Genomic DNA, 121,693 nt, shown 5'->3' on the forward strand with positions numbered 1-121,693 from the left:
GAGTTTGAGGGGATGGGTGTGTGTGAGAGAGTGGGTGTGTGTGAGAGAGAGTGGGTGGGTTTGAGGGGATGGGTGTGTGTGAGAGAGTGGGTGTGTGTGAGAGAGAGTGGGTGAGTGTGAGAGAGAGTGGGTGAGTTTGAGGGGATGGGTGTGTGTGAGAGAGTGGGTGTGTGTGAGAGAGAGTGGGTGGGTTTGAGGGGATGGGTGTGTGTGAGAGAGTGGGTGTGTGTGAGAGAGAGTGGGTGGGTTTGAGGGGATGGGTGTGTGTGAGAGAGTGGGTGTGTGTGAGAGTGTGTGTGTGTGAGAAAGAGTGGGTGTGTGTGAGAGAGTGGGTGTGTGTGAGAGAGTGGGTGTGTGTGTGAGAGAGTGGGTGAGTGTGAGAGAGAGTGGGTGAGTTTGAGGGGATGGGTGTGTGTGAGAGAGTGGGTGTGTGTGAGAGAGAGTGGGTGGGTTTGAGGGGATGGGTGTGTGTGAGAGAGTGGGTGTGTGTGAGAGAGTGGGTGTGTGTGAGAGAGTGGTTTGCGGAGGAGAACGGGTCCTGGAGCTGCCAGCAACGTTGGGAGCGAAACCCCGGAGGTGGACTTCGTAGGGAAGGCAAGGACACGTTCATGGGGGGTTTCATTAGTTGCAGTGCAGAGTAGCGATCGGATGGAGTGGAGCGCGTCGGGGAGGACCTCCTGCCAGCGGGAGGCCGGGAGACTTTTCGACTGCAGGGCCAGCTGGACGGCCCTCCAGACCGTCCCATTCTCCCTCTCCACCTGCCCGTTTCCCCTGGGGTTGTAGCTGGTCGTCCTGCTCAAGGCAATGCCCCTGTCGAGCAGGAATTGATGCAACTCATCGCTCATAAAGGAGGATTCCCGGTCGCTGTGGACGTAAGCGGGGAAACCGAACAGGGTGAAGATGGTGTTGAGTGCTTTAATGACCGTGGCAGACATCATATCGGGGCATGGGACGGCGAAGGGGAATCGGGGGTATCGTTCAGGAAATACGTGTTTCAGTCGGAGGAGGGGAGGTGGCATCCAGAGCTGTACACAATATTCCAGCTGAGGTCCAGCTGACGAATACACATTTCCTTTCTGGATAGAGTTGCATATCGTCTCCACAACAGCACGAACTGGCCATTCAGCCCAACTGGCCCATACTAGTAATCAGGCCCCATCTAAGCCGTCCCTTATATCCTCACCATTCCCTGGGTAAAGAAGAATTCCCTGTTGGGTTTATTAACGATTCCCCTATATTTATGACATCGGGGGTGGGATTCTCCAGCCCCGCCCCAGCCTTGTGTTGCTCGGCAACGGGAGGCAGCGCACCGTTCGCTGGCGGCGGGGTTACATAGAACATACAGTGCAGAAGGAGGCCAATCGGCCCATCGAGTCTGCACCCACCCTTGGAAAGGGCACCCGACCCAAGCCCACACCTCCACCCGATCCCCGTAACCCCAGCTAAACTTTTGGACACTAAGGGACAATTTATCATGGCCAATCCACCTAACCTGCACATCTTTGGACTGTGGGAGGAAACCGGAGCACCCGGAGGAAACCCACGCAGACACGGGGAGGATGTGCAGACTCCGCACAGACAGTGACCCAGCGGGGAATCGAACCTGGGACCCTGGTGCTGTGAAGCCACAGTGCTACCCACTCGTGCTACCTTCTCCCTCCGCTGTCAATGGGATTTCCCATTGAAACCGCCCCAGACCGCCGGGAATTCCGAGGGCGGGGGTGCGCTGCCGATGGGACCCATCTCTCCCGCTTAGTTTCTGACTTCCCCACAAGTGGAAACATTTTCTTCCCTGTCCACCCTCTTAGGCCCCTTCGCCACCTCAAAGATTGACCTGAATCTGCAGCCTGTGCTAAAGCGCGAGAACAGATCCCCTGATTGTATTCAATTGCAGGCCAAAGCAGGCAGGAGGGTCAGCGTACCTGCACAGACCTTCCTCCTGTACACGGCAATCCGGGAGAACCCGTTGAACAAGGCTGACCTCTAGTGTCTCAAAAGCAAATTTCAGTCAAACATGGAAATGATTAACAGCCAATGGCTGCGACCCAACCCCCAGTGGCTGAAGATTAAGAAGTGGGGAAACACAAGCACTGATTGGGGCTGATTCTGTTTGTTTTTTCCCCCCCCCATAAGTTGCCCCTTCAAGTTGTCAGAGGTGTCTCAACGAGCCTCTTCGTCACAAGGTTGTGGCTTTCTGTCCCATCCCAGGAAGTCTGCCCGGTAACGGGTGGCGTTTGGATCCTATCCCAGTGGAATGATCCCCGAGGAATTTCAGTTTTACTCCTGGCAGCAGGAAGACAAGAACCTTCCCTCTCCTCCAGAAAGACCAGGGCTGGATTCTCCGATTTCTGCGGCTAAGTGCCGATGCTGGCGTGGGATCTGTGCCGTTTTATACCACGGCAAAATCAGCGGCGAACCCTCACCGATCCTGGGACTAGTGAGCGGCTCGCAGCCGCGCCGGCTAAAACTCCGGCTCCCGCACCACAAACGGGCGGAGGATGGCCGGGTCCGAGGCCTCGCATGCGCACGGCGACAACCTGTCGTACAACAAGATTCCAGCCGTGCGCAGACCCGACCAGCCACATACTGGCCCCCTGGCCACCCCCCACCAGTCCCCCCAGCCCTCGCGGAATCCCCCCCCCCCTTCCCCCGGCCAGCAGCAAGGCTACCGGCCGACTTTGACAGCGCTGGACGCAGCCCGCGGCCGCCACACCGGGTTCCTGGCCGCTCAGACCACGCGGCCCCTCACGGTCGGTAACCCGGCCCATCGGAGGCGGAGAATCGGGGGAGGGCCTTCAGGTGACGCGCCGAGGCCGTGCCAACGGCGTGTGGCGCGCGACGCGATGATGCCATGTCGGAGAGGGCGGAGAATCGAAACCCGGCGTCAAACCGCCCCCCCCCCCCCCCCCCCCCCCCCCCCCCCCGATTTGGGCCTCAGAAGGGATTCCCCCCCCCCGATCGCCGCTAACATCATCAGCTGGCAGTAGTCCTGACACCAGGGGCGGGTGGCAGGGCCTGAGGCCCTCACGGTGCCAGGCACTGCAGGGCCAGGGGTGTGGGGATGGGGGAGAAGGCTGTGGGACATGCGGGGGCAAGGTCCGCTGTGCCAACCAGGCCGCTGTGTAGCCCATTGGCCTGGTTGGGCACGGGGGGGGTGGGTACGCATCATGTAAACATGTCGGCCTTTCACCCCTTGCCGACAATGGTCATTGAAATACAACCAGCAATGGTGGCCTTTCTCCTGGTCGCCGCAGCCCTGCACAACAGGCCGAGGAGGAGGAGGAGCAAAGGAGGCTCCGCATGAGGCCTCGTGTGGCCTGTGGTTTGGGGACCTGCCGGACCGGGCATGCCGTCAGAGACTCCGGCTGAGCAGGGGGACAGTGCGACACATCTGCCAGATCACCTGCTCCAGTGGCCATCAAGGTGAACGTTAACGCCACCGGCTCCTCCCAGGCACCGAATGAGAGCCTGTCTGGGATCTCGCAGCTGATTTGATTTATTGTCAGGTGCATCTGCGCCGTCACGGAGGCAATATATACCCAGGCGGCGAAATACATCCATTACAATGTGGACCGAGCCCACCAGGAGCCCCGGATCCAGAGGGTGGTCGACAGGGTGAATGTCCCCCGAGAAGCAACTGCGGATGTCAGGCCGCTCGACACACACTGAAAGCGGCTCCGCTCAATGAATGTGCAGCTGGAGTATAACCATCAGGTGGGCATCATGCACGTCTGCTCCTGATACCCGGGCAGCGTGCTCGACGCCATCATCCTGGCTCCCTCGATGATTCCCGGCCTCTTCAATACCTCCTACCCCCGGCTGAGGGGTTGGCTCCTGGGCAACAGGGGTTACCCACTGACCCACTGCGGTCTTGGCTGATGACGCCCATCCGGAGGCCCCAGACAGGTGTGGAGACACGCTACGACACCCAGCCCGCGACATGATCGAGCTGTGTTCGGCCTCCTGAAGATGCGGGTCAGGTGCCTCCCTGGCGGCCTGCTGCATCCTCCACAACATCGTGCAGCAGAGGGGCAATGTGCTAGAGGAGGAGGATGAAAGCCAGCCCTCGTCCGACCAGAGGATGTGGGGGAGGCTGAGGATGGGCAGTCAGGGGGGGCCACACAACGTGTGCACCAGGGCCAACGCACACGGAACGCTCTGATCACCTCCAGGTTCACCGACTGGGAGGAAATGGTCAGGGGCATGGACACTGCACCCACCACTGCCCACAGATGTGCCAGGGGCAGGAGGAGGGGAGTCTGAGGTGCTGCGGTGTTCCAGCGGGAGTCACCGGCACGCGTCCCATCACCTGCTCCTGCCTCGGGCTGCCCGGTGGCCCCCGGGCTATTCCATGGGATGGGGGTGCCCCTGAGGATCCCCCCGCCACCTGGCACTGCCAGTCCTGAAGGCCGACTGCCACCTCGATCAGGGTCTGCATTCTCATGGCCAAGGAGCACAGGGAGTGGACCACTTTCACCTGGGACTGCGCCACCTCCCTCTGGGACTGCGCCACGCCGGCCAGTGCCTGGGCAATGCCGCCATCGCCATGGCCCACTGTGACTGGGCCACGCTGAGGAGCACCGCTGCAATATCCAGGTGGCTCTGGCCCATGGCTGCCTGTGGGAGGGCAGCCCTGACCTGGGCCTCGGCCACTGCCCGCACAGAATGCCCCAGGCCTTGGACATGCTGATCCATCGCCAAAACCCTCACCCCCAACGCCTCCACCATGGATGCCACCCGTGCGGTGTCGGCCTGGGTGACATGCATGGGCGACACCACCTCCAGCTCCTGCAGGACTCCTCCCAATGCATCAGCAGGTGCTGGATGTTCACCGACAGGATCTCATGCAGTCCCTGGCTCGGCATCTTCACAATCGATGGGACTGTCCGTTCCAGAAACCCAAAACCCGTCTGGACGGCATCTAGTCCCTGGGGTCAGCCCGTCCTCCGACCGTCCGCCCGCTCGGGAGTTCCTACCTCCACCTGATGTACCGGATCAGCTGTGTGGTGAGCACCAGATAATGTCCCAGGATCCCTTCACTAAAGTGCCCAGAGGTGAGTGTCTCTCGGATGATTGGAGACAGCTGTGACTTGAAGTCATAGAATTTGCAGCGCAGAAGGAGGCCATTCGGCCCATCGAGTCTGCGCCGGCCCTCGGAAAGAGCACTCTACCCAAGCCCACACCTCCACCCTATCCCCGTAACTCCACCTACCGTTTTTTGGACACTAAGGGCAATTTATCACGGCCAATCCACCTATCCTGCACATCTTTGGACTGTGGGAGGAAACCGGAGCACCCGGAGGAAACCCACGCACACACGGGGACAATCCTCGGACTCGGTCTCCGGGATGTCCTGGGTCTTGAGTTGACAGCTCCCCTCCGTATCGGCGTTGCCCAGCACCCGGGGCTCCGGCTGTGGCTGGGGTTGGGGGGCGGGGGCGGGGGACAGCACGAAGACCCACCCCATCCCCAGCAGGTCCCGCAAGTCACAAGACAAGACTCATAATGAGACCGTGGGCCAGGGGGGTGAGGGTGGTGTGGGGGTGAGCATGGTGTGGGGGTGAGCATGGTGTGGGGGTGAGGGTGGTGTAGGGTGAGGGTGGTGTGGGGGTGAGAGTGGTGTGGGGGTGAGGGTGGTGTGGGGGTGAGGGTGGTGTGGGTTAAGGGTGGTGTGGGGTGAGGGTGGGGTGGGGGTGAACGTGGTGTAGGGTGAGGGTGGTATGGGTTAAGGGTGGTGTAGGGTGAGGGTGGTGTGGGGTGAGGGTGGTGTGGGGGTGAGGGTGGTGTGGGGTGAGGGTGGTGTGGGGTGAGGGCGGTGCAGGGTGAGGGTGGTGTGGGGGTGAGGGTGGTGCAGGGTGAGGGTGGTGCAGGGTGAGGGTGGTGTGGGGGTGAGGGTGGTGTGGGGGTGAGGGTGGTGTGGGGGTGAGTGTGGTGTAGGGTGAGGGTGGTGTGGGGGTGAGGGTGGTATGTGGGTGAGGGTGGTGCAGGGTGAGGGTGGTGTGGGGGTGAGGGTGGTGTGGGGTGAGGATGGTGTAGGGTGAGGGTGGTGTGGGGTGAGGGTGGTGTGGGGTGAGGATGGTGTAGGGTGAGGGTGGTGTGGGGTGAGGGTGGTGTGGGGGTGAGCGTGGTGTGGGGTGAGGGTGGTGGTGTAGGGTGAGGGTGGTGTGGGGGGTGGTGTTGGGGAGGGGGTGACACACATGGCTAGGAGAACCGCAACTCAGCGGGGTCTCACTTCCTCGCCCATGGCCGATCTCCACTGTCCTTTCCTCGGGCTTTAGAGAGGGTGCAGAAGAGATTTACCAGGATGTTGCCTGGTATGGAGGGCATTAGCTATGAGCAGCGGTTGGATAAACTCGGTTTGTTCTCACTGGAACGACAGAGGTTGAGGGACGACCTGATAGAGGTCTACAAAATTATGAGGGGCATGGACAGAGTGAACAGTCAGAAGCTTTTTCCCCGGGGTAGAGGGGTCAATTACTAGGGGGCATAGGTTTAAGGTGCAAGGGGCAAAGTTTAGAGGAGATGTGCGAGGAATGTCTTTTACGCAGAGGGTAGTGAGTACCTGGAACTTGTTGCCAGAGGAGGCGGTGGAATCAGGGACGATAGTGACACAAGGAGCACCTTGACAAATACATGAATAGGATGGGAATAGAGGGATACGGACCCTGGAAGTGTAGAAGATTGTAGTTTAGACGGGCAGCAAGGTCGCACAGGTTTGGAGGGCCGAAGGGCCTGTTCCTGTGCTGTACTTTTCTTTGTTCGTTCTTTGATACAGGCTCTTGATTTCACTCCTATCACTTTTCTTATTCTCCTTGCTGTCATTTTCTCTTGTTATTGATTCCCCTGCTCTGAATCCTTACAAAGGTTCACATCCCCCAGCCATATTGTTTAAATCCTCCGCAACCGCTTGAGAAAGCAACCCGCCAAGGACATTAGTCCCATAACGAAGAACACAGCGGGAATGAACAATCTTTCTTCCTTTCCTGAGAGAGGTAAAACTCCAGCCTTTGATAATAGAATCAGAGAATCTCTACAGTGCAGAAGGAGGCCATTCAGCCCATCGAGTCTGCACCGACCTTCTGAAAGCGCACCCTTCCCAATTCCCCATTCTATCCCCGTAACCTCACCTAACCCGTACATCCCTGGACACTAAGGGGACAATTTATCATGGTCAATCCACCTAACCTGCATATCTTTGGACAGTGGGAGCACCCGGAGGAAACCCACGCAGACACGGGGAAACCCACACAGACAGTGACCGGAGGCTGGAATTGAACCCGGGCCCCTGGCACTGTGAGGCAGCAGTGCTGACCACTGTGCCACATCAGGAGATGAATGCCGCCTGAACCTTATATATTGATCTGTGATGGGCGAAGGGTCGCCGGCTGAAGCCAGCAAAGTACATTTGCTGCTATGTTAACAATCACTCCAGTATCAACTTTTTAAAATATCGAAGCCTTGATCTTGGTCTGTTACTGACCAAGGGTCTGGATTCGGACCATTGACCACACCTCGACACTCGGGGGGGGTTTTGTCTGTTTCTAGACTTTCTATTTGTTGGAAGGAATGTGGTTGTTAAATATTTTCTGGTCTTCAACTTGGATTAACATTGCGAGATTCGCAGAAATGTTTAAAATGTCCGGTTTTGCCACATTGGGTGGATTTCGTTGCACAACACAAACTTCTCCAAATGGCTGTCGACATTTGGCTTCCCACACTATTTTCTGGTTTGGCCGGCTCTCATGTCAGTGGGCACGCAGGCCGCGGGCTTACCCAACCTGCACAGGCATGTGGGGCATCAGAGTTGCCCCCAAATGGAGCCCAATTCAACGCTCGAAGCTTGGCCGACCTCACATGTTTTCAGGATCAGTCTCTGCGGGGGGTGGGGGTTCATTCTTTTCGCCGATCAGTGTCTGGCGATTCAGTGCCTGGTTCCGAGTCAGTGCTGGGTGGAGGGGTCGGGGGGGGTGGGGGTGTGGGGGAAAGAGTGGCTCAGTTCAGCCCGGGCCAGTGTTTGTGGGAGGGGGTCTGGGGGGGTCAGTGTCTGGTTTCTGGGGGGGGGGGGGGGGGTCAGTGACTGGCAGAGTCCGTGTCTGTCGGGGTTTCCTCCGGGCGCTCCAGTTTCCTCCCACCAGACCCGAAAGATGTACAGGTTAGGTGAATTGGACATTCTGAATTCTCCCTCTGTGCACCCGAACAGGCGCCGGAGTGTGGCGACTAGGGGCTTTTCACAGTAACTTCATTGCAGTGTTAATGTAAGCTTACTTGTGTCATGTGAGAGTACCTTTAAGAAATGGGTGTTTATTACTGCAGTGATGTCAGAGAGTGGGTGGAGCTGGGCTGTCAGTCAGCTTTTTACTTTCGCTTTAGGCTTTTTGCTGCAGGGTGGGTTTGGTTTCATTTTAGTTTTGGAGAAGCTGCAATCACAGCAGGATGTGTGTGAATCTCGGCAAGCTTATGAGTGTCCATTTGCTGATTTCAACGTGGAAACTGTTCTCAGTAGTGAATTTAAACCTGATCTTTGTGTTGAAAGGGTCTTTTATCTTCTGAATGTTGTTTGGAAATTTATTTAGGAATACTTAGTGTTGTACTCTTTGGCCGTTGTATTTGAATTGATGATTGCTAAGATGTTCACTGTATGTTTTAAAAAGGTTAACTTGAGTTCATAGAATAAACATTGTTTTGCTTTAAAAAATACTTTTCTATTTCTGCTGTACCACACCTGTAGAGTGGGCCGTGTGCTCCCCATACCACAATCTAGTAAAAGTTGTGGGCCAGGTGAACTCCATGATACACTTTGGGGTTCTCTAAACCCTGGCCTATAACAAATTGGGGGCTCGAGGGGGATAAAAGTCTATCTATTGGATTGGCTTAGTGAACTTAAAGACAGTGAGGGGTGAGCATATTGTGGTTGCTTTTCAGGTGTGGTATTCTAGTTTAAGTAGGGAGTGTGTTGTGGACAATGGCTCTTTCAGAGGCTCTGAAGTTTTTGGGGGTGGAGACAGTCACACGCAGTACCTTGCAGACAGAGACTAAAAGCAGACTGTTAGATTTGGCAAAAACATTGCAGTTAACATTACCTGACAAAATGCGAAACGATGAGGTAATTATGGCGGTGGCTAAGCATTTAAAGTTGCCTGAGATACAGTCTGACTCATTAGAAATGGCAAAGATCCAGTTGCAGATTAAGCAACTTGAAAATGAAAAAGAATTAAAGCAGTTTGAATATGCAATGAGAGAAAAAGAAAGAGAAAAGGAGATACAGATCAGGGAAAAAGAAAAGGAGAGAGAAGAAAGAAACAAAGAAAGAGATAGAGAGGAAAAGGAAAGAGATAGAGAGAAAAGGGAAAACGAGAGTGTTTGAACTTCAGAAAATGGCTATGAAACATAACAGGCAGTTAAAATTGCCAGACGTAAAGGGAAACATACAGTTGGAGGATAGTGATGAGGATAGTGAGAAAGAGCATCATCGTCAAAGGCTTGGTGGGGATCTATTTAAATATGTCCAAGCATTGCCAAGGTTTGACGAGAAGGAGGTGGAAGCCTTTTTCATTTCATTTGAGAAGGTAGCGAAACAAATTAAATGGCCACAGGACATGTGGGTATTACTGATTCAAAAAAGCTGGTAGGTAGGGCTAGTGAAGTGTTTTCATCACTACCGGAGGAGGTATCTGAGATGCATGAGGAGGTGTAAAAATCCATCTTAGGTGCATATGAACTAGTGCCTGAAACCTACAGACAAAGGTTTAGAAATTTAAGGAAAGAATTTGGTCAAACATACATGGAGTTTGAAAGGCTCAAACAGAGTAATTTTGATAGGTGGATAAGGGCTTTGAAAATAGACCAAACGTATGAAGCTGTCGGAGAAATTATACATTTGGAGTAGTTTAAAAATTCAATTCCTGATGTAGTGAGAACTCATGTGGAAGAGCGGAGGGTTAAAACTGCGAGATTAGCAGCAGAAATGGCAGATGATTATGAATCAGTTCATAAATTAAAGCTTGGTTTCTGACATCAGTTTCAGCCGGTGAGGGGTAGAAACTGGGGACATGAGAAATACTCAAGTGGTAAAGGTAAAGGTGATCTGCTGGGAGATAATAAGGAGAGTGTACCTCAGATTAAAAAAGAAATCCAGGAGGGTGGAAAAGAAATGAAAAGTTTCAGATGTTGTCACTGTAATAAACTAGGCCGTGTAAAGTCACAGTGTTGGTGGTTGAAGAAAAGCACTGGGAAGGCTGATGTGGTGAAACAGGATAAGACAGTGGGGTTTGTTAAAGTGGTAAAGGAAAGTCCAAGTGAAGCGAAGGAGGTGCAAAAGATCGTACAGTCTGATCAAAAGGTGATTGATAAGAAGGTGCCAGATCTCTTTAAAGAATTTACTTGTGTGGGTAAAGTTTACTCATGTGTATCAGGAGGAGCAGGTAAAGAAGTCACAATTTTAAGAGATACGGGAGCTAGTCAATCTTTATTTGGTAAGAGATGAGGAGTTATGTAGTTTGGGAAGAATATTGCCAGAAAAGGTGGTAATATGTGGAATTCAGGGTGAGAGGAGTAGTGTTCCATTGTACAAGTTAAGGTTGGAAAGTCCAGTGAAGAGTGCTGAAGTGGTAGTAGGAGTAATAGAGGAACTATCTTGTCCAGGAATACAGTTTATCTTGGGTAATGACATAGCTGGATCGCAGGTGGGAGTGATACCTACTGTGGTTGATAAGCCAGTGGAAAATCAGACAACTGAAGTGTTGAAGGACGAATATCCTGGGATTTTTCCAGATTGTGTAGTAACAGGTCACAAAGTCACAGGTTAAGGCAAGCGGAGAAATCAAAGAGTGAAGATGAAGTTGAAGTGCAATTATCAGAAACGATTTTTGATCAGATGGTTGAAAAAGAACAAGAACAGGTGGAGGATGAGGCGGATATTTTTAGTTCAGGAAAATTGGCGGAGTTACAACAGAAAGATATAGAAATAAAACCGATGTATCAGAAAGCATAGACGGAAGAGGAATCTCAGTGTGTACCAAAGTGTTATAACCTAAAAGTGATGTCTTGATGAGAAAATGGAGACCTTTACATATGCAGGCGGATGAAAAGTGGGCAGAAGTTCATCAAATAGTATTGCCGGTAGGGTGTAGAAAGGAGGTGTTGCGAGTTGCACATGAGGTACCAGTCATTTGGGAATAAGGAAAACTCAAGCTAAAATCCAGAAACATTTTTATTGGCCTGGACTACATAAAGATGTAGTTAAATTTTGTCAATCATGTCACACATGTCAAGTGATAGGGAAACCTCAGGCTGTGATAAAACCAGAGCCCTTAATACCCATTCCAGCATTTGAGGAACCTTTTACAAGGGTCCTAATTGATTGCGTAGGACCGCTTCCTAAAACGAAAAGTGGGAATCAATATCTTTTGACAATAATGATGTGTCTACTAGGTTTCCAGAGGCCATTTCAGTATGTAATATTACACCTAAAAAGATTGTGGAGGAGTTACTTAAATTCTTTACTAGATATCAATGCTGGGTGGCTTGAAAATTGAAGAAAATTATTGGCAAATGAAAAGACTGGCACAGTATAGAGCAACGTGGAAAGACCTGTCTTTGAGCAGAGCATGCAAGATGATGACAATGTCTTGTACTAGTTGACATTGAGGGCAGCACGATAGCACAAATGGATAGCACTGTGGCTTCACAGCGCCAGGGTTCCAGGTTCAATTCCCCGCTGGGTCACTGTCTGTGTGGAGTCTGCACGTTCTCCCCGTGTCTGCGTGGGTTTCCTCCGGGTGCTCCGGTTTCATCCCACAGTCCAAAGACGTGCAGGTTAGGTGGATTGGCCATGATAAATTGTCCTTAGTTCTGTTGTGAGCAAAGTCTTGGAAAGGATTATAAGAGATAGGATTTATAATCATCTAGAAAGGAATAATTTGATTAGGGATAGTCAACAAGGTTTTGTGAAGAGTAGGTCGTGCCTCACAAACCTTATTGAGTTCTTTGAGAAGGTGACCAAACAGGTGGACGAGGGTAAAGCAGTTGATATGGTGTATATGGATTTCAGCAAAGCGTTTGATAAGGTTCCCCACGGTAGGCTATTGCAGAAAATTGGGAGGCATGGGATTGAGGGTGATTTAGCAATTTGGATCAGAAATTGGCTAGCTGTAAGAAGACAGAGGGTGGTGGTTGATGGGAAATGTTCAGCCTGGTGTACCACAAGGATCTGTTTTGGGGCCCCTGCCGTTTGTTATTTTTATAAATGACCTGGAGGAGGGCGTAGAAGGATGGGTGAGTAAATTTGCGGATGACACTAAAGTCGGTGGAGTTGTGGACAGTGCGGAAGGATGTTGCAGGTTACAGAGGGACATAGATAAGCTGCAGCGCTGGGCTGAGAGGTGGCAAATGGAGTTCAATGCAGAAAAGTGTGAGGTGATTCATTTTGGAAGGAGTAACAGAAATACAGAGTACTGGGCTAATGGTAAGATTCTTGGTAGTGTGGATGAGCAGAGAGACCTCGGTGTCCATGTACATAGATTCCTGAAAGTTGCCACCCAGGTTGATAGGGTTGTTAAGAAGGCTTTGTTAGCTTTTATTGGTAGAGGGATTGAGTTTCGGAGCCATGAGGTCATGTTGCAGCTGTACAAAACTCTGGTGCTGCCGCATTTGGAGTATTGCGTGCAGTTCTGGTCGCCGCATTATAGGAAGGATGTGGAAGCATTGGAAAGGGTGCAGAGGAGATTTACCAGGATGTTGCCTGGTATGGAGGGAAGATCTTATGAAGAAAGTCTGAAGGACTTGAGGCTGTTTTCGTTAGAGAGAAGAAGGTTAAGAGGTGACTTAATTGAGGCATACAAGATGATCAGAGGATTAGATAGGGTGGACAGTGAGAGCCTTTTTCCTCGCATGGTGATGGCTAGCACGAGGGGACATAACTTTAAATTGAGGGGAGATAGATATAGGACAGATGTCAGAGGTAGGTTCTTTACTCAGAGAGTAGTAAGGGCGTGAAATGCCCTGCCTGCAACAGGAGTGGACTCGCCAACATTAAGGGAATTTAAATGGTCATTGGATAGATGTATGGATGATAATGGAATAGTGTAGATGGGCTTTAGATTGGTTTCACAGGTCGGCGCAACATCGAGGGCCGAAGGGCCTGTACTGCGCTGTAATGTTCTATTGTCTATTGTCTATTATATGGACTACCCACAGAAATACAATCGGATCAAGGATCAAATTTTACCTCAAGGTTATTCAAAGAAGCTATGGATAGCTTAGGAATAAAACAATTTAAATCAACTGCGTACCATCCAGAATCGCAGGGAGCGTTAGAAAGGTGGCACCAGACATTAAAGAACAAAGAACAAAGAACAAAGAAATGTACAGCACAGGAACAGGCCCTTCGGCCCTCCAAGCCCGTGCCGACCATACTGCCCGACTAAACTACAATCTTCTACACTTCCTGGGTCCGTATCCTTCTATTCCCATCCTATTCATATATTTGTCAAGATGCCCCTTAAATGTCCCTATCGTCCCTGCCTCCACTACCTCCTCCGGTAGTGAGTTCCAGGCACCCACTACCCTCTGCGTAAAAAACTTGCCTCGTACATCTACTCTAAACTTTGCCCCTCTCACCTTAAACCTATGCCCCCTAGTAATTGACCCCTCTACCCTGGGGAAAAGCCTCTGACTATCCACTCTGTCTATGCCCCTCATAATTTTGTATACCTCTATCAGGTCGCCCCTCAACCTCCTTCGTTCCAGTGAGAACAAACCGAGTTTATTCAATCGCTCCTCATAGCTTATGCCCTCCATACCAGGCAACATTCTGGTAAATCTCTTCTGCACCCTCTCTAAAGCCTCCACATCCTTCTGGTAGTGTGGCGACCAGAATTGAACACTATACTCCAAGTGTGGCCTAACTAAGGTTCTATACAGCTGCAACATGACTTGCCAATTCTTATACTCAATGCCCCGGCCAATGAAGGCAAGCATGCCGTATGCCTTCTTGACTACCTTCTCCACCTGTGTAGCCCCTTTCAGTGATCTGTGGACCTGTACTCCTAGATCTCTTTGACTTTCAATACTCTTGAGGGTTCTACCATTCACTGTATATTCCCTACCTGCATTAGCCCTTCCAAAATGCATTACCTCACATTTGTCCAGGTTAAACTCCATCTGCCATCTCTCCGCCCAAGTCTCCAGACAATCTAAATCCTGCTGTATCCTCAGACAGTCCTCATCGCTATCCGCAATTCCACCAACCTTTGTGTCGTCTGCAAACTTACTAATCAGACCAGTTACATTTTCCTCCAAATCATTTATATATACTACAAAGAGCAAAGGTCCCAGCACTGATCCCTGTGGAACACCACTGGTCACAGCCCTCCAATTAGAAAAGCATCCCTCCATTGCTACCCTCTGCCTTCTATGGCCTAGCCAGTTCTGTATCCACCTTGCCAGTTCACCCCTGATCCCGTGTGACTTCACCTTTTGTACTAGTCTACCATGAGGGACCTTGTCAAAGGCCTTACTGAAGCCCATATAGACAACATCTACTGCCCTACCTGCATCAATCATCTTAGTGACCTCCTCGAAAAACTCTATCAAGTTAGTGAGACACGACCTCCCCTTCACAAAACCGTGCTGCCTCTCACTAATACGTCCATTTGCTTCCAAATGGGAGTAGATCCTGTCTCGAAGAATTCTCTCCAGTAATTTCCCTACCACTGAAGTAAGGCTCACCGGCCTGTAGTTCCCGGGATTATCCCTGCCACCCTTCTTAAACAGAGGAACAACATTGGCTATTCTCCAGTCCTCCGGGACATCCCCTGAAGACAGCGAGGATCCAAAGATTTCTGTCAAGGCCTCAGCAATTTCCTCTCCAGCCTCCTTCAGTATTCTGGGGTAGATCCCATCCGGCCCTGGGGACTTATCTACCTTAATATTTTTTAAAGACAATGTTGTGGGCTTATTGTCACAATTATCCAGAGGATTGGGATAAAGGAATTCCATTCGTACTGTTTGCAATTAGGGATGCACCTAATGAGTCAACCAAATTCAGTCCTTCTGAACTAATTTTTGGTCATGAGGTAAGAGGACCACTTAAATTGATTAAGGAAAAATTGGTGAGTGATAAATCGGAAATTACATTATTGGATTCCGTGTCAAACTTTAGGGAACGATTAAATAGAGCAGGTGAATTGACTAGACAACATTTAAAAGTTGCACAAAATGTGAGAAAACGGGTAGCGGAAAAAAAATCCAAAGTTCGTAGTTTTGCCAGTGGAGATAAAGTTTTAGTGTTGTTACCAGTGGTAGGTGAGCCTTTAAAAGCAAGGTTTTGTGGACCTTATCAGATTGAAAGGAAATTAAGTGAGGTGAATTATGTGGTAAAAACACCAGATAGAAGGAAGACTCACAGAGTGTGTCATGTGAATATGCTTAAAAGGTACTTTGAAAGGGAAGGAGAGAAAAAGGAGGTTTTAATGATTCTAACTCAAAGGGACGAACCAAATCCAGATGACTGTGAATTTGACATACCTCAAATTAAATTGGAAAATGAGGATGTTCTTAAAAATTGTGATAAATTGCTGAGTTACCTTCCAGAGGAAAAACGAACTGACCTGAAAGAGTTATTGATATCACATGGACAAGTTTGTAGAGATAAATTGGGAAGTACTAAAATGGCTATACATGATGTAGATGTGGGAAATGCTGTTCCAATCAAACAACATCCATATAGAAATAATCCTTTAAAATTGGCACAGGTTAACAAAGAGATTGAGAGTATGCTTCAAAATGGCATAGTTGAACTGGGTTGCAGCCAATGGAGCTCACCCATAGTGATGGTACCTAAACCAGATGATATGCAAAGTTTGTGTGTGGGCCATAGAAAGGTTAATGCAGTTACAAGAACGGACTCTTATCCTATCCCATGTTTGGAGGATTGCATTGAGAAAGTGGGACAATCAGTGTTTATTTCCAAACTGGATTTACTTAAAGGTTACTGGCTGGTACCTTTATCCAAAAGGGCAAAGGAGATTTCAGCTTTTGTGACTCCAGATGGTATATACCAATTCAAAGTTATGCCATTTGGCATGAAAAACGCCCCAGCAACATTTCAACGGTTAACTAACAAAGTTGTTTCAGGATTACCCAATTGTGCGGTATACATTGGCGATCTGGTAATTGTCAGCCAAACATTTAAAACATCTGATGGGGTTATTCGGTCGACTTCAGGAGGCGGGTTTGGTGATAAACCTAGCCAAAAGTGAATTTGGAAAAGCCCAAGTCACTTTCCTTGGCCATACAATTGGACAGGGTCGAAAGGTCACACGGGATGTGAAACCAACAGTTATTGAGGAGTTACCGAGACCCTCAAAACGAAGGGAAATAATGCGATTTCCTGGAATGAGTGGATTTGATTGAACATTTGTGAAAAACATTTTGTAGCGTGATTGCTCCACTGATGGACTTGCTGAAGAAACGTCAAGAATTTCAGTGGACAGCGGAATTTCAACAGGCATTTGACTGCCTGAAACCTGTGATCACCAATGCTCCTGTGTTGGAGAATTGCAAGGGACTCTGTGATCAGATTGAACTAAAGTATCTGACTTTAAAGAGAAATGCCGAGGCGTAGAGAAATGGACGGATCTTGCAGAGACCTTCTTGTTCAAAGAGACTGTCAATCGAGAAGGATTCCAGTTGGAGGAAGAAGAATAAAAATGGAATATATTATTATACCTGTTTGCATGTGTTGTTTTTCTATTAAACGAAAATGTATATTTGCAGTGGTGCATTTCTTAAAGGATAGTGAAAAGGTGAAAAATGAAGCCATCTTGAAGTTGATGGTTTATTTTTTTTTCTTGGGGGGAGGTGTCATATGAGAGTACCTTTAAGAAATGGGTGTTTATAAATGGGTGTGTATATAAATATCTGTAGTGAGAGTACCTTTAAGAAATGGGTGTTTATTATTGCAGTGGTGTCAGAGAGTGGGTGGAGCTGGGCTACCTGTCAGCTTTTTACTTTCGCTTTAGGCTTTTTGGTGCAGTGTGGGTTTGGTTTTATTTTAGTTTTGGAGAAGCTGCAATCACAGCAGGATGTGTGTGAATCTCGGCAAGCTTATGAGTGTCCATTTGCTGATTTCAAAGTGGTAACTGTTCTCAATAGTAAATTTAAACCTGATCTTGTGTTAAAAGGGTCTTTTATCTTCTGAATGTTGTTGTGGAATTTATTCAGGATGACTTAGTGTTGTATTCTTTGGCGGTTGTATTTGAATTGATGGTTGCTAAAATGTTCACTGTATGTTTAAAAAAGGTTAACTTGAGTTCTTAGAATAAACATTGTTTTGCTTTAAAAAATACTTTCCCATTTCTGCTGTACCACACCTGTAGAGTGGGCCGTGTGCTCCCCATACCACAATCTAGTAAAAGTTGTGGGTCAGGTGAACTCCATGATACACTTTGGGGTTCTCTAAACCCTGGCCCATAACGCTTGTGATAATAAAGATTATTTAAAGAGTATGTGGGAGGGTCAGTGTCTGGGGGTCAGTGTCTGGGGGGGGGGCGGGGGTCAGCATCTGGGGATCAGTGTCTGGGGGTCAGTGTCTGGGGGTCAGTGTCTGGGGGTCAGTGCCTGGGGGTCAGTGTCTTTGGTCAGTGTCTGGGCTGTCAGTGTCTGGGCGTCAGTGTCTGGGGGTCAGTGTCTGGGGGTCAGTGTCTGGGGGTCAGTGTCTGGGGGTCAGTGTCTGAGGGTCAGTGTCTGGGGGTCAGTGTCTGGGGGTCAGTGCCTGGGGGTCAGTGTCTGAGGGTCAGTGTCTGGGCTGTCAGTGTCTGGGGGTCAGTGTCTGGGCTGTCAGTGTCTGGGGGTCAGTGTCTGAGGGTCAGTGTCTGGGCGTCAGTGTCTGGGGGTCAGTGTCTGAGGGTCAGTGTCTGGGGGTGAGTGTCTGGGGGTCAGTGTCTGGGGGTCAGTGTCTGGGCTGTCAGTGTCTGGGGGTCAGTGTCTGAGGGTCAGTGTCTGGGGGTCAGTGTCTGGGCTGTCAGTGTCTGGGGGTCAGTGTCTGAGGGTCAGTGTCTGGGGGTCAGTGTCTGGGGGTCAGTGTCTGGGCTGTCAGTGTCTGGGCGTCAGTGTCTGGGGGTCAGTGTCTGGGGGTCAGTGTCTGAGGGTCAGTGTCTGGGGGTGAGTGTCTGGGGGTCAGTGTCTGGGCTGTCAGTGTCTGGGGGTCAGTGTCTGGGCGTCAGTATCTGGGCGTCAGTGTCTGGGGGTCAGTGTCTGGGCATCAGTGTCTGGGGGTCAGTGTCTGGGGGTCAGTGCCTGGGGGTCAGTATCTGGGGGTCAGTGTCTGGGGGGGTCAGTGTCTGGGGGTCAGTGTCTTGCGCTCAGTGTCTGGGCTGTCAGTGTCTGGGGGTCAGTGTCTGGGGGGGTCAGTGTCTGGGGGGGTCAGTGCCTGGGGGTCAGTGTCTGGGGGTCAGTGTCTGGATATCAGTGTCTGTGGGTCAGTGTCTGGGAGTCAGTGTCTCGGGGTCAGTGTCTGGGGGGGGGTCAGTGTCTGGGGGAGTCAGTATCTGGTGGAGTCAATGTCTGGGGGAGTCAGTGTCTGGGGGGGTCAATGTCTGAGGGGGGTCAGTGTCTGAGGGGGGTCAGTGTCGGGGGGGTCAGTTTCTGGGGGGCCAGTGTCTGAGGGGGGTCAGTGTCTGGGGGTCAGTGTCTGGGGGTCAGTGTCTGGGGGTGTCAGTGTCTGGGGAGGGTTAGTGTCGGGGGGATCAGTATCTGGGGTGGTCAGTGTCTTGTGGGGTCAGTGTCTGGGGGGGTCAGTGTCTGAGGGGGGTCAGTGTCCGGGGCGGTCAATGTCTGGGGGGGTCAGCGTCTGGGGGGTCAGTGTCTGGGGGTGTCAGTGTCTGGGCTGTCATTGTCTGAGGGGGGTCAGTGTCTGGGGGAGTCAGTGTTGGGGGGGTCAGTGTCTCGGGGGTCAGTGTCTGGGGGGGGGTCAGTGTCTGGGGGGGTCAGTGTCTGGGGGGGTCAGTGTCTGGGAGGGTCAGAGTCTGGGGGCGTCAGCGTCTGGGGGGTCAGTGTCTGGGGGTGTCAGTGTCTGGGCTGTCAGTGTCTGGGGGTCAGTGTCTGGGGGTCAGTGTCTGGGGGTCAGTGTCTATGGGGTCAGTGTCTGGAGGTCAGTGTCTGGGCGTCAGTGTCTGGGGGTCAGTGTCTGGGCATCAGTGTCTGGGGGTCAGTGTCTGGGGGTCAGTGCCTGGGGGTCAGTATCTGGGGGTCAGTGTCTGGGGGCCAGTGTCTGGGGGGGTCAGTGCCTGGGGGGTCAGTGCCTGGGGGTCAGTGTCTGGGGGTCAGTGTCTGGATATCAGTGTCTGTGGGTCAGTGTCTGGGGGTCAGTGTCTCGGGGTCAGTGTCTGGGGGGGGTCAGTGTCTGGGGGAGTCAGTATCTGGTGGAGTCAGTGTCTGGGGGAGTCAGTGTCTGGGGGGGGTCAATGTCTGAGGGGGGTCAGTGTCTGAGGGGGGTCAGTGTCGGGGGGGTCAGTTTCTGGGGGGGCCAGTGTCTGAGGGGGGTCAGTGTCTGGGGGTCAGTGTCTGGGTAGTCAGTGTCTGGGGGAGTCAGTGTCTGGGGGTGTCAGTGTCTGAGGGGGGTTAGTGTCGGGGCGGGTCAGTATCTGGGGTGGTCAGTGTCTGGGGGGGTCAGTCTCTGGGGGGGTCAGTGTCTTGGGGGGTCAGTGTCTGGGGGGGTCAGTGTCTGAGGGGGGTTAGTGTCTGGGGGGGGTCAGTGTCCGGGGGGGTCAGTGTCTGGGGGGGATCGGCGTCTGGGGGGTCAGTGTCTGGGGGTGTCAGTGTCTGGGCTGTCATTGTCTGAGGGGGGTCAGTGTCTGGGGGAGTCAGTGTTGGGGGGGTCAGTGTCTCGGGGGTCAGTGTCTGGTGGGGTCAGTGTCTGGAGGGTCAGTGACTGGCGGGGTCAGAGTCTGGGAGGGTCAGAGTCAGGGGGCGTCAGTGTCTGGGCTGTCAGTGTCTGGGGGTCAGTGTCTGGGGGAGTCAGTGTTGGGGGGGTCAGTGTCTGGGGGAGTCAGTGTTGGGGGGGTCAGTGTCTGGGGGGTCAGTGTCTGGGGGGTCAGTGTCTGGGCTGTCATTGTCTGAGGGGGGTCAGTGTCTGGGGGAGTCAGTGTTGGGGGGGTCAGTGTCTGGGGGAGTCAGTGTTGGGGGGGTCAGTGTCTGGGGGGTCAGTGTCTAGGGGGGTCAGTGTCTGGGAGGGTCAGAGTCTGGGGGCGTCAGTGTCTGGGGATCAGTGTCTGGGGGGGTTAGAGTCTGTGGACGTCAGTGTCTGGGGGGGTCAGTGTCTGGGGGGTCAGAGTCTGGGGGCATCAGTGTCGGGGGGTCAGTGTTGGGGGGGTCAGTGTCTCAGGGGTCAGTGTCTGGGGGGGTCAGTGTCTGAGGGGGGTCAGTGTCTTGGGGGTCAGTGTCTGGGAGGGTCAGAGTCTGGGGGCGTCAGTGTCTGGGGGGGTCAGTGTCTGGGGGAGTCAGTATTTGGGGGAGTCAGTGTCTGGGGGAGTCAGTGTCTGGGGGGGTTCAATGTCTGAGGGGGGTCAGTGTTGTGCGGGTCAGTATCTGGTGGGGTCAGTGTCTGAGGGGGGTCAGTGTCTGGGGATCAGTGTCTGGGGGTCAGTGTCTGGGGGAGTCAGTGTCTGGAGAGTCAGTGTCTGGGGGCGTCAGTGTCTGGGGGGTCAGTGTCTGAGGGGGGTCAGTGTCGGTGGGGTCAGTATCTGCGGGTGTCAGTGTCTGGGGGGGTCAGTGCCTGGGGTGTCAGTGTCTGAGGGGGGTCAGTGCCTGGGGGGGGGTCAGTGTCTGGGGGGGTCAGTGTTTGGGGGGTCAGTGTCTGGGGGGGTCAGTGTCTGGGGGTCAGTGTCTGGGGGTCAGTGTCTGGGGGTCAGTGTCTGGGGGTCAGTGTCTTGCGCTCAGTGTCTGGGCTGTCAGTGTCTGGGGGGGTCAGTGCCTGGGGGTCAGTGTCTGGGGGTCAGTGTCTGGATATCAGTGTCTGTGGGTCAGTGTCTGGGGGTCAGTGTCTCGGGGTCAGTGTCTGGGGGGGGCTCAGTGTCTGGGGGAGTCAGTATCTGGTGGAGTCAGTGTCTGGGGGAGTCAGTGTCTGGGGGGGTCAATGTCTGAGGGGGGTCAGTGTCTGAGGGGGGTCAGTGTCGGGGGGGTCAGTTTCTGGGGGGCCAGTGTCTGAGGGGGGTCAGTGTCTGGGGGTCAGTGTCTGGGGGTCAGTGTCTGGGGGTGTCAGTGTCTGGGGAGGGTTAGTGTCGGGGGGATCAGTATCTGGGGTGGTCAGTGTCTTGTGGGGTCAGTGTCTGGGGGGGTCAGTGTCTGAGGGGGGTCAGTGTCCGGGGCGGTCAATGTCTGGGGGGGTCAGCGTCTGGGGGGGTCAGTGTCTGGGGGTGTCAGTGTCTGGGCTGTCATTGTCTGAGGGGGGTCAGTGTCTGGGGGAGTCAGTGTTGGGGGGGTCAGTGTCTCGGGGGTCAGTGTCTGGGGGGGGTCAGTGTCTGGGGGGGGTCAGTGTCTGGGGGGGTCAGTGTCTGGGAGGGTCAGAGTCTGGGGGCGTCAGCGTCTGGGGGGTCAGTGTCTGGGGGTGTCAGTGTCTGGGCTGTCAGTGTCTGGGGGTCAGTGTCTGGGGGTCAGTGTCTGGGGGTCAGTGTCTATGGGGTCAGTGTCTGGAGGTCAGTGTCTGGGCGTCAGTGTCTGGGGGTCAGTGTCTGGGCATCAGTGTCTGGGGGTCAGTGTCTGGGGGTCAGTGCCTGGGGGTCAGTATCTGGGGGTCAGTGTCTGGGGGCCAGTGTCTGGGGGGGTCAGTGCCTGGGGGGTCAGTGCCTGGGGGTCAGTGTCTGGGGGTCAGTGTCTGGATATCAGTGTCTGTGGGTCAGTGTCTGGGGGTCAGTGTCTCGGGGTCAGTGTCTGGGGGGTGTCAGTGTCTGGGGGAGTCAGTATCTGGTGGAGTCAGTGTCTGGGGGAGTCAGTGTCTGGGGGGGGTCAATGTCTGAGGGGGGTCAGTGTCTGAGGGGGGTCAGTGTCGGGGGGGTCAGTTTCTGGGGGGGCCAGTGTCTGAGGGGGGTCAGTGTCTGGGGGTCAGTGTCTGGGTAGTCAGTGTCTGGGGGAGTCAGTGTCTGGGGGTGTCAGTGTCTGAGGGGGGTTAGTGTCGGGGCGGGTCAGTATCTGGGGTGGTCAGTGTCTGGGGGGGTCAGTCTCTGGGGGGGGTCAGTGTCTTGGGGGGTCAGTGTCTGGGGGGGTCAGTGTCTGAGGGGGGTTAGTGTCTGGGGGGGGTCAGTGTCCGGGGGGGTCAGTGTCTGGGGGGGATCGGCGTCTGGGGGGTCAGTGTCTGGGGGTGTCAGTGTCTGGGCTGTCATTGTCTGAGGGGGGTCAGTGTCTGGGGGAGTCAGTGTTGGGGGGGTCAGTGTCTCGGGGGTCAGTGTCTGGGGGGGTCAGTGTCTGGAGGGTCAGTGACTGGCGGGGTCAGAGTCTGGGAGGGTCAGAGTCAGGGGGCGTCAGTGTCTGGGCTGTCAGTGTCTGGGGGTCAGTGTCTGGGGGAGTCAGTGTTGGGGGGGTCAGTGTCTGGGGGAGTCAGTGTTGGGGGGGTCAGTGTCTGGGGTAGTCAGTGTTGGGGGGGTCAGTGTCTGGGGGGTCAGTGTCTGGGGGGTCAGTGTCTGGGCTGTCATTGTCTGAGGGGGGTCAGTGTCTGGGGGAGTCAGTGTTGGGGGGGTCAGTGTCTGGGGGAGTCAGTGTTGGGGGGGTCAGTGTCTGGGGGGTCAGTGTCTAGGGGGGTCAGTGTCTGGGAGGGTCAGAGTCTGGGGGCGTCAGTGTCTGGGGATCAGTGTCTGGGGGGGTTAGAGTCTGTGGACGTCAGTGTCTGGGGGGGTCAGTGTCTGGGGGGTCAGAGTCTGGGGGCATCAGTGTCGGGGGGTCAGTGTTGGGGGGGTCAGTGTCTCAGGGGTCAGTGTCTGGGGGGGTCAGTGTCTGAGGGGGGTCAGTGTCTTGGGGGGTCAGTGTCTGGGAGGGTCAGAGTCTGGGGGCGTCAGTGTCTGGGGGGGTCAGTGTCTGGGGGAGTCAGTATTTGGGGGAGTCAGTGTCTGGGGGAGTCAGTGTCTGGGGGGGTTCAATGTCTGAGGGGGGTCAGTGTTGTGCGGGTCAGTATCTGGTGGGGTCAGTGTCTGAGGGGGGTCAGTGTCTGGGGATCAGTGTCTGGGGGTCAGTGTCTGGGGGAGTCAGTGTCTGGAGAGTCAGTGTCTGGGGGCGTCAGTGTCTGGGGGGTCAGTGTCTGAGGGGGGTCAGTGTCGGTGGGGTCAGTATCTGCGGGTGTCAGTGTCTGGGGGGGTCAGTGCCTGGGGTGTCAGTGTCTGAGGGGGGTCAGTGCCTGGGGGGGTCAGTGTCTGGGGGGGTCAGTGTTTGGGGGGTCAGTGTCTGGGGGGGTCAGTGTCTGGGGGTCAGTGTCTGGGGGTCAGTGTCTGGGGGTCAGTGTCTTGCGCTCAGTGTCTGGGCTGTCAGTGTCTGGGGGGGTCAGTGCCTGGGGGTCAGTGTCTGGGGGTCAGTGTCTGGATATCAGTGTCTGTGGGTCAGTGTCTGGGGGTCAGTGTCTCGGGGTCAGTGTCTGGGGGGGGCTCAGTGTCTGGGGGAGTCAGTATCTGGTGGAGTCAGTGTCTGGGGGAGTCAGTGTCTGGGGGGGTCAATGTCTGAGGGGGGTCAGTGTCTGAGGGGGGTCAGTGTCGGGGGCGTCAGTTTCTGGGGGGGCCAGTGTCTGAGGGGGGTCAGTGTCTGGGGGGTCAGTTTCTGGGGGGCCAGTGTCTGAGGGGGGTCAGTGTCTGGGGGGTCAGTGTCTGGGGGTCAGTGTCTGAGGAGGGTTAGTGTCGGGGGATCAGTATCTGGGGTGGTCAGTGTCTGGGGGGGGTCAGTCTCTGGGGGGGTCAGTGTCTTGGGGGGTCAGTGTCTGGGGGGGTGTCAGTGTCTGAGGGGGGTCAGTGTCCGGGGCGGTCAATGTCTGGGGGGGTCAGCGTCTGGGGGGTCAGTGTCTGGGCTGTCATTGTCTGAGGAGGGTCAGTGTCTCGGGGGTCAGTGTCTGGGGGGGGTCAGTGTCTGGGGGGTCAGTGTCTGGGGGGGTCAGTGTCTGGGAGGGTCAGAGTCTGGGGGCGTCAGCGTCTGGGGGGTCAGTGTCTGGGGGTGTCAGTGTCTGGGCTGTCAGTGTCTGGGGGTCCGTGTCTGGGGGTCAGTGTCTGGGGGTCAGTGTCTATGGGGTCAGTGTCTGGAGGTCAGTGTCTGGGCATCAGTGTCTGGGGGTCAGTGTCTGGGCATCAGTGTCTGGGGGTCAGTGTCTGGGGGTCAGTGCCTGGGGGTCAGTATCTGGGGGTCAGTGTCTGGGGGTCAGTGTCTGGGGGGGTCAGTGTCTGGGGGGGTCAGTGCCTGGGGGTCAGTGTCTGGGGGTCAGTGTCTGGATATCAGTGTCTGTGGGTCAGTGTCTGGGGGTCAGTGTCTCGGGGTCAGTGTCTGGGGGGGGGGTCAGTTTCTGGGGGAGTCAGTATCTGGTGGAGTCAGTGTCTGGGGGAGTCAGTGTCTGGGGGGGGTCAATGTCTGAGGGGGGTCAGTGTCTGAGGGGGGTCAGTGTCGGGGGGGTCAGTGTCTGGGGGTGTCAGTGTCTGAGGGGGGTTAGTGTCGGGGCGGGTCAGTATCTGGGGTGGTCAGTGTCTGGGGGGGTCAGTCTCTGGGGGGGTCAGTGTCTTGGGGGGTCAGTGTCTGGGGGGGTCAGTGTCTGAGGGGGGTTAGTGTCTGGGGGGGGGGTCAGTGTCCGGGGGGGTCAGTGTCTGGGGGGGATCGGCGTCTGGGGGGTCAGTGTCTGGGGGTGTCAGTGTCTGGGCTGTCATTGTCTGAGGGGGGTCAGTGTCTGGGGGAGTCAGTGTTGGGGGGGTCAGTGTCTCGGGGGTCAGTGTCTGGGGGGGTCAGTGTCTGGAGGGTCAGTGTCTGGGGGGGGTCAGAGTCTGGGAGGGTCAGAGTCTGGGGGCGTCAGCGTCTGGGGGGTCAGTGTCTGGGGGTGTCAGTGTCTGGGCTGTCATTGTCTGAGGGGGTCAGTGTCTGGGGGAGTCAGTGTTGGGGGGGTCAGTGTCTGGGGGGTCAGTGTCTAGGGGGGTCAGTGTCTGGGAGGGTCAGAGTCTGGGGGCGTCAGTGTCTGGGGATCAGTGTCTGGGGGGGTCAGTGTCTGGGGGGTCAGAGTCTGGGGGCATCAGTGTCGGGGGGTCAGTGTTGGGGGGGTCAGTGTCTCGGGGGTCAGTGTCTGGGGGGTCAGTGTCTGAGGGGGGTCAGTGTCTTGGGGGGTCAGTGTCTGGGAGGGTCAGAGTCTGGGGGCGTCAGTGTCTGGGGGGGTCAGTGTCTGGGGGAGTCAGTATTTGGGGGAGTCAGTGTCTGGGGGAGTCAGTGTCTGGGGGGGTTCAATGTCTGAGGGGGGTCAGTGTTGTGCGGGTCAGTAGCTGGTGGGGTCAGTGTCTGAGGGGGGTCAGTGTCTGGGGATCAGTGTCTGGGGGTCAGTGTCTGGGGGAGTCAGTGTCTGGAGAGTCAGTGTCTGGGGGCGTCAGTGTCTGGGGGGTCAGTGTCTGAGGGGGGTCAGTGTCGGTGGGGTCAGTATCTGGGGGGGTCAGTGTCTGGGGGGGTCAGTCTCTGCGGGTGTCAGTGTCTGGGGGGGTCAGTGTCTGGGGTGTCAGTGTCTGAGGGGGGTCAGTGCCTGGGGGGGTCAGTGTCTGGGGGGGTCAGTGTTTGGGGGGGTCAGTGTCTGAGGGGGGTCAGTGCCTGGGGGGGTCAGTGTCTGGGAGGGTCAGTGTCTAGGGGGTCAGTGTCTGGGGGGTCAGTGTTTGGGTGGTCAGTGTCTGGGCTGTCAGTGTCTGAGGGGGGTCAGTGTCTTGAGGGGTCAGTGTCTGGGGGAGTCAGTGTCGTGGGGGTCAGTGTCTGGGGGGGTTAGTGTCTGGTGGGGTCAGTGTTTGGGGGGTCAGTGTCTGAGGGGCTAGAGTCTGGGAGGGTCAGAGTCTGGGGGCGTCAGTGTCTGGGGGGTCAGTGTCTGGAGGGGTCAGAGTCTGGGGGCGTCAGTGTCTGGGGGGGTCAGTGTCTGGGGGAGTCAGTGTTGGGGGGGTCAGTGTCTGGGGGGTCAGTGTCTGGGAGGTCAGTGTCTGGGCTGTCATTGTCTGAGGGGGGTCAGTGTCTGGGGGAGTCAGTGTTGGGGGGGTCAGTGTCTGGGGGCGTCAGTGTCTGGGGGGTCAGTGTCTGGAGGGGTCAGAGTCTAGGGGCGTCAGTGCCTGGTGGGTCAGAGTCTGGGGGCGTCAGTGTCTTGGGGGGTCAGTGTCTGGGGGGATCAGAGTCTGGGGGCGTCAGTGTCTGGGCTGCAAGTGTCTGAGGGGGGTCAGTGTCTCGGGGCGTCAGTGTCTGGGCGCGTCAATGTCTGGGGGGTCAGTGTCTGGGGGGGTCAGAGTCTGGGGGCGTCAGTGTCTGGGGGTGTCAGTGCCTGGGGGTCAGTGTCTGGGCTGTCAGTGTCTGGGGGTCAGTGTCTGAGGGTCAGTGTCTGGGGGTCAGTGTCTGGGGCCAGTGTCTGGGGGTCAGTGTCTGGGGGTCAGTGTCTGGGGGTCAGTGTCTGGGGGGTCAGTGTCTGGGTGTTGGATGTGTCTGGGTGGGGGCAATTGAGCCAATGTCTGGGTGATGCGGGGGGGGGGTCAGTGTTTGAGGGGGTTCGTCAGTGCCTGGGGGTTGGGTCAGTGTATGGGTTAGTGTCTGGTGGCACCTTGGGAGGTCTGGGTGGAGGGTGTCTGGGTTGGGGGTGGATCAGTGGTTGGGGGGGGTGGGTCTGTGTCAGGGGGTTGGGTCAGTGTCTGGTTGGGGGGGTCTGGGTCAGTGTCGGTGGAGGGGATCTGGGTCAATGTCTGAGTGGGGGGGTCGTCTGGGTCAGTGTCTGGGTCAGTGGCTAGGTGGGGGGGTCTGGGTCAGTGTCTGGGAGGAGGGGGTCTTGGTCAATGTCTGAGTGGGGGGGTCTGGGTCAGTGTCTGGGTGGAGGGGGTCTGGGTCAGTGTCTGGGTTGGGGGGGTCTGGTCAGTGTCAGGGTTGGGGGGGGTCTGGGTCAGTGTCTGGGTTGGGGGGGTCTGGGTCAGTGTCTGGGAGGAGGGGGTCTTGGTCAATGTCTGAGTGGGGGGGTCTGGGTCAGTGTCTGGGTGGAGGGGGTCTGGGTCAGAGTCTGGGTGGAGGGGGGTCTGGGTCAGTGTCTGGGTTGGGGAGGGTCTGGGTCAGTGTCTGGGTTGGGGGGATCTGGGTCAGTGTCTGGGTTGGGGGGGTCTGGGTCAGTGTCTGGGTTGGGGGGGGTCTGGGTCAGTGTCTGGGTTGGGGATGGTCTGGGTCAGTGTCTGGGTTGGGGGGGGTCTGGGTCAGTGTCTGGGTTGGGGGGGTCTGGGTCAGTGTCTGGGTGGAGGGGGTCTGGGTCAGTGTCTGGGTGGAGGGGGGTCTGGGTCAGGGTCTGGGTGGAGGGGGGTCTGGGTCAGTGTCTGGGTTTGGGGGGGATCTGGGTCAGTGTCTGGGTTGGGGGGTCTGGGTCAGTGTCTGGTTGGGGGGTCTGGGTCAGTGTCTGGGTTGGGGGTGTCTGGGTCAGTGTCTGGGTTGGGGAGGGTCTGGGTTGGGGAGGGTCTGGGTCAGTGTCTGGGTTGGGGAGGGTCTGGGTCAGTGTCTGGGTTGGGGGGGGGTCTGGGTCAGTGTCTGGGTTGGGGGGGTCTGGGTCAGTGTCTGGGTGGAGGGGGTCTGGGTCAGTGTCTGGGTGGAGGGGGGTCTGGGTCAGGGTCTGGGTGGAGGGGGGTCTGGGTCAGAGTCTGGGTTTGGGGGGGATCTGGGTCAGTGTCTGGGTTGGAGGGTCTGGGTCAGTGTCTGGTTGGGGGGGTCTGGGTCAGTGTCTGGGTTGGGGGTGTCTGGGTCAGTGTCTGGGTTGGGGAGGGTCTGGGTTGGGGAGGGTCTGGGTCAGTGTCTGGGTTGGGGAGGGTCTGGGTCAGTGTCTGGTTTCAGACACTGGTGTCTGGAAAGGTTTATAAGAGATAGGATGTATAATCATCTGGAAAGGAATAATTTGATTAGAGATAGTCAACACGGTTTTGTGAAGGGTAGGTCTTGCCTCACAAAGCTTATTGAGTTCTTTGAGAAGGTGACCAAACAGGTGGACGAGGGTAAAGCAGTTGATGTGGTGTATATGGATTTCAGTAAAGTGTTTAGAACATAGAACATAGAACATAACAGCGCAGTACAGGCCCTTCGGCCCTCGATGTTGCGCCGACCTGTGAAACCACTCTAAAGCCCATCTACACTATTCCCTTATTGTCCATATGTCTATCCAATGACCATTTGAATGCCCTTAGTGTTGGCGAGTCCACTACTGTTGCAGGCAGGGTATTCCACACCCTTACTACTCTCTGAGTAAAGAACCTACCTCTGACATCTGTCCTCTATCTATCTCCCCTCAATTTAAAGGTATGTCCCTCGTGTTAGACATCACCATCCGAGGAAAAAGGCTCTCACTGTCCACCCTATCCAATCCTCTGATCATCTTGTATGCCTCAATTAAGTCACCTCTTCACCTTCTTCTCTCTAACGAAAACAGCCTCAAGTCCCTCAGCCTTTCCTCATAAGATCTTCCCTCTATACCAGGCAACATCCTGGTAAATCTCCTCTGCACCCTTTCCGATGCTTCCACACCCTTCCTATAATGCGGTGACCAGAATTGCACGCAATACTCCAAATGCGGCCGCACCAGAGTTTTGTACAGCTGCAACATGACCTCATGGCTCCGAAACTCAATCCCTCTACCAATAAAAGGTAACAATAAAAGTGAGAGCCTTTTTCCTCGGATGGTGATGTCTAGCATGAGGGGACATAGCTTTAAATTGAGGGGAGATAGATATAGGACAGATGTCAGAGGTAGGTTCTTTACTCAGAGAGTAGTAAGGGTGTGGAATGCCCTGCCTGCAACGATGTGGAGATGCTGGCGTTGGACTGGGGTGAGCACAGTACGAAGTCTTACAACACCAGGTTAAAGTCCAACAGGTTTGTTTAGATGTCACTAGCTTTCGGAGCGCTGCTCCTTCCTCAGGTGAATGAAGAGGTCTGTTCCAGAAATATATATATAGACAGATTCAAAGATGCCAAACAATGCTTGGAATGCGAGCATTAGCAGGTGATTAAATCTTTACAGATCCAGGGAGAGGGGTAACCCCAGGTTAAAGAGGTGTGAATTGTGTCAAGCCAGGACAGTTGGTAGGATTTCGCAGGCCAGATGGTGGGGGATGAATGTAATGTGACATGAATCCCAGGTCCCGGTTGAGGCCGCACTCATGTGTGCGGAACTTGGCTATAAGTTTCTGCTCGGCGATTCTGTGTTGTCGCGCGTCCTGAAGGCCGCCTTGGAGAACGCTTACCCGGAGATCAGAGGCTGAATGCCCTTGACTGCTGAAGTGTTCCCCAACTGGAAGGGAACATTCCTGCCTGGTAATTGTTGCGCGATGTCCGTTCATGCGTTGTCGCAGCGTCTGCATGGTCTCGCCAATGTACCACGCTTCAGGACATCCTTGGCTGCAGCATATGAGGTAGACAACGTTGGCCGAGTCGCACGAGTATGTACCGCGTACCTGGTGGGTGGTGTTCTCACGTGTAATGGTGGTATCCATGTCGATGACCTGGCACGTCTTGCAGAGATTGCCATGACAGGGTTGTGTGGTGTCGTGGTCACTGTTCTGAAGACTGGGTAGTTTGCTGCAAACAATGGTTTGTTTGAGGTTGTGCGGTTGTTTGAAGGCAAGTAGTGGGGGTGTGGGGATGACCTTGGCAAGGTGCTCGTCTTCATCAATGATGTGTTGAAGGCTGTGAAGAAGATGACGTAGTTTCTCCGCTCCGGGGAAGTACTGGACGACGAAGGGTATTCTCTCGGTTGGTACTGCCTGCAACAGTAGTGGACTCGCCAACACTAAGGACATTCAAATAGTCATTGGATAGACATATGGACGATAAGGGAATAGTGTAGATGGGCTTTAGAGCGGTTTCCCAGGTTGGCGCAACATCGAGGGCCGAAGGGCCTGTACTGCGCTGTAATGTTCTATGTTCTATCTATGTTCTATCTATGTTCTATCTATGTTTTATGTTCTATCTATGTTCTATCTGTGTTCTATGTTCTGTGTATGTTCTATCTATGTCCTATGTTCTATCTAAGTTCTATGTTCTATCTATGTTCTATGTATGTTCTATCTATGTTTTATGTTCTATCTATGTTCTATCTGTGTTCTATGTTCTATCTATGTTGTATGTATGTTCTATCTATGTTCTATGTTCTATCTATGTTCTATCTGTGTTCTATGTTCTATCTATGTTCTGTGTATGTTCTATCTATGTTTTATGTTCTATCTATGTTCTATGTTCTATCTATGTTCTATGTATGTTCTATCTATGTTCTATGTATGTTCTATGTTATAATCTATGTTCTATGTATGTTCTATCTATGTTCTATGTTCTATCTATGTTCTATGTTCTATCTATGTTCTGGTTCCAGCGGCAACATTTGTTGCTGCTCCTCAATCGCCAGAGAGTCAGGAAGGGCGGGGCGAATGACAGAGGTTCTGATTGGCTTAGGGACAGGGAGAGCGTGATTGGCGCACGGACAGGTGAGCGCCGATTGGATTAGGGATTGGGAGGACCCGATTGTGATTGGCTCTGGGCGGGTGTGCGGGCTCTGATTGGCGGGGCGCTGGGAGGAGTGGGCGGTGATTGGCTCCGAGACACGGAGAGCGGTGATTGGCTGAGGTGCCGTGGAGCTGCCGTCGACCCTGTTGTGGAGAGCGGCCTCGGCGGCGGCGGCGGAGGGAGAGAGAAAGGTAGGCCCCGGGGGCGGCGGGAGGCCCCGGGCGCGGCGGGAGGCCCCGGGCGCGGCGGGAGGCCCACCCCGGGGGCAGCGGGGCCCGAGCCGGGGATCGGGGGAGCCGGCGCTCCGGCCGGGGAGCCGCCCCTCTCCTGGTCACTAGTTAGTAGATTGGTGACGCTAACTAGCACAGATTATCCTGGTTACCCGCATTGGTTACACAGATTATACAACAAGGTTAACGTAGGGTGATGGCAACTATTAGTTACACTAACTAGTAACTAACCACTAGTGATGACGTTTAATGACTAGTGCCTGGAATGTTATTGCTTTATTAATAATCTGCCAGATATCCCAATCCTTTGCTCAGGATCCGGGACCCACCCTGGGTACCCGGGATCCATCCTGGGTGCCCGGGATCCATCCTGGGTGCCCGGGATCCACCCTGGGTGCCCGGGATCCACCCTGGGTGCCCGGGACCCACCCTGGGTGCCTGGGACCCACCCTGGGTGCCCGGGACCCACCCTGGGTGCCCGGGACCCACCCTGGGTGCTCGGGATCCACCCTGGGTGCCCGGGATCCATCCTGGGTGCCCGGGACCCACCCTGGGTGCCTGGGACCCACCCTGGGTGCTCGGGACCCACCCTGGGTGCCCGGGATCCATCCTGGGTGCCCGGGATCCATCCTGGGTGCCCGGGATCCATCCTGGGTGCCCGGGATCCACCCTGGGTGCCCGGGATCCACCCTGGGTGCCCGGGATCCACCCTGGGTGCCCGGGATCCACCCCGGGTGCCTGGGACCCACACTGGGTGCCCGGGACCCACCCTGGGTGCTCGGGATCCACCCTGGGTACCCGGGATCCATCCTGGGTGCCCGGGATCCACCCTGGGTGCCCGGGATCCACCCTGGGTGCCCGGGATCCACCCTGGGTGCTCGGGATCCACCCTGGGTGCTCGGGATCCACCCTGGGTGCTCGGGATCCACCCCGGGTGCCCGGGACCCACCCTGGGTGCCCGGGACCCACCCCGGGTGCCCGGGACCCACCCCGGGTGCCCGGGACCCACCCCGGGTGCCCGGGATCCACCCCGGGTGCCCGGGATCCACCCCGGGTGCCCGGGACCCACCCCGGGTGCCCGGGACCCACCCTGGGTGCCCGGGATCCACTATGGGTGCCGAACAAACTGGATTATTAGCACTGCAGTACGCTGTGACTGCGATCTGGGCAGATTGGTGAGGCTGCTTTGTAAAGTGGTGGGGGTGTGGGCATTACTCCTAATTTTGTCTACTTGCTCAAGGAGATGACCATCCCCAATATGACAGAGTCTTCAGTTGCCCTCCTGTGTTCATAGAATCATAGAATTTACATAGCAGAAGGAGGCCACTTGGCCCATCGAGTCTGCACCGGCCCTTGGAAAGAGCACCCCACCCGAGCCCACACCTCCACCCTATCCCTGTAACTCAGTCACCCCACGTAACCTAAGGGCAATTTAGGATGGCCAATGCACCTGACCTGCACCTAACAAGCACGTCTTTCTCGTCTTGTGGGAAGCACCCGGAGCAACCCGGAGACACGGGGAGAACATGCAGACTCCGCACAGACAGTGACCCAGTGGGGAATCGAACCTGGGACCCTGGCGCTGTGAAGCCACAGTACTATCCACTTGTGCTACAGTGCTGCCTATTCTATGTCTCGGACACGACAAATTACGTTTGAAGTCTATGTTAGACTTTTGTTATGTAGACAAACACAGTTTTCGTTTTGTCCACCACAAGATCACACAAGTTCTGGTTTAAGACTAGTTGATCTGCTTTTCTAGATGTACAAGGAAACACTGCCAGTCAGGATAATTCTGCTCTTGGACTAACCCCAAGGTATAGTATACACAAGGGTTGATACACAAGAGGACAAGGGCTTAAGATAATTGGCAAAAGCACTGGAGGATGAGTTGAGATTTCTTTTGACGCAGCAGGTTGTTGTGAGCTGGGTCGCACAGTTTGCAAGGGCACTGGGTGGGAATTATTGTCACGTGTACCGAGGTACCGTGAAACATATTGTTCTGCATACAGTCCAGACAGATCGTTCCATACATGAAAAAAAAGCATAGGACATACGATAAATACACAGAGGCAGACATCGGGTGAAGCATACAAAGTGTAGTACTATTCAGTAGAGAAGATCTGTGGAGAGATCAGTTCAGCCTATAAGAGGGTCATTCAGGGGTCTGGTAACAGCGGGGAGGAAGCTGTTTTTCAGTCTAATCGTGTGTGTTCTCAGACTCCTGTCCGATGGAAGAGGTTGGAAGAGAGAATAACCCGGGTGGAAGGGGCTTTGATTATGCTGCCCGCTTTCCCCAGGCAGTGGGAGGTGTAGACAGAGTCAATGGATGGGAGGCAGGTTTGTTTGATGGACTGTGCGGTGTTCACGACTCTCTGCAGTTTCTTGCGGTCCTGGACCGAGCAGTTGCCATACCAGGCTGTGATGCAGCCAGATAGGATGCTTTCTGTGGTGCAGCTGTACAAATTGGTAAGAGTCAATGTAGACATGCCGAATTTCTTTAGTTTCCTGAGAAAGTATCGGCGCTGTTAGGCTTTCTAGGTCATAGCATCGATGTGCGTGGACTAGGCCAGATTGATGGTAATGTGCACACCTAGGAATTTGAAGCTGTCAACCATCTCCTCAGCAGCATTGAGGCTGACAGGGGTGTGTATGATACTTCGCTTCCTGAAGTCAGTGACCAGCTCATAGTTTTGCTGACGTTGAGGGAGAGATTATTGTCATTGCACCACGCGACTAGGTTCTCTATCTCCCTCTTGTACTCTGACGCATCATTGTTCGCGATCCGACCCACTACGGTCGTGTCATCAGCAAACTTGTAGATGGAGTTGGAGCCAAATTTTGCCCCACAATCATGTGTCTATAAGGAGTATAGTAGAAGGCGAAGCACACAGCCTTGCGGGGCACATACTCAAGACTATTGTGGAGGAGTAGTTGTTGCTTATCCTTACTGATTGGGGTCTATGGGTCAGAAAGTTGAGAATGTAGCTGCAGAGGGAGGAGCCAAGTCTAGGTTTTGATATGAGCTTGGCTGGTATAATGGTGTTAAAGGTGGAGCTGTAGTCCATGAATAAGAGTCTGACGTAGGAGTCCTTGTTGTCGAGATGCTCCAGGGATAACTAATGCTAGGGAGATGGCATCTGCTGTGGACCAGTTGTGGCGGTATGTGAATTGCAGCGGATTAAGGCATTCTGGGAGTTAATGTGTCTCATGACCAACGTCTCGAGGCACTTCATAATGATAGATGGCAAGGCCACCGGACGGTAGCCGTTGAGGCACTTTGCCTGGTTCTTATTGGCACCAGTATGATGGTGGAGGCTGCTAGATAAGAGATAGGAACAGACATGGTCCATTCAGCCCTTAGAGCCCTCTCCACTATACAGTGGGCCAGAGAATTCCAAAGATTCACCACACACCTAATGAAGAAATTCCTCCTCATTCCAGTCGTAAATGTCCCGTCCCTTATTCTGAGACCCTGTCCCTTGTTTCACGACATGCTTCCTGCATCTACCCTGCCCATCCCTGTAAGAATTTTCGATGTTTGAATGAGATCACCCTATTTTCCTAAATGCTAAAAAATTCTTTCCTCATAGAACACTCTCTCCATCCCAGGAATGAATTGAGTGAATCTTCCTTGCACTTACCCTATGGCAAGTACATCTTTTCTTCAGGGAAGCAGACCAAAACTGCACACAATACTCTAGGTGTGGTCTCACCAAGTCCCTGTATAATTGCATTGAAACATATTTACTTTAGTCCTCAAATCTTGTTGTAATAAATGCCAACGTACCATTTGTCTTCTGAATTCCTTCCTGTACCTGCACATTAACTTTCAGTGACTCATGAACAAGGACACCCAATTCCCTTTGGCGTTCAATACTTCCCAACCTCTCGACCTTTAAGAAATTCTCTGTATTCCTGTTTTTCCTACTGTGGTAGTCTGTGTAGAGGTATTACAGTACCTGGTAATGCTGGAACACTATTGATAGATATTGTATGTTTCCTATTGGTCAAGCTATATGGTAGCTCCGCCCTGCTAGGCGGGGTATAAGAGCCCGTGCCGCCCCAGCAGCCTTCTTTCTGTACCTGAGCTGCTGGGGGAAACATCTAGCTTATTAAAGCCTTCAGTTGGACTATAACCTCGCTTTAGTGGTCAATGATCGTGCATCAATTTAAAAAGCTAGATTTAAAAGGACGGAGCTCCTGCTTCATCGACTCTGGGAGCACGGAGAGCTTCATACACCCCGACACGGTAAGGCGCTGTTCTCTCCTCCTCCACCCCGTTAATCAAAAAATCTCCCTGGCCTCCGGTTCCCACTCAGTAGAGATAAAGGGGTTTTGTGTAGCAAACCTCACAATCCAGGAAAGGGAGTTTAAAAATTACCGGCTCTACGTCCTTCCCCACCTCTGCGCGGCCACACTCCTAGGTTTAGACTTCCAGTGTAATCTCCAAAGTCTAACTTTCAAATTTGGCGGCCCTATACCCCCCCTCACTCTCGGCGGCCTCGCGACCCTCGAGGTCGATCCGCCTTCCCTGTTTGCGAACCTCATTCCGGATTTCAAACCCATCGCCACCAGGAGCAGACAGTACAGTGCCCAGGATCGGATCTTTATTAGGTCAGAGGTCCAAAGGCTACTGAGGGAAGAAATCATTGAAGCTAACAACAGTCCTTGGAGAGCTCATGTAGTGGTGGTAAAGACCGGGGAGAAGCATAGGATGGTCATCAACTACAGTCAGACCATCAACAGGTTTACGCAGCTGGACGCGTACCTCTCCCCCGCATATCTGACCTGGTAAACAGGATTGTGCATGACAAGGTCTTCTCCACGGTGGATCTTAAGTCCGCCTACCACCAGCTCCCCATCCGCACTAGTGACCGCAAATACACTGCCTTCGAGGCAGATGGGCGGCTCTACCACTTCTTAAGGGTTCCCTTCGGTGTCACTAACGGGGTCTCGGTCTTCCAGCGCGAGATTGACCGAATGGTTGACCGGTACGGTTTACGGGCAACATTCCTCGATAATGTCACCATCTGCGACCACGACCAGCAGGACCACGACACCAACCTCCGAAAATTCCTCCAGACCGCAAAGATCCTTAACCTTACGTATAACAAGGATAAATGCGTGTTTAGCACCGACCGCTTAGCCATCCTCGGCTACGTAGTGCGGAATGGAGTTATAGGCCCCGACCCCGAACGCATGCGCCCCCTTATGCAGTTCCCCTCCCTCACTGCTCCAAGGCCTTGAAGCGCTGCCTCGGCTTTTTTTCTTACTACGCCCAGTGGGTCCCCAACTACGCGGACAAGGCCCGTCCCCTGATCCAATCCACAGTTTTCCCCCCTGTCGATAGAGGTCCGCCAGGCCTTCAGCCGCATCAAAGCAGACATTGCAAATGCCACGATGCACGCCATCGACGAGTCCCTCCCCTTCCAGGTCGAGAGCGACGCTTCCGATGTAGCTCTGGCGGCCACCCTCAACCAAGCGGGCAGACCCGTGGCCTTCTTCTCACGTACCCTCCATGCTTCCGAAATCCGCCACACCTCAGTCGAAAAGGAGTCCCAGGCCATAGTAGAAGCTGTGTGACATTGGAGGCATTACCTGGCCGGCAGGAGATTCATTCTCCTCACTGACCAGTGGTCGGTCGCCTTCATGTTCGATAATGCACAGCGGGGCAAGATAAAAAAACTATAAGATCTTGCGGTGGAGGATCAAACTCTCCACCTATAACTACGAGATCTTGCATCTTCCCAGGAAGCTAAACGAGCCTCCTGATGCCCTGTCCCGCGGCACATGTGCCAACGCACAAGTGGACCGCCTCCGTGCCCTCCACGTGGACCTCTGCCACCCGGGGGTCACTCGCTTCTTCCATTTTATCAAGACCCGCAACCTGCCCTACTCCATCGAGTAGATCAGGACAGCCACCAGGAATTGCCAAATCTGCGCGGAGTGCAAACCGCACTTCTACAGGCCAGAGAAAGCGCACCTGATAAAGGCTTCCCGTCCCTTTGAACGCCTCAGTATGGACTTCAAAGGCTCCCTCCCCTCCACCGACCGCAACACGTACTTCCTGAACGTGATTGCCAAATACTCCCGGTTCCCATTCGCCATCCCCTGCCCCGACATGACCGCAACCACCATCATCAAGACCCTCCATAGCATCTTTATGCTGTTCGGGTTCCCTGCTTACATACATAGTGATAGGGGGTCCTTCTTTTATGAGCGACGAAATGCGTCATTTCCTGCTCAACAAAGGCATCGCCTCAAGCAGGACAACCAGTTACAACCCCCGGGGTAATGGACAGGTTGAGAGGGAGAACGGAACGGTCTGGAAGACCGTCCTACTGGCCCTACGATCCAGGAATCTCCCAGTCTCCCGCTGGCAGGAAGTCCTCCCGGATGTCCTCCGCTCCATCCGGTCACTGCTGTGTACGACGACCAACCAAACACCTCACGAACATCGCCTTGTCTTCCCCAGGAAGTCCTCCTCTGGGACCTCGCTCCCGACCTGACTGGCAGCTCCGGACCCATCCTGCTCTGAAAACACGTGCGGGCGCACAAGTCGGACCCGCTGGTCGAGAGGGTCCATCTTCTCCACGCTAACCCCCAGTACGGCTATGTGGCTTACCCCGACGGCCGACAAGATACGGTCTCCCTACGAGACCTGCCGCCCGCCGGATCCCCACGCACACCCCAGCCACCAGTCCCACCCTCCCTCCCACCGGTGCACCTTACAGCCGCCCCCTTCCCAGTTCTTCCGCCGGCCCCGTCTAGGCCGCCCACCGACGCACCCCGCAGACGCTCCCTTCCCAGGTCAATCGGCTTCCCCACCAGCGCCGACTAGGGGTGTTGAAGCTGCCACAGAGATCAAAACCACGCTCCCGGAGTCGAAGACGCTCAAACCTCCACCGGCGACACCACCAAAGCTTTGAAGATCACAGAGGACGACCGGGGCCCCCGATCAACTGATTGCTTCATTTTAAAGTGCACATAGTTAATTGTGAAATTGTAAATAGTTACGATAATAAGACAAAACGCTGTACGGAGGTATTACGGTACCTCCATAACAGCACGGTAGCATTGTGGATAGCGCAATTGCTTCACAGCTCCAGGGCCCCAGGTTCGATTCCGGCTTGGGTCACTGTCTGTGCGGAGTCTGCACGTCCTCCCCGTGTGTGCGTGGGTTTCCTCCGGGTGCTCCAGTTTCCTCCCACAGTCCAAAGATGTGCAGGTTAGGTGGATTGGCCATGATAAATTGCCCCTAGTGTCCAAAATTGCCCTTAGTGTTGGGTGGGGTTACTGGGTTATGGGGATCGGGTGGAAGTGTTGACCTTGGGTAGAGTGCTCTTTCCAAGAGCCGGTGCAGACTCGATGGGCCAAATGGCCTCCTTCTGCACTGTAAATTCTATGATGATATAACTTCTACCATATTACCATGTTGTAATACCAAGCCACCAGCCCCGCCGGACTTTTTTTTTTAAACAGAGGGTGAATGTGGCAGTCTGTGTTAGAAGGATTACGGTACCTGGTAATGCTGGGACACCATTGGTAGATAATGTATGTTTCCCATTGGTCAAGCTGTATGGTAGCTCCGCCCTGCAAGGTGGGGTGTAAGAGCCCGTGCCGCCCCAGCAGCTTTCATTCTGTTCCTGAGCTGCTGGGGGAAACATCTAGTTTATTAAAACATTCAGCTCGACTACAACCTCGCTTTAGTGGTCATTGATCGTGCATCAAACTGTACAGCACAGAACAGGCCCTTCGGCCCTCGATGTTGTGCCGAGCTTTGTCTGAAACTAAGATCAAGCTATCCCACTCCCTGTCATTCTGGTGTGCTCCATGTGCCTATCCAATAACCGCCTGAAAGTTCCTAAAGTGTCCGACTCCACTGTCACAGCAGGCAGTCCATTCCACACCCTAACCACTCTCTGAGTAATGAACCTACCTCGGACATCCCTCCTATATCTCCCACCCTGAATCTTATAGTTATGCCCCATTGTAACAGCTACGTCCACCTGAGGAAATAGTCTCTCAACGTCCACTCCATCTAACCCCCTCATTATCTTATAAACCTCTATTAATTTGCCTCTCATCCTCCTTCGCTCCAATGAGAAAAGCCCGAGCTCCCTCAACCTTTCCTCATAAGACCTACCCTCCAAACTAGGCAGCACCCTGGTCAATCTCCTTTGCACCCTTTCCAATGCTTCCACATCCTTCCTATAATGGGGTGACCAGAACTGCGCACACTACTCCAAATGTGGTCTCACCAGGGACCTGTACAGTTGCAGCATAACCCCGCGGCTCTTAAACTCAATCCCCCTGTTAATAAACACTAACACACTATAGGCCTTCTTCAAGGCACTATCCACTTGAGTGGCAACCTTCAGAGATCTGTGGACATGAACCCCAAGATCTCTCTGTTCCTCCACATTCCTCCGAACCCTGCCGTTGACCCTGTAATCCGCGTTCAAATTTGTCCTACCAAAATGAATCGTCTCATGCTTATCAGGGTTAAACTCCATCTGCCATTTTTCGGCCCAGCTCTGTATCCTATCAATGTCTCTGCAGCCTACAACAGCCCTCCACCTCATCCACTACTCCACCAATCTTGGTGTCATTAGCAAATTTACTGACCCACCCTTCAGCCCCCTCCTCCAAGTCATTGATAAAAATTACAAATAGCAGAGGACCCAGCACTGATCCCTGTGGGACATCGCTGGTAACTGGTCTCCAGTCTGAAAATTTTCCATCCACCACCACCCTCTGTCTTCTATGTGATAGCCAGTTACTTGTCCAATTGGCCAAATTTCCCTCTGTCCCACACCTCCTTACTTTCTTCATGAGCCGACCATGGGGAACCTTCTCAAACGCCTTACTAAAATCCATGTATACAACATCAACTGCTCTACCTTCATCTACACACTTAGTTACCTCCTCAAAGAATTCAATCAAATTTGTGAGGCAAGACTTACCCTTCACGAATCCGTGTTGACTATCCCGGATTAAGCTGCATCTTTCCAAATGGTCATTAATCCTATCCCTCAGGACCCTTTCCATTAACTTACCGACCACCGAAGTAAGACTAACCGGCCTATAATTACCAGGGTCATTCCTATTCCCTTTCTTGAGCAGAGGAACAACATTCACCACTCTCCAGTCCTCTGGCACTATCCCCATGGACAGTGAGAACCCAAAGATCAAAGCCAAAGGCTCTGCAATCTCATCCCTTGTGTCCCAAAGAATCCTTGGGTATATCCCATCTGGCCCAGGGGACTTGTCGACTCTCGGGTTTTTCAAAATTGTTAATACATCTTCCCTCGTAACATCTACCTCCTCCAGCCTACCTGCCTGAATCACACTCTCATCCTCAAAAACATGGCCCCTCTCCTTGGTGAACACTGAAGAAACGTATTAATTCAACGCCTCTCCTATTTCTTCTGACTCCATGCACAAGTTCCCACTACTGTCCTTGACCGGCCCTACCCTCACCCTGGTCATTCTTTTATTTCTCACATAAGAGTAAAAAAGCCTTGGGGTTTTCCTTGATCCGACCCGCCAAGGACTTCTCATGCCCCCTCCTAGCTCTCCCTAGCCCTTTTTTAGCTCATTCCTTGCTACCAGATGCTGTCAAACCTGCTGAGATTGTCTGGTATTTTCTGGTTTTGTTCCACATGAGTCACTGCTCCACCCAGTGCCCTAGCTGTTGACAATTGATTTGACATTTTCACCGGATATCTTTTGATGTGCTGGTCACATGACAGTGGAACATTCTTTTCGGGATTGAAGTCTTAAGAGAATGAGCAGTCACTTCCACCCAACAGAAGCACTGATTTAAGGATATTAAGAGCAATAGTGGTGAACCTTGCCTTTGATTCAAAGATTGTGGATTGACATTCTGCTGCAGAGACTTGAGCCCAAATCCAGGCAAACACTCCCCGTGCAATACCGAGGGAGTGCAGCACAGTCAACGGCGCTATTTTAGATGAGGTCCTATCTATCCTCCCAGGCAGACTGCAGGGATCCCATGGAGCTATTACAGGGAAGGGCAGAGATGTGCTGGTCAATATTTATCCCTCAACCAACACTTAAAGCTGGCCATGAGCACATGGCTGTGTGTGAAGGCTTGCTGTGCACAAATTGCCAGCAGCATTTCTAACATTGCAAAGACAGTCTTTGCAGAGTGTATTCATTCCAAGGTTGTGTGGATTGAGTGGGCAAACAGCTGAGATATATAAAAACAGAACCATTTTTGTATGTCACACCCGGTGATCTTGACTTCCGTGTCTGCTGTTTATAATTAGATTCATGCTTGATACCAGGGGCATTAATTAAAGTGTACGTAACTTATAGTAATCTTTATTGTCACAAGTAGGCTTACATTAACTGTAATGAAGTTACTGTGGAAATCCCCAAGTCGCCACACTCCAGCGCCTGTTCGGGTACATAGAGGGAGAATTCCACTTTAGGGCGGCACGGTAGCATTGTGGATAGCACAATTGCTTCACAGCTCCAGGGTCCCATGTTCGATTCCGGCTTGGGTCACTGTCTGTGCGGAGTCTGCACGTCCTCCCCGTGTGTGCGTGGGTTTCCTCCGGGTGCTCCGGTTTCCTACCACAGTCCAAAGATGTGCAGGTTAGGTAGATTGGCCATGATAAATTGCCCTTAGTGTCCAAAATTGCCCATAGTGTTGGGTGGGGTTACTGGGTTATGGGGATAGGGTGGAGGAGTTGACCTTGGCCTTTCCAAGAGCAGGTGCAGACTCGATGGGCCGAATGGCCTCCTTCTGCTCTGTAAATTCCATGATAATTCAGAATGTCCAAATTGTCTAACGAACACGTCTTTCGGGACTTGTGGGAGGAAACCGGAGCATCCGGAGGAAACCCACGCAGACTCCGCACAGACAGTGACCCAAGCTGGGAATCGAACCTGGGACCCTGGAGCTGTGAAGCATCAGTGCCAACCACTGTGCTACCGAGCCCCCCCCCCCCCCCCCCCCAACCAAGAGCACCAGTACTGAGGCTAACGGCAGCATCTCAACCACTGGCTGAGACCAACCATCCCAGCAGGGAGGAGGAGTCCGTCCTAGAACCCACTGGGCTTTGTGGAGATTTTTTTCCTCCCTGTTTTATTCAGTCTATTGTTCACGTGATTAATTTATTTTGACGAAGTTTCTGGCTTCTGCTGAAAGCTTGACATTTATTAGCCTTCGACACGAAAAACTTTCAGTTCGAAAGCTACTAAGCGGTACTAATCCTTTTGTCAACATATTGGTTCCAGTATGTGATTGGAAACGCAAGTCACATTGACGCTCATGAGCTTCAGTATTTTTCAGTTAATCCCTTCCCCCTCAAATTGCTCCCACCACAATGCCACCTCTAATCTCCAGTACTATTCCTGACCATTATACAGCTCAAAGTACTAGGCTAGTTTGTTATTTTGCTCTGTTTCTAATCAGCGTTGTGGTGTTACATATCACCCAGCTGTTAGCCCTGCTGCTCAACTTGAGCCCACAGGCTCAGCTGGTTTTACAAGAATTTAAAGGTAAAATTAAAAGAATTCTGGGCACTTGGCGAATAAAGATAGAATCCCTACAGTTCAAAAGGAGGCCATTCGACCCATCAAGTCTGCGCTGACCCTCTGAAAGAGTACCCTACCTAGGCATCCTGTAACCCCACCTAACCTGCACACCTTTGGGCTGTGGGAGGAAACCGGAGCACCCGGAGGAAACCCACGCACACACGGGGAGAACGTGCAGACTCCGCACAGACAGTCATCCGAGGCCGGAATCGAACCCAGGTCCCTGGCACTGTGATGCAACCGTGCTAACCACTGTCCCACCGTGTTGCCCGGATGTTAAGACCTTGAAGAGGCTGCAGAGGAGACTGACCAGAATGGTGGAGGGTGCTTGGTGCTTGAATAACCTAATTGTTGTTCTTGAAACAAAGAATGTTAAGGGGAGATTTAATTGATGTTTGCAAAATGAGGGCATTTAATAGTAAATAGAGAGAAACTGTTGATTCCGATGAGTCAGAAACCTGTGTTTATCGGGGAAAATGATAAGTCATAAGTTTCAAAAGGGACTGGATAAAGATTTGAAGAGGAGAACATTTACAGGACCACGTAGTGACTGGAGGAACAACTGACTAATTGCCAAAAGCTGGCATATGTGCTGAATGGCCTCTTTCTGTGTAATTGCACTTGGATGATTTATCCATCAGTTTCCTATTTATCAAACTCAGATTTAAATCTTAACATCTGTGACCTATCCTGACGTGCCCAGTTTTCAGCCAGTTTGATTCATTCCACATGATAGCAATAAATGGCTCAAGGCACTCTATACAGCAAGGGTTATGAGCCCTGACAACAACCCGACTATATTCATAGATATTCATAGAACATACAGTGCAGAAGGAGGCCATTCGGCCCATCGAGTCTGCACCGACCCAACAACCCCTCCTAACCTTTTTGGTCACTAAGGGCAATTTAGCATTGCCAATCTACCTAACCTGCACGTCTTTGGACTGTGGGAGGAAACCGGAGCACCCGGGGGAAACCCACGCAGACACGGGGAGGACGTGCAGACTCCGCACAGACAGTGACCCAAGCCGGGAATCGAACCTGGGACCCTGGCGCTGTGAAGCCACAGTGCTATCCACTTGTGCTACCGTGCTGCCCCAGCCAATAGTTCTGAAGACCTGTGCTCCAGATCTAGCCGCGCGCCCCAGCAAATCTGTTCTATCACAGCTAAAACACTGGCATTTTAAAAAAAAATTTACAGTGCAGAAGGAGGTCATTCAGCCCATCGAGTCTGCACTGGCCCTTACTCAAGCCCACCCCTCCACCCTATCGTAATGCCAACCAACCTTTTTGGACACTTAAGGGGCAATTTATCATGGCCAATCCACCTAACCTGCACATCTTTGGACTGGGAGGAAACCGGAGCACCCGGAGGAAACCCATGCATACATGGTTAGCACTGTTGCTTCCCAGCGGCAGGGTCCCAGGTTCGATTCCCACTTGGATCGCTGTCTGTGCGGATGGTCTGTATGTTCTCCCCGTGTCTGCGTGGGTTTCCTCCCACAAGTCCCGAAAGACGTGCGTTTTAGGTAATTTGGACATTCTGAATTCTCCCTCTGTGTACCCGAACAGGTGCCGGAATGTGGCGATTCGGGGCTTTTCACAGTAACTTCATCGCAGTGTTAATGTAAACATACTTGTGACATTAAAGATTATGACAAACGTGCTGACTCCGCACAGAAATGGCCCAAGCCGGGAATCGAACCTGGGACCCTGAAGCTGTGAAGCAACAGTGCTAACTACAGTGCCGCCCGTTTAATAAGGGGCAATTTAGCGCGGCCAATCTGCATACCCTGCCCATCTTTGGTTTGTGGGGATGAAACCCACGCAGACACGGGGAGAATATGCAAACTCCACAGAGGCAGTGACCCTGGGCGGCATCGAAGCAGGATCGTAAGCACCGTAGGCAGCAGTGCTAACCACTGTGCCATCGTGCCTCCCGCACCTAACTAACAATGTGGAAAATTGTCCAGTTCCTGTCCTGCCCACAAAAGGCAGGACAAATCCAGCCTGGTTGATTAACACCATCATTGTGCCCTCTCGCAAGCAGTACCTATTCACCCAGAACTTGCTCACTGATGATCAGTTTGGGTTTCACCAGAATAACTTGGCTCCAGACCTCATTACAGCCTTGGTCTAAACATGGAGAGAAGAGTTGAATTCCAGAGAACAGGTGAGAGTGACTGTCCTTGACATGAAGGCAGCATTTGACTGAGCGTAGCATTTGAGCAAAACTGGAGTCAATCAAGGGGGAAACTCTCCACTGGTGGAAATCATAGCTAGCTGTGGTTGTTGGAGGCCAATCATCTCAGCCCCAGGACATTGCTGCAGGAGTTTGTCAGTGTATTGTCCTCAAGCTAACCATCTTCAACTGTTGTATCAATAAGTCTTACAAAATCAGGTTAAAGTCCAACAGGTTTGTTTCGAATCACTGGCTTTCGGAGCGCAGCTCCTTCCTCAGGTGATTCACCTGACGAAGGAGCAGCGCTCCGAAAGCTAGTGATTTGAAACAAACCTGTTGGACTTTAACCTGGTGTTGTAAGACTTCTTACTGTGCTCACCCCAGTCCAACGCCGGCATCATGTTGCAGCTGAATAGAACCTTAGTTAGGCCACACTTGGAGTATAGTGTTCAATTCTGGTCGCCACACTACCAGAAGGATGTGGAGGCTTTAGAGAGGGTGCAGAAGAGATTTACCAGGACGTTGCCTGGTATGGAGGGCATTAGCTATGTGGAGAGGTTGGATAAACACGGTTTGTTATCACTGGAACGAAGGAGGTTGAGGGACGATCTGATAGGTGTCTCCAAAATTATGAGGGGCATAGACAGGATAGTCGGAGGCTTTTTCCCAGGGTAGAGGGGTCGATTACTAGGGGGCATAGGTTTAAGGTGCGAGGGGCAAGGTTTAGAGTAGATGTACGAGGCAAGTTTTTTACACAGAGGGTAGTGGGTGCCTGGAACTCGCTGCCGGAGGAGGTGGTGGAAGCAGGGACAATAGTGACATTTAAGGGGCATCTTGACAAATACATGAATAGGATGGGAATAGAGGGATACTGACCCAGGAAGTGTAGAAGATTGTAGTTTAGTCGGGCAGCATGGTCGGCACTGGCTTGGAGGGCCGAAGGGCCTGTTCCTGTGCTGTACTTTTCTTTGTTATCTCCACATCATGTTTTATCAATGACCTTTCCTCCAGAAAATAGTCAGAAATGGTGCTGATGTTGTTTGTGTATTGCTCAGTGTAATCTGCTGTCCATACACCCAGCAACATTCAAGCTTGGGCTGCGAATCAGCAAGTAAGATTTGAACCACACAGGTGCCAGGCAATACCCATCACTGAATCCACCATCATTTACATCCTGGGGGGTTACCAGAATCCAGAAACTGAACTGGACTCGCCATCTGAAAACTGGCTACAAGAACAGGTCAGAGGCTGGGAATCCTGCGACGAGTAACTCACCATCTGACGCACCAAAGCCTGTTGACCATCTACAAGGTACAAGTCAGGAGTGTGATGGAACACGGAACACTCTCCATTTGCCTGGATGAGCGCAGCTCCAACAACACTTAAGAAGCTCGTCATCATCCAGGACAAAGCAGCAGCAACCCCCCCCCCCCCCCCCCCCATGATTGGCACCCCATTCACAAACATTCACCCCCTCCACCATACACCCACAGCAGCAGAGGGTACCATTTAGTAGCTCTCCAGTAACTCAACAAGGCTCTTTCAACAGCACCTTCTAAACCCGTGCCCTCTACCTAGTTGGGCAAGGAAGAAGATACTTGGGAATACCACCACCTGCAAGTTCTCTTCCAGGCCACTAACCACCCTGACTTGGAAACATATCGGTCGTTCCCTCGCTGTCGCTGGGTCACAATCCTGGAACTCCCTCCCCACCAGCACAGTGGGTCCACCTACACCACATGGACTGCAGCGGCTCAAAAAGGCAGCCACCACCTCCAGGGCAATTAGAGATGGGCAATAAATGCTGCCCAACCAGTGAAGCCCACACCTTGTGAACACGTTCTAAAAATGACCTAGAAAATTGCCATTTATAGAACCGATTATAAAATTCTACCACCCTTTGTGTGCAGTCAAAATGTTTCCCAATTTGGCTGATTCCAATTTTTAGGCTGTGTTTCCTCAACCTCCGTTCCCAACCTGGGGGAATATGTTTTCTCCATCCGAATCAACCATTGGTCAAACCATCCTCTTGGGTGCAGTTGTTTGTCATGTAAACGTACTGCCATTTGGTTCACAGCAACAATAATACGTGGCTGCTGTTTCTATAGCACCTTCATGGAACATAGAACAATACAGCGCAGTACAGGCCCTTCGGCCCACGATGTTGCACCGAAACAAAAGCCATCAAACCTACACTATACCATTATCATCCATATGCTTATCCAATAAACTTTTAAATGCCCTCAATGTTGGCGAGTTCACTACTGTAGCAGGTAGGGCATTCCACGGCCTCACCACTCTTTGCGTAAAGAACCTACCTCTGACCTCTGTCCTATATCTATTACCCCTCAGTTTAAAGCTATGTCCCCTCGTGCCAGCCATTTCCATCCGCGGGAGAAGGCTCTCACTGTCCACCCTATCCAACCCCCTGATCATTTTGTATGCCTCTATTAAGTCTCCTCTTAACCTTCTTCTTCTCCAACGAAAACAACCTCAAGTCCATCAACCTTTCCTCATAAGATTTTCCCTCCATACCAGGCAACATCCTGGTAAATCTCCTCTGCACCCGCTCCAAAGCCTCCACGTCCTTCCTATAATGCGGTGACCAGAACTGTACGCAATACTCCAAATGCGGCCGTACCACAGTTCTGTACAGCTGCAACATGACCTCCCGACTCCGGAACTCAATCCCTCTACCAATAAAGGCCAACACTCCATAGGCCTTCTTCACAACCCTATCAACCTGGGTGGCAACTTTCAGGGATCTATGTACATGGACACCTAGATCCCTCTGCTCATCCACACTTCCAAGAACTTACCATTAGCCAAATATTCCGCATTCCTGTTATTCCTTCCAAAGTGAATCACCTCACACTTCTCTACATTAAACTCCATTTGCCACCTCTCAGCCCAGCTCTGCAGCCTATCTATATCCCTCTGTAACCTGCTACATCCTTCCACACTATCGACAACACTACCGACTTTAGTATCGTCTGCAAATTTACTCACCCACCCTTCTGCGCCTTCCTCTAGGTCATTGATAAAAATGACAAACAGCAACGGCCCCAGAACAGATCCTTGTGGTACTCCACTTGTGACAGAACTCCATTCTGAACATTTCCCATCAACCACCACCCTCTGTCTTTCAGCTAGCCAATTTCTGATCCACATCTCTAAATCACCCTCAATCCCCAGCCTCCGTATTTTCTGCAATAGCCTACCGTGGGGAACCTTATCAAACGCTTTGCTGAAATCCATATATACCATATCAACTGCTCTACCCTCATCTACCTGTTCAGTCACCTTCTCAAAGAACTCAATAAGGTTTGTGAGGCATGACCTACCCTTCACAAAGCCATGCTGACTATCCCTGATCATATTATTCCTATCTAGATGATTATAAGTCTTGTCTCTTAAAATCCCCTCCAAGACTTTACCCACTACAGACGTGAGGCTCACCGGTCTATAGTTGCCGGGGTTGTCTCTGCTCCCCTTTTTGAACAAAGGGACCACATTTGCTGTCCTCCAGTCCTCTGGCACTATTCCTGTAGCCAATGATGACATAAAAATCAAAGCCAAAGGTCCAGCAATCTCTTCCCTGGCCTCCCAGAGAATCCTAGGATAAATCCCATCAGGTCCCGGGGACTTATCTATTTTCAGCCTGTCCAGAATTGCCAACACCTCTTCCCTACGTACCTGAATGCCATCTATTCTATTAGCCTGGGGCTCAGCATTCTCCTCCACAACATTATCTTTTTCCTGAGTGAATACTGACGAAAAATATTCATTTAGTATCTCGCCTATCTCTTCAGACTCCACACACAATTTCCCATCCCTGTCCTTGACTGGTCCTACTCTTTCCCTAGTCATTCGCTTATTCCTGACATACCTATAGAAAGCTTTTGGGTTTTCCTTGATCCTTCCTGCCAAATACTTCTCATGTCCCCTCCTTGCTCGTCTTAGCTCTCTCTTTAGATCCTTCCTCGCTACCTTGTAACTATCCATCGCCCCAACTGAAGCTTCACACCTCATCTTCACATAGGCCTCCTTCTTCCTCTTAACAAGAGATTCCACTTCCTTGGTAAACCACGGTTCCCTCGCTCGACGCCTTCCTCCCTGTCTGACCGGTACACACTTATCAAGAACACGCAGTAGCTGATCCTTGAACAAGCTCCACTTATCCAGTGTGTCCAACACTTGCAGCCTACTTCTCCACCTTATCCCCCCCAAGTCACGTCTAATGGCATCATAATTGCCCTTCCCCCAGCTATAACTCTTGCCCTGCGGGCAATGTAGCAATGTACATTGTAGTACAATGTAGTAAAATGTAGCAAAGAACATTCTGAACAAAATGTGACCGTGAGGCACGTAAAGCAATATCAAGGCAACTGACCGACGGCTCGGTCAAAAAGGTTGAATTTTGAATGTGACTTAGCGGAAGTCAGGGGTGGTTAACGGCAGTTTAGGCAGTGAATTCCAGAGGCGGGTTTCGCCGTCCCGCCAGCCCCAATTTTCAGTGACCCACCAGCAGTGGGATCCTCCGTTTCAGCAGCCGGCCAATGGGGTTTCCCATTGTGGTCACCCCACCCTGTCAGGAAACCCGCGGGCGTGGGTGCGTTGGCGAAAGCGGAGGATTCCGGTGACGGAGAATCCTGCAGCAGAGCTTGGGTGCTGAGACAACACGGGCACCGTCTCCAGTGGCGCGATTGGAGGAGCGCAGATATCTCGGAGGGCTACGGGGTTGGAGGATATGACAGAGATGGGTGGGATGAGGCCGTGGAGATGTGTGAGGTAGCGTGTTGGCACAGTGGTTACCACAGCTGCCTCTCAGCACCAGCGACCCGGGTTCAATTGCGTGCTTGGATATCTGAGTGGAGTCTGCACGTTCTCCCCGTGTCTGCGTGGGTTTCCTCCCGGGTGCTCCGGTTTCCTCCAACAAGTCCAGAGAGGCGTGCTGTTGGGTGATGTGGACATTCTGGATTCTCCCTCTGTGTACCCGAACAGGCGCCGGAATGTGGCGACTCGGGGCTTTTCACAGTAACTTCATTGCAGTGTTAATGTAAGCCTACTTGTGACTATTCATCATAGAATTTACAGTGCAGAAGGAGGCCATTCAGCCCATCGAGTCTGCACCGGCTCTTGGAAAGAGCACCCCACCCAAGGTCAACACCTCCACCCCATCCCCACAACCCAGCAGCCCCACCCAACACCAAGGGCAATTTTGGACACTAGGGGCAATTTATCATGGCCAATCCACCTAACCTGCACATCTTTGGACTGTGGGAGGAAACCGGAGCACCCGGAGGAAACCCACGCACACACGGGGAGGATGTGCAGACTCCGCACAGACAGTGACCCAAGCCGGAATCGAACCTGGGACCCTGGAGCTGTGAAGCAATTGTGCTATCCACAAGGCTACCGTGCTACCCAAAAGTTATATAATAACTATTGTTATTATATAACTGTGTTGAATTTCAATGTTGTAAGTAGACCTGGCTGGTTAGATTTTAGTTAAACTTGACTATTTTTATATTGTATCCACTGAATAGCCAACAAGGTCGAGGAAGCCATTTTGATACTAGCATCTGGCTGAAGAAGCCCATTTCGTCCCCTGTACTAACTATGTATTATCAAGCTACTGTGTTAAAGTAGTAACCATGTCTTGTTTGTGCTTTTAGAGGTTGCAGAGTACTCACTAGACATCTTGGCCTTCTGTCTCGCCTTTCAGAATGTCGTACCCTGGTTACCCCTCGTCTGGCTACCCAGCCTACCCTGTAAGTCACATTCTGGCTGCTCACCACAGCCGCTTTGCCAGCGCACTGTACAGACCTTTTGAAAATAAGACCCATCATCGGTAGCTAGTCATCATTGAAAAATTTGTTTTAATGTAGTTTGAACATCTGACCTCCTAATCAATCGGGACGGGTTTGACACCTTTTTGGTCTTTATGTTTGCTGCCATAAAATGTTATTTTTCCAGTTCTTGTCCAATTTTTGTTTGTCTGCCATGCCCCCCTGGTGAAGGAAGGCGGAGTTATTTTGAGTGGGGCAGGGGGGAGTGGTGAATGTAGGGCTTCAAAAATAAATCACGATATTTCTGGTAATGAGATACCATAAAATTTCTACAGAAAGAGGCCATTTGGCCCATTGGGTATGCACCGATCCCCCCTCATGCAGGTTAGGTGGAGTGGCCATGCTAAAAAAAAGTACCCCTTAAGTGTCCAAAGATGTGCAGTTAGGTGGGGTTACAGGAATGGGACGGGGGACTGAGCCTGGGTAGGGTGCTGTTTCAGAGGGTCGTTGCAGACTTGATTCTATGGAAAGACCTCTGTGGACAGGGTTGTGAATCTTCGGAACTCTCTCCCCGAGAATAGTGGAGGCAGAGTCAATGAATATTTTTAAAGCAGAGGTCGATAGATTCTTGACTAACAAATGAGTCAAAGATTTATCGAGAGTAGGCCGAGGTCGGAGTTGAGGCCATAATCAGATCGGCCATTATATCATTGGCTAGCAGGACATGCTTGAGGGGCCAAATAGCCTGCTCCTAATTAGTACCTTCGTATTGGGCTGCGTGTACAACCAGGGTTCCCTGACCTGATTCTGCGTGTTTCCTGCCCAGCACACTCCGTTAAAATTGCTCCAATTCTCTCAATTCTCAAGCGAGGAATGGATCCTTGGATGCTGCTGGGAAGCTTTTTGCCGTGGATATGAAAAACCAGAGAATGGGCAAAAACTGTCCCAGATTTGCTTTCCTGGGTGTTCCCCAGGCTCAATCTCATTTATACTTTTGTGTATAGTCACCGCAGCGTGATATAATAATTCAATGAATGAGCCATCAGTGATCCTGCTTTTGTCCAGAGTGTGTAAACTAAAGTTTGAGAAGCACCAGGTCGAAACAAAGGAAAGTCGAACTGATATCAGGAGGATTATCTTTACACAGAGGGAGATCAACACCTGGTAGGCTTCCAAATCAAGTAAAGGGCGGACCTAGCAACTAATTGGGTGCTGAAAGGGAGGAACTGGGTGGCCATTCTGGTTGGTTTGGGATGGCCGCCAAAACTATAATCTTGTGATCAAAACGGGGAAATCAGGGCTACCCTTTGGGTCAACCAAACCTTCTCTCAAAGGAGGCCTCTGTTTCAATCATTGGCCTCGGTTAAGCTGGCTGATGTGCGTCATGGGGGATGATGCAGTTGATTGCGTGTACAGGCTGTGTATGGGGATCCATTGATTTGGTACGATGCTGTCAGCTTTAAGATTTGTACTCCAGTGTTCCTTGCTAATTGGTTGAAATGTCTGATCTTTTATTCTATAACTGAGTGTGTCTCTCTTTTCCTTTATATTTCAGCAATCGGGTGGACAGTCTGGATATCCACAAGCTGGTGGACAGTACCCCTTTCCCCCTGGTGCTGGAGGGGCCTATCCCCCAGGTGCTGGAGGGGCCTATCCCCCAGGTGCTGGAGGGGCCTATCCCCCAGGTGCGGGTGGGGCCTATCCCCCAGGTGCGGGTGGGGCCTATCCCCCAGGTGGGGGCGGTTCCTACCCCCAGCCCCCAGGTGGGGGCGGTTCCTACCCCCAGCCCCCAGGTGGGGGCGGTTCCTACCCCCAGCCCCCAGGTGGGGGCGGTTCCTACCCCCAGCCCCCAGGTGGGGGCGGATCCTACCCCCAGCCCCCAGGTGGGGGCGGATCCTACCCCCAGCCCCCAGGTGGGGGCGGATCCTACCCCCAGCCCCCAGGTGGGGGCGGATCCTACCCCCAGCCCCCAGGTGGGGGCAGTTCCTACCCCCAGCCCCCAGGTGGGGGCGGGTCCTACCCCCAGCCCCCAGGTGGGGGCGGGGCCTACCCGGGTAGTACCTACCCCCAGCAACAAGCTGGAGGCTATCCCCAAGGACCTTATCAGGCTGGTGGGGGTACTTATCCAGCGTCTTCAGGCAGTTACCCTGCACCTCCAGGTAACCAGTCAGGGTGGGGAGCTGGTGGCTCTGGATATCCATCTCAACCAGCAGGTAAACTCAACTAATTTAACTCACTTTTTTTATTAAATTATAATTTGTAACATTGCAGAGATAAATTAGTTTCACTTTGAAGCTATACATTGTGCATCTCATTGTGTAAGTAACTGTGTGTTGAGGGTTTGCATATGTCTGTATGTGTTTAGTATGTTCATACATGTTGTCTGTCGAGGAGCAGTGTGGTTCATTGGGTGTGTGTGTGTGTGTTTGACTGGGTATCTTGTTTCTTTATGTTGATTGATGGTTGACCAACGCATGTATCTGTGTGCGCGCCAATGTGAGATTGAGTGGGTATCACGGGTGTGTGTATGCGCGTGCTGAGGGTGTCTCCAACCTCAGGAGTAGAAAGACCACCTGTGGCTCCAGCCCTTTCTCACTGGATGGTATGCCAGCTGCTGAAAAAACATATGCACGGGCATCACGAGGGAGCCATAATCGAGCCGCACTGTGGTGGTGCTCCAGGCTGTACAGCTTACCCTCGCTGTCATTCTCAGCTCGTGCATGAGGCTGGGTCAAGGATGAGCATGTCCATCATCTCTGGAGTCAGATCCAATGAGAGACAGCACATTCAGGAAGCTTGCAAGGAAAGTCGGAAGGAATAAAAATGGCAACGCACTCCAATTGAGAATTATGAAGTATAACATTACATAGGAACACTATTTTGTTTGGCACTCGGTGAAAACCTTTTCTATTGCAGGTACGGGTGGCCCTGGCACTGCCCCTGGTTACGGAGCCCCTGGTTACGGAGCCCCTGGCTATGGAGGAGCCCCTCAGCCCGCTGGACAAAACTACTCAGGTGGTGCTGCTCCTCCAGGTATTGTAATAGACTTTCACCATTAATAGACATTGGAACAACCTTTACGTTTTCAAAGTTTTTAAACAGTGTCACCACACCCTGGGCTAGGGCACGGTCAACTCCAGCCCCACTGGACCCAAGGCCGCAACACGGGTCAAATTGAAGGTTTTATAAAACAACAAATTTAGAGTACTCAATTCATTTTTTCCAATTAAGGGGCAATTTAGCGTGGCCAATCCACCTAACCCGCACATCTTTGGGTTGTGGGGGCGAAACCCACGCAAACACGGGGAGAATGTGCAAACTCCACACGGACAGTGACCCAGAGCCGGAAATGAACTTGGGACCTCGGCGCCGTGAGGCAGCAGTGCTAACCACAGCGCCACCATGCTGCCCTCGAGTGAAATTGAAGTTATTTAAGTTTCCAATGTCTTTGGTTTGATCCAGATACACCCAGCAGGTTTTTAAATTTGAACACATGACATTTTATTATTTAAAGGTAATTAAATATTAAATAAATAGCAATATAACTAATTAACTACTATCTAATTCCCAACCCCCCTCCCTTTCTAACTCGCCCCACTCTCAATAATATATTATATATATGTTACACAGACAACAGAGGGGAAAAAGGTGGTGGAGAGGAAAGAAAGTAATGACTGAAAAAAATAGAAGATAAGGATTTGAGGTTAGATAGATATCTTCCAGTTAGTTTCCTTCTCCAGTTTAGGTCTTCCGTTGGGTGTTATCTTTTCCTACAGCTTGTAATGGCCTTCACTGTAGTCTCTCAGAGATAGCCAGCAGCCGGGAGGGAGAAAACTCAGCTTCTTACTTCAATGGGTCTCATGTCTTCTTTCTGCTGGGTTCTCTCTGAAAATCCCCACCTGGCAGGTACCGATCGCTGTCTGTTGCCAGGCAGAACATTATCCCTGGCCAACCCATGGGCCATCAGCCAACCAGTCGAACCCAATCCCTCCAATCTGCTGGGATCCAGAAAGTCTGGGATTTCCTTTCCTAAATACAAAACTTGAGGACAGAGTGTTGTTTGAAACTTTGAATTCTGTACTTCCTCCGCTCGACTTAAAGGTATATCTCAATTAATGATTCTTGGATCAAAACTAAAAGTAATGGGAACAAAGGGAAATGAAAAGGAAGGACTCTAACAACAGCTGACCTTATTAAAGAGGGTGTACTTTCCACATTGGCTGTATATTCTGAAATATCTTTTAAATTTAGAGTACCCGATTCTCTTTTCCCAATTAAGGGGCAATTTAACCTGGTCAATCCACCTACCCTGCACATCTTTGGGTTGTGGGGGTGAGACCCACGCAGACAGGGGGAGAATGTGCAAACTCCACACATCCCGGGGCCGGGATCGAACCTGGATCACGGCGCCGTGAGGCAGCAATGGCTAATATTCTGAAATCTTTGACTGGATTGTTACTGGTGTCTTGTAGTTGGTTCTCGGGGAAACTTGGGAACACCTCAAATGCTCGCTGCACCTGTCCCCTCACGTGGAGGGGGGGGGGTTTGGAGGCTGCTGTAAGTGAAGCCGTGGCAAATTGCAGCAGTGCGCCTTATCGATAGTTGAAACTGCTGCCAAGGGGCGCTGATGGTGGAGGGAATTAATGCTCAAGGTGGTGGGTGGATTGGTCAGTCTGCTTTGCCTTGGTTGGTGTTGAGCTTCTTGCATGATGTTAGGTAAGTGGGGCTTATTCCACCGCGCTCCTGTCTGTATGTGTTTACGTAATTTAATCAAGTTGGGGCAAGTTAATAGAGACAGCTTGTCCGTGAGAGTTGAGAGATAAAAGGGGTAAAGGTGCCAGATGCATACATTCGTAATGAGAAGCTCCGGTGAAGGTGGATTTGGAAGTAAATAGGTTGGGTTTTTTTAATTTGCATTGGGAGATCGATGGCTTTTCAGCTGTTAAATTTCAGTGGCTGGATTACAACTTGGAAATGTTGCATAAGTAAACCAGGGAAGACGATTACATTTTATTTGACCCGAAAGGAATATGAAAACGTGAAAGAGTACTTTGGAAAAGCTGAGTTCAGAGAAGTGCTGAGGACAATCGAAACCGAGATGAAAGGGATATTTAAGGAAAGATGTTGGGTTGAGTTGGGGTGGATCTGTGGGTGAGGTGGCCTGAGACCAGCTCACACTCGGGTAGGCAGGCTGTGACCAGTGGGGTACTGGAAGGATCAGTGCTTGAGGCCCTAGCTGTCCCCACCCAACATCGATGATTTGGATGTGGGACTATATGTCATATTTCCAAGCTGCTGATGACACAAAGGAATGTGAGTTGCGAGGAGGATGCAAAGAGGCTTCAAGGGATTTAGGCAGGTTAAGTGAGTGGGCAGGTGGAATATAATGTGGAAAAACAGAAATGCGGAGTGTTTGTTAAATGGTGAGAGACTAGAAAGTGTTGGTGCCCAAAGGGACCTGTGTTCATGAGTCACTGAAAGTTAATGCGTAGGTGCAGCAAACAATTAGAAAGGCAGATGGCATCTTGGTTGGCCTTTATTGCAAGAGGATTTGAGTAAAGAAGTCTTGCTGCAATGATACAGAGCCTGGGTGAGGTGAGACCGCACCGGGAGTACTGAGTGCAGCTTTGGTCTCCTGACATCTGGAAGGACATACTTGCACGAAGGGAGTGCAGCGAACTTTAAGATGGTGGGATTGTCCTCCGAGGAGAGATTGAGGAGAATGGGTCTGAATCCTCGAGATTTGAAGAATGGGAGGTGATCTAACTGAAGCATACAAAGGTTTTACAGGCCTTGGCGGGACAGCTACTTCCCCTGGCTGTGGGCGGGGTGGGCCGGCCTTGGGGAGACGAGAGGGGGGAGGAGGAGGAATAGGGAGGGAAGGGGAGGAGGGGGGCAGTCTCGAGCCAGAGGGCACGGTCTCAGTAAGGGTTTTTTAAGGACTGAGATGAGGAGAAATCTCTTCACTGAGGGAGTTGTGAATCTTTGGAATTCTCTACCACAAAGAGTTTTGTGGAATTTTTTCCTGATTTCCCAGCACTGCGTCCCATCCTTAATTAGACATAACTGGTGTACGGTGACGCACTAAAGTCATGTTAAGTTTATATTATGTTTACGGAATTTTTCTGGGTTTTAATGGGGGGAGGGGGGTTGAGGAACACGGTGGGACAGTGCCAGCACGGCTGCCTCACTGCGCCAGGGACCTGGGTTCGATTCCCCGCTGGGTCTCTGTCTGTGCGGAGTCTGCACATTCTCCCCGTGTCTGCGTGGGTTTCCTCCGGGTGCTCCGGTTTCCTCCCACAGTCCAAAGATGTGCGGGTTAGGTGGATTGAACATGTGGACACGGCCGGCTGGGCCAGTATTTATTGCCCATCCCTAATTGCCCTTGAACTGAGTGGCTCGCTCGGCCACTGTAGAGGGCAGTTAAGAGTCGACCACATTGCTGTGGGGTCTGGAGTTACATGTCGGCCAGACCGGGTAAGGACGGCAGATTTAATAATAATAATTGCTTATTGTCACAAGTCGGCTTCAATGAAGTTACTGTGAAAAGGCCCTAGTCGCCACATTCCGGCGCTTGTTCGGGGAGGCCGGTGCGGGAATTGAATCCAAGCTGCTGGCCTTGTTCTGCATTACAAGCCAGCTGTTTAGCCCACTGTGCTAAACCGGCCCCGGTTTCCTTCCCTAAAGGACATTAGTGAACCAGGTATTTTTTTTTTTTAATAGACATTTTACTGAGGTATTTCTTTGGCATTGTAACAGCAAGAAAATCAACAATGTTCAAAACAAGGAAAATATTAACATAGTGCAAATACCATCTCCCTCTCCCACAGGTCCCGCCATTACTTACCCCCCCTAATCTACGCTAGCCTAACCCCCCCCCCCCGCGCGAATGGTTGTCACCTCTCAAGGCGAACGTAATTTTCTCCAGGCAGAGGAAGCTAGCCATGTCAGACATCTGCCTCTGGACTCATATTGCCACCCTCGTATTTAATACCCTGGACGTGGCGTCGGCAAACCCCTGTCAAAATCCCCTCAGTTTTGGACATGCCCTAAACATGTGGACATGGTTCGCTGGCCCCTTTGTACACCTGTCCTCCACCCCGAAGAATTTGCTCATCCGGGCCACTGTCATGTGAGCCCGGTGACCGACCTTAAATTGGACCAGGCTGAGCCTGGCACACGTGGTCGCGCTGACCTTACCTAACGCATCCGCCCATAGACCCTCCTCTATCCCTCCCCCCAGCTCCTCCTCCCACTTTTGCTTCAGCTCCTCGGTCTGCGTCTCCTCCGAACCCATAAGCTCTTTATATATGTCCGAGACGCTCCCCTCCCCTATCCATCCTCTAGAGACCACCCTGTCCTGAATCCCCCTTCGTGACAGGAGTGGACAGGTTGGTACCTGCCTCCGCAGAAAGTCCCGTACCTGCAGATATCGGAATTAATTTCCCCCCGCCAATGCAAACTTCTCCTCCAGCCCTCGTACTCGGGAAGCTTCCTTCTATAAACAGGTCCCACATCCTCTCAATCCCCGCTCTCAGCCAAATTCGGAACCTCCCGTCCATCCTCCCCAGGGCAAACCGGTGATTATTACAGATTGGGGACCATACCTATGCCCCCTCTGCTCCCACATGTCTCCTCCACTGCCCCCAGACTCTCAGGGCCGCCACCACCACTGGACTGGTGGGTACTGTGTTCCCAACACAATAGATTACCAGACCGACGGCATTACCACTGTGCCACCACATCCCCCACATCAGTTTGGGCTATGACCCAATTTTGTCATTAACCAGTCTACCGACTCGGTGGGAGGATTCTGCTTAGATTCCTGCTGGATTCTACTGACCTGCCCCATGTGCGAGAGTCAAATGACTGGGGAAGACAGTCTCCACAAAACGAAACAGCTCTATTGAAATGGTGAAATATCTTGAAATGCCAAGGCATGTCTTCATCTGCAAGTTAAACTTCTCTCTTGCCTTTTCTTCCAGGTGGATATGGATCTGGCCCACAGCCGACTAAACCACAGGTATTGTGACCTAAATTACCCAATGCTCACTGTTCACTGATTCACTGATTATCACGCAGTGTCCTTGGTGTTCTGCACAATACAGAGAGAGGACATTACACTTAAACCAATATGCTTCAGTGCTTTTTCTATATCCTTAATTCAGTCGATCAGATCACTCCACTGCTAACAGCTGCAGTATTGTAACCCAGTGTATTACAGTGACAGACCCGTACCCCAGTGTTATACAGTGACAGACCCGTACCCCAGTGTTATACAGTGACAGACCCGTACCCCAGTGTTATACAGTGACAGACCTGTACCCCAGTGTTATACAGTGACAGACCGGTACCCCAGTGTTATACAGTGACAGACCCGTACCCCAGTGTTATACAGTGACAGACCCGTACCCCAGTGTTATACAGTGACAGACCCGTACCCCAGTGTTATACAGTGACAGACCCGTACCCCAGTGTTATACAGTGACAGACCCGTACCCCAGTGTTATACAGTGACAGACCCGTACCCCAGTGTTATACAGTGACAGACCCGTACCCCAGTGTTATACAGTGACAGACCCGTACCCCAGTGTTATACAGTGACAGACCGGTACCCCAGTGTTATACAGTGACAGACCCGTACCCCAGTGTTATACAGTGACAGACCTGTACCCCAGTGTTATACAGTGACAGACCCGTACCCCAGTGTTATACAGTGACAGACCGGTACCCCAGTGTTATACAGTGACAGACCGGTACCCCAGTGTTATACAGTGACAGACCGGTACCCCAGTGTTATACAGTGACAGACCCGTACCCCAGTGTTATACAGTGACGGACCCGTACCCCAGTGTTATACAGTGACGGACCCGTACCCCAGTGTTATACAGTGACGGACCCGTACCCCAGTGTTATACAGTGACAGACCCGTACCCCAGTGTTATACATTGACAGACCCGTACCCCAGTGTTATACATTGACAGACCCGTACCCCAGTGTTATACAGTGACAGACCCGTACCCCAGTGTTATACAGTGACAAATCTGTACCCCAGTGTTATACAGTGACAGACCCGTACCCCAGTGTTATACAGTGACAGACCCGTACCCCAGTGTTATACAGTGACAGACCTGTACCCCAGTTTTATGCACTGACAGACCTGTACCCCAGTGTTATACACTGACAGACCTGTACCCCAGTGTTATACAGTGACAGACCAGTACCCCCAGTGTTATACAGTGACAGATCTGTTCCCCAGTGTTATACACTGACAGACCCGTACCCCAGTGTTATACACTGACAGACCTGTATCCCAGTGTTATACAGTGACAGATCTGTTCCCCAGTGTTATACACTGACAGACCCGTACCCCAGTGTTATACACTGACAGACCTGTATCCCAGTGTTAAACAGTGACAGACCCGTACCTCAGTGCTATACAGTGACAGACCTGTACCCCAGTGCTATAAAGTTAAAGGAATGTACGCCACTGTTATACAGCGCAGACCCGTCCCACCAGTACTGTACCCCAGTGTTGTACAATGTCAGACCCGTCCCCACCAGTACTACACGCCAATGTTCTACTGTGTCAGACCTGTCCCCACCAGTACTTTCCCCAGTGTTATACAGAGACAGACCCGTCCCCGCCAGTACTGTACCCCAGTGTTATACAGTGTCAGACCTGTCCCCACCGGTACTGTACCCCAGTGTTATACAGTGACAGACCCGTCCCCACCAGTACTGTACCGCAGTGTTACACAGTGTCAGACCCGTCCCCACCAGTACTGTACCCCAGTGTTATACAGTGACAGACCCGTCCCCACCAGTACTGTACCCCATGTTATACAGTGACAGACCCGTCCCCACCAGTACTGTACCCCAGTGTTATACAGTGACAGACCCGTCCCCGCCAGTACTGTACCCCAGTGTTATACAGTGACAGACCCGTCTGCACCAGCACTGTACCCCAGTGTTATACAGTGACAGACCCGTCTGCACCAGCACTGTACGCCAGTGTTATACAGTGACAGACCCGTCCCCGCCAGTACTGTACCCCAGTGTTATACAGTGTCAGACCTGTCCCCACCGGTACTGTACCCCAGTGTTATACAGTGACAGTCCCGTCCCCACCAGTACTGTACCCCAGTGTTATACAGTGACAGACCCATCCCCACCAGTACTGTACCCCAGTGTTATACAGTGACAGTCCCGTCCCCAGCAGTACTGTACCCCAGTGTTATACAGTGACAGTCCCGTCCCCACCAGTACTGTACCCCAGTGTTATACAGTGACAGACCCATCCCCACCAGTACTGTACCCCAGTGTTATACAGTGTCAGACTGGTCTCTTGGGTATTTTTTCACAATTCAAGTAGACGGGATGTAAAATACCCATTTGTTTGCCATTATCTTTCAAGGATGTCTAGGGCAAGAGACTTTTCATTTTTCCAATTAAGAGGCAATTTAGCGTTGCCAATCTAACTACCCTGCACATCTTTGGGTTGTGGGGGGGTAAGACCCATGCAGACACAGGGGAGAATGTTCAAACTCCACACGGACAGTGACCCGGGGCCGTTTTCGAACCCAGCTCCCTGACGTGGTGAGGCAGCAGTGCTAACCACTGGGGCACCGTTCTGTATATTTCTGTAGTTGTGTTTTGTACTCTTGTGCTCCATTAAACTATTCTCCGATTCTGTTATTCCTCACTGGCAGTCAATGAAATGAGTAGGTTCTGATTCTCACTGACACGTTGCGATGCTGAACACCAGCTTGGGTAATTGTACACACACGCTGTTATTACAAAAATTAAACATCTGGCTGACCACCAGAAGGGATGTTTTGATGGAGCATTTGCTGCTGAAGCACTTCATCCATTCCGTTGTTACTTCTGGACTTGGAATACTCCACTGCAGTTCTGGCTATCCTCCCATCTTCCCCCACTCACGCTGACCTCCGCCCATGTCCAAACAGGCACCAAGTCCCATCCTCCCACCCTGTATAGAACCTTAGTTAGGCCACACTTGGAGTATAGTGTTCAATTCTGGTCGCCACACTACCAGAAGGGTGTGGAGGCTTTAGAGAGTTCGCAGAAGAGATTTACCAGGATATTGCCTGGAATGGAGGGCCTGTTCCTGTGCTGGACATTTCTTTGTTCTTTGTTCCCCCTGTATTCCCTGACCGAGATTGACTTCCGGTCCAGCGGTGCTCCAGATTTAAACTTTCCATATTGGCGACGATTCTCGGACAATCCCCGGCTCCGTGTTCCTCCACAGAGGAACAGGGAATGATTGCTGCCCTGCTCGCTCTGATCCTCCAATAGAGAGAGAGATTTATGGGTTGCTGCAAAGGAACAGGAAATGGAGTTGTATCGTCGGGATGTATCCTTCGATTCGAGGGGCCCATTGCTCAATGCAGATGCTGCCTCCCAAATGAGGGGATTGAACCCAGGGTCTTGGAGCAATGTGAAAGGGGCGGAGATCCAGAATTCTCGCTGCCCTGATTTCCTGTGCTTTGCCCAGGGAACCAGCATTTCCCAGACTTAAAGCATAGCATGATACAACTAGATGGAGACCATGTCAGCCCTCTGACAGAGCTATATGATAAGTCCCCTCTCCTCCTCCCCCACAGTCCTACGATTATCCCCTTGAAATATCTATCCAATTCCTTTTTGAAAGTTACAATTATACATGCTTCCACCGCTCTTTCATATAGTCCACTCCAGTCCACAGCACCTCGCTGTGCAAAATGCTGTTTCTTCATCTTACCTCTGGCTCTTTTGCCAATAAGTCTGTGCCCTCTGCTCACTGACCCTCCTGTCGATGGAAACAGTTTCTAATTTGCTGCATCAAAACCCATGTAATTATGAACACCTTGGACTAAATCGCTGCTTAGCATTCTCTACCCTTAATATTCACTCGTCTGTCCATACCCTCGTGAAGTTCCTTGCCGTACCACTCACTCCATGATATTTTCGAGTGTTGTAACATCTGCAGACCGTGAATTTCTGCTCTGTACCTTCAGATCCAGGTCACCTTACTTAAGGGTGTCAGTCACAGTAATGACCCACGGGGCGCACCGATCCAAGCTTCCCTCCAGTCTGAATTGCAGCCATGCATCACGACACTCTAACCCTATCCCATATCCAATTTCAGAATCACAGAAGAATTGCCCCATCTTTTGTCTGTCTTTCTTTAATTGAACACCTGCCTGTAGCTATTGGATAGAGGGGTAGATAGGGGAGAGATGCTCTGGCTGGTTAGTTACAAACTGCCAGGTCCAACTCACGTTGAGGGTTTTGCACTGCAGGTTTGTCACTGGCTATCTTCCAGAAAAGGTTAGTTAAGTCTGTAGCTTCTGTAAATCCACACAGGGTAATGGTTAATTTATAATATTCCACACTTGGCATATAGTGTTCAATTCTGGTCACCACACGACCAGAAGGATGTGGAGGCTTTGGAGACGGTACAGAAGAGATTGATCAAGATGTTGCCTGGCATGGAGGGCATTCATTAGCTGCGAGGAGAGGTTGGATAAACTCGGTTTGTTCTCGCTGGAACGACGGAGGTTGAGGGGCGACCGATAGAAGTCTACAAAATTATGAGGGGCATAGACAGAGTGGACTCAGATTCTTTTTCGTAGGGTGGAAGAGTCAATTACTAGGGGGCATAGGTTTAAGATGCGAGGGCCAAAGTTTAGAGGAGATGTGCGAGGGAAGTTTTTTATACAGAGGGTGGTGAGTGCCTGGAACTCTCTGGTGGAAGCAGGTACGATAGTGGCGTTTAAGAGGCATCTTGACAAATACATGAATAGGATGGGAATAGAGGGATACGGACCCCGGAATTGTGGAAGGTTTTGGGTTAGACGGGCAGCATGGTCGGCGCGGGCTTGGAGGGCCGAAGGGCCTGTTCCTGTGCTGTACTTTTCTTTGTTCTAATCCTGTTTGAGATGAAAATTAGCCTATATTTTGAGGATCTAACCAGGAGCAAAAGTACAGCAAGGGAGGATTTTTAAAATTTGATCCCACTGCCAACTATAAATTGCCCAGATATTGGACAGGCAAGTGTGCACTCCAGTCATAAGGGAATGGTTGGAGATGCTGAAAAGAATCAGGGGCAAAACCTTAAAGCATAACATCAAATAATCTGTTGTGCGGTTTGCCGTTGTTGGTTCGGTTATAATAATGGGTGATTTAAGCTGATAACTGATACGGTAGCAGTTTCTGTTTGTGAGTAACGGGTCACTCTTTCTCTCCCCTCCTCGACTTCAGCCTTCAATGCCGAACATCGGAGGCCTTTCGATCGCAGGTGCAACTCAAGGCACCATAAGACCTGTTGCCAACTTCAACGCACAGAATGATGCTGAGATTGTACGGCAAGCCATGAAGGGAGCTGGTAAGTTCACAGCATTGGGCAAAACTGTGGGATGCAAGTAGAAATATTCCTGCCACATTCACGCCCCTCACACCTTGTGGAAGATGGTGTAAGAATCTTGCTACAGAGGCTCTTACTCAACTGTATGTCTAAACTGCAGGATAGAAACAGGCCAACTGGTCGATGCCAAAGTTTATACTTCACATGAGGCTCCCACCACCTTATAATCTTCCCTATCCCTCCCTCCCGCCCTTCCTTTCTTCCTGAATGCCCCTTCAATCACCAATAATCTGTCTCAGTCACTCCATGTGGCAACAAGTTATATCTGAAGTTATACGCTTCGGTGTGGGGGGAAAAAAGGAAGAGTATTGATTACGCGGTGATGTATTGGAAAGTGAGGATGTGCAGGGTGTGTGGACTGGCCACGCTAAATTGCCCAATTGGGAAAAAATAATTGTGTACGTTAAATTTTTGAATTAAAATAAAAAATAATTGAAAAAAAATTAGTATGACTGCTAGAGCAGTGATTTAAGGGGTTGTAAAAGTGAGGTAATCGTTGATTTTGAAGGTGACGTTGTCTCCTAATGGATTTAAGAACCATTTACTTGTTTACAGCTAGTTAATGGAATATTGTTTACATTTAAAGGACAACTGGGGTGTAGATAATTCATAGAATCATTGAATCCCTACAGTGCAGAAGGAGGCATTCGGCCCATCGAGTCTGCATCGATCATGTCCCACCCTATCCCTGCAACCCTATAACGTAACCTTCACATCCCTGGACACTAAGGGGCAATTTAGCATGGCCAATCCACCTAACCCGTACATCTTTGGACTGTGGGAGGAAACCGGAGCACCCGGAGGAAACCCACGCAGACATGGGGAGAACGTGCAGACTCCACACAGACAGTGACCCAAGCCGGGAACTGAACCTGGGACCCTGGAGCTTTGAAGCAACTGTGCTAACCACTGTGCTACCGTGCTGCCCCGCGTTTTGGTCCTGAAAGGGTCTCTCTCCAAAGGTCATGCACTGAGAAAAGCAAGTAGAAACCTGTTTTTAACTTTATTTACAAGTGGTATTTGAACTATATTGGTTTGCTTCATTGGAATATAGTGGCAGGTTTAGGAAGCAGGTTAGTTTCTTCTTTCACTTAAGAACGAACTGTAAAGTTGTTTCTTTGTTGCTAATGTGGTTGATTCTGAAGTGTGTTTGAACATAAAATATATCTCATGGTCAGTGTTATCAGTCTTGTGGTGCAGTAACATTTCCTCATAGCTTTTCAAATTAAAAATAGTGGGGTTCTCGTCTGGGATCCTAACACTCGGTTAAAAGATATACACTGCTGCCACTGTGTACTGCGGGCAAATGGGGTGCCAATCAAGTGAGGCTGCTTTGTGCTGGATGGTGCCGAGCTTCTTGAGTGTTGTAGGAGCTGCGTTCATACAGGCGAGTGGAAAGTATTCCATCTCACTATTGACTTGAAATGAAAATGAAAATCGCTTATTGTCACAAGTAGGCTTCAAATGAAGTTACTGTGAAAATCCCCTAGTCGCCACATTCCGGCGCCTGTTCGGGGAGGCTGTTACGGGAATTGAACCGTGCTGCTGGCCTGCCTTGGTCTGCGTTCAAAGCCAGCGATTTAGCCCTGTGCTAAACAGCTTTATAGATGGTGAACAGGCTTTGAGGGAGTCAGGAGGCGAGTTACTGGCTGCGGTATTGGCAGTCCCTGACCTGTTGTTGTAGCCTCTGTATAGAACATAGAACGATACAGCGCAGTACAGGCCCTTCGGCCCACGATGTTGCACCGAAACAAAAGCCATCTAACCTACACTATGCCATTATCATCCATAATGTTTATCCAATAAACTTTTAAATGCCCTCAATGTTGGCGAGTTCACTACTGTAGCAGGTAGGGCATTCCACGGCCTCACTACTCTTTGCGTAAAGAACCTACCTCTGACCTCTGTCCTATATCTATTACCCCTCAGTTTAAAGCTATGTCCCCTCGTGCCAGCCATTTCCATCTGCGGGAGAAGGCTCTCACTGTCCACCCTATCTAACCCCCTGATCATTCTATGTATTTATGTGCCAGGTCCAGTTCGGTTTCTGGTTTCACCTTGCCCACCTGGGAGACTCGTCACTTAATGCATCCAGGGATTGCCCGCATTGTCTGTTTTTCCGGTGTCGGCCCAGATTTATAGAATTGCGTTTCGGAGCTTGTTGTGAATCCATGACCCTAGTCTCAAAGCATCTATAGTTGGGCAATCCGATTACATGATGTCAATATAATACAGATGGTGTAGCATGGATTAATAGGATTGTGTGTGTTTTAAACTGGAACTGAGAACGTTAACGGGTAGCGTGCCAGAGTTCAGGACTGTAAAGGATTATGAACCTAAATAGTCAGGAATTCTTGACCTGTTTGATGAGGCAGCAATGAATGACACAAATTTTTTAAAATTGCAGGACATGGTAAAGAGGAGGGTTAGAGAGTCACTGAAGTAGAATCATTCAATGATTTGAAACGAGCATTAGATAGCTGCTTGAACAAGAGGGGTGTAATAATGATAACCTTCCATTGTCACAAGTAGGCTTCAATGAAGTTAGTGTGAAAAGCCCCTAGTCGCCACATTCCGGCGCCAATTCGGGTAAGCTGGTATGGGAATTGAACCGCCACTGCTGGCCTTGTTCTGCATCACAAACTAGCTGTCTTGCCCACTGAGCTAAACCATGTGGGTGTTTGGGTTAGACTGGGCGGTATGTTAAAATGTGGGGCGGAGCGAGCAGGAGCATGGGATTAATCTGGCTGGGATATTAAAGGGTTTGGGGAGTGAGAGGCAGAGTGAGATTAGACTGGGATATTAAAGGGTTTGGGGAGTGAGAGGCAGAGTGAGATTAGACTGGGATATTAAAGGGTTTGGGGAGTGAGACGCAGAGTGAGATTACACTGTGGGATATTAAAGGGTTTGGGGAGTGAGACGCAGAGTGAGATTACACTGTGGGATATTAAAGGGTTTGGGGAGTGAGACGCAGAGTGAGATTACACTGTGGGATATTAAAGGGTTTGGGGAGTGAGAGGCAGAGTGAGATTAGACTGGGATATTAAAGGGTTTGGGGAGTGAGACGCAGAGTGAGATTACACTGGGATATTAAAGGGTTTGGGGAGTGAGACGCAGAGTGAGATTAGACTGTGGGATATTAAAGGGTTTGGGGAGTGAGAGGCAGAGTGAGATTACACTGGGATATTAAAGGGCTTGGGGAGTGAGGCAGAGTGAGATTAGACTGTGGGATATTAAAGGGTTTAGGGAGTGAGAGGCAGAGTGAGATTAGACTGGGATATTAAAGGGTTTGGGGAGTGAGAGGCAGAGTGAGATTAGACTGGGATATTAAAGGGTTTGGGGAGTGAGAGGCAGAGTGAGATTAGACTGGGATATTAAAGGGTTTGGGGAGTGAGAGGCAGAGTGAGTTTAGACTGGGATATTAAAGGGTTTAGGGAGTGAGAGGCAGAGTGAGATTAGACTGGGATATTCAAGGGTTTGGGGTGTGAGGCAGAGTGAGATTAGACTGTGGGATATTAAAGGGTTTAGGGAGTGAGAGGCAGTGAGATTAGACTGTGGGATATTAAAGGGCTTGGGGAGTGAGGCAGAGTGAGATTAGACTGTGGGATATTAAAGGGTTTAGGGAGTGAGAGGCAGAGTGAGATTAGACTGGGATATTAAAGGGCTTGGGGAGTGAGAGGCAGTGTGAGATTAGACTGGGATATTAAAGGGTTTGGGGAGTGAGGCAGAGTGAGATTAGACTGGGATATTAAAGGGTTTGGGGAGTGAGGCAGAGTGAGATTAGACTGGGATATTAAAGGGTTTGGGGTGTGAGAGGCAGAGTGAGATTAGACTGGGATATTAAAGGGCTTGGGGAGTGAGGCAGAGTGAGATTAGACTGGGATATTAAAGGATTTAGGGAGTGAGAGGCAGAGATATTAGACTGGGATATTAAAGGGTTTGGGGAGTGAGGCAGAGTGAGATTAGACTGGGATATTAAAGGGTTTGGGGAGTGAGGCAGAGTGAGATTAGACTGGGAAATTAAAGGGTTTGGGGTGAGTGGCAGAGTGAGATTAGACTGGGATATTAAAGGGTTTGGCGAGTGAGGCAGAGTGAGATTAGACTGTGGGATATTAAAGGGTTTGGGGAGTGAAGCAGAGTGAGATTAGACTGGGATATTAAAGGGTTTGGGGAGTGAGGCAGATTGAGATTAGACTGGGATATTAAAGGGTTTGGGGTGTGAGGCAGAGTGAGATTAGACTGGGATATTAAAGGGTTTGGGGTGTGAGGCAGAGTGAGATTAGACTGGGATATTAAAGGGCTTGGGGTGTGAGAGGCAGAGTGAGATTAGACTGTGGGATATTAAAGGGCTTGGGGAGTGAGGTTAGACTGTGGGATATTAAAGGGTTTGGGGAGTGAGGCAGAGAGATTAGACTGGGATATTGAAGGGTTTGGGGAGTGAGAGGCAGAGTGAGATTAGACTGGGATATTAAAGGGTTTAGTGAGTGAGAGGCAGAGAGATTAGACTGGGATATTAAAGGGTTTGGGGAATGAGAGGCAGAGTGAGACTAGACTGTGGGATATTAAAGGGCTTGGTGAGTGAGGCAGAGTGAGATTAGACTGTGTGATATTAAAGGGCTTGGGGAGTGAGGCAGAGTGAGATTAGACTGTGGGATATTAAAGGGTTTGGGGAGTGAGAGGTAGAGTGAGATTAGACTGGGATATTAAAGGGTTTGGGGAGTGAGGCAGAGTGAGATTAGACTGGAATATTAAAGGGTTTGGAGTGTGAGAGGCAGAGTGAGATTAGACTGGGATATTAAAGGGTTTGGGGTGTGAGAGGCAGAGTGAGATTAGGCTGGGATATTAAAGGGTTTGGGGAGTGAGAGGCAGAGTGAGATTAGACTGGGATATTAAAGGGTTTGGGGTGTGAGAGGCAGAGTGAGATTAGACTGTGGGATATTAAAGGGTTTGGGGTGTGAGAGGCAGAGTGAGATTAGACTGGGATATTCAAGGGTTTGGGGAGTGAGACGCAGAGTGAGATTACACTGGGATATTAAAGGGTTTGGGGTGTGAGAGGCAGAGTGAGATTAGACTGGGATATTAAAGGGTTTAGGGAGTGAGAGGCAGAGTGAGATTAGACTGGGATATTAAAGGGTTTGGGGAGTGAGAGGCAGAGTGAGATTAGACTGTGGGATATTAAAGGGTTTGGGGAGTGAGACGCAGAGTGAGATTACACTGGGATATTAAAGGGTTTGGGGAGTGAGACGCAGAGTGAGATTACACTGTGGGATATTAAAGGGTTTGGGGAGTGAGAGGCAGAGTGAGATTACACTGGGATATTAAAGGGCTTGGGGAGTGAGGCAGAGTGAGATTAGACTGTGGGATATTAAAGGGTTTAGGGAGTGAGAGGCAGAGTGAGAGTAGACTGGGATATTAAAGGGTTTGGGGAGTCAGAGGCAGAGTGAGATTAGACTGGGATATTAAAGGGTTTGGGGAGTGAGAGGCAGAGTGAGATTAGACTGGGATATTAAAGGGTTTGGGGAGTGAGACGCAGAGTGAGATTAGACTGTGGGATATTAAAGGGTTTGGGGAGTGAGAGGCAGAGTGAGATTAGACTGGGATATTAATGGGTTTGGGGTGTGAGTGGCAGAGTGAGATTAGACTGGGATATTAAAGGGTTTGGGGAGTGAGGCAGAGTGAGATTAGACTGGGATATTAAAGGGTTTGGGGTGTGAGAGGCAGAGTGAGATTAGACTGGGATATTAAAGGGTTTGGGGTGTGAGAGGCAGAGTGAGATTAGACTGGGATATTAAAGGGTTTGGGGTGTGAGAGGCAGAGTGAGATTAGACTGGGATATTAAAGGGTTTGGGGTGTGAGAGGCAGAGTGAGATTAGACTGTGGGATATTAAAGGGTTTGGGGAGTGAGGCAGAGTGAGATTAGACTGGGATATTCAAGGGTTTGGGGAGTGAGAGGCAGAGTGAGATTAGACTGGGATATGAAAGGGTTTGGGGAATGAGGCAGAGTGAGATTAGACTTGGATATTAAAGGGTTTGGGGTGTGAGAGGCAGACTGAGATTAGGCTGGGATATTTAAGGGTTTGGGGAGTGAGGCAGAGTGAGATTAGACTGGGATATTAAAGGGTTTGGGGTGTGAGAGGCAGAGTGAGATTAGACTGGGATATTAAAGGGTTTGGGGAGTGAGGCAGAGTGAGATTAGACTGGGATATTAAAGGGTTTGGGGTGTGAGAGGCAGAGTGAGATTAGACTGTGGGATATTAAAGGGTTTGGGGAGTGAGGCAGAGTGAGATTAGACTGGGATATTAAAGTGTTTGGGGTGAGTGGCAGAGTGAGATTAGACTGGGATATTAAAGGGTTTGGGGAGTGAAGCAGAGTGAGATTAGACTGGGATATTAAAGGGTTTGGAGAGTGAGGCAGATTGAGATTAGACTGTGCGATATTAAAGGGTTTGGGGAGTGAGGCAGAGTGTGATTAGACTGGGATATTAAAGGGTTTGGAGTGTGAGAGGCAGAGTGAGATTAGACTGGGATATTAAAGGGTTTGGGGAGTGAGGCAGAGTGAGATTAGACTGTGGGATATTAAAGGGTTTGGGGAGTGAGGCAGAGTGAGATTAGACTGGGATATTAATGTGTTTGGGGAGTGAGGCAGAGTGAGATTAGACAGGGATATTAAAGGGCTTGGGGAGTGAGGCAGAGTGAGATTAGACTGGGATATTAAAGGGTTTGGGGTGTGAGGCAGAGTGAGATTAGACTGGGATATTAAAGGGTTTGGGGAGTGAGGCAGAGTGAGATTAGACTGGGATATTAAAGGGTTTGGGGTGAGTGGCAGAGTGAGATTAGACTGTGGGATATTAAAGGGTTTGGGGAGTGAGGCAGAGTGAGATTAGACTGGGATATTAAAGGGTTTGGGGTGTGAGGCAGAGTGAGATTAGACTGGGATATTAATGGGTTTGGGGTGTGAGTGGCAGAGTGAGATTAGACTGGGATATTAAAGGGTTTGGGGAGTGAGGCAGAGTGAGATTAGACTGTGGGATATTAAAGGGTTTGGGGAATGAGAGGCAGAGTGAGATTAGACTGGGATATTAAAGGGTTTGGGGAGTGAGGCAGAGTGAGGTTAGACTCTGGGATATTAAAGGGTTTGGGGAGTGAGGCAGAGTGAGATTAGACTGTGGGATATGAAAGGGTTTGGGGAGTGAGGCAGAGTGAGATTAGACTGGGATATTAAAGGGTTTGGGGAGTGAGAGGCAGGGTGAGATTAGACTGTGGGATATTAAAGGGTTTGGGGAGTGAGGCAGAGTGAGATTAGACTGTGGGATATGAAAGTGTTTGGGGAGTGAGGCAGAGTGAGATTAGACTGGGATATTAAAGGGTTTGGGGAATGAGAGGCAGAGTGAGATTAGACTGGGATATTAAAGGGTTTGGGGAGTGAGGCAGAGTGAGATTAGACTGGGATATTAAAGGGTTTGGGGAGTGAGGCAGAGTGAGATTAGACTGGGGTATTAAAGGGTTTGGGGAGTCAGGCAGAGTGAGATTAGACTGGGATATTAAAGGGTTTGGGGAGTGAGGCAGAGTGAGATTAGACTGGGATATTAATGGGTTTGGGGTGTGAGTGGCAGAGTGAGATTAGACTGGGATATTAAAGGGTTTGGGGAGTGAGGCAGAGTGAGATTAGACTGGGATATTAAAGGGTTTGGGGTGTGAGAGGCAGAGTGAGATTAGACTGGGATATTAAAGGGTTTGGGGTGTGAGAGGCAGAGTGAGATTAGACTGGGATATTAAAGGGTTTGGGGTGTGAGAGGCAGAGTGAGATTAGACTGTGGGATATGAAAGGGTTTGGGGAGTGAGGCAGAGTGAGATTAGACTGGGATATTAAAGGGTTTGGGGAGTGAGGCAGAGTGAGATTAGACTGGGATATGAAAGGGTTTGGGGAGTGAGGCAGAGTGAGATTAGACTGGGGTATTAAAAGGTTTGGGGAGTGAGGCAGAGTGAGATTAGACTGGGATATTAAAGGGTTTGGGGTGTGAGAGGCAGAGTGAGATTAGACTGGGGTATTAAAGGGTTTGGGGAGTGAGGCAGAGTGAGATTAGACTGGGATATTAAGGGTTTGGGGAGTGAGGCAGAGTGAGAATAGACTGGGGTATTAAAGGGTTTGCGGAGTGAGGCAGAGTGAGATTAGACTGGGATATTAAAGGGTTTGGGGAGTGAGGCAGAGTGAGATTAGACTGGGATATTAAAGGGTTTGGGTAGTGAGGCAGAGTGAGATTAGACTGGGGTATTAAAGGGTTTGGGGAGTGAGGCAGAGTGAGATTAGACTGTGGGGTATTAAAGGGTTTGGGGAGTGAGGCAGAGTGAGATTAGACTGGGATATTAAAGGGTTTGAGGTGTGAGAGGCAGAGTGAGATTAGACTGTGGGGTATTAAAGGGTTTGGGGAGTGAGAGGCAGAGTGAGATTAGACTGGGATATTAAAGGGTTTGGGGTGTGAGAGGCAGAGTGAGATTAGACTGGGATATTAAAGGGTTTGGGGAGTGAGGCAGAGTGAGATTCGACTGTGGGATATTAAGGTTTGGGGAGTGAGGCAGAGTGAGATTAGACTGGGATATTAAAGGGTTTGGGGAGTGAGGCAGAGTGAGATTCGACTGTAGGATATTAAGGTTTGGGGAGTGAGGCAGAGTGAGATTAGACTGGGATATTAAAGGGCTTGGGGAGTGAGGCTGAGTGAGATTAGACTGTGGGATATTAAAGGGTTTGGTGTGTGAGAGGCAGAGTGAGATTAGACTGTGGGATATTAAAGGGTTTGGGGAGTGAGAGGCAGAGTGAGATTAGACTGGGATATTAAAGGGTTTGGGGAGTGAGGCAGAGTGAGATTAGACTGTGGGATATTAAAGGGTTTGGGGAGTGAGAGGCAGAGTGAGATTAGACTGGGATATTAAAGGGTTTGGGGAGTGAGAGGCAGAGTGAGATTAGACTGGGATATTAAAGGGTTTGGGGTGTGAGAGGCAGAGTGAGATTAGACTGTGGGATATTAAAGGGTTTGGGGTGTGAGAGGCAGAGTGAGATTAGACTGGGATATTCAAGGGTTTGGGGAGTGAGACGCAGAGTGAGATTACACTGGGATATTAAAGGGTTTGGGGAGTGAGGCAGAGTGAGATTCGACTGTGGGATATTAAGGTTTGGGGAGTGAGGCAGAGTGAGATTAGACTGGGATATTAAAGGGTTTGGGGAGTGAGGCAGAGTGAGATTCGACTGTAGGATATTAAGGTTTGGGGAGTGAGGCAGAGTGAGATTAGACTGGGATATTAAAGGGCTTGGGGAGTGAGGCTGAGTGAGATTAGACTGTGGGATATTAAAGGGTTTGGTGTGTGAGAGGCAGAGTGAGATTAGACTGTGGGATATTAAAGGGTTTGGGGAGTGAGAGGCAGAGTGAGATTAGACTGGGATATTAAAGGGTTTGGGGAGTGAGGCAGAGTGAGATTAGACTGTGGGATATTAAAGGGTTTGGGGAGTGAGAGGCAGAGTGAGATTAGACTGGGATATTAAAGGGTTTGGGGAGTGAGAGGCAGAGTGAGATTAGACTGGCATATTAAAGGGTTTGGGGTGTGAGAGGCAGAGTGAGATTAGACTGTGGGATATTAAAGGGTTTGGGGTGTGAGAGGCAGAGTGAGATTAGACTGGGATATTCAAGGGTTTGGGGAGTGAGACGCAGAGTGAGATTACACTGGGATATTAAAGGGTTTGGGGAGTGAGGCAGAGTGAGATTCGACTGTGGGATATTAAGGTTTGGGGAGTGAGGCAGAGTGAGATTAGACTGGGATATTAAAGGGCTTGGGGAGTGAGGCTGAGTGAGATTAGACTGTGGGATATTAAAGGGTTTGGTGTGTGAGAGGCAGAGTGAGATTAGACTGTGGGATATTAAAGGGTTTGGGGAGTGAGAGGCAGAGTGAGATTAGACTGGGATATTAAAGGGTTTGGGGAGTGAGGCAGAGTGAGATTAGACTGTGGGATATTAAAGGGTTTGGGGAGTGAGAGGCAGAGTGAGATTAGACTGGGATATTAAAGGGTTTGGGGAGTGAGAGGCAGAGTGAGATTAGACTGGGATATTAAAGGGTTTGGGGAGTGAGAGGCAGAGTGAGATTAGACTGTGGGGTATTAAAGGGTTTGGGGTGTGAGAGGCAGAGTGAGATTAGACTGTCGGGTATTAAAGGGTTTGGGGTGTGAGAGGCAGAGTGAGATTAGACTGTGGGATATGAAAGGGTTTGGCGAATGAGCAGGAAAGTGGGATTAGACTGTGGGATATTAAAGGGTTTGGGGAGTGAGGCAAAGTGAGATTACACTGGGATATTAAAGGGTTTGGGGAGTGAGGCAGAGTGAGATTTGACTGGGATATTAAAGGGTTTGGGGAGTGAGAGGCAGAGTGAGATTAGACTGGGATATTAAAGGGTTTGGGGAGTGAGAGGCAGAGTGAGATTAGACTGGGATATTAAAGGGTTTGGGGAGTGAGAGGCAGAGTGAGATTAGACTGGGATATTAAAGGGTTTGGGGAGTGAGAGGCAGAGTGAGATTAGACTGGGATATTAAAGGGTTTGGGGTGTGAGGCAGAGTGAGATTAGACTGGGATATTAAAGTGTTTGGGGTGTGAGGCAGAGTGAGATTACACTGGGATATTAAAGGGTTTGGGGAGTGAGTGGCAGAGTGAGATTAGACTGGGATATTAAAGTGTTTGGGGTGTGAGAGGCAGAGTGAGATTAGACTGTGGGATATTAAACGGCTTGGTGAGTGAGGCAGAGTGAGATTAGACTGTGGGATATTAAAGGGCTTGGGGAGTGAGGCAGAGTGAGATTAGACTGGGATATTCAAGGGTTTGGGGAGTGAGAGGCAGAGTGAGATTAGACTGGGATATGAAAGGGTTTGGGGAATGAGGCAGAGTGAGATTAGACTGGGATATTAAAGGGTTTGGGGTGTGAGAGGCAGACTGAGATTAGGCTGGGATATTTAAGGGTTTGGGGAGTGAGGCAGAGTGAGATTAGACTGGGATATTAAAGGGTTTGGGGTGTGAGAGGCAGAGTGAGATTAGACTGGGATATTAAAGGGTTTGGGGAGTGAGGCAGAGTGAGATTAGACTGGGATATTAAAGGGTTTGGGGTGTGAGAGGCAGAGTGAGATTAGACTGTGGGATATTAAAGGGTTTGGGGTGTGAGAGGCAGAGTGAGATTAGACTGGGATATTCAAGGGTTTGGGGAGTGAGACGCAGAGTGAGATTAGACTGGGATATTAAAGGGTTTAGGGAGTGAGAGGCAGAGTGAGATTAGACTGGGATATTAAAGGGTTTGGTGTGTGAGAGGCAGAGTGAGATTAGACTGTGGGATATTAAAGGGTTTGGGGAGTGAGGCAGAGTGAGATTAGACTGGGATATTAAAGTGTTTGGGGTGAGTGGCAGAGTGAGATTAGACTGGGATATTAAAGGGTTTGGGGAGTGAAGCAGAGTGAGATTAGACTGGGATATTAAAGGGTTTGGAGAGTGAGGCAGATTGAGATTAGACTGTGCGATATTAAAGGGTTTGGGGAGTGAGGCAGAGTGTGATTAGACTGGGATATTAAAGGGTTTGGAGTGTGAGAGGCAGAGTGAGATTAGACTGGGATATTAAAGGGTTTGGGGAGTGAGGCAGAGTGAGATTAGACTGTGGGATATTAAAGGGTTTGGGGAGTGAGGCAGAGTGAGATTAGACTGGGATATTAATGTGTTTGGGGAGTGAGGCAGAGTGAGATTAGACTGGGATATTAAAGGGCTTGGGGAGTGAGGCAGAGTGAGATTAGACTGGGATATTAAAGGGTTTGGGGTGTGAGGCAGAGTGAGATTAGACTGGGATATTAAAGGGTTTGGGGAGTGAGGCAGAGTGAGATTAGACTGGGATATTAAAGGGTTTGGGGTGAGTGGCAGAGTGAGATTAGACTGTGGGATATTAAAGGGTTTGGGGAGTGAGGCAGAGTGAGATTAGACTGGGATATTAAAGGGTTTGGGGTGTGAGGCAGAGTGAGATTAGACTGGGATATTAATGGGTTTGGGGTGTGAGTGGCAGAGTGAGATTAGACTGGGATATTAAAGGGTTTGGGGAGTGAGGCAGAGTGAGATTAGACTGTGGGATATTAAAGGGTTTGGGGAATGAGAGGCAGAGTGAGATTAGACTGGGATATTAAAGGGTTTGGGGAGTGAGGCAGAGTGAGGTTAGACTCTGGGATATTAAAGGGTTTGGGGAGTGAGGCAGAGTGAGATTAGACTGGGATATGAAAGGGTTTGGGGAGTGAGGCAGAGTGAGATTAGACTGGGATATTAAAGGGTTTGGGGAGTGAGAGGCAGGGTGAGATTAGACTGTGGGATATTAAAGGGTTTGGGGAGTGAGGCAGAGTGAGATTAGACTGTGGGATATGAAAGTGTTTGGGGAGTGAGGCAGAGTGAGATTAGACTGGGATATTAAAGGGTTTGGGGAATGAGAGGCAGAGTGAGATTAGACTGGGATATTAAAGGGTTTGGGGAGTGAGGCAGAGTGAGATTAGACTGGGATATTAAAGGGTTTGGGGAGTGAGGCAGAGTGAGATTAGACTGGGGTATTAAAGGGTTTGGGGAGTCAGGCAGAGTGAGATTAGACTGGGATATTAAAGGGTTTGGGGAGTGAGGCAGAGTGAGATTAGACTGGGATATTAATGGGTTTGGGGTGTGAGTGGCAGAGTGAGATTAGACTGGGATATTAAAGGGTTTGGGGAGTGAGGCAGAGTGAGATTAGACTGGGATATTAAAGGGTTTGGGGTGTGAGAGGCAGAGTGAGATTAGACTGGGATATTAAAGGGTTTGGGGTGTGAGAGGCAGAGTGAGATTAGACTGGGATATTAAAGGGTTTGGGGTGTGAGAGGCAGAGTGAGATTAGACTGTGGGATATGAAAGGGTTTGGGGAGTGAGGCAGAGTGAGATTAGACTGGGATATTAAAGGGTTTGGGGAGTGAGGCAGAGTGAGATTAGACTGGGGTATTAAAGGGTTTGGGGAGTGAGGCAGAGTGAGATTAGACTGGGGTATTAAAAGGTTTGGGGAGTGAGGCAGAGTGAGATTTGACTGGGGTATTAAAGGGTTTGGGGAGTGAGGCAGAGTGAGATTAGACTGGGATATTAAAGGGTTTGGGGAGTGAGGCAGAGTGAGATTAGACTGGGATATTAAGGGTTTGGGGAGTGAGGCAGAGTGAGAATAGACTGGGGTATTAAAGGGTTTGCGGAGTGAGGCAGAGTGAGATTAGACTGGGATATTAAAGGGTTTGGGGAGTGAGGCAGAGTGAGATTAGACTGGGATATTAAAGGGTTTGGGTAGTGAGGCAGAGTGAGATTAGACTGGGGTATTAAAGGGTTTGGGGAGTGAGGCAGAGTGAGATTAGACTGTGGGGTATTAAAGGGTTTGGGGAGTGAGGCAGAGTGAGATTAGACTGGGATATTAAAGGGTTTGAGGTGTGAGAGGCAGAGTGAGATTAGACTGTGGGGTATTCAAGGGTTTGGGGAGTGAGAGGCAGAGTGAGATTAGACTGGGATATTAAAGGGTTTGGGGTGTGAGAGGCAGAGTGAGATTAGACTGGGATATTAAAGGGTTTGGGGAGTGAGGCAGAGTGAGATTCGACTGTGGGATATTAAGGTTTGGGGAGTGAGGCAGAGTGAGATTAGACTGGGATATTAAAGGGTTTGGGGAGTGAGGCAGAGTGAGATTCGACTGTAGGATATTAAGGTTTGGGGAGTGAGGCAGAGTGAGATTAGACTGGGATATTAAAGGGCTTGGGGAGTGAGGCTGAGTGAGATTAGACTGTGGGATATTAAAGGGTTTGGTGTGTGAGAGGCAGAGTGAGATTAGACTGTGGGATATTAAAGGGTTTGGGGAGTGAGAGGCAGAGTGAGATTAGACTGGGATATTAAAGGGTTTGGGGAGTGAGGCAGAGTGAGATTAGACTGTGGGATATTAAAGGGTTTGGGGAGTGAGAGGCAGAGTGAGATTAGACTGGGATATTAAAGGGTTTGGGGAGTGAGAGGCAGAGTGAGATTAGACTGGGATATTAAAGGGTTTGGGGTGTGAGAGGCAGAGTGAGATTAGACTGTGGGATATTAAAGGGTTTGGGGTGTGAGAGGCAGAGTGAGATTAGACTGGGATATTCAAGGGTTTGGGGAGTGAGACGCAGAGTGAGATTACACTGGGATATTAAAGGGTTTGGGGAGTGAGGCAGAGTGAGATTCGACTGTGGGATATTAAGGTTTGGGGAGTGAGGCAGAGTGAGATTAGACTGGGATATTAAAGGGCTTGGGGAGTGAGGCTGAGTGAGATTAGACTGTGGGATATTAAAGGGTTTGGTGTGTGAGAGGCAGAGTGAGATTAGACTGTGGGATATTAAAGGGTTTGGGGAGTGAGAGGCAGAGTGAGATTAGACTGGGATATTAAAGGGTTTGGGGAGTGAGGCAGAGTGAGATTAGACTGTGGGATATTAAAGGGTTTGGGGAGTGAGAGGCAGAGTGAGATTAGACTGGGATATTAAAGGGTTTGGGGAGTGAGAGGCAGAGTGAGATTAGACTGGGATATTAAAGGGTTTGGGGAGTGAGAGGCAGAGTGAGATTAGACTGTGGGGTATTAAAGGGTTTGGGGTGTGAGAGGCAGAGTGAGATTAGACTGTCGGGTATTAAAGGGTTTGGGGTGTGAGAGGCAGAGTGAGATTAGACTGTGGGATATGAAAGGGTTTGGCGAATGAGCAGGAAAGTGGGATTAGACTGTGGGATATTAAAGGGTTTGGGGAGTGAGGCAAAGTGAGATTACACTGGGATATTAAAGGGTTTGGGGAGTGAGGCAGAGTGAGATTTGACTGGGATATTAAAGGGTTTGGGGAGTGAGAGGCAGAGTGAGATTAGACTGGGATATTAAAGGGTTTGGGGAGTGAGAGGCAGAGTGAGATTAGACTGGGATATTAAAGGGTTTGGGGAGTGAGAGGCAGAGTGAGATTAGACTGGGATATTAAAGGGTTTGGGGAGTGAGAGGCAGAGTGAGATTAGACTGGGATATTAAAGGGTTTGGGGTGTGAGGCAGAGTGAGATTAGACTGGGATATTAAAGTGTTTGGGGTGTGAGGCAGAGTGAGATTACACTGGGATATTAAAGGGTTTGGGGAGTGAGTGGCAGAGTGAGATTAGACTGGGATATTAAAGTGTTTGGGGTGTGAGAGGCAGAGTGAGATTAGACTGTGGGATATGAAAGGGTTTGGCGAATGAGCAGGAAAGTGGGATTAGACTGTGGGATATTAAAGGGTTTGGGGAGTGAGGCAGAGTGAGATTAGACTGTGGGGTATTAAAGGGTTTGGGGTGTGAGAGGCAGAGTGAGATTAGACTGTGGGATATGAAAGGGTTTGGCGAATGAGCAGGAAAGTGGGATTAGACTGGGTGAAAAATGAAGCAAGCAGTTAGCACAGACATGCCAAATGGGCTAATTCTCTGGAAAATTATAAATTGCCTGATGTTATTTGAAACATGTTACCAGCTGACCGCTAAATCAGTTGTTTTGTTCTTGGTGAAGACATATCACAATGCACTAACTTCCCTGCACAGGGACCAATGAACAAGCAATAATTGACATTGTCGCCAACCGCTCAAATGATCAAAGACAGAAGATCAAATTGGCTTTCAAGACCCTCTACGGCAAGGTGAGTTCAGAGAGTCTGCAACAGGCGTGGATTCACATTGTCCTTTCTTGTACCAAAGACCGCTCCGACTCCCACTAGGTTGAATTCCACACACACTGACTCTCACTGGGATACAGTTCCATACACACTGACTCTCACTGGGATACAGTCCCACACGCACTGACTCTCTCGGGTACAGTTCCACACACACTGATTCTCACTAGGATACAGTTCCACACACACTGACTCTCACTGGGGTACAGTTCCACACACACTGACTCTCACTGGGATACAGTCCCACACACACTGACTCTCACTGGGGTACAGTCCCACACACACTGACTCTCACTGGGATACAGTTCCACACACACTGACTCTCACTGGGATACAGTCCCACACACACTGACTCTCACTGGGGTACAGTCCCCCACACACTGATTCTCACTGGGATACAGTCCCACACACACTGACTCTCACTGGGATACAGTCCCACACACACTGACTCTCACTGGGGTACAGTCTCACACACACTGACTCTCACTGGGATACAGTTCCACACACACTGACTCTCACTGGGGTACAGTTCCACACACACTGACTCTCACTGGGGTACGGGTTCCACACACACTGACTCTCACTGGGATACAGTTCCACACACACTGATTCTCACTGGGGCACAGTCCCACACACACTGACTCTCACTGGGGTACGGGTTCCACACACACTGACTCTCACTGGGATTCAGTTCCATACACACTGACTCTCACTGGGATACAGTTCCACACACACTGACTCTCACTGGGGTACGGGTTCCACACACACTGACTCTCACTGGGGTACGGGTTCCACACACACTGACTCTCACTGGGGTACGGGTTCCACACACACTGACTCTCACTGGGATACAGTTCCACACACACTGACTCTCACTGGGATACAGTTCCACACACACTGACTCTCACTGGGGCACAGTTCCACACACACTGACTCTCACTGGGGTACGGGTTTCACACACACTGACTCTCACTCGGGTACGGGTTCCACACACACTGACTCTCCCTGGGATACAGTTCCACGCACACTGACTCTCCCTGGGATACAGTTCCACACACACTGACTCTCACTGGAATACAGATCCACACACACTGACTCTCACTGGGGTACAGTTCCACACACACTGACTCTCACTGGGATACAGTTCCACACACACTGACTCTCACTGGGATACAGTTCCCCACACACTGACTCACACTGGGGTACGGGTCCTACACACACTGACTCTCACTGGGGTACGGGTTTCACACACACTGACTCTCACTGGGGTACGGGTTCCACACACGCTGACTCTCTCGGGTACAGTTCCACACACACTGACTCTCACTGGGATACAGTTCCACACACACTGACTCTCACTGGGATACAGTTCCCCACACACTGACTCTCAGTGAGGTACAGTTCCCCACACACTGACTCTCACTGGGATACAGTTCCACACACACTGACTCTCACTGGGGTACGGGTCCTACACACACTGACTCTCACTGGGGTACGGGTTCCACACACACTGACTCTCACTGGGATACAGTTCCACACACACTGACTCTCACTGCGGTACGGGTCCCACACACACTGACTCTCACTGGGGTACGGGTTCCACACACGCTGACTCTCTCGGGTACAGTTCCACACACACTGACTCTCACTGGGATACAGTTCCACACACACTGACTCTCACTGGGATACAGTTCCACACACTGACTATAACCGGGATACAGCTCCACACACACTGACTCTAACCGGGATACAGTTCCCCACACACTGACTCTCACTGGGATACAGTTCCACACACACTGACTCTCACTGGGATACAGTTCCACACACACTGACTCTAACCGGGGTACAGTTCCCCACACACTGACTCTCACTGGGATACAGTTCCACACACACTGACTCTCACTGGGATACAGTTCCACACACACTGACTCTCACTGGGATACAGTTCCACACACTGACTATAACCGGGATACAGCTCCACACACACTGACTCTCACTGGGATACAGTTCCACACACTGACTCACACTGGGGTACGGGTCCTACACACACTGACTCTCACTGGGGTACGGGTTCCACACACACTGACTCTCACTGGGATACAGTTCCACACACACTGACTCTCACTGGGGTACGGGTCCCACACACACTGACTCTCACTGGGGTACGGGTCCTACACACACTGACTCTCACTGGGGTACGGGTTCCACACACACTGACTCTCACTGGGATACAGTTCCACACACACTGACTCTCACTGGGGTACGGGTCCCACACACACTGACTCTCACTGGGGTACGGGTTCCACACACACTGACTCTCACTGGGGTACGGGTTTCACACACACTGACTCTCACTGGGGTACGGGTTCCACACACACCCTGACTCTCACTGGGGTACAGTTCCACACACACCCTGACTCTCACTGGGGTACAGTTCCACACACACACTGACTCTCACTGGGGTACAGTTCCACACACACACTGACTCTCACTGGGGTACAGTTCCACACACACTGACTCTCACTGGGGTACAGTTCTACACACACTGTCTCTCACTGGGTACAATGTGCCCCATTGGCGCAGTCACAGGTGGCAACGCGAAGCATGAATGTTTATGTTTTGTTGTCCTGGTTATCAGCCGAAGCTCGCTGATGTGTTAACTTTGCACAGACTGTATTACATTTGAACCTTGCCCGTTGGTCTAATCTTGTGCTGTATTGGACACATTCGATACATTACCGGCGTTCAAAAGGCACCTCGACAAACACATGGAGAGGATGAGTATAGAGGGATACGGCACTTGGAAGTGCTGAGAGTTTTGGCCAAGAGTGGTATCATGACCGGTACAGGAGGATCGAAGGGCCTGTTCCTGTGCTGTTTTGGTCTTTGTTCTTCGTACCTTTATCTGTACATCCACCTGGGGGAGAGGGACTGGGTGGGGGGGGGAGGGGGGTAACTGGCATTCTACATTGGGAAATTTCACTGCTGCAAATGTTTCAGAGTGTTTCACAAACCATGACTTGCTTTTAATTGAAAGGACTTTTGTTATAAAGACACAGTCACACCCAAAAACAGCCGTGTGTGCAAGAATAGTTAACTCCTTATTACTGGCGTTTGTTGTGGGAGGAATGTTGGCTTGGAAATTGGGAGATATCTGTTTTTATGTATTCTTATGCAGGTAAAATGGGCATTAGTTTAACCACACATCCCGCCCATCAGGAAGAGAGCACCCCGTCAGTGAACGTTCAGCCGGGAATACCTGCTTCACGTGGGGATTGACCCCACAACCGTCTGACTCTGAGGTCACAGTGTCAAGGCGCAGCCAAGGCTAATACTGATTGGATGTTGAAGTAAAATTAAAATGTTGACATTCGGAACAACACCTGTCGCTGTTGACCCTGGGGAGCTGCTTCTATTTTGCCTAAAGTTGAGTCAATGCCTGGGCGTCATGCGCACGCTGACGTCCATTCTGCCATTGTCCTGTTACTGACAGACAGCCCTCTTGTGAATTTTATTTGTTTAAGGATTTGATCAAAGACCTGAAATCCGAACTCAGTGGGAACATGGAGGAAATCATCCTTGCCCTCTTCAAGCCCACCACTTACTACGATGCCTGGAGCCTGAGGAAAGCAATGGAGGTACTGTTGACTATATCGCTGTTTGGTGAACTCTTATCAGTGCACTTGAGAAAATGCACTGAATGCCAAGATGCTTATCACAAAACACAACTCCAATTATTCTGTTCAGTGACAGCTCATTCGTAATGTCTGCGCTAATTAATGAATTGGTTCTCCTTTCGCTAATTATCCCCAGGATTCTCTCCACTCACCACATCCCTCAATTTGTCCTCTCTTCGATAACTTGTCTTTTGAAACTATTTAATATTACCTGTTTCGTCCGTCTCCCTGCTCTCAATATTATCCTTCTGGTTTTAAAAGAAGGGTCAGGCCAAACTCTCCTCTTGTGTAGAGGAGTAATGATCACTGAGCAGAGCTGTCCATTTATGGTGCCAGTGGTCTTCGGAGCAAAAGGGGAGCTGTTTGTGAGTTCCTGGTTAGGTTGGGGAGGGGCTTGAGAACAAGGGGTTTGGACTTGGAGGAGATGAGGTATAGGGAGAACTGCGGGGTGGTGGGTGGAGACATACTCGACCAATGGAGTGGGACTGGGTGTGGTACTCACTGGAAAATGCAGTTGGGTGGCCGCCTACCGAGCTGACAGCCACTGGACGGAGCTTTGAGACGAAGGACTCCGCGAGCATTGAAGAGAGCTCCCAATTGTCCCTCTTTGATTTATGAGGATTTAGCAGTGAAGTAGGGGACGCACTCTCTGGTTGTCCCGGCCAGATGTGATGGTGAATGAACTAGGCCAGGTGTTTAGAATCCAGGGGGTGGGATTCTCCTTCGGCCAAAGCTGGGACGCGAAACGCGATTGGGCAGGGAATCGGTTCTGACACTGAAATCGCATTGGGCGCCGATTTCACGCCAAATCGCAATTATCCGTCGCCTCGACAGCGGCGTCAATGCGTTCCAGAACGTATCGTAAACACCGTTTGCATATCTTAACGTAAGGTGGGGTTACGGGGATGGAGGAAGTGTGGGGATAGGGTGGGGGTGTGGGCTTAGGTGGGGTGCTCTTTCCAAGGGCCGGTGCAGACTCGATGGGCCGAATGGCCTCCTTCTGCACTGTAAATTCTGTGAATCTTTAGCGGGTCTGGTAGTCTCCGCCTCCGATGGGCCGAGTTCCCAACGGCACGGTTCACTTGTGCTTTTAAAGATTGTGAAATCGGCGTGGTGGCTGCTGAGGGAGAGAGAGGGGGGTATGGAAAGGTCCAACATGGCCATAGTTTGCTGACAATTGTGCTGATAGCTGGGGGACTTCTGCCAGGGCTGGAGGGAGTAACGGGGAGGGGTGCTGTACGGTCAGGGTGGGCAGGCACAGAGCTCCATTGCCGTGGATTGCCAGGCAGTCAGGTAGCTGTGCACGCTGCTGACTGCTCACTGTGAATTCCGGGCCACGGGTCGTATGGGTGTCCCCCAGGTCACCCATCAGCGGGATGGGCACACTCCACTGCAAGCAGTGCTCCCTTGTTGGCTGGGATGAGTGTGTGCGGGGAGTGAAGTGTGTATGTGCGGCTGGGATGAGTGTGTGTGGGGAGTGTAATGTGTGTGTGTGGCTGGGATGAGTGTGTGCGGGGAGTGTAATGTGTATGTGCGGCTGCAGCTTGTCCGCCTCCCGAGTGCCAATCACGGACCCGGCCAATTCCGCACCGTTTCCCATTGCAATCAACAGTCGCTGAATCGGTCCAGATTCGGCGCCAGATTTGCTGCCGTGGAAGTCCACGAAACCTGCCCCGCCATTAACACTTTGTCTCAGGAACGGAGAACCCAGCCCATGGTCTTCAGACTGGATCACAATAGGAGAGAAGGGATGAGAGACGAGAGCAGGTAAAGAAGTCAATGGTAGAGTAAGGGGAGCATTTGGGCAGCTGAGTGATGGAAATTATATTGTGTGGGGAGGAGGGCTAGGGGGAGGCGAAGTCTGAATGTGAGACAGTGAGCGGTGGGGCAGGGGGGTTGCGGTGGGGCAGGGGGGTTGCGGTGGGGCAGGGGGGGGAGCGGTAGGGCAGGGGGGGGAGCGGTAGGGCAGGGGGGGGAGCGGTCGGGCAGGGGGGGGAGCGGTCGGGCAGGGGGGGGAGCGGTGGGACAGGGGGGAGCGGTGGGACGGGGAGGGAGCGGTGGGACGGGGGGGGGGGGGGAGCGGTGGGGGAGGGGAGCGGTAGGGGGTGCGGGGGGGGCATGGTGGAACACGATGGGGCAGGGGGGGAGGGGGTGCGGTTGGGGAGGGGGAGCGGTGGGGGATGGGGGGGAGCGGTGGGGGAGGGGGGGGAGGGGGGGAGCGGTGGGGCGGGGGAAGCGTTCGGGCGGGACGGGGGCAGTTGTGGGACAGGGGGAGAGCGGTGGGACCGAGGGGGAGAGCGCTCAGATACCTTGCCCATCCACAGCAATCCGTGAGCCAGTAACTGAGTATTCCTTTACACACATTCATGCGATGCGTGTGTGGCTGTCATTTATCCCCCATCTGGAGTTGCCTTTGAGAAGGTGGTGGTGGGCGAGATTCTGCTTTCAAAGCAGTTCTGCTACAGCAGAGTGTCTGACTTCACTGTGGGCCGACCAGACCAGGCAGGACAAGTGGACTTCCTTCCCCAGAGCACATTCGTCAACCCAGTGGGTTTTGGTGACAATTGGTAGTTTCACAGTGACTCTAACTGAGCCTTGCTTTTTATCTCTGATTTATTTTAATTAACCAAATTTAAAGTCCTCTGCTGCATGGTTGGATTTGCTCTCATGTTTGTGGATCATTATTCCAGAGCACTGGATTCTTATAACCAGTGATATAAGAATCAATGCACTACCATTCGTATAGCACGTGGAGCAGGCAAAGGAGCCAGTCCCCCTTGCTGCACATTGTCCCAGTTGTGATGAATAAAGGAATTTCAGATATATTGGGCCCAATCTAACCAAATGGGAGCAGAGTCCCTTCGCGAGCACCATTAGCCACGTGTTTGGGGACCAGTACTGAATGACGCTAGCCCGACGTCTCTTGAGGTGAAGGGGAATAGATACCAAGGCCTCGGTTACCTCAGGGAGCTGCATATTAAAGTGAGACCAACTGACCTGAGTTGCATTTTGTTTGGGTGGAGATAAAGACAGTGGTTAGTATTGTTTCATTGTATTAGCATTGTTTAACTGCTAATTGAAAGCTATTGTCTTTGGGCGGCACGGTGGCATAGCGGTTAGCACTGCTGCCTCACAGCGCATGGGGCCCGGGTTTGATTCCTTGTTGGGTCACTGTCTGTGCGGAGTCTGCACGTTCTCCCCGTGTCTGCGTGGGTTTCCTCCGGGTGCTCCGGTAATATAGTGTCGACTCTATTCAACGCCTTTGCTCCACTACAAGTAAAAAAGAGTTTAACTCTGTGAGCATTAGCACCCATTGTACGTAGGCCTGTCTGGATTTCCAAAAGGCGTTAAATAAAGACCCCAGGCTGCAGGGTGCCTGCTAACTGTTGGGAATGGATGACCAATTTGATTCCGGGTCGAAGCTCAGCACTTGTTTGAGGCGTGGTATGAGGGCAGGCGCAGTGCTGAATGAGGCGCTCCCTGGGTCAGTGTTGAGACCAAATTGATGTCAGTGAGTCAATCTCGAACCAAGTCACGGTGGCACAGTGGCACTGCTGCCTCACAGTGCCAGGGACCCGGGTGCAATTCCGGCCTTGGGTGACTGTGCGGAGTCTGCACCTTCTCCCCGTGTGTGCGTGGGTTTCCTTAGGGTGCACCGGTTTCCTCCCACAGTATAAAGGTTAGGTGGATTGGCCGAGATCAATTGCCCTTAGTGACCAAATAGGGTAGGTGCGGTTACCAGGTTACGGGGATAGGGTGGAAGCATGGACTTAAGTAGGGTACTCTCTCCAAGGGCTGGTGCAGACCCGATGGGCTGAATGGCCTCCTTCTGCACTGTAATTTCTATGATCAAGTTGGTCGGATTGCAGATGCAAACTCTTGAGGAAGAGCTGTGGAAATGGAGGAAGCAGCTCAGAATTTGCAGGAGTTGAGTGAGCAGAGCTGTGGTCGATGGGATTTAATCCAGGCAAACGTCCGGGGTATGTGGAGAAAGCAGCGTGGGCATTTCTGAACGATAGTATGACGTTGCTAAGAGTCCATGTTCATCAAAGCCAATCGAATGTTGGTTGTCCTTTGGGCCTGAATCAGAAGGTGGCACTGATGGCTCTGGGCTCTTAACTCGGGAGTGCCGAACTGGCTACATTAAAAGTGCCTCCGGTCTTGAGCTGAGAGAGTAGGGGGGCCGTGCTCTCAATAACAATCCAGTGACCTGAGCTGCGAAGTAAAAACATGTGGAAGTTGTTAGGACAGCATTGAGCGTCTCTGTGATGCATTCTGCAGTCAAATAGTCTGCCAGCTTTTCCAGTCCAGGCTCTCAAAAAAGCGTGTGTTTGGGTGGGGGGGGGGGTTTAGCTCTGAAGAAATTTCCATTTCACAAAATGATCAAAGGAATCTTAAACATAGGAGTCATTTCTACACAATCGTACAGAAGACTTGGAGCTGCATGGAGCCACACCCTCTTTGCCTGACCTCCTCCAACATATTCCCCTGCGGTTAGTTTTGCTGTTGCAGGAAACGGAACAGGAATTTCTGCTTCCTCATCTGAATCTCTTTGACTTGTTATTGAAGCTGAGACTTGGGTTTTATTGTCTGCCTTTAAATTTTAAACTGAAGCTTGTTAAAGAAACCAACTGCGTTGTATAACCGTCCCGCTGCTGCCACATATACACGACGCTGCACATTTGAAGATGGCAATTGTCAGACAGCTCAGTGTTGAAAGCCTGTCTGTGTCCACACCCAGGCTGAGCTCACTGTGCCGGTTCCTGCAGCTGCACTGGGTGGCGGTTTGGAAATGTTTGTGTGGAAAATGGGAGACACCAAGTGCTGGTTTTAATTTAAATCCCTTAATTTAAGGTTTTTCTTCTCTTTTAAAAGAACACACCCATAGAACATAGAACGATACAGCGCAGTACAGGCCCTTCGGCCCACGATGTTGCACCGAAACAAAAGCCATCTAACCTACACTATGCCATTATCATCCATATGTTTATCCAATAAACTTTTAAATGCCCTCAATGTTGGCGAGTTCACTACTGTTGCAGGTAGGGCATTCCACGGCCTCACCACTCTTTGCGTAAAGAACCTACCTCTGACCTCTGTCCTTTATCTATTACCCCTCAGTTTAAAGCTATGTCCCCTCATGCTAGCCATTTCCATCCGCGGGAGAAGGCTCGCACTGTCCACCCTATCTAACCCCCTGATCATTTTGTATGCCTCTATTAAGTCTCCTCTTAACCTTCTTCTCTCTAACAAAAACAACCTCAAGTCCATCAGCCTTTCCTCATAAGATTTTCCCTCCATACCAGGCAACATCCTGGTAAATCTCCTCTGCACCCGCTCCAAAGCTTCCACGTCCTTCCTATAATGCGGTGACCAGAACTGTACGCAATACTCCAAATGCGGCCGTACCAGAGTTTTGTACAGCTGCAACATGACCTCCTGACTCCAGAACTCAATCCCTCTACCAATAAAGGCCAACACTCCATAGGCCTTCTTCACAACCCTATCAACCTGGGTGGCAACTTTCAGGGATCTATGTACATGGACACCTTGATCCCTCTGCTCATCCACACTTCCAAGAACTTTACCATTAGCCAAATATTCCGCATTCCTGTTATTCCTTCCAAAGTGAATCACCTCACACTTCTCTACATTAAACTCCATTTGCCACCTCTCAGCCCAGCTCTGCAGCTTATCTATGTCCCTCTGTAACCTGCTACATCCTTCCGCACGGTCGACAACACCACCGACTTTAGTGTCGTCTGCAAATTTACTCACCCACCCTTCTGCGCCCTCCTCTAGGTCATTGATAAAAATGACAAACAGCAACGGCCCCAGAACAGATCCTTGTGGTACGCCACTTGTAACTGAACTCCATTCTGAACATTTCCCATCAACCACTTCATCAACTGTCTTCTTTCAGCTCGCCAGTTTCTGATCCACATCTCTAAATCACCCTCAATCCCCAGCCTCTGTATTTTCTGCAATAGCCTACCGTGGGGAACCTTATCAAACGCTTTACTGAAATCCATATACACCACATCAACTGCTCTACCCTCGTCTACCTGTTCAGTCACCTTCTCAAAGAACTCGATAAGGTTTGTGAGGCATGACCTACCCGTCACAAAGCCATGCTGACTATCCCTGATCATATTATTCCTATCTAGATGATTATAAATCTTGTCTCTTATAATCCCCTCCAAGACTTTACCCACAACAGACGTGAGGCTCACCGGTCTATATTTGCCGGGGTTGTCTCTACTCCCCTTCTTGAACAAAGGGACTACATTTGCTATCCTCCAGTCCTCTGGCACTATTCCTGTAGCCAATGATGACATAAAAATCAAAGCCAAAGGCCCAGCAATCTCTTCCCTGGCTTCCCAGAGAATCCTAGGATAAATCCCATCAGGCCCCGGGGACTTATCTATTTTCAGCCTGTCCAGAATTGCCAACACCTCTTCCCTACGTACCTCAATGCCATCTATTCTAATAGCCTGGGTCTCAGCATTCTCCTCCACAACATTATCTTTTTCCTGAGTGAATACTGACAAAAAATATTCATTTAGTATCTCGCCTATCTCTTCAGACACCACACACAACTTCCCATCCCTGTCCTTGACTGGTCCTACTCTTACCCTAGTCATTCTTTTATTCCTGACATACCCATAGAAAGCTTTTGGGTTTTCCTTGATCCTTCCTGCCAAATACTTCTCATGTCCCCTCCTTGCTCGTCTTAGCTCTCTCTTTAGATCCTTCCTCGCTACCTTGTAACTATCAATCGCCCCAACTGAAACTTCACACCTCATCTTCACATAGGCCTCCTTCTTCCTCTTAACAAGAGATTCCACTTGTTTGGTAAACCACGGTTCCCTCGCTCTACGCCTTCCTCCCTGCCTGACCGGTACATACTTATCAAGAACACGCAGTAGCTGTTCCTTGAACAAGCTCCACTTATCCAGTGTGCCCAACACTTGCAGCCTACTTCTCCAACCTATCCCCCCCAAGTCATGTCTAATGGCATCATAATTGCCCTTCCCCCAGCTATAACTCTTGCCCTGCAGTGTATACTTATCCCTTTCCATCACTAACGTAAACGTCACCGAATTGTGGTCACTGTCCCCAAAGTGCTCTCCTACCTCCAAATCTAACACCTGGCCTGGTTCATTACCCAAAACCAAATCCAAAGTGGCCTCGCCTCTTGTTGGCCTGTCAACATATTGTGTCAGGAAACCATCCTGCACACATTGTACAAAAAACGACCCATCTAATGTACTCGAACTATATATTTTCCAGTCAATATTTGGAAAGTTAAAGTCTCCCATAATAACTACCCTGTTACTTTCGCTCTTATCCAGAATCATCTTCGCCATCCTTTCCTCTTCATCCCTAGAACTATTTGGAGGCCTATAGAAAACTCCCAACAGGGTGACTTCTCCTTTCCTGTTTCTAACCTCAGCCCATACTACCTCGGAAGAAGAGTCCCCATCTAGCATCCTCTCCGCCACCGTAATACTGTTCTTGACTAGCAGCGCCACACCTCCCCCTCTTTTGCCTCCTTCTCTGAGCTTACTAAAACACCTAAACCCCGGAACCTGCAACATCCATTCCTGTCCCTGCTCTATCCATGTCGCCGAAATGGCCACAACATCGAAGTCCCAGGTACCAACCCATGCTGCCAGTTCCCCTACCTTATTTTCGTATACTCCTGGCATTGAAGTAGACACACTTCAAACCACCTACCTGAACACTGGCCCCCTCCTGCGAAGTCAAATCTGTGCTCCTGACCTCTATACTCTCATTCTCCCGTACCCTAAAACTACAATCCAGGTTCCCATGCCCCTGCTGCATTAGTTTAAACCCCCCCCCCCCCCCAAAAGAGCACTAACAAATCTCCCCCACAGGATATTTGTGCCCCTCAGGTTCAGATGTAGACTATCCTGTCTGTAGAGGTCCCACCTGCCCCAGAAAGAGCCCCAGTTATCCAGAAATCTGAATCCCTCCCACCTGCACCATCCCTGTAGCCACGTGTTTAATTGCTCTCTCTCCCTATTCCTCATCTCATTATCACGTGGCACGGGCAACAACCCAGAGATAACAACTCTGTTTGTTCTCGTTCTGAGCTTCCATCCTAGCTCCCTGAAAGCCTGCCTGACATCCTTGTCCCCTTTCCTACCTATGTCGTTAGTGCCAATGTGGACCACGACTTGGGGCTGCTCCCCCTCCCCCTTCAGGACCCGGAAAACACGATCCGAGACATCACGTACCCTTGCACCTGGGAGGCAACATACCAAACGTGAGTCTCTCTCGCTCCCACAAAATCTCCTATCCGTGCCCCTGACTATAGAGTCCCCAATTACTAATGCTCTGCTCCTCTCCCCCCTTCCCTTCTGAGCAACAGGGACAGACTCCGTGCCAGAGGCTCGTACCCCATGGCTTACCCCTGGTAAGTCGTCCCCCTCACAAGTATCCAAAGCGGTATACTTGTTTCTCAGGGGAATGACCGCAGGGGATCCCTGCACTGACTGCTTCTTCCCAGTCCCTCTTACAGTTACCCTCTCCACCAGAATTTATTGGGGTGGGGGGGAACACGACACCTTTCCAGAAGTCCGCGGGTCGAACTTCCGGTTCCGGGTCGAACTTTCGGTTCCCGCCTTAAAAAATCAAATCAAAAATAAAACAGAAAAGAAGATCAGAAACGGGACCAGGTAAGTGTTTTAAACTGAAATACTCACCTACCGGCAGCCGCTTCACGCCGCTCCCGCCGAAATTCTAAGTGCTGCTCCTGCAAGGTAAGTGATTTTAAACTCAAATACTCACCCTGGGAGTGTTTGATGGGGACAGTGTAGAGGGAGCTTTACTCTGTATCTAACCCCGTGCTGTACCTGTCCTGGGAGTGTTTGATGGGGACAGTGTAGAGGGAGCTTTACTCTGTATCTAACCCCGTGCTGTACCTGTCCTGGGAGTGTTTGATGGGGACAGTGTAGAGGGAGCTTTACTCTGTGCCTAACCCCGTGCTGTACGTGTCCTGGGAGTGTTTGATGGGGACAGTGTAGAGGGAGCTTTACTCTGTATCTAACCCCGTGCTGTACCTGTCCTGGGAGTGTTTGATGGGGACAGTGTAGAGGGAGCTTTACTCTGTGTCTAACCCCGTGCTGTACCTGTCCTGGGAGTGTTTGATGGGGACAGTGTCGAGGGAGCTTTACTCTGTATCTAACTCCGTGCTGTACCTGTCCTGGGAGTGTTTGATGGGGACAGTGTAGAGGGAGCTTTACTCTGTGTCTAACCCCGTGCTGTACCTGTCCTGGGAGTGTTTGATGGGGACAGTGTAGAGGGAGCTTTACTCTGTATCTAACCCCGTGCTGTACCTGTCCTGGGCGTGTTTGATGGGGACAGTGTAGAGGGAACTTTACTCTGTATCTAACCCCGTGCTGTACCTGTCCTGGGAGTGTTTGATGGGGACAGTGTAGAGGGAGCTTTATTCTGTATCTAACCCCATGCTGTACCTGTCCTGGGAGTGTTTGATGGGGACAGTGTAGAGGGGGCTTTACACTGTATCTAACCCCGTGCTGTCCCTGTCCTGGGAGTGTTTGATGGGGACAGTGTAGAGGGAGCTTTACTCTGTATCTAACCCCGTGCTGTACCTGTCCTGGGAGTGTTTGATGGGGACAGTGTAGAGGGAGCTTTACTCTGTATCTAACCCCGTGCTGTACCTGTCCTGGGAGTGTTTGATGGGGACAGTGTAGAGGGAGCTTTACTCTGTATCTAACCCCGTGCTGTACCTGTCCTGGGAGTGTTTGATGGGGACAGTGTAGAGGGAACTTTACTCTGTACCTAACCCCGTGCTGTACCTGCCCTGGGAGTGTTTGATGGGGACAGTGTAGTGGGAGCTTTACTCTGTATCTAACCCCGTGCTGTACCTGTCCTGGGAGTGTTTGATGGGGACAGTGTAGAGGGAGCTTGTCTCTGTATCTAACCCCGTGCTGTACCTTTCCTGGGAGTGTTTGATGGGGACAGAGGGAGCTTTACTCTGTATCTAAAAAGAGCTGCAAGGCTTTTGGGGGATGGGCCGCGTGGAGTGGGGACGATTTGGATAACGTCCCGTGGCTGATGTTGAATCTGGCAATCCTCTGGTAGCAAATCAGTAAACGTTAAGCAAGAACTCGCTTTCTGACACTATCGCACGTTGCTGAGTCTGATGGGGAATGGCCGCGACATCAAACCATGTCCACCCCACTGTGCTGGCTGTAAAACATGCCACGACACTGATCAGGGAGTTTCCTCGTGCAGTGCTGGCCACTTATCCCTTGGCCAACTGAGCGAAAGACACAGATTTGACCACATTGCCGTTTCTGTGAAGCTTCTATTAAATCCCTGTGTTTGTAATGATATATAAAGCAAGAAGAATCTGTCAGCTGAGATATCCTGGGGAAAGACTTTCTATCGATGCAAGTTCTTTATTGCCTGCTTAAAGTATCAGAACACTACCTCCATCGCTCCACAAAAATAAAGTCAGCAGGAACGTCTCCTTTGACAGACAGAGTTGTTTAAACGCCTGTAATTTAACTGAATGTTTTATTCTTGCTGGTATCCAGTGATGACTCTGTTATCTACCTTTCCCTAATTCATGCAAAATAAAATAGGGTTATAAATTGAGATGCCTTTATAAATGATTAGGTATGAGTAATTCCCAAATGTGAAGGGGTCACTTCTGTTCGTTCGCTTTGACCAAACGAGGCCCTTCATGTGTGCGGCCTGCCGGGATTCCTGGCAGGGAGCCTGTTGTGATTTCGGTGTGAGGCTGATCGCTTTGCTCCCTGTTGGTACGAGCACTGCATTTCTACCTCTGTACCTTAGTAAGATATCTCTGCACCGCAGAGGTGCGTGGAAACTGAGTGTTGTATTTGTCTTGGGAAACATTTTAGTTGGCACTGACCCTGTTTTTGCTCAGGATTCATTTGTTCATGCTCCTTAACTGGAGTCGTTCCACAGAAACCAGACGCAATAATCCTGGCTGATTATTATGCTGACTCCCTCAGTGAGTGTCGGCCCTGGGACTTGGCCTGCTGTGTGGCAAGCACCATATTAATGAACAGTGCGAGACAATGTGGGACTCCTTCTCCGGCGATCACTCGCGAACTAGTGTCCACCTAGGAAACTCCGTGTTGCTGGTTGTGGGCTCTGTGAGTCATTGCGTGGCTGCGGAGTCCGATCCCAGAGCTGCAGCTCGGCAGGTATTTCCGGGGGGTGGGATCGGTCCTTGGACTCGTGATCGCTGGTTTTCCTTTCTCGGGCTCCTTTTCCAGGCCTCCTCTTGCCGTCTAGTGTTCTCGAAGAATTGTGTCCCTTCAATCTGGAGGTTCCTCCATGTAGGTCATCTCTTCTGAGGAACAATATGCTGATTGACCCTCTGGGGAGGGGAGGTGGGGCGAAAGTTGCAATGTCTGTTTGGAACTCAAAACACATGGATAGGATGGGTAAGAGGGATACGGCACAAGGAAGTGCTGAGGGTTTTGGCAACAGTTGGTATGACCGGTACAGGCTTGGAGGGCCGAAGGGCCTGTTCCTGTCCTGTATTGTTCCTGGTGCCCATCCCAGCCACACCACCTCACATCAAAGAAACAATTAGACCTGACTTCTTTTGCTTTCCCTCATGTCCCACAGGGAGCTGGAACACAAGATCGGGTCCTCATTGAGATCCTTTGCACCAGGAATAACCAGGAAATCCGGGACATTGTACGCTGTTACAAGGACGAGATGGGCCGGGATTTGGAGAAGGATTTGAAGAAGGATACAAGTGGCCATTTCAAGAGATTACTCATCTCCATGTCCCAGGTCAGTGATTGGACGGTAGTGCAAAAATCACCTGGGGTGACCAATGGCTATTCTGATTGTACTGTGTGTGCAGAGAGTAAATGCGACCGGTCCCGACGGCCCCCCCGCTCCCCCTCCCCCTCCTCCTGACCTGCTCCCTGGCCTCGAGCTTGTTCCCAGGACACCGGGAGCGCGAGTAGTGTCAGGAGGCTGTGCATGTGGGATGCGGCATCCACAGGATGTACCACTGAAGGTGTTGGGCCTCCCTCCCAATGTGCTTCAGCGTTCAGCTCAACAACATTGGAGCAGGAGTCAGCCATTCGGCCCATCGAACCTGCTCTGCCATCCAACTGGATCCCAGCAGATCACCTGCCTCAACTTCCCGCACTATCCCTGTGTCCCTTGATGCCATTGGTATTGAGAAATCTGTTGGCCTCTGCATTGAATAAACTCAGTGACTGATTCTCCACAATCCACTTGGGTCGAGAATTCCAAAGATTCACCACCCTCTGAGTGAAGAGATTCCACCTCAACTCTGTGTGAAATGGTCTGCCCCGCCCGCCCCCCTCTGCCCCGCCCGCCCCCTCTGCCCCGCCCGCCCCCTCTGCCCCGCCTGCCCCCTCTGCCCCGCCCGCCCCGCCCGCCCCCCTCTGCCCCGCCCGCCCCCTCTGCCCGCCCGCCCCCTCTGCCCGCCCGCCCCCTCTGCCCGCCCGCCCCCTCTGCCCGCCCGCCCCCTCTGCCCGCCCGCCCCCTCTGCCCCGCCCGCCCCCTCTGCCCCGCCCGCCCCCTCTGCCCCGCCCGCCCCCTCTGCCCCGCCCGCCCCCTCTGCCCCGCCCGCCCCCTCTGCCCCGCCCGCCCCCTCTGCCCGCCCGCCCCCTCTGCCCACCCGCCCCCTCTGCCCCCCGCGCCCCCCCTCTGCCCCCCGCGCCCCCCCCGCGCCCCCCCTCTGCCCCCCGCGCCCCCCCTCTGCCCCCCGCGCCCCCCCTCTGCCCCCCGCGCCCCCCCCTCTGCCCCCCGCCCCCCTTCTGCCCCCCCCGCCCCCCCCTCTGACCCCCCGCCCCCCCTCTGCCCCCCCCTCTCGCCCCCCCTGCCCCCGCCCCCCCCTCTGCCCACCGCGCCCCCTCTGCCCCCCCGCCCCCCCTCTGCACCCCGCGGCCCCCGGCGGCCCCCCCTCTGCCCCCGGCGCCCCCCCTCTGCCCCCTCTGCCCCCCCCGGCGCCCCCCCCTCTGCCCCCGGCGCCCCCCCCCTCTGCCCCCCGCGCCCCCCCCTCTGCCCCCCGCGCCCCCCCTCTGCCCCCCGCGCCCCCCCTCTGCCCCCCGCGCCCCCCCTCTGCCCCCCGCGCCCCCCCCTCTGCCCCCCGTGCCCCCCCTCTGCCCCCCGCGCCCCCCCTCTGCCCCCCGCGCCCCCCCTCTGCCCCCCGCGCCCCCCCTCTGCCACCCCCGCCCCCCCTCTGCCACCCCCGCCCCCCCTCTGCCACCCCCGCCCCCCCTTCTGCCCCCCCGCCCCCCCTCTCGCCCCCCTGCCCCCGCCCCCCCCTCTGCCCACCGCGCCCCCCCGCCCCCCGCCCCCCCCTGCCCCCCGCCCCCCCCTGCCCCCGGCGCCCCCCCCCTGCCCCCGGCGCCCCCCCCTCTGCCCCCGGCGCCCCCCATCTGCCCCCGGCGCCCCCCTCTGCCCCCGGCGCCCCCCCTCTGCCCCCGGCGCCCCCCCTCTGCCCCCGGCGCCCCCCCCTCTGCCCCCGGCGCCCCCCCTCTGCCCCCGGCGCCCCCCCTCTGCCCCCGGCGCCCCCCCTCTGCCCCCGGCGCCCCCCCTCTGCCCCCGGCGCCCCCCCTCTGCCCCCGGCGCCCCCCCTCTGCCCCCGGCGCCCCCCCCGCGCCCCCCCTCTGCCCCCCGCGCCCCCCCTCTGCCCCCCGCGCCCCCCCTCTGCCCCCCGCGCCCCCCCTCTGCCCCCCGCGCCCCCCCTCTGCCCCCCGCGCCCCCCCTCTGCCCCCCGCGCCCCCCCTCTGCCCCCCGCGCCCCCCCTCTGCCCCCCGCGCCCCCCCTCTGCCCCCCGCGCCCCCCCTCTGCCCCCCGCGCCCCCCCTCTGCCCCCCGCGCCCCCCCTCTGCCCCCCGCGCCCCCCCTCTGCCCCCCGCGCCCCCCCTCTGCCCCCCGCGCCCCCCCTCTGCCCCCCGCGCCCCCCCTCTGCCCCCCGCGCCCCCCTCTGCCCCCGCGCCCCCCCTGCCCCCCGCGCCCCCCTCTGCCCCCCGCGCCCCCCCTCTGCCCCCCGCGCCCCCCCTCTGCCCCCCGCGCCCCCCCTCTGCCCCCCGCGCCCCCCCTCTGCCCCCCGCGCCCCCCCTCTGCCCCCCGCGCCCCCCTCTGCCCCCCGCGCCCCCCTCTGCCCCCCGCGCCCACCCTCTGCCCCCCGCGCCCCCCCTCTGCCCCCCGCGCCCCCCCTCTGCCCCCCGCGCCCCCCCTCTGCCCCCCGCGCCCCTCGCGCCCCCCCTCTGCCCCCCGCGCCCCCCGCGCCCCCCCCTCTGCCCCCGCGCCCCCCCCTCTGCCCCCGCGCCCCCCTCTGCCCCCCGCGCCCCCCTCTGCCCCCCGCGCCCCCCCTCTGCCCCCCGCGCCCCCCCTCTGCCCCCCGCGCCCCCCCTCTGCCCCCCGCGCCCCCCCTCTGCCCCCCGCGCCCCCCTCTGCCCCCCGCGCCCCCCCTCTGCCCCCCGCGCCCCCCCTCTGCCCCCCGCGCCCCCCCTCTGCCCCCCGCGCCCCCCCTCTGCCCCCCGCGCCCCCCCTCTGCCCCCCGCGCCCCCCCGCGCCCCCCCTCTGCCCCCCGCGCCCCCCCTCTGCCCCCCGCGCCCCCCCTCTGCCCCCCGCGCCCCCCCTCTGCCCCCGCGCCCCCCCTCTGCCCCCCGCGCCCCCCCTCTGCCCCCCGCGCCCCCCCTCTGCCCCCCGCGCCCCCCCTCTGCCCCCCGCCCCCCCCTCTGCCCCCCGCCCCCCCCTCTGCCCCCGCGCCCCCCTCTGCCCCCGCGCCCCCCTCTGCCCCCCGCGCCCCTCCTTCTGCCCCCCGCGCCCCCCTCTGCCCCCCGCCTGCACCCCCCACCCCCCCGCGCCCCCCCCTCTGCCCCCCGCCCCCCCTCTGCCCCCCGCCCCCCCTCTGCCCCCCGCGCCCCCCTCTGCCACCCCCCCTCTGCCCCCCGCGCCCCCCTCTGCCACCCCCCTCTGCCCCCGCGCCCCCCTCTGCCCCCCGCCTGCACCCCCCACCCCCCCCGCGCCCCCCCCTCTGCCCTCCGCGCCCCCCTCTGCCCTCCGCGCCCCCCTCTGCCCCCCGCGCCCCCCTCTGCCCCCCGCGCCCCCCCTCTGCCCCCCGCGCCCCCCTCTGCCCCCCGCGCCCCCCTCTGCCCCCCGCGCCCCCCCTGCCCCCCGCGCCCCCCCCTGCCCCCCGCGCCCCCCCTGCCCCCCGCGCCCCCCCTCTGCCCCCCGCGCCCCCCTCTGCCCCCCGCGCCCCCCCTCTGCCCCCCGCGCCCCCCCTCTGCCCCCCGCGCCCCCCCTCTGCCCCCCGCGCCCCCCCTCTGCCCCCCGCGCCCCCCCTCTGCCCCCGGCCGCCCCCTCTGCCCCCGCGCCGCCCTCTGCCCCCCGCCTGCGCCCCCTGCGCCCCCCGCGCCCCCCCTCTGCCCTCCCCGTGCCCCCCGCGCCCCCCCCTCTGCCCCCCGCGTGCCCCCCCTCTGCCCCCCGCGCCCCCCCTCTGCCCCCCGCGCCCCCCCCTCTGCCCCCCGCGCCCCCCCCTCTGCCCCCCGCGCCCCCCCCTCTGCCCCCCGCGCCCCCCCTCTGCCCCCCGCGCCCCCCCTCTGCCCCCGCGCCCCCCCCTCTGCCCCCGCGCCCCCCCCTCTGCCCCCCGCGCCCCCCCTCTGCCCCCCGCACCCCCCCCTCTGCCCCCCGCGCCCCCCCCTCTGCCCCCGCGCCCCCCCCTCTGCCCCCCGCGCCCCCCCCTCTGCCCCCTGCGCCCCCCCCTCTGCCCCCCGGCCCCCCCTCTGCCCCCCGGCCCCCCCTCTGCCCCCCGGCCCCCCCTCTGCCCCCCGCCCCCCGCGCCCCCCCTCTGCCCCCCGGCCCCCCCCTCTGCCCCCCCTCTGCCCCCCGCGCCCCCCTCTGCCCCCCCTCTGCCCCCCGCGCACCCCCTCTGCCCCCCGCGCCCCCCGCGCCCCCCCCTCTGCCCCCCGCGCCCCCCCCCTCTGCCCCCCGCGCCCCCCCCTCTGCCCCCCGCGCCCCCCCCTCTGCCCCCCGCGCCCCCCCTCTGCCCCCCGCGCCCCCCCTCTGCCCCCCCGCGCCCCCCCTCTGCCCCCCCGGCCCCCCCCTCTGCCCCCCCTCTGCCCCCCGCGCCCCCCCTCTGCCCCCCGCGCACCCCCTCTGCCCCCCGCGCCCCCCCTCTGCCCCCCGCCCCCCGCGCCCCCCCCTCTGCCCCCCGCGCCCCCCCCTCTGCCCCCCGCGCCCCCCCCTCTGCCCCCCGCGCCCCCCCTCTGCCCCCCGCGCCCCCCCCTCTGCCCCCCCGCGCCCCCCCTCTGCCCCCCCGCGCCCCCCCTCTCCCCCCCGCGCCCCCCCTCTGCCCCCCGCGCCCCCCCCTCTGCCCCCCGCGCGCCCCCTCTGCCCCCCGCGCGCCCCCTCTGCCCCTCGCGCGCCCCTTCTGCCCCCCGCGCGCCCCTTCTGCCCCCCGCGCGCCCCTTCTGCCCCCCGCGCGCCCCTTCTGCCCCCCGCGCGCCCCTTCAGCCCCCCGCGCGCCCCTTCAGCCCCCCGCGCGCCCCTTCTGCCCCCCGCGCGCCCCCTCTGCCCCCCGCGCGCCCCCTCTGCCCCCCGCGCGCCCCCTCTGCCCCCCGCGCGCCCCCTCTGCCCCCCGCGCGCCCCCTCTGCCCCCCGCGCGCCCCCTCTGCCCCCCGCGCGCCCCCTCTGCCCCCCGCGCGCCCCCTCTGCCCCCCGCGCGCCCCCTCTGCCCCCCGCGCGCCCCCTCTGCCCCCCGCGCGCCCCCTCTGCCCCCCGCGCGCCCCCTCTGCCCCCCGCGCGCCCCCTCTGCCCCCCGCGCGCCCCCTCTGCCCCCCGCGCGCCCCCTCTGCCCCCCGCGCGCCCCCTCTGCCCCCCGCGCGCCCCCTCTGCCCCCCCGCGCGCCCCCTCTGCCCCCCGCGCGCCCCCTCTGCCCCCCGCGCGCCCCCTCTGCCCCCCGCGCGCCCCCTCTGCCCCCCGCGCGCCCCCTCTGCCCCCCGCGCGCCCCCTCTGCCCCCCGCGCGCCCCCTCTGCCCCCCCGCGCGCCCCCTCTGCCCCCCGCGCGCCCCCCTCTGCCCCCCGCGCGCCCCCTCTGCCCCCCGCGCGCCCCCTCTGCCCCCCGCGCGCCCCCTCTGCCCCCCGCGCGCCCCCTCTGCCCCCCGCGCGCCCCCTCTGCCCCCCGCGCGCCCCCTCTGCCCCCCGCGCGCCCCCTCTGCCCCCCGCGCGCCCCCTCTGCCCCCCGCGCGCCCCCTCTGCCCCCCGCGCGCCCCCTCTGCCCCCCGCGCGCCCCCTCTGCCCCCCGCGCGCCCCCTCTGCCCCCCGCGCGCCCCCTCTGCCCCCCGCGCGCCCCCTCTGCCCCCCGCGCGCCCCCTCTGCCCCCCGCGCGCCCCCTCTGCCCCCCGCGCGCCCCCTCTGCCCCCCGCGCGCCCCCTCTGCCCCCCGCGCGCCCCCCTCTGCCCCCCGCGCGCCCCCTCTGCCCCCCGCGCGCCCCCTCTGCCCCCCGCGCGCCCCCTCTGCCCCCCGCGCGCCCCCTCTGGCCCCCGCGCGCCCCCTCTGGCCCCCGCGCGCCCCCTCTGGCCCCCGCGCGCCCCCCTCTGCCCCCCGCGCGCCCCCTCTGCCCCCCGCGCGCCCCCTCTGCCCCCCGCGCGCCCCCTCTGCCCCCCGCGCGCCCCCTCTGCCCCCCGCGCGCCCCCTCTGGCCCCCGCGCGCCCCCTCTGGCCCCCGCGCGCCCCCTCTGGCCCCCGCGCGCCCCCTCTGCCCCCCGCGCGCCCCCTCTGCCCCCCGCGCGCCCCCTCTGCCCCCCGCGCCCCCCCTCTGCCCCCGCCCCCCCCCTCTGCCCCCGCCCCCCCCCCTCTGCCCCGGCCCCCCCCCCTCTGCCCCCGGCCCCCCCCCCTCTGCCCCCGGCCCCCCCCCCTCTGCCCCCGGCCCCCCCCCCTCTGCCTCCCGGCCCCCCCCCCTCTGCCTCCCGGCCCCCCCCCTCCTCTGCCTCCCGGCCCCCCCCTCCTCTGCCCCCCGCCCCTCCTCTGCCCCCCGCCCCTCCTCTGCCCCCCGCCCCTCCTCTGCCCCCCGCCCCTCCTCTGCCCCCCGCCCCTCCTCTGCCCCCCGCCCCTCCTCTGCCCCCCGCCCCTCCTCTGCCCCCCGCCCCTCCTCTGCCCCCCGCCCCTCCTCTGCCCCCCGCCCCTCCTCTGCCCCCCGCCCCTCCTCTGCCCCCCGCCCCTCCTCTGCCCCCCGCCCCTCCTCTGCCCCCCGCCCCTCCTCTGCCCCCCGCCCCTCCTCTGCCCTCTGCCCCCCGCCCCTCCTCTGCCCTCTGCCCCCCGCCCCTCCTCTGCCCTCTGCCCCCCGCCCCTCCTCTGCCCCCCGCCCCTCCTCTGCCCCCCGCCCCTCCTCTGCCCCCGCCCCTCCTCTGCCCCCCGCCCCTCCTCTGCCCCCCGCCCCTCCTCTGCCCCCGCCCCTCCTCTGCCCCCGCCCCTCCTCTGCCCCCGCCCCTCCTCTGCCCCCGCCCCTCCTCTGCCCCCGCCCCTCCTCTGCCCCCCACCCCTCCTCTGCCCCCCGCCCCTCCTCTGCCCCCCGCCCCTCCTCTGCCCCCGCCCCTCCTCTGCCCCCGCCCCTCCTCTGCCCCCCGCCCCTCCTCTGCCCCCCGCCCCTCCTCTGCCCCCCTGCCCCCCCGCCCCTCCTCTGCCCTCTGCCCCCCCCCGCCCCTCTGCCCCCCCCTCTGCCCCCCCCCGCCCCTCTGCCCCCCCCTCAGCCCCGTGCGCCCCCTCACATGCAGGCTCTCTCGTTGCACCATCTGGCCAAATAACCCAACTAATGCACAAATTTCTTTCAGGGACAGTAACCTGACGTCTGTGCCTGTTTGGCCCACATATCAGGCCCACGCTGTAAATGCCCTCAGGGTAATTACGGTTGGGTAAAAACTATTTTATTGTCTGTCCCAGTTCTCACTATCTATTTCTTATCAAAGTAAAGCAGTGACTCCTGCTGGAGAGTGTGTGCATGTGCGCCTATGCGAATTGTCTTCAACTGGGATGCCTGTTGAGGAGGATTTGCCCTCATTGTTCAGGCTCCGAAATGACAAACATACACCAGGACAAGGTATTAGGAGTTGCTGTTTCCTGGGGAAACGGAGGGTGTAGTGTAACGACCGCGTAGCTGTCAGGGCTGAAATCCAAAGTGTACACCCGACCTGAAACCCACCTCAACGTTCTCTCATCTCCGCTCACAGGGCAATCGTGATGAAAATCAGACCGTGGACATGCAGAAAGCAACAGCGGACGCGGAGAGATTGTTCCGGGCCGGGGAAGGCAAGCTTGGCACCGACGAGTCGACCTTCAACATGATTCTAGCAACTCGCAGCTTCCCCCAGCTCAAGGCCACGATTCATGAATACGGCAGGGTAAGTGCGGTGTTGTACAATTCTGGAGATAAACCCCCCTCCGTCAGCATCGGGAAAGAGAAAGAACAATTGGAACTGACCAGAGCACGGAGATTTAACAGGGCCTTTGACCGTCCGGTCAATGCTGATGTTTCTGCTCCTTGAGGCTCCGACAGAGAATATCCATTCGGGCCCCTCCAGCCTGCCCCGTCATTCAATAAGATCACCGTTGATCTGTTTGTGTGTTGAAGTCCACATTCCCATCCATCCAGGATGAAGTCCATCAGGACCCGGGGATTGTCAGCCTCGGCTCCATCAGTTGGTTCAGTACCACTTCCCTCGTCTTTGTAATTTCACCAAGTTCCTCTCTCCGTTCCACCTCCTGGTTTAGTTCCACCTCCTGGTTTAGTTATTATGGGAATGTTTTTATATCCTCAATAGTGAAGAATTATAGAATCGCAAGAAATACAGTGCAGAAGAGGCCCTTCGGCCCATCGAGTCCACACCGATGCATGAAAGGCCCTGACCTGCCCACCTCACCCCATCCACCAGCACTGGGCCCACAGCCTGGAATGTTATGCCGTGCCCAGCGCTCACCCAGGTACTTTGTAAAGGATGTGAGGCAACCCGCCTCCCCCACCCTCCCAGGCAGCGCGTCCCAGACCCGCCTCTCCCACCCTCCCAGGCAGCGCGTCCCAGACCCGCCTCTCCCACCCTCCCAGGCAGCGCGTCCCAGACCCGCCTCTCCCACCCTCCCAGGCAGCGCGTTCCAGACCCGCCTCTCCCACCCTCCCAGGCAGCGCGTCCCAGACCCGCCTCTCCCACCCTCCCAGGCAGCGCGTCCCAGACCCGCCTCTCCCACCCTCCCAGGCAGCGCGTCCCAGACCCGCCTCTCCCACCCTCCCAGGCAGTGCGTTCCAGACCCGCCTCCCCCACCCTCCCAGGCAGCGCGTTCCAGACCCTCACCACCCTCTGGTGCCTCCTGAACCTCCTGCCCCTCACCCTGAACTTGTGTCCCCCTCGTAACCGACCCTTCAACTAAGGGGAACAGCTGCTCCCTCTCCACCCTGTCCCTGTCCCTCAGAATCTTGTCCACCTCGATCAGGCCGCCCCTCAGTCTTCTCTGCTCCAGTGGAAACAACCCCAGCCCATCCAACCGCTCTTCGTAACTGAAATGTTCCATCCCAGGCACCATCCTGGTGAATCTCCTCTGCACCCCCTCCAGTCCAATCACATCCTTCCTATAATGTGGTGACCAGAATTGCACACACTGCTCCAGCTGTGGCCTCACCAAAGTTCTGTACAACTCCAACATGACCTCCCTGCTTTTGTAATCTACACCCCGATAAAGGCAAGTGTCCCATATGCCTTTTTCACCCCCCTATTAACCTGCCCTTCTGCCTTCAGAGATCGATGGACAAACACGCCAAGGTCCCTTTGTTCCTCGGAACTACCCAGTGTCGGGCCATTCATCGTCTACTTCCTTGTTAAATTACTCATTCCAAAGTCTGTCACCTCACACTTTTCAGGGTTAAATTCTGCCACATATCCACCCATTTGACCATCCCGTCTGTATCTTACATAGATTACATAGAACATACAGTGCAGAAGGAGGCCATTCGGCCCATCGAGTCTGCACCGACCCACATTAATCCCTCACTTCCACCTTATCCCCGCAACCCAATAACCCCTCCCAACCCTTATGGACACTACGGGTAATTTATCATGGCCAATCCACCTAACCTGCACGTCTTTGGACTGTGGGAGGAAACCGGAGCACCCGGAGGAAACCCACGCGGACACGGGGAGAACGTGCAAACTCCGCACAGACAGTGACCCAGCGGGGAATCGAACCTGGGACCCTGGCGCTGTGAAGCCACAGTGCTAATCACTTGTGCTACCGTGCTGCCCTGTCATCTTCCTGTGACCGAGACACTCGGCCTCACTGTTAACCACTCGGCCAATCTTTGTGTCATCTGCAAACTTACTGACCCTACCCCCACATAGTCATCTATGTTGTTTACATAAACAATGAATAATAGTGGGCCCAGCACAGATCCCTGTGGTACCCCACTGGTCACTGGCTCCCAGTCACTAAAGTCTGTCATCACCCTCTGTCTCCTACAGCTCAGCCAATTTTGAATCCACCTTATCAAGTTACCCGGTATCCCAAGTGCATTTGCCGCCTTAATAAGTCTCCCATGTGGAGCCTTGTCAAAGGCTTTGCTGAAATCCATGTAAACTACATCAACCGCACTACCCTCATCTACACACCTGATCACATGCTCAAAAAATTCAATCAAATTTGTCAGGCCTGACCTCCCTCTGACAAAGCCACGCTGACTATTCCTGATCAAACCTTTCCTCTCCAAGTGGAGATAGATTCTCTCTTTCAGAATTTTCTCCAATAGTTTCCCTCCCACTGACATGGTCTGCAGTTCCCTGGCTTATCTCTGCAGCCTTTCTTAAATAGTGGGACCACATTAGCTGTTCTCCAGTCCTCTGGCACCTCACCTGTGGCCAGAGAGAAAGTAAACATTTGGGTCAGAGTCCCTGCAATCCCCTCCCTCGCCTCCCACAGCATCCTGGGACACAATTCACCCGGACCTGGAGATTTGTCCACTTTTAAGCCCGCCAACACCTCCACTCAAGACAGAAGACACTCGAGCCACAAGACAGAAGCAAACTATTTGTTTCATCCATTGTGTCCTTTCTATCTACAATCACCTCCCCCCTCCCAGTCTCGGGCTTCTCCTCCTCATCCCTTCCAGGCCCCTTCATCTCACTCCATCAGCATCACCTTCCAGTCCTGCTCCTGAATTAGGTTTTCTGCTTTCCCTTTAAGCCCATGTGCAGATCCCATTTGGAGCTTCGAACGCTTTGCCACAGAGAACGGTTGAGACGTTCACCATTGCTTTTAACGAAAAACGAGGCAAATATTTAAAAGCAAGTGTGTTACAGGGGGTATGGGGAGAGTGCCAGGGCACTGGGATTAGTTTACATTGCTCTAGCAAAGAGCTTGAACAGACACCGAGGGCCTAATGACCTCCCCTGTGCTTAGGAGCTTTGGTTCTGGGAGAGGAGGTGGAAACTGACCTGTCTTTCGTTTCCAATCGAATGAAGACTGTAACAAAAGCCTGTCTTTTCTCGCCGCCTTACACCTATTGTATCTGTCTAATGTTTCATGTTTTTAATTCTGTGATCCACAAACTGAAATAGGAGCACTGTTTATGGCCAGCATTCCCGTTAACCTGTGTTTGTCGAATAAAAATCTATCAATCTCATTCGTAAAAGTTCCAATTGAGCCCCAACATCGACTGTCTGCTCGGAGGAGGGGGACGGAGTTCCTGGTTTCACCCCCTGTACAGTCTAGCTCCGATTTTAACGTTGGAGTGGCCCCCCTTTTGCACTCGGGACTCCCCCCACCAGAGGGAACTGTCTCCCTGTTCCTGCTCTGTCAAATCCTTCAGTCACTTTGAACACCCCGATTGAACCTTCTCCTGAGGGAAGTTCAGCCAAGTCAGTGCAACCCCTCCTTGTTTAACCCTTTCGGTGCTGACCCGGTCCTGGTGAATCAGCACTTCATCCCTGTATATCCTCCCTGAGATACGGACCCCAGAACTGAATACTTCCAAAGGCTGTCTGGGCACTGAATACAGAACTCGAGTTGGGGTCTGAGCAAGACCCAAGAACTGATGTATCAATTCTGGATCCCTTGAGATCAAGGCCAGCCCTGATGTAGGTTAGCGCTGTTGCCTCCCAGTGCCAGGGACCCGAGAGAAGTGGAAAAACATGCCAAAATTCAAAAATATACAGAAACCTCACCGTGGTGGCGAACGATTCACTTTTCAGCTTGAAATAATGTTGAAATACAACCTTTTTGATTTCTGTTCGATGGGAATATTTTGCCTGGGGCAGAGCAGGGTAACGGGAATAATTGGATCACTCTTTCGAAGAGACTGTTCTGTACAATTCTCGGATTATAATTAGACAGTCCCCTAGCTGTGTGACTTCACAAAACGTGAACATCCACATCATTCTGCTCTACCCCAGCTCCTCATTTATCACAGGAGTTTCACAGGGGTCACTAATGTTTTATCCACTTTCTCTACCATGGAAGTCCTCAACTAATAATTCTCCCACTTCCTCCTTATCGATGACAATATCATCTGTGTTTGGCCTTAACGGATCCACGTTTCCCCGAGCCACTCGATTTGAATATATTTGTAAGAGCTTTTAATATTCGCTTTGATACCCCTTACAAGTTTCATATTCGCCGTTGGAACTTCCCATCCCTTCGTTGACTTTTACTGCGCTGTTGACTAGTTGGATTCTCTCTCTTTCACTTCGAACTTTGAACATAGAACATAGAACAATACAGCGCAGTACAGGCCCTTCGGCCCACGATGTTGCACCGAAACAAAAGCCATCTAACCTACACTATGCCATTATCATCCATATGTTTATCCAATAAACTTTTAAATGCCCTCAATGTTGGCGAGTTCACTACTGTAGCAGGTAGGGCATTCCACGGCCTCACTACTCTTTGCGTAAAGAACCTACCTCTGACCTCTGTCCTATATCTATTACCCCTCAGTTTAAAGTTATGTCCCCTCGTGCCAGCCATATCCATCCGCGGGAGAAGGCTCTCACTGTCCACCCTATCCAACCCCCTGATCATTTTGTATGCCTCTATTAAGTCTCCTCTTAACCTTCTTCTCTCCAACGAAAACAACCTCAAGTCCATCAGCCTTTCCTCATAAGATTTTCCCTCCATACCAGGCAACATCCTGGTAAATCTCCTCTGCACCCGCTCCAAAGCCTCCACGTCCTTCCTATAATGCGGTGACCAGAACTGTACGCAATACTCCAAATGCGGCCGTACCAGAGTTCTGTACAGCTGCAACATGACCTCCCGACTCCGGAACTCAATCCCTCTACCAATAAAGGCCAACACTCCATAGGCCTTCTTCACAACCCTATCAACCTGGGTGGCAACTTTCAGGGATCTATGTACATGGACACCGAGATCCCTCTGCTCATCCACACTTTCAAGAACTTTACCATTAGCCAAATATTCCGCATTCCTGTTATTCCTTCCAAAATGAATCACCTCACACTTCTCTACATTAAACTCCATTTGCCACCTCTCAGCCCAGCTCTGCAGCTTATCTATATCCTTCTGTAACCTGCTACATCCTTCCACACTATCGACAACACCACCGACTTTAGTATCGTCTGCAAATTTACTCACCCACCCTTCTGCGCCTTCCTCTAGGTCATTGATAAAAATGACAAACAGCAACGGCCCCAGAACAGATCCTTGTGGTACTCCACTTGTGACTGTACTCCATTCTGAACATTTCCCATCAACCACCACCCTCTGTCTTTCAGCTAGCCAATTTCTGATCCACATCTCTAAATCACCCTCAATCCCCAGCCTCCGTATTTTTGCAATAGCCTACCGTGGGGAACCTTATCAAATGCTTTGCTGAAATCCATATACACCACATCAACTGCTCTACCCTCGTCTACCTGTTCAGTCACCTTCTCAAAGAACTCGATAAGGTTTGTGAGGCATGACCTACCCTTCACAAAGCCATGCTGACTATCCCTGATCATATTATTCCTATCTAGATGATTATAAATCTTGTCTCTTATAATCCCCTCCAAGACTTTACCCACTACAGACGTGATGCTCACCGGTCTATAGTTGCCGGGGTTGTCTCTGCTCCCCTTTTTGAACAAAGGAACCACATTTGCTGTCCTCCAGTCCTCTGGCACTATTCCTGTAGCCAATGATGACATAAAAATCAAAGCCAAAGGTCCAGCAATCTCTTCCCTGGCCTCCCATAGAATCCTAGGATAAATCCCATCAGGTCCCGGGGACTTAACTATTTTCAGCCTGTCCAGAATTGCCAACACCTCTTCCCTACGTACCTCAATGCCATCTATTCTATTAGCCTGGGGCTCAGCATTCTCCTCCACAACATTATCTTTTTCCTGAGTGAATACTGACGAAAAATATTCATTTAGTATCTCGCCTATCTCTTCAGACTCCACACACAATTTCCCATCCCTGTCCTTGACTGGTCCTACTCTTTCCCTAGTCATTCGCTTATTCCTGACATACCTATAGAAAGCTTTTGGGTTTTCCTTGATCCTTCCTGCCAAATACTTCTCATGTCCCCTCCTTGCTCGTCTTAGCTCTCTCTTTAGATCCTTCCTCGCTACCTTGTAACTATCCATCGCCCCAACCGAAACTTCACACTTCATCTTCACATAGGCCTCCTTCTTCCTCTTAACAAGAGATTCCACTTCCTTGGTAAACCACGGTTCCCTCGCTCGACGCCTTCCTCCCTGTCTGACCGGTACATACTTATCAAGAACACGCAGTAGCTGATCCTTGAACAAGCCCCACTTATCCAGTGTGCTGGATAACACTTGCAGCCTACTTCTCCACCTTATCCCCCCCAAGTCACGTCTAATGGCATCATAATTGCCTTTCCCCCAGCTATAACTCTTGCCCTGCGGTGTATACTTATCCCTTTCCATCATTAACGTAAACGTCACCGAATTGTGGTCACTGTTCCCAAAGTGCTCTCCTACCTCCAAATCCAACACCTGGCCTGGTTCATTACCCAAAACCAAATCCAACGTGGCCTCGCCTCTTGTTGGCCTGTCAACATATTGTTTCAGGAAACCCTCCTGCACACACTACAAAAAACGACCCATCTATTGTACTCGAACTATATATTTTCCAGTCAATATTTGGAAAGTTAAAGTCTCCCATAATAACTACCCTGTTACTTTCGCTCATATCCAGAATCATCTTCGCCATCCTTTCCTCTACATCCCTAGAACTATTAGGAGGCCTATAAAAAAACTCCCAACAGGGTGACCTCTCCTTTCCTGTTTCTAACTTCAGCCCATACTACCTCGGAAGAAGAGTCCCCATCTAGCATCCTCTCCGCCACCGTAATACTGCTCTTGACTAGCAGCGCCACACCTCCCCCTCTTTTGCCTCCTTCTCTGAGCTTACTAAAACACCTAAACCCCGGAACCTGCAACATCCATTCCTGTCCCTGCTCTATCCATGCCTCCGAAATGGCCACAACATCGAAGTCCCAGGTACCAACCCACGCTGCCAGTTCCCCTACCTTGTTTCGTATACTCCTGGCATTGAAGTAGACACACTTCAAACCACCTACCTGAACACTGGCCCCCTCCTGCGACGTCAAATCTGTGCTCCTGACCTCTATACTCTCATTCTCCCTTACCCTAAAACTACAATCCAGGTTCCCATGCCCCTGCTGCATTAGTTTAAACCCCCCCATGTTTGGCTTATGTTCATTTCCTTACCTGCGTTTCCGTCCTGACAAATTCTGCTTTGAATATCTCCTGCGTGGAGCAGATTTCTCTCCAATTTCAGCCAAATTCATCTGATTTCCATTCTGTGAGCTTGAGCTTCATTCTCTGTGTTTCGATTTCTCCACAGTTAGCGAACCGGGAGCTTCTGAAAGCCGTCGACCGTGAGTTTTCGGGAGATGTGCGCGACGGAATGCAGGCCATTGGTAGGTTCTTTATTGGAAATATTTTTTTAACAATTTTAACTGTTTATACAAAGCATACAATAATGCAGAATGACAACTAAATAGAAGGGTGGCATGTGGCGCAGTGGTTAGCACTGGGACTACGGCACTGAGGACCCGGGTTCGAATCCCGGCCCTGGGTCACTGTCCGTGTGGAGTTTGCACATTCTCCCCGTGTCTGCATGGGTTTCACCCCCACAACCCAAAGATGTGCAGGTTAACGCTAAATTGCCCCTTAATTGGAAAAAAGATAAGTGGGTACTCTAAATTTATGAAAAGAAATAACAACTAAATAGTAAGACCCCCCCCACTTCCCCACCACTAAACCCCCAACCCAACAGCTGACCGTGACCAACTCTTTAAAGTATATTATAAATGGCCGCCATCTACAGTAAAACCTGTCCACCGACCCTCTTACGGTAAACTTGACCTTCTCGCGGTGCAAAAACCCCCATCAAGTCAGGCTGAGGCACTTGGTGGTGTAGTCCCCAGCCCAAGAGGATTCGCCTCCTTACCACAAGCAAAGGCCAAGAAGTCTGCCCCAGCCCCTGTACCGATCTCCGGCACATCAGAAATCCCCAAAATCGCCAGCAGCAAGGCCCAGGATTGCTGACATAGTCTTAAAAAGGGACCTCCAGACGCCCACCAGCCGAACACAACCAGAACATGTGCGCATGGTGCACAGAGCCCCTCGAACACAGATCACATCTATCCTCCACCCCATCGAATAACCGACTCACTCCAGCCTTCGTGAGGTGTGCTACCTAAAACCGGATGAGAGTCGGCCTCGCACAGGATGAGGTCGCGTTCACCGTCCTCAGTCTCTCCAACCCTCCTCCTCTTAGATCGGCCCCAGCTCCTCTGCCCACTTTGCCTTCACACCCTCAACCGAGCCCGTCTCCTCCCTGACTAGTTGCTTGTATATGCCCGAGATACTGGCCGCCTCCGACCCTGAGCAGGATAAAACCCGCTCGAGCACGGTAGAAGGCTGCTTCACCGGGAAGGCTGGAAAGTACGTTTGACCCAGCTACACACCTGGAGATACCTGAACCCATCAGCATCTGTAAGCCCTGATTTCTCCTTCAGTTCCCCCAGGCTAGCGAACCGACCCTTTAAAAGCTAATCTCCCACCTTCTCCATCCCCTTTTCCTTCCCCTCCCCTCGGCTCGAATAACTGGTTAGCACAGATGGGAGCTCGCCTCGAGGCAGCCTTCAAATCGAAATGTAGACTGAATTGCCTCCCAATTTTTAACGTGGCGACTATCATCGGGTTAGCCGAGTATTTCTTTGGCACCAAGGGGAGTGGATCCGTTACCAACTCTCAGATTCCGCTTCCACCCAGACCCACAGCTCCAAATCCCCGCGCCACTCCCGCACCTTCTCAGCATTGGCTGCCCTATAGTAATATTGAAAGTTTGGCAAGGCCAAGTCCCCTGCTTGTCTCTCTCTCTCAGGAGCACCGTCCTCCTGATCCTCGGAGCCCTGACCCGCCCAAATAAACCCAATCCACCAGCCGGTCGATCTCGCTAAAGAACGCCTTCGGCAGAAACTTCGAACGGCACTGCAATAAAAATAAAAATCGCGGCAAGATATTCATCTTAACCGATTGCGCTCGACCCGCCGGGGATAGTGGGAGAAGGTGTCATCATTGCAGGTCTGCCTTAACCTCCCCCACCAGACTCCGGAGTTTCCCCCACTCCCTTGCTATTTGGACCCTCAAATACCAAAAATAACTTCATGCTAGCTGCAACGGCAACCTCCGAATGCCCCTCTCTGCCCCGGTGCCCCAACCACAAAGTACTCGCTCTTTCCTATATTTAGCTTAAAGCCAGAAAAGGCTCCAAAACACTGCAAGAATCCCATAATGTTTCCCACTGATGTTTCCGGATCCCTAACGTAAAACAACAAATCGTCTCTGTATAGCAAGACCCTGTGCTCCATCCCTCCTCCTCTATTCCTTCTCAAGCTTTCAAAGCCCTCAGCGCCATGGCTAGTGGCTCTATTGCCAACGCAAACAGCAAAGGGGACATTGGACATCTCTGCCTGGTGCTCCTGTAGTGACGAAAGGGCTCAGATGTCACTCTGTTAGTGCAAACACCGGCTAATGGAGCCGCGTGCAACAGCCGCACCCACGCTACGACGCACGGTCCAAAGCCATATTTCTCCAGTATCGCGAATAGATAGTCCCACTACCCGGTCGAGCACTTTCTCCACATCAAGTGAAATTACGATCTCCAGAACCCTGCCCTCCCATGAGGTAAGCACCATGTTCAACAGCCGCCTCACGCTTGTCATCAACCTCCACCCGTTCACAAACCCCATTCAGTCTTTCCCCACCACCTCCGGGAGACGAGGCTCCGTTTTACCGCCAACGCTTTAGCAACAGCTTCACATCCACATTTAACAGGGAGATCGGACAATATGACCCGCAGTCTGCGGGGTCTTAATCCTTCTTCAAGAGCAGGGAAATTGACGTCTGCCCCAGTCTCTGGGCCACAGCACCTCTCTCCAAGGAGTCCCTGAACATCCCCAACAATAAAGGGTCTGTGTATTTTTTATAGAATACCACCAGGAACCCATCGGGCCTCGGTGCCTTCCCTGACTGCATCAATTTCAGCACCTCCTTGATCTCTTCTAACTCCAACGGAGCTTCTAGTTCTTCCCGTAACTCCTCCCCTACCTTGGGAAATTCCAACTCCCCCAGGAACTCCACTATATCCTCCCATTCCGAGGCGGTTCGGACCTATATAACTTTTCGTAGGAAGCCCTAAATAACTCATTCACCTTGTCCTGAGCCAGCCAGCTTCCCTCATCCCGCACCCTAACCTGGACAGTCTCCCTCTCTGTCTCCCGTTTCCTCAGTTGATATGCCAGGAGCAGAGTTGTCTTCTCGCCATACTCATAGATTGCCCCTTTAGCTCGCTTCAGCTGTTGCACCAGCCCATCCATAGAGATCGGATCGAACTGCGTTCGCAGTTTTTTGTTCTCCGCTAATAGTTCTGGGGATGGACTGTTCGCAGACCTGCGATCAACCCCAGGGGTGGCACGGTAGCACAGTGGTTAGAATCATAGAAGTTTACAGCATGGAAACAGGCCCTTCGGCCCAACCAGTCCATGCTGCCCAGTTTTTACCATTAAGCTAGTCCCAGTTGCCCGCACTTGGCCCATAACCCTCTATACCCATCTTACCCATGTAACTATCTAAATGCTTTTTAAAAGACACAATTGTACCCGCCTCTACTACTACCTCTGGCAGCCCATTCCAGACACTCACTACCCTCTGAGTGAAGAAATTGCCCCTCTGGGCCCTTCTGAAACTCTCCCCTCTCACCTTAAACCTATGCCCTCTAGTTTTAGACTCCCCTACCTTTGGGAAAAGATGTTGACTATCTACCTTATCTATGCCCCTCATTATTTTATAGACCACTATTAGCACTATTGGTTCCCGTGCCAGGGTCCTAGGTTCGATACACGGCTTGGGTGACTGTGCGGAGTCTGCACGTTCTCCCCGTGTCTGCGTGGGTTTCCTCCGGGAGCTCCGGTTTCCTCCCACAAATCCCGAAAGACGTGCTGTTAGGTGAATTGGACATTCTGAATTCTCCCTCTGTGTACCCAAACAGGCGCCAGAAGGTGGCGACTAGGGGATTTTCACAGTAACTTCATTGCCGTATTAATGTAAGCCTACTTGTGATAATAATGATTATTGTAAAAACCCCTATAACAACGTCGAACAGTTTCCCCACTCCCTCCTTGCTTCAACATCTACATGTGCCATGAAAGATATATTTTCTCCCCTAATTACTGGCATCAGCACCTCTCGTAGTATCGAGGCGACCTCCCCAAAATGTAACCCTGGCTAGCCCCTGAGATCCTTGCACAGAACCCCAGGTCCACGAACCGACCTACACCTAACCACCTGCGACGCCCCCGGCCTACCTCCAATTCCAGGTCCACCCAGTGTGGGGCATGGTCAGAAATGACCACCGCCGATTATTCAGACTTCTTCGCCCCTGCAAACAAAGTAATCAATGCTGGAAAACACATTACGTACTGAGGAAAAGAACGGAAACACCTTCTCCCTCGGATGGCCAAAGGACTTTGAATCAAATGTGACTCTCCACCCCAAATCGCACTCGCCGATCGTACAAGACCGTCTTCACCTCATTGAAGGCCACCCGTCACCTCGCCAGTTCTGTGCCGAAGTCCTGGTAAATTCTCACCATGTTACCGTCCTAGTCAGTGCTCCGGCATTTCTTGGCCGGCTCTAGGACCTGCCCCTTCCTGTGGAAACTGGAACCGAATGATCTCCTGGAGGCGGTGGCCCGTTCAGTCGCGGCGTCTGCCTCGGCGGCCGGTCCGGCTGCGGCACCGCAAACACCCCCTCGCCGCTTCTCAGCTGAGAGAACTTCGCAGAAAAGGAGTCGGTCGGCCTAGAGCCCTCGGCTCCCTCCGGCAGACCCACCGGCCTCGGGTTCGTGCAGCCTGACCTGTTCCCCACATCATGACATTCGCCTTGAGGCCCGTATTTCTGTCGCTGACATTCGCCATTTCGGCTTCCAACGCGCAAGTGGATCCTCGCGCTGAGACGAGTCCTCCTCCGCGGCTTCCTACTTCTCAGCCTGCTTGCCTACTGCTCTTAGCCATCCTGCCCCGCTGCTCCTTGACCGAGCCCAGAGCCTCCTCCACCATAACTTTAAACGATGCCCTCATCCCCTGGCCATGCCTCAGGAATCGCTCGTCCATCTTCCCACCGGACTTCTCCAGTTCTTTTGCCATCATATCGAAGGGGGTGCCCCCCCCCCCCCGCCAGCTTTGTAGAATCCTCGTTTGGGCTGACACTTGTAACTTCTCCCCCACCGCCTCTCTCCAACGTCAACCTCGACATCACCCGATTCACTTCCGTCTTCTCCGCCAGGCCATCGGGTTCGATCCGAAAATTCCTCGCAGAGACGGTAGAAAAGCCCTAAGTACCGGGACCCACGCGGGAGTCTGAAGTGCGACCGGCTGTTAGATGCCCCCACGGCAGACCCACTGATAGGCTTAATGCGTCACTGGTACAATCATCCAAAACACTCCAACCTGAACTTTGCTCCTTAAGTTGAAGATTATACAAAGCATCATCTCCCTGCCTCTCACACTGACTCTCCTCCCGCCTTGAATCCTCCTCCTCCCCGTTCCCCCCTCCTCATCCAGGTCCCCCCCTCCTCATCCCGCATCCTGTCTTCCTTTCTCTCCCCCACCTCCATCAGTCGGTCTCCCCACCCCACCTGCTGTTACCCACGTTCCTCCTGCTGCTGAAACCTCAATTCCTTACAGCCAGCTGCTCGGAGTGATCCTGCTTCCCGCCCCTTCAATGGGCCCTCCTTTGCAAACAACACTCTCAAACCCAGCTCTGCCTCACCGTCCCACTCCGTCAGCCTCGCCCACTCAGTTCACCCTTCTTCAACCTCCACTTTTGGCATGATGTCCATTTTGATTATTGTGTGTCTGAAGCACCTCAGGATATAGAGAGAGACAGAAGCTGCAAAATTGATGAACATTACCACCGTTAAACAAACAAAAAAAGAGACTGGTCACTTTGCAGGAGAGGGAGGGGAAGATCGTCAGATAAGATGTATTTTCCTGGGTGACCATTAAATGATGTTGGAATATTCCTTGAGTTTTGACGTCTTGTTGTAAAGCAGCGGCTGTTTATGAAGGTTTATCCTCTTGTTTTTCTCTTGCAGTGCAATGTGTGGTGAACCGTCCAGCATTCTTCGCTGAAAAGCTCTATAAATCCATGAAAGGACTTGGCACCAGTGACTCGACTCTCATCCGAGTTGTCGTCACTCGTAGTGAGGTATATGCAAGGCGGGGAGTTTCTATACAATATTATTGTTGGTGTCGCCTTACTGCATCCTACGATCTGTAATGTGCAGCCGACTGGGTCAGTGTGCAGGGTAGGTGGATTGGCCACGGTATATTGCCCCTTAATTGGGGGAAAAAACGAATTGGGTACTCTAAATGTATTTTTGAAAAGGTATTCCGCAGATGTCTGGGGCATTTACCCAGAAATCAGTCAGCACAGACCAGGAATCGAACCCGAGACCATCAGATCTATCTGCTCCTGACCCGCCCTGTGGTGTAATCAGAGTTATAGTGTGGGGCTTACTCCTTAGGTAATGAGCCCCCAACTGTGTAAACTGACGCCCCACCCTCACCCCACTGAGGGACAAGTGCAGGTGAGTGAGTAAATCCCGGTACGTGATTCTCCGCTATATTAGATCAGCTGCAATCTCCATTTTATACAATTGTAACGTTAGAAGTTTTTAAAGTCCTTTAAAAGTTGTGGTCACCAGATCAGTTCTGTAGCAGTGTGTTATTTTTGTGCGTTTTGTATCTGTCCAGCACCTCCAGGGTTTCTAGCCTTGCTTCATGGCTCTCACTTCTCTGCTACCAAGCTCATTCTGTGCTGAATTCTCAGTTTGGGAGACTATGTTCTCCCGCCGGAGGTGAATCGTACTGGGAGCGCGAATCCAGAAGCAATTCACCATCCCTTGCCATGCAAATTTATGCATGGTGGGGATTGCAAGGGATTCCCTCGTGAATCCCGCCATCTTGAGCGGGAGGCCGATTGCGAGATCTAGCGGCTGGCCCCCCTCTCTACTGCCCGCAATTCTGCTATCTGCAGAGAAAAAGAGGACATGAGAGCATTTTTGATGCGGTCCAAGAGCTGTCAATCATGGCTAGATGTTTATGAACATTGCAGTTAGTTTCACAGCTGGCTACTTGAGATCCACTCAAGTGTGAAGGGAAATGAAATTAAACATTCCAGACAGCTGGCTGTGTGCAAGCTGTCAATCACAGCCCAGTAAAACCAATTTCCCATTGATGTGAATGAAAGCCTTGCAAATCAAAGGTCTGAGAAGGTTTAAACCCAGCTGATGTGGTTTTTGATTTCTAGCAATTTACAGGCCACAGGTGAGTTTTAAATCAGTAATTTCTTTCACTGTCTCTGCCTGGACTACTCTCTAGCTTCCAGGCGGGGAGTCCCTGGAACGGCGGGGAGTCCCTGGAACGGCGGGGAGTCCCTGGAACGGCGGGGAGTCCCTGGAACGGCGGGGAGTCCCTGGAACGGCGGGGAGTCCCTGGAACGGCGGGGAGTCCCTGGAACGGCGGGGAGTCCCTGGAACGGCGGGGAGTCCCTGGAACGGCGGGGAGTCCCTGGAACGGCGGGGAGTCCCTGGAACGGCGGGGAGTCCCTGGAACGGCGGGGAGTCCCTGGAACGGCGGGGAGTCCCTGGAACGGCGGGGAGTCCCTGGAACGGCGGGGAGTCCCTGGAACGGCGGGGAGTCCCTGGAACGGCGGGGAGTCCCTGGAACGGCGGGGAGTCCCTGGAACGGCGGGGAGTCCCTGGAACGGCGGGGAGTCCCTGGAACGGCGGGGAGTCCCTGGAACGGCGGGGAGTCCCTGGAACGGCGGGGAGTCCCTGGAACGGCGGGGAGTCCCTGGAACGGCGGGGAGTCCCTGGAACGGCGGGGAGTCCCTGGAACGGCGGGGAGTCCCTGGAACGGCGGGGAGTCCCTGGAACGGCGGGGAGTCCCTGGAACGGCGGGGAGTCCCTGGAACGGCGGGGAGTCCCTGGAACGGCGGGGAGTCCCTGGTGGAGGCCTCGATAATGGGGGGATTTCTGGTGAGGTCTCTATAATGGGGGGATTTCTGGTGAGGTCTCTATAATGGGGGGATTTCTGGTGAGGTCTCTATAATGGGGGGATTTCTGGTGAGGTCTCTATAATGGGGGGATTTCTGGTGAGGTCTCTATAATGGGGGGATTTCTGGTGAGGTCTCTATAATGGGGGGATTTCTGGTGAGGTCTCTATAATGGGGGGATTTCTGGTGAGGTCTCTATAATGGGGGGATTTCTGGTGAGGTCTCTATAATGGGGGGATTTCTGGTGAGGTCTCTATAATGGGGGGATTTCTGGTGAGGTCTCTATAATGGGGGGATTTCTGGTGAGGTCTCTATAATGGGGGGATTTCTGGTGAGGTCTCTATAATGGGGGGATTTCTGGTGAGGTCTCTATAATGGGGGGATTTCTGGTGAGGTCTCTATAATGGGGGGATTTCTGGTGAGGTCTCTATAATGGGGGTTGGATTGTGGGTGGGGAGGGGTCCCTCCGATGGGCTTTGGGAGCCAAGTTGGCAAATACCCGCACCAATTCTCACCCACGTGGATCCCAGCCAGAGGAGCAGTGAATCGTGCAGCCTTGGCGAATCCGGTGCCCAGCGGGCGAAGGGCGTGAACCCGTCCCATTCGTTTGACGCCTCTGGATTCTCCGCCATGTCAGGAACTCCGATACCGGCGGCAGAGAATCCAGCCCGTTCTTAGTTCGTGTCCCCTCAACAGAGTGCCGCCTTCCATGACGGGGCAGCACGGTAGCATTGTGGTTGGCACAATTGCTTCACAGCTCCAGGGTCCCAGGTTCGATTCCAGCTTGGGTCACTGTCTGTGCGGAGTCTGCACGTTCTCCCCGTGTCTGCGTGGGTTTCCTCCGGGTGCTCCGGTTTCCTCCCAGTCCAAAGATGCGCAGGTTAGGTGGATTGGCCATGATAAATTGCCCTTAGTGTCCAAAATTGCCATTAGTGTTGGGTGGGGTTACTGGGTTATGGGGATAGGGTGGAGGTGTTGACCTTGGGTAGGGTGCTCTTTCCAAGAGCCGGTGCAGACTCGATGGGCCGAATGGCGGCCTCCTGCACTGTAAATTCTATTTTATGATAACGGACAAACCAGCTCACTGTCAGTCCAGGGTTCATTCTTCCGCATTGTTAGAGCACAAGGAGCAACTGAGTGTGTGTTTTTTCCTGAACTGTGATTTCTTTCCACTGCCCACAGATTGACCTCGTTCAGATCAAGCAAGCGTTTTGGGAGAAGTACCAAAAGGGGCTGCGGACAATGGTGGAGAGTGACACAAGTGGGGACTACAAGCGCCTGTTACTGTCAATTATTGGCAACTAATTCTAAATCAGTAGCTTCTGGGTGACTTCAGGAATGGAGAGAGAAAAGGGACAATATTCCTTCTCTGATCATTATACACTTGATAAATCTTATGCTGGAGTTAAAAATCAGGTCCGTAAAAAGTAGCAGTTGTGACCAGGTTGGGGTTTGTCCTCTCCAGCCGCCAGTCTGTGGCCTGGACGGGTGGGGTACATGTCCCCTGAGCAGGCTGCTCCCTGGCCCTGTCAGCTCCGAGCCTGGCTGCTCTCTGACCTTCAGCTCCGCCCCTGTCAGTGAATAGGGCAATCCTCTCTCGGTCACTTTCCTCAATCGGAAAGGGCAAATCCTAGCTTCTTGAGTAAGTTTACAAAACGTGACTTGGAACTTACTTTGAAACTATGATGCTCTTTTACGTTGGGGATTCCCCCTCGCTATTACCCACCCGATTTTGGCGTTCAGATGAAAAATGCTGTTCGACTGTTTGAGCTGTGGCAGCTAGATTATCCTCTGATTTCCTTCCCTCGAATGGATTTGGAGTCTCGGTCCGTTTCGCTCTAGATTTCGCCTTTGTTTGCCCATGGCTCGTCAGTGAGGTGCTGTAAACCCAGCTTTGAACATCTCCCAATCCATTTCCGCACCTTGTTCTGGAGCCTATCTGGACCCCAGCTCCGTGGTGTAGCCTCAGAGTTTTCAGTACTACCTCATGGGTGCTCCCTCTGCCTGCGAGAGATCTCGCCCATCGATCCAGTGCATCGTCAAGTTGAAAAGTCCCGTGTGGTCTGAAGTGAAGAAATATTGTCTCTGAATTATTACGTAAGATAAAAGAGTCTGTTGAGAAATTTGGGAGTATCGCTTTTGTCCCCGGAGGCTGCTGTGTTATTCTCTCTATAATCCGACGCGATTTGAATTTAAAAAAAAAAAAAGATTGCGTTCCCCGAACTAGTTAATGCATGAAACACCGTCTCCCTCCGACTGTGAAGCTGATCTCAGAGCGTTACCTGCGGGTTTGGGTGCCAATGGAGGTAGTGAACCCCTTGTGCTGAGAGAGGTCCCTCCAGCAGGCCCTGCCCCCTCACCTCCCCCTCCTCCACTTTAACAGGATTCCGTCTCTCTCGAGCTGAGTGGTGACCCTCGACGTTGCTCCGATTTTCACTCTTGCGTCCTGGTAAATGTTCCTTTGCATCCGATGTACCACGTTCTGCTCAGCTTTGCAACAGGAAACCTATAATCTTCTGCACTAAGATGAATTTGAGAATTCTATATTATAGCCCGATATTACTCTGCCACGCTATAGCTCTTGTTTATGCAATATGTGCCTTGTATGCAAAGTGCTAATTTAGATTCGATTTTGTGTTTCTAGGATTGGAAACAAAGAATATAATCCTTGTCCCTGCACTTTGAATGTGCTTGTAAATGTGTGGTGTCCCCACCGGACCTGAACCTAACATTGGCCATAAATTAATATTTTTCTCCCCAAGTCTGGATATTTATAGATGCCAAAACTAACCTGTGATTTTTCTACACTTCATTTTGCTCAGTTTTAATTTTTTTTACTCGGACGGCTCTTGAGCTGTTCTGAAACAATCTCTCTGGACTGGGGTGGGGCGACAACTTGGAAAATAAAATGTTGGCTGGTGTCAGCGGCCCAGGACTCGCTCTGCTTGCTCGCCGGTGACCCCTGCTGGAGAGTCCGGCAGGGACCGGATTTGAGCTTCAATGCGACGCACTCTGGTGGTGAAACAGCTTGACGCCGATCGCTGCCGAGGCTGAGAAACTTCGGGCCAGCCCCCGCAGTGAGCCTGAAACCCGCCCCGAACTGTCAGCCGCATTCACCAAGTTTAAATGTGCGGAAACCTCCAACTCATCACTGTTCACGTTTCCTACTTTACAATTATGTTGCCAATATTCTCAGTGACGTTTAAAAGTTTCAATGTTAGCAGAAATACAATCACTGTAAAAATGTTCCCGGGGTGCAAAGTATTCCTGTGGTCTCTGTCTTGATAATCTTTCAAATTCCCAGTCCTAGGTTTTGCCAATAGTTACATTAACGACATAAAAATAAAACATCGGTGATTTGGAGCTTTGGTGTGGTTCCTATTCTTCCTTTAGCAATGCAACATGGGGGGAAATATCTGATAATTCGGGAAGTTACATTGAGCGGACAGTACAGAAACCAGTCGGTCAGCTCTAATCGATTCAGGAAATGCTCCCCTTGCCCCTTCTCATCTCCTCTGTCAGCATCACTGTCTCATCCTTTCTGCCTGGTCTGTTTATCTTGCTTCCCCTGAAATGCATCAACCACTCTCCGTCTAATCACTCCTCTGGCTAACAGGGTTTCTCCTGAATTCTTCATTGATTCAGTAGTGACTGTTTTATCTTGTGTGTGTCCCCACCTCAGTATCGGTTCCTAGCCGACCA

General features: G+C 53.0%; 1 protein-coding gene across 1 annotated transcript; it reads left to right on the top strand.

Moving 5' to 3' along the window:
- The first annotated feature begins 30,786 nt into the window (after positions 1-30,786).
- LOC140403687 (annexin A7-like) lies at positions 30,787-121,354 on the top strand. Its single transcript, XM_072491858.1, has 13 exons — positions 30,787-30,881; positions 50,355-50,450; positions 52,024-52,681; positions 53,385-53,501; positions 58,454-58,491; positions 63,735-63,858; positions 79,501-79,595; positions 83,153-83,266; positions 94,967-95,137; positions 102,560-102,730; positions 110,208-110,283; positions 116,028-116,140; positions 119,174-121,354. Exons 2-13 carry the CDS (start codon positions 50,406-50,408, stop codon positions 119,294-119,296), a joined length of 1,845 nt encoding a protein of 614 aa, XP_072347959.1. The 5' UTR covers positions 30,787-30,881; positions 50,355-50,405; the 3' UTR covers positions 119,297-121,354.
- The last annotated feature ends 339 nt before the right edge of the window (positions 121,355-121,693 follow it).

This window comes from Scyliorhinus torazame, chromosome 28, assembly GCF_047496885.1.
Source record: "Scyliorhinus torazame isolate Kashiwa2021f chromosome 28, sScyTor2.1, whole genome shotgun sequence".
Lineage (NCBI taxonomy): Eukaryota > Metazoa > Chordata > Chondrichthyes > Carcharhiniformes > Scyliorhinidae > Scyliorhinus > Scyliorhinus torazame.

Excerpts from the sequence above, each read along its gene's own strand:
- LOC140403687 (XM_072491858.1), top strand. The coding sequence starts at position 50,406 with ATGTCGTACCCTGGTTACCCCTCGTCTGGCTACCCAGCCTACCCT. Across the intron at positions 95,138-102,559 it reads TACTCATCTCCATGTCCCAG|GGCAATCGTGATGAAAATCA; the intron begins GTCAGTGATTGG and ends CTCCGCTCACAG. Across the intron at positions 110,284-116,027 it reads CGACGGAATGCAGGCCATTG|TGCAATGTGTGGTGAACCGT; the intron begins GTAGGTTCTTTA and ends TTTCTCTTGCAG.